We start from the raw sequence: 144,179 nt of genomic DNA, 5'->3' as shown, positions 1-144,179 counted from the left end.
GTCCTGTTGGTTTGGAATTGGGAAGGTTTACAGAACTAGGCGGAATAGGGGAAGATTGCAAAGTATTTGAAAGTTCAGCCTTCTTCCTTCCTAACAAACTCTACAGTTGTGAAATGTGTCGGGTCCCTTGTTGTTTAGAGCGGACTGTCAAGGAAAATAAAACCTGTTCTGCTGAGGAATTAGAAACCCAAAGCCAGGGAAACTACGTAGTTACGTCCCTATCATGGTCCTGTTACAGATTTAACATTCCACTCTTTCTTCCCCAAATCGTTTATCTCACCCAATGTCAAGCATGCTTTTGGCAAACCAGTAGTAGAAGCCATTGATTAAGAGCCATGTAGTACAAACTGAACATTTTTAATACTAGTAAGTAGTAAACAGTTTAGGAAGAAGATTGAAAATATCTTGCAAATATTAACATTTGCAAGTACAGTCTGAATGCTAAGTAACTTTTGGTCTAAGAAGGGAATGTGTTTTTTAAAATTACTGTATGTAAAGAAACCTCTTTCTTCATGTAGTCACAAACAAATGTGCTTAATATTGTTCATTTCTTATGGTGTTCACTTTTAGAAGCCTATTTATAAATGACATTGTTTCCCTATGGCCCACTAATTAAAGCATTAATTAAAGCATCATTTTTGACAGAGGAGTAGTTCTGGGAAGACTGACTAAAACTAAGTTAGGCTTAGAGACTGTGACATCTTCCTCCTGAGCACAATGGCACTGGACTTGGTAGATGGGAACTAAGTCTGTTTGGCGTTAACAAGAATAGAGGTGTGTGTGTGTGTGTGTGTTAAGCCAATTTGTAGGACTCTAACATGTTGGCAGTCTTGTATTTCTCTGCAGCACAACATGTGAAACTTAACCTCTGGCAGTTTTGGTAGTCACGACTTTGTTTTTGCGGTTTCAGAGTTCTTTCCAGTTCCACAGTAGAATGCTCAGCACCTTAGTAGATTGAATTACTTGTGGTTGTCATGCAGCAAGATAAAAAAGTCAATACATCAGCTCTGATTCTCTCTTAGAATTCTGTTTGGCAGACACTATTAAACATTCCCAACAGTCCTGCAGTATAAAATCAGTGCATGTGATCAGGATCCCTGAATGCTTTCTAAATCATCAAAACATGATTTAGCGCAACACATTTAAACACATTTATGTACGATGTCAGTTCAGTAAAGATTATTTTACCGTTTTCAATTTTTTAATTGTATATTGTAAAATAAAAATAACTGGTAAACCAACAGTTTCATTCACCAACCAGCCATTCAAGTGGTGGGATAGCAGAATGAGAAAGTCTGTTTCCATTGCATTTGATCAATATCATTTTAAGCTTTTATTACCTGAAATTGGAAAACCTTTTTCTTCATACCATCATCCTAGTTTCAAATAGCTGCAAACACAAAAAAGGCCATAATCTATAAAGAAAAAGTCCTGGTCCTTTGGTATAATATAAAATTCAGAACTCCTTACACTTAAAAGGAGGTAAGGAATAGTAGAATAATAGGTATTCTAGCTCCCTGAGGTACAAAAACTGTTAAAAAAAAATCAAAGTAAAGATTATCATTAACAGTGTTATAACATGTAACAAACTCTGAATCTCATAAAAAAAAATTTTTTTGACATACAGTGAGAGAGTCAAGAGAGGGACAGATAGGGAAGACAGGAAGGGGGAGAGATGAGAAGCATCAATTCTCCATTGCAGCACCTTAGCTGTTCATTGATTACTTTCTCCTATGTGCCTTGACTGGGGTGGAGGGCTACGGCAGAGCAAGTGACCCCTTTGCTCTAGCCAGCGACCTTTGGGCTCATGCCAGCAACCATGGGGTCATGTCTATGATCTTATGCTCAAGCCAGTGACCCTACAGTCAATTTGGTGAGCCCACGCTCAAGCCAGCGACTCCAGGGTTTCGAACCTGGGTCCTCTGTGTCTCAGTCTGGAGCTCAATCCACACCACTGCCTGGTAAGGCTCTCATAAAATTTCTTAATTCATAAAAATGTTTGTCCTCACACTTTGCAATGAGAATTGTTGAACATGCTTAATATATTTGTATAAATGTGTACCATTCCTTAATATTTCTTTGATTAATTGGTGCCAAATGTAACATATATGCTTGCTACATGCCAGACCATTTTCTATGTATTCAATATTTTTTGGTTCAGTTATCAAGTAATTCCTATACGAAGGTACTGTTTCCATTTTACAGGAGGGAACTGAGATACCAGGAGGTTAAATAACTTGTCCAGTATCACACAGCCAGGAGGCCAGATTGACAAAACTATAAGACCAGATTGACAAAACTAGTTGTTTTTATTTATTTTGTGAGCATGTATTTGATTATCTTAATTAAAACACTGTTTTGATTCAAAGTTGAAAACAGACCAGTTAATTTTATTTATTTATACCATTGTTATAAATGTGTCTCTGTTACTAACTGCATCTGTAAATGAGTAGATTATATCTACATATATGTTGTGTTTTCCTTTGGGAAATGAACAGTGAGTTCACTAGCATACTGTGTTTTGTACCATTCAATGCTTTGATTACTGATAATGATAGGTAAATTTTTTATTGCCTAAATAGTTACTGAGATACTGTCAGCTTTTCTGAAGCACAATGTTCATTTATCTATCACATTTTTTAGCCCTGATTCTTTCCTGTAACATTTAGTATTTTACGTTTACTTTTTCTGTCACTCAGAGATGCTTTTTCCCAGATTTTGTACATGTGCAACATCAGTGTTCCTTCCTACTGTAAAACTTAGCACTTCCAGATTTTATATTCCCATCCTCATGTTTATACATGCATATACAGACACCTCACACACAGACATACAAGTTCACACTCTCATCCTTTTTTTCTCTGTATTTGTCGTGTTCCTGTTAGTATTGAGGTATGAATCTTGAATGATAAACTATTACATAGGTATTTAGAGAATCTTCAGAGAAAATTATCTATCAATGTGTATTTGTTTAACTCTAGATATTTGTAGAGCGATAGAATTGTTGGAAAAACTACAAAGGAGTGGAGAGGTACCACCACAGAAACTTCAGGCTTTACAAAGAGTCCTTCAAAGTGAATTCTGCAATGCTGTAAGAGAGGTATGTGCATGGGATTCAAATTTACTAAAAAACTGTAGTTAAATAGATAATACTCTGAAATTTGGGTATAGAATTTCTTAAGAACATACATTTTAGAAAATTGTTAGACCCTGTTTCTCTCATTTTTGGAATTTCTCATAAAAAAATTTTTAAATGGATAATTTTGCCTAAAATTTTGACACATTGATTAACTTCATAGCACTCCATCACGGTATCTTCTGAGATTTAAAGTCATGACTGTTGGGTTTCCAGGTGTATGAGCACGTCTATGAGACTGTGGACATCAGCAGCAGTCCTGAAGTGCGAGCGAATGCGACTGCAAAGGTAAAGTGTTTCGTTTACTAAAAAGGAGAGAATTCTTTAAAAGTTAGAGGTTTTAAATATGCAATTACTAGATTCGTGATAGGTTTATTTTGAAAAATAACAGTGTCCTATACTGAACATCTCAAGAAATAGGACGTTTTAAATTGTCTTTACAAAAGATAATCTATTATGAAGATTTGATAATGCAATAAAAGTAGTTTCACACAAATAATAATACACATAGCATATAACATATAGTTATATACAGTATCCATATTTAATTATATCATCAATTATGTAAGTTTTTATCAAAGTTTTGAGGTGTGAATTATTATTCTCATTTTATTGATGAGGATGCATCAGATTAAGTTACCTGCCTCAGACCACACAAATAATGAATGGTAGAATTGGGTGGGATACTCCCCAGGTTCCTTTGCTTCTTTTACCTGACTTCTGCAAAGATGAGGTCATGTCAATAGTAGGTTATCTCTTCAGAGCTGCAGATGGAGGTTTTATGTGCTTTCTTTTTTTTTTTTTTTTTAAAGTTTTTTTTTTTAATATTTTTTAATTTATTTTATTTTATTTATTCATTTATAGAAAGGAGAGAGAGGGAGAGGAGAGAGAAAGAGAGAGAGAGAGAGAGAAGGGGGGAGGAGCTGGAAGCATCAACTCCCATATGTGCCTTGACCAGGCAAGCCCAGGGTTTCGAACCAGCGACCTCAGCATTTCCAGGTCGACGCTTTATCCACTGCGCCACCACAGGTCAGGCTTATGTGCTTTCCACACCAGTGTTTTCCTCAAATAATTCCAGCATTGATCTCAATGTCCATCATATGTGGTTGGAATAAGGTAATATCAGCATTAGGTGATTTATATTAGAATTAGTTATAAGCAGGTATTTTTTCATTGATAGTTACTGGTTTACAAACGGAAATACTGGATTTTCTGTTGACACAAACACTTAAACGTGTGAATGTAGTTTGACAGAGTAGGAAAAAAACCATAGAAACTTGACTTGAATTCCTAAGTTCACAGCTTACTGAATGTCTGATCCTTAGTTCCATTACCTGTAAAAAGGAAGTGATTTTGGAGCTGAGAACATAGTGGTTTTCAACAAATCATGATTTTCCTCCTTCTCCCCTTCATTTTTGCTCTTGTATCCTGATCCATCACAAAAAAAAAAATTGTTCCTGATTATTTGATTATCTTTAAAAGCAAAATGAAACCCAAAAATCTCACCTTTAGAATAGTCTAGATTAGTCTAAATTTCGACGTTTTAAAGACAGCGTTCTGTTTCATGTTCTATGGGATTTTAGTAGTAACTAGATAGTTACCAAAAACAACAAAAAGTATTCATATTTATGTGTCCTCTTTTCCTTGATATTATTTCATGATGACTTATTTAGTACAAAAAATAAAAATAAATAGGACAGCTGTCAAAATGACCTACCTCCGTATAGGTTATGAAGGTAGGTGTGTCCTGCACAAAGGCCCTTGAAGAAAGCTGGGCTATCCAGCTCCAAAGCTCAAGACTCCGGGCATGCTGCGGGGGTGGGGGTCCTCTTTAATGTCATGTCCATTTGCCCAGCAAGCCTGCTTGTCAAGTGCTGCACAGAGGTTCTGGGCACTGGGCAGGCTGACCTAAGCACCTGCAGAGTCCCAGGGTATGCTTCCCAGCCATCTTCACTGACCACCACTGGCTTAGCTTACTTTCTGAGAACTCCCAGGGAATTTGTGGGTATTCAAGCATCAAAGGTAGTTTAAAAGAGAGAAAGAGCTGAAGTAAACCAAGGTCATATTTTCAAATCTGTAACATTTTCTTCAGGCCACTGTTGCTGCATTTGCTGCCAGTGAAGGACATTCTCATCCTCGAGTTGTTGAGCTACCAAAGACAGAAGAGGGCCTTGGATTCAATATTATGGGAGGCAAAGAACAAAATTCTCCAATCTATATATCTAGAATAATTCCAGGAGGGATTGCTGATAGACATGGAGGCCTCAAGCGAGGAGATCAACTTCTTTCTGTTAATGGAGTGGTAAGGATGTTTTATTTCTATTTGTAGTAATGTGTTTTGACCACTTGGGGGTATATATGAGTTATAGAAATAGAAGATGGGGGAGGGGAGCTTTGTAATTTAAAAATCCCTTGGGGGAATCCAGGGCCATAGGGCTACAATTCAAAGCACTGTAAGTGTGTTTTGCTTTTTTCCAATGTAAATTAGCAGTGCTTAGTGTGATTTTTGTAAAATGATTAAGCTCTTTGGTAGTTAATACAGTACATTAAGTTAGAATTCGCCCTTTCATTTTCGTCTTACAGAGTGGCAGTTTCTTGACTGACTTCTGGCTTAGTAGACTAATAGGGCATGTAGATTGATAGGCTAATTATTTGGATCTTAGAAACCAGTTCCTGGACTACAAGCAGAATATGATTTAGCAGAGGGTTTCACACTGATGGAAATGATAAAGCTGGGTTATTTCCTAGGTTTATGGTGGTGAAATTAAATAACATCAAAACTTTTTACTTATATGTATTATAAGCATTTCTGCATTTTGAATGAATCACAGAACCTAGATATTAATTGTGTGTGTAATTTTTTTTCTAGAGCGTTGAAGGAGAGCATCATGAAAAAGCCGTAGAATTGCTAAAAGCTGCTCAAGGAAAGGTTAAGTTGGTAGTACGGTACACACCCAAGGTCTTAGAAGAAATGGAGTCACGATTTGAAAAAATGAGATCAGCCAAACGCAGACAACAGACCTAATGCAGTTCAAAACTTTCTATTCCATTTTGCTTTTAGCTAGAGAAGTTTTTCTTGTGACCTACTGATGGCCGCAATGCCAATGATTGTTAGAAAAAAAACAAACAGAAACTTTCCCGTGAAATGCTCCTTGCCGTTTTATAAATGCCTATTTTAAAATCATTTGTGGTTCAGAGATGCATACACTTTTTTCTGACAAGAAAAATTAAAAGGTGATGAGGGCAATTTTGTCCTCTTTTTACAGCCCTTTTTCAAATGCAGATTTTGTCATAAAGTTGTTATAGATTTTTTAAAATGCTTTTTAAATATTAAGATGTACTTTTACATTATTAATCTTTTTTTTAGAAAAAATTTTCTTCATTTGGCTGCTTATTTAAGAATAACAGTTCTCCAGTTTCTTTTTTTGCTTACTCTATTTTTTTTAAACTGTAAAATTTCTTTATAGTTTTCCAAGAAATTAAACACACAGTTTGAGTTACAGCAGCTCACTACTCTGTTAGTGTTGGGATCACTGCTGCATTTTGTACTTTGAACACACACATTATATATAATCACTGGTAAATCATAACGCAGCATGGCAGAAGTTTTTTACTTTTATTTAAACAATGTATAATGAACACTCATTTATACTGATTTATAAAAGGTAAGTTTTTAAAAACTGAAGCAATCATTGCTAAAATATGTATTCTTTCACAATATTTGAGCAGCAAAGAGGAAGTAATTTGTTTTTAGCATTACTGATTAACTCTGTATTCAACAGTATGTCAAATTACAAATGCAAAAATAGGTTCAAGCTTCATCTTTTGCAAATTTTTTTAATGCTTTTTATTTCTCTTTAAATATGTTTCTTATATTTTGGTCCTTCCATTCCTAGATTAGAGCCAGTTAGTTTTGGTGGGAAATAGCAGAAGCAAAGAAGAAAAAGTAATGCTTTAACCTCGCTAATCTCAAGAGTTACACACTCTTGCTAGCTCAGTTTAAAGAAGTGATTTCAAATAAGATGATTATAGGAGGAAATATTTAAGAGACATAGAACGTATGAGGCGATAAGATATAGTTAGAGGAATCTGCAAACTCTCTGAAGGAGTAGGAAATTATTCATGTTAAAATGGTTATATTCAGAGATTTGATTTTTTGTTTATGATTCAAATAGAATGATGGGAATTCTGAGAGATACTTTCAGTTGTCCACTGGATGTCAATATTTGAAAGGCAGCTATTAGCAGAAGACCGTGACTGAGCTCTTTTTAAAGGCTGAAGTTAAAGAGTTGAGGTTCATTTTCAGTCACAACTTATAGGAACACATTCGTATAATTTTTTTAAGTGACAGATGCTAAAAAGATAATGGTTTGAAATATATAAGGAATTTAGACCCTGTGTAAAAAATGAGCATTTTGTAACATTCCTTCAGGAAACTAGATAGAAATGTATACCTTTTTCTGCATGTTTGTGAGCACTGTGAGTCTTAAAAGATTATTCCAGTTTTCAGTGATTTTTTCAGAATAGAAGTCAATCAGCATTGTTATTTATCATTTAGGTATTGAACACTGGATTGCATGGTTGAATGTGTCTTTAGTCCACTACAAAATGTGCTTGTTATCGATAGGAATGTTATTAAATTGTATATTTTCAAAATTAATTGATGGTTTTAAAATGTTGAGACCAAAGTAGTGTAAAAGAATTATGGACTTATTTTATTTTAATTGTAAAATTATTAGAGGTATTTGTTGTAGAGCTTTATATATTAAAGAGACGTATTGGTGCATATAAAAAAACAGTAATATTGTTATGCTTGTATTCTTGCATTACAGGGTAAGTAAACCCTAAAGAAATCTTATTTTAGTATAACTGCAGCTGCAATAGCATTTAAGGGCGTGTCAACATTTCATTATAAATTATAGCTTCCTGGTTCAGTATCTCAGCTGGTTCAGAACTTGCAGCCAAGTTAAAGCTTTTTTGGTGTTGAAACTTAGTAAGTTGAGTAAGCTATTTTTTTTCTTCTGCAGTAATCCACAGTCTGTTCTTTGTGTGGGTTGGCACTTATTTATAATTCTTAAAATAAGGATAGCTTAAAGGAGCCAAATACAGTAGTTCTGCTTGCTACTGTTGAGCATGAGTAGCAGTATTTTGTTTTCATTAAAGCAGTTTTCACAGTGTATCCCAGTACTTTAAATCCTGACCATAGGAAAATTCACTCATTCAGTGGCAAAGATGTATAGTAGTGGTTTGATATCCTGAGGAAATGAAGGAATTTTTCATTTTATAAAGATATAATTCATGAGCATAAACTAGGCACATAGTAGGTATATAATAGGTGTTTGATTTGTAAATTATAAATATAATTGTCCCCTCCCCAGTTTCTATTTATTTTGGGGGTTCAAAATGGATTGACTCGGTGACTTTGAACCTTAGCTTCATCCCGTATCAACTAAGTTAGAATCTCAGAGAGTGGGCCCAGACGCTTTTGTTTTGTTTTTAACTTTCTAGGTGGTTCTGAAGGGCGTGTAAGTTTAAGAACCACTAATTTCCCCCTTTATAAATGCTCTAATTACACTGGACTATATTTGGAAGTATCAGAATAGAATAATTTACAGCTACAATTAAGTAGCAGCATATATAATGATTGGTTATATTTCTTAATTTCTTAAGGAATGAAAGGTACTTGGCATTCTTTATTTGGAAAATAATTGTACGTAGTCTGCCTTTTTTTAAAAAAATAATAAAATCACCTGTAGTTTAAACACGATCTTGTAATGTCTCTCATCTTTCTGCTCCCTTTGCCTTCTTAAAAATTACAAAGATAAATATTTATTATTTGAGAAAGCATGTTTAAAAATTACAGGTGAGAAATAATGTTGATGTTAACATGCTGTCTTAACATGGCCACTTTATCTATTAGCAATATACCAGATTATAGTGGCCTAGTTTTCTGAGGTTTGATAATTCAGATGTGTTTTTTAAAAAATTATTGTCTTCTAAATTTTTGAAAGTTACTTTGTTCAAGTACTGATACAGTTTGGCTCAAGTGCTTTGTTTACAATTTAAATGGTATAGCATTTGATAGAAGAAATGGCTGGTTTATCTGAAGAGAATGTCAGCATGACTTGGTGTAGACTTAAAAGAATACATGTTGTGAAGAATTTATGATGTGGAATGGTCATTGAAATATCAAGGATTCTCATAATTGTATTTCCTGAATAAATGTTATGTTTATGAATTTTCTAACATTTTGTTGTCTTCTCTGCTAACAATGTGGTGTTATACTTTCTATTGTGCAGAATTTCATTGATAGTCTTTTTTTCAAAAGTTATTGCAGTTCTGTAATAGTGAAAAAAAAAAAAACAAAATCACTTGCTCATTAATTTCAAGAAGTTCCAAACTGATTTGTATGTGCACATTTAAAAAATATTAGCAAACAGTATGCTTCTACTTTAATTCTGTAGTTTGAGGTCAAGAAATAGAATACTCAAAATGGATTTAACACTTTTTCAATAGATGACTTCATTTATCAATTCTAGTTCTAAGCCTTATTTAAAGTAAATTTGTATTATGTTGTTTGGATTTGAAAAAAAATTATGATATTGTGCAATAGATGTGTTTCGGAAAGCTATGTATAAAAGAACTCGAAGTAAAAGCAAAATCTGGGTTACTGGAACAAAACTTCAACTTCCTATATTTTGCTTTGTCTTTCATAAAATATAACTACAGAAAAAAGTTCTCCTGTGTTATTTTAATAGAGGCAATATGGCAAGTGATTGAGCACTGAATCCGGAGCCTGACGGCCTTGGGTTAAGTCGGGGGTCCCCAAACTGCGGGCCACATGTGGCCCCCTAAGGCCATTTATCCAGCCCCTGCCGCACTTCCGGAAGGGGCACCTCTTTCATTGGTGGTCAGTGAGCGCAGCACTGCCACATACAGTACTACTACTGGTGACAGGGCATGCACACGTCACGGCTTCAGAAGTGCGTCATATCACTTGTTATGGCTAGCAGTGACAAATATGGAACCAGATGTTGACCATCTCATTAGCCAAAAGCAGGCCCATAGTTCCCATTGAAATACTGGTCAGTTTGTTGATTTAAATTTACTTGTTCTTTATTTTAAATGTTGCATTTGTTCCCGTTTTGTTTTTTTACTTTAAAATAAGATATGTGCAGTGTGCATAGGGATTTGTTCATAGTTTTTTTTATAGTCCGGCCCTCCAACGGTCTGAGGGACAGTGAACTGGCCCCCTGTGTAAAAAGTTTGAGGACCCCTGGGTTAAGTCCTAGGTTCACTGTCCTTTGTGACCCTGCATGAGTGACTTAGCTTCGCTGAGCCTTAGTTCCCCAGCTCTCCTGTGTACCAGCAATACTTGTAAAGTGACATGTGTCATCTCAGACAGTTGCCTGTCATAGGAAGATTTATTTGTGTTTGCTATTCTTTTCATGTAAAATATGTAGCATTGGGATCTTATTATAAAGATTTAATTATTGTGGCCAATAATTAAAATTAGAAGGTTCTTATATTTGATACCTGGAAAAAGAAAAAAAAGGATCTTTAATTTGTACTTGAAAACTTTAAAAGGAATAAGCTTCATAAGGAATTTTCAGATTTCTGCCCACTCTGATCAAACTAGCAGAATTCTAAAATTAGTGGGGTTTGGGGGGTTGAGAGTTGAAGTCATGCAGAATAAAAAATTATTAGAATATAAGTCATTAAGGAATTTGTTCAATCAAAAAAATAATTTATAGGGAAGATAGCACCGATCTCTAGAGACAATGGATTTTTGGAATGAGTGTCAGTCAATACAAGGCATAATTTGCCCTTGTGAATTTTTTGAAAGCATGAAACATGCCAAGCAACCAGGGGTACAACAGAAAGCATTTATTGTTAGCCTTCAGTTTCTTCAAATTTCAGTAAATGAGAATACCCATTCTCTAAATCTGGCTTTGTTTACAGAGGTCCCTCAGCCACCATGGGGTTAGGTTCCAGAACCCCCGCGATAGGAGGAAATCCGCGAAGTAACGACCTAATATTTATTTTATTATTTATATATATTTTAAGGCTTTATAAACCCTCCCCACACTCTTATAAATCTTTCCCACACTGTTATTAACCTTTCCCAACTTATTTTGCTGCAAAAATAATTAAAATAAATATATAAAAATACCTATATATCGCAAAATCCCACAATAAAGCGAAAAGTCCGCGACACAAAATTAGGTATATACAATTTTAAAGTCTGTGATACAGTGAGACTGAAAAGTGAACTGATACGGTGAGGGACAACTGTATTCACTATCAGATTATTCTGGGTTTAATACAATGTAGTTGTGACTGATATTTTTGTGCATTTATTTCTGTGGTGGCAGAAAACCTGCCTGATGAAATCTTGATAACTTTATATTTACACACACGCACAGAACTTGTCAGCTGATCTTGTTAAAATACATGTCCAAGCAAGGATCAAGTTCCGAAAGGAGTGATACCTCTGTCAATCTTTTATCACCTCACTCTATTGAAATGAATCTTATTGTGAGGAGGACAACAATAAAGGTTACTTTAACTTTTTGGTCTACAGAAAAATAGTAAATAGCTGATATTTATGTAGTAACCAATATCTGATTTTTCAGAAAAAGAAGGTTTTCTTTAGTTGCAATTGCAATAACTAGAACTACATGAAAAATTGTGTACTGCTGACCAAGATCTGCTTTTTAAAATGTCCATTGTATAACTTTAAATCAGAAGTACCACGATGTCACAGTATAGTGAAAGGAACACTGAACTTAAGTTACAATTCTGCCACTTAACACATCCTTGAGTCCTAACTTTCTTGATTATATCCATATTAGAGAGGTAGGTGGTTTTCAATCTTTTTAAATTTTTTTTTTACTCATTAAAGAAGTTCTTTAGCCAAAGCCTAGTATGTGGTAACCAGAACTCCTCTGGGTCAAGCAGCCTGGGGGACCTGCGCTGCCCCTGTGACACCGGCCCCTTTGTCCTGGAGCCAAGTGGGTCCTCTGAGCACAGTTCTCTGTCCTAGATGATCTCTAAAATCCATTTCTATGATAGATGCTATTGGCTTGGTATAAGTGGTTTTTATCTTTGATATAAGCTATGCACAAAGCAGCATTGCTATAATATTCCAAATATTGGTAATAGCTGCCTTTCAGTAAGTGTCTACCAGGCACTGAATCCAGTCCTTAAAACCACCACCACCACCCCTTACTAGGTTTATCCCACTTACACAGAATCCAAAACCAAGGAGTTTTTCCAGAATCACACCCAGTGGTAGTCAACACTGCCAAGATTCAATCTCACATTTGTTTTCAAAACCCTTTTCTCACGTGACCAGGCTGTGGCCCAGTGGATAGAGTGTTGACCTGGGATGCTGAGGACCCAGGTTCAAAACCCCAAGGTTGCTGGCTTGAGCAAGCATCACTGGCTTGGTGGCTTGGTCAAGGCTTACATGAGAAGCAATCAATGAACATCTAAAATGCTGCAAGGACTAGTTAAGTGCTTCTCATCTCTCTTGCCTTTCCTGTCTTTCTCTCTTAAGAAAACAACCACCTTTTTCTCCCAGCTTTTTGTTCTTAAGCTTTTTGTTTCTTTTCATTTTCTTTGTTTAAGCTAGAGTCGTGTATTCACATACAATAAAGCAGAATAAATTTAACCAGTGTATTATGTCAATATTCACTTGGACATTTTCTTTTTAAAATTTTTTTTAAATTATATATTTTTTATTTAGACAATTAAATTTGACAGGGTGAAATTGGTCAACTAGAATACATAGATTTAGAGAAAACATCTCCACATCACTTGGACAGTCGATAATGTATAACCGTCACCCAAAGTCAAATCATCCTCTGTCACCCTGTATTTGTTTCTCACTTGGGCATTTTCAAATTGGCATCTTTTCCTCAGTACATAGGCACCCATATTGAATTGCATTTAGCACATTGAAAACACTGCTTTCTACCTCTTGGAGTACTTTGTATTATCAAATTAGAAATAACAGGTAGACTGTGGCAATTTTAAAATTCTAAGCTATGACTGCTACAGAAATGGCATCAGTTTAAGTGAATTTTAGCCACAGCAAATAGCTTTAAAAAAAATAGCATTTTAATAATTTTAAGAATGGTAGAGGCACTGAATTCTACCAGGCACTGAATCCAGTCCTTAAAACCACCCCCCTTACTAGGTTTATCCCACTTACACAGAATCCAAAACCAAGGAGTTTTTCCAGAATCACACTAAACAAAAGACAATGAGCCTGACCTGTGGTGGCACAGTGGATCAAGTCTCGACCTAGAACACTGAGGTTGCCAGCTAGAAACCCTGGGCTTGTCTGGTCAAGGCACATATGGGAGATGATGCTTCCTGTTCTTCCCTCTGTTCTCTCTCTCTCTTCCCCTCTCTCTTCACGCTAAATAAAATCTTTGAAAAAGAAAAGCAAGAAAGTTGAAGGAAGAAAGTTATTGGCTATATTCATTTCAGAATGAACTTGATTTTTAGTCTTCTCAATGAGTAGGAATCATAAAATATATTAGTTCACTCAATGTGTGTTTATTGAGCATCTCACGTGCTGGGCAGTGTACTTATGATACAGTGATAAACAAGACCAGAGTCCTGCTGCTGAAGGAGCTCAGATTCTGATAGGACAGCCAGAGGGACAGAAAACAACGTACTTTCAGGTGGTGATGAGTGTTAAGACCAACAGGGTAGGAGGGCTAGAGAGTCATAGGGAAATAAAACTCAGGAATATTAAGTCCCTGTCAAGGTGCACAAGTTGCGACCCCACAGTCCTTTCTCCTCGTGTGCTATCTGAGGTGGGCTCCGGGACACTGGCCTACCGTGTCTGAGCGGCTAGCTTTATGGTTTTCCTTGAAACCTCTATACAGCATCAACTGCACTTCCCATAATGTTTGCAGTACTTACTAAATACTAGCACTATTTTTAAGCACCTACTCTGTGCTGATGATCCCTTTCTATCAGTTATCCTTATTGTGTCCACGGGGCCCCCCCACCCCAATCAGAATAAAAATCTGAGCACCTCACCATGACCCACCAAGCCCTGCATGGTTCACTTCTGTCCCCCTCTCCAGCTCTCTCTTATCCCCTAGACCAGTGGTAGTCAACCTGGTCCCTCCCGCCCAGTAGTGGGCATTCCAGCTTTCATGGTGGGCGGTAGCGGAGCAACCAAAGTATAAATAAAAAGATAGATTTTTCTGTAGTAAGTTGTTTTATAAAGATTTATTCTGCCAAACTTAGTGAAAGTCCAACATAAAGTACTTGGTAAGTAATTATTATTATATGCTTTAACTTACTGTAGCTCTGCTTTATAAATTTTATAAAGTAAGATTACTTCCCTACATTATAAATCACCATTACTGTGGAACCAGTGGGCAGTTAGAAAATTTTACTACTAACAGAGATACACAAGTGGGCAGTAGGTATAAAAAGGTTGACTACCCCTGCCTAAACCCTCTGTCGCTACTCTTCACAAGTCTCTAACGTGACAGGCTAGAACACTAACTGTTCCCTGCCTGAAGCCTCCTTCCCCTCTGCTGATACACAGTCATCTACTTTGTGAGCCCACACCTCCCCCAAGATGACAAACTTGAGGGCAGGCAGAACCTTGTTTTGTTCACTGTCCTATAATGGACAATATTTGTTGAGAGAACATTAAAGAATGCAAGGGTGCTGTTTTGGGAGGACAGAAAAGGTCTCTCTGAGGAGAGGAGAGTTGAAGAGAAATCTGAATGGTGGAATTGAAGAAGCCATCCATTTGAATATATGGAGAGATTGGAGTTTTTGACAGAGCCCAATAAATAGTATCTCTCTTCCCCACTATGGTCCTGAATGCAGCAGGGAATAAAATTAATGAGTTGGCAAATGGGGGACCAAAATATCACCTGTATTTATTCGTTCATACTACCAATATTTATTGAATGTCTACTGTATGGCCAGGGGCCGCCACCATGGCCATTCATATGCAGGTTCTCATTGAATTCTGGCAGATGGTAAAGAAATGGTAGAGTCGGAAGATGGTGGGCCATTCTGTTTATTGGTGTCTCGCCAAGACAGGCAAGCCACAAGAAAAGCCAAGGGAAAAGCAGAAACCTGCTTTTCCTATAAAGCAGGGTCGAGAAACTTTTTGGCTGAGAGAGCAATGAACACCACATATTTTAACATGTAATTCTATGAGAGCCATACAACGACCCGTGTACATTACTCATTCCCCAATAAAAATTTGGTGTTGTCCCGGAGGACAGCTGTGATTGGCTCCAGCCACCCACAACCATGAACATGAGCGGTAGGAAATGGATTGTAATACATGCGAATGTTTTATATTTTTAACGTTATTTTTTTATTAAAAATTTGTCTGCGAGCCAGTGCAATCATCAAAAAAGCCACATCTGGCTCGTGAGCTATAGGTTCCCGACCCCTGCCATAGAAGGCAAGGGATCAGGGAGGCCTCTGCAATGCTGATAGCAGGAACCGAGAGAGAGGGAGAGCCCTTGGTCTGCTTCATTTTATAGTGTAGAAATTAAAGCCTTTAAGCCAATATATAAATAAGGAAGTCTCTGATACAAAGCCACTTATCTGAGGCATAAATGGAAGTCTTCATAAGAGAGCACCACCCCCTATCACGCAACAGTCAAGGGTGTGGGAAAAGGTTAGTTTTGAGAAGACCTTAGTATTAGAAGGGAGGGAAAGGTTTTGTCCAGTGGTTCTCAAAGTGTGGGCAGGGTGTACTGGTGTGCCCTAGAAGATTTCCAGGTGTGCCTTATGATATTCCAGAGAAATATGTGCTTGTTGGGGACCAAAAAACCAACAGGGTTTTGGAGTTTAGATTTTTAGGGGACAGGTGTGGGGGATTGGCTGTAAGCTGACAGTCTGCCCAACCCCCCACCTCACTCGCCTGACTAGGTTGCAAAAGGCTGTAAGATGTGGTGCTGGATTGTTTACACTATCCCCCATGTTCCCCGGAAAGACTGGAGACAAGTTTCTTCTATCCTTTGTTTGGTGTAAAGTTAAAATGATATGTATAGTGGGGGTTTTGGATTGATGATTAAACATAAGGAATTGTTTCTTGAAGCCTTTAGATTTCTATAAAAGAAGAATATGTGGCAATATTTTAAAAAAGCTTTGAACATTTTACTACAATTTTCAACATCCTATTTACGTGAATTAGGATTTTCTACCCTCAACACAAGAGTAAAAAGAGACTAATTCTTCAATGTATTGATGAGGAAATGAGAGTTTGCCTTTCAAATATATATGCAAACATTGAAGAAATCACTAGGACACATTAGGCTCATGTTTCTCATAAACACAAGAATGAAAAAACATATTCGTGCCAGTATCTGCCAAATTTACTAAATCTTACTAAGAATGTATCTATATATATCAAAAGATAACTTTTTTGTCGTTTATTTTTTTAACCCCTCTCTTTTACGAATTCTAAAAAGCATAACTCAAAAAATGTAACATAAAAATGTTTTTTAATGTCAGAATAAATTTAATTTTGTTGTACTTATTTTGTTTAATTACCATAAAAGCACGCTTGGACTTTATATTTCTTTTCTTTAATATTTGATTTAATTATTATAACATATTTCTCTAAAAATCTGTGTATAGTGTACCTACAATTATTTGTAGGATTTTAAATGCACCTGACTTCAAAAAGTTTGAGAACCACTGGCTTGGTCTTAAAACTAAGCCTTAGGCTGTAATGATTTTAACAGTTTACAGCCTGTCTCCCACACCCAAAGTGAGCAAACATATACATCATATTTACAAGCTTATTTGACCAAGATCTACCATGTGTCAGTCACGGTCGAGGACATAGGATTACAGTACAGTACAAAACAAAGTCCTTGCTTCATGGAACTTACCTCCTGTTAAAGGCTGGGCAGGCTTGAGAGAAAGATGTGCTTTCTCAATCCACCAGACTGACCCACCTACTCTGGACCATGACTGCCGTCATCATTCCCAGACCGCAAAGCTTGCTCAGCTCCTGCACGGGTGAGGGAGGAGGAAAGACAGGAGGGCCGCTTCCTCCTCCCCAGATTTACCCATCAGATCCTCACCCTGTCCCCCATGGAGTGCTTCCAATTCGGAGCAGCCTCTGGGGTAAAAGTAAAACCCAGAAAGCGTCGTGTCCAAGCAGTCAGGTAAAACAGGAACATATAAATAATTTTGTGAGCAGAATGGCTGTTGACAAAATGAAAACAAATTTAAACGACCATTTAAACCATTTTTTCAATTTGCACATGTTGGCAGAATTGGATTTAAAAAATCCAAATGTGACATTATATACTATGAATATTTTTTCTTTAAGGCTGATTGAAGAGGGAAGGAGTCAACAACGCATGGACACAATTTTTTCCCTCGCTGCCTTCTGTAAATACATGTGGAACCTTATTTTTTACCACAAGGTGGCACTAAAGTGCTGTTTATGTTTTAGAATTTTCTAGCAGTTTCTGCTCGATAGGCTTAACCTTATAAATATACCCATCTTTTCTTTTAAACTCAAAATTAATAATTAAATGTATTTTGTGAAATTCAAAGCTTTTTAAATGTGAAAATAAAATTCTTTTCGAACATACCCTAAAAGAAAACAAAACAAACCTATATTAATTACCAAATTACATGAATATCTATCTACTGCTCAGTATATAAGTTTTGGGGGTGAGGAGAAAGATTGGTTTAACATTGTTTTGGTCCTTCAACGAAGTATAAACAACTTAGTTGACTGGAAATTACTTCTGGCTTTATATCTCTTAGATATTTTCACCCAAGCTCATCCAGAGAAACATCTTATTTAAGAAGAAATATGGCAGCCTGACCAGTGGATATGGTGGCACAGTGGATAGAGCGTCAGACTGGGACGCTGAGGACCCAGGTTTAAGCCCTGAGGTAGCTGGTTTGAGCAAGGGGTCACTGGCTCGGCTGGAGCACCCCCCCACGCCACCCCCCAGCCTCTGTCAAGGTACATATGAGAAAGCAATCAAGGAACCACTAAGTTGCCACAATAAAGAATTGATGTTTCTCATCTCTCTTCCTTCCTGTCTGTCTGTCCCTATCTGTCCCTCTCTCTGTCTCTCTCGTGCACTTAAAAAAAAAAAAAAAAAAAAAAAAGAGGAAACATGGCAAATTCCTCAGACTTGTCAAAATTTTTCTCTTTCCATAAGAATTAAAGATACAAATTAAATCAAGTATAGAGTAGAAAGACCCATTGACCTAGATATTAACTCCAGTTCTGCCGATTACTAGGTATGTTGCCTCGGATAATTTAGTTATCCTTCTGTGGGTCTGGTTTCTCATTGGTAAACAAGATGTAACATGTGATCTCCAAAGTTCCTTCTATTTCTGAGGATTTGAAAAGTATCATGGAGAAAGAGTTAGGCCCAACATAAGGCAGAACCTTCTAACAGCCAGAGCTGCCCAAAGATGGACTCTACTATTGGTGGCCATTGTGAATCTGCTAACCCTGAATGTATCTGAGAGTAATAGGGATCCTGGTGAGCATTCTGAATGGAGCATTAGGTAAATGATGGAACTAGTCTTAAGGTCCTTTCTCACCCTACGTTTCTGAATTCCATAAGTTAAATTGAACTGTAGGCCGCTTGAAGGGAGAGACTCCGCATAACACCATAGATTCTGAGGCTGCCACAGGCCCCTCTCGAATTTCTGAATACAGGGACACAAATTGACTCACAGTCCTGCTGGAAAATCCTTCACCACATTTTGCACAGGCTGGTCCTCATTACTGACTGAGCACAGCAGAGGTACTGAGGCAGGCCTGCTCAGGGAGCAAGGGACTCCTCTGATGGCTGACGTCATCACGCTGAACTCGGATGGAACTGCACTGCAGTCTAAAACTCATCCCACCTTTTCTCCTTTTCTCCTTCCCTCTCTCCCTGATGTGGAGTCAAAACTGCACCTTGATCTCATGGTTGTAGACGTGTCCCTCGGCTCCCTCCCCATTTCTCCTCATGAACATTTCCCCAATAAACCTCTTGCTCGCTCAGTCTGATATTGGTGTCTGCTCCCCAAAGGACCCAGACTTGTGCACTCTTCTAGCAGCGAGTCACACTTTGGGAGTGGAGGTGGGGGGTTGCTGCATCAGAATTGGTATTTATGATCCAGGGCCCCATCCCAGACCTACTATATCAGAATCAAGGGAGAAGGAATGTCTGGGGGTTTTATTGTTGTTGTTTTAATATTTATTTATTTATTTATTGGCATGTTGGCATGTCTGTTTTTTGTTGTTGTTGTTGTTGTTGTTGTTTGTATTTTTATGAACCTGGAAACGGGGAGAGACAGTCAGACAGACTCCCGCATGCGCCCGACCGGGATCCACCCGGCACTCCCACCAAGGACGATGCTCTGCCCACCAGAGGGCGATGCTCTGCTCCTCCGGGGTGTCGCTCTGCCATGACCAGAGCCACACTAGCGCCTGGGGCAGAGGCCAAGGAGCCATCCCCAGCGCCCGGGCCATCTTTGCTCCAATGGAGCCTTGGCTGCGGGAGGGGAAGAGAGAGACAGAGAGGAAGGAGGGGGGGGTGGAGAAGCAAATGGGCGCTTCTCCTATGTGCCCTGGCCGGGAATCGAACCCGGGTCCCCCACACGCCAGGCCGATGCTCTACTGCTGAGCCAACCGGCCAGGGCCGGCATGTCTGTTTTTAAAATCTTCCCCAGGCTATTTATATGTAGACTGGCCTGAATTAATCTAAACTCTTCAGTCACTAGCAAGAGTAGATTCTGGGGAGTAGATGCATGGGGAAATATTTCTTGGGGAAAAAAATGTTTTTAAAATGTTGAAAAGCTTGATATGCCCGTGTTATTTGGAAACAAAGGGAGCAAACTGACAAAGTTATTATCTTGTGTTTCCCTATCACCTCAAGGTCTTCCATTTTCTCTTTCATATTGAAATTTAAAAAGAAATCCTTAGTGTGCTATGACAGGGATACATGTATTTTAACACTAACATGAGGCAAAGTACATAAGTAAATAAATAAATGTTGAATAAATGGAGCCAGGTTTTGCCAACCACATCTCGAGAATAGCATTTTTGCCATCTCCCAGCACCCAGTACTATTGACCTAATTAATCTCCATAGCTTCTTTCTGCTTTGCCCCTTTTCAAGGTAATGTTGCAAATGACAGACAGTTGGTAGTGTGCTTGTGTTTTTAAAAGCTTTGCCTCAGATTTTATTTTTCTTAATTTTGAAAATGATTTTAAAGACATTTTCAAAAGCCTTCGGATTTTAAAAGTTTCGACGTGATTGCCTTTCTTATTTTGAAGAGAACCATGGCACTCGCTAGACAAAAAGAAAGGTTTGATTTTTCTGAGACATTAGGTGTCTAGATTAGGAAAAGAACGATTCACAGAATGTGAAGTCTTCTCTCCACATCTTACCACAGCTTCTCTTTGAATCTAAAGGTCTCTTATTGCCTTCTTTTCTAGATTTTTTTCAAATATTTTCATGTAGACAATAAAGAGCTTTCTAGAACATTCCAGTAGCTGCAGCAGAACCACCCTCCAGCCCACCCAAGGGCTGCCACTCTTATGCACATTTTTTTGTGGGATACACAGATTTTGCATGCAGTTCTTTGAAATAATTGACTCATACTCAGGATTTCTAAAATGTTTAATTAATGTTTTATTTGGAATTTTGAGGGTATAAAAAGGAACCCAATTCCATGACTGAACTTTGTGTTAATACTTTGGTCTAACAAATTCTCAGCATGGTGAGCGGATCATCTTCCCAGCTTTCTATTGTAAATTTTTTTTTACCATTAGAATGTCTGGTTTCTTGAACACATTTAATTTTTTGCCTCATTCTGTTCCTCACCAGTAGTTTCTGCACTCACACCTGGGATCCAGAAATCGTTTTGTAACTCAACAATTGTTCCCTTGAGTCTCATACTCCTCTTAGATTAGATTTGAAAGGGAATGGACCAGGAAAAGAAAATCAGATTTAGAGACAATTAGGCATACTCAGGAGCAAATTTCTGATATTTATTATAATGTTTTGAAATTTGAAGTCAATAGGGGTTTTCAGGAGTAATGAAAAGGATATGTGACCCCAGAGTATCACAGCAGGTCTGGAGTCTAAGAAACTTTTGGGTGTTGTTTTTTAAAGAGCGATCTTCGAGAATGGCCTTCAGCCAGTCACATCGGAAGCCTCGCTGCCAGTCCTTGCATCCCAAAGATCCATCTGCTCTGCACAGGTGGCATTTGCAGCTGCCAACCACCCTCCTCCTCTGTCCAAGCACCAGGTGGCGTGAAGGAGAGAGGGCCCAGAAGCCCAAATTCAGCCACTGGGTTTAGTTTAGAAGGATGTTTTTGTTAACAATTTTATATTGTTATTTTTTGTGCTTCAAAGTGATCATTGTTATTTTAATTTATCCCTGAAAAAAAAAATGGGTGGTATTTCTTGTGCACAATAAACCCACTCCAGGAACATTGAGACTCAGAAAAAAAATACTAAGTCTGCAGTTCAGTGTGGGAACACCTCCATCCCAAAGCTCCAAATGCAAATGTGGAGTCATCGGAGCATAAAAACAACAGCATTTATGTTAAGGGCTCAATTGTTAGAGTAGATACATATTAGATGTCAAATTAGACCTGATAGTCATTTTTTATTCCTTGCATCTATCGTGTCTTAAAATGTTGACATATGTATATGTGCATGTAGATACCCATATACACATATATTTACATATTTTAATATACATATGGGGGTCCCGGGTTACGACACAATCTGTTCCTGCAACAACGACAGTGACATAACCCCAATTTTGGTGTAAGTCGAAACATTCCCTAGCCTAAAACAAACAGAACATTTGCTCTTTTAATGGTCCAAAATGGCCTAGGCAGGCATACTGGGGGGCGCCAACTCCCTCGCCAGGAGGCAGCGTTACTGTGTATTCTTCCGCAGCACACAGCCAAGCTAGTTCACCCACACTGTTCACCAGTACGATGCTAATGGCGCAAGCCAAAACACTCATGTCATCATTTCTTTAAGTTTTTATGGGAGTGAGCGTCGTAAACTTGAAACTTCATATGTCAAGACTGTCGTAACCTGAGGACCCCATGTAGTCAGCTTCTAACTTCAGGTGGTTTGGCACCTATGCTTTCATAAAGGCAATAGCTGTATTTCAATCACACCAGGTCAGTTATTTTATTTGGGGTGCGTTTTGGATGAACGTATGATAAACCCTAAGTGACCAGGACAATTTCTGGTCCATTTATTCCAGAAGGAGGAGCAGTTTTAAGCATGTAGTGGGCTCTCTTTAGCCCATTCTGCCGTATAATATTCAGCATGAGCTCATCATGGAGATCAGAAGTTTGAGATCAACTTGCAAAAAAAGGTCGTCACCTTTGAGGCACATTCCTCTAATATTACATAATCCTGAACATGGCTTTTAAAATAATCAGAGTTCAATAAAGGATCGGTATCTATAAAACAGGGTTGGAAAACTGTGGTCCACAGACCAGAACTAACGCAAGATGTGTTTTTTCCCACAAAATAGTTTTATTGGCACACGGCCACATCTATTTGTTTTTGTATTATTTATGATTGCTTTCATGCTGCTGTGGCAAAGTTGTATAGTATGATAGACACTGTACAGCCTATAAAGCCCAAAATATTTGCCACCTGGCCCTATACAATAAAAACAATATGAACAATCCATTAGAAAACAAATGCATAGAAGAGCAGATCAAATATCCAATAAATACATGAGAAGGTGCAGTTGTAATCAGGAAAATTCAGGTTTAAACTGCACTTTGATTTCATTTCATAAGTATCAGATTTGCAAATATTTAAGTCTTACAGTATCAGACATTGGTAGGATGTGGAGTAATGGGGTTAGTTATTCTTTGCTGAAGGAGGCACAAAAAAGTACACTTACTTTTGAGAGCAACTTGACAATACCCCATGATGGTGAGTGCACATAATTTATGACTCAGCAATTCTACTCTCATACACACAGAAAATACATTTTACAGAAACTCTTGCATATATGAATAAACACGGAGACTTGTACAAGAATATTTACTCATAGTAGCAGTATTAGAAAAAAAACAAAACAGGAGACTGACCAGATGGTGGCGCAGTGGTTAGAGTGTCGGACTGAGATGCGAAGGACCCAGGTTTGAAACCCAGAGGCTGCCAGCTTGAGCGCAGGCTCATCTAGTTTGAGCAAGGCTCACCAGCTTGAGCCCAAGGTCTGTGGCTTGAGCAAGGGGTCACTCGGTCTGCTGTAGCCCCGAGTCAAGGCACATATGAGAAAGCAATCAATGAACAACTAAGGTGCTGCAACAAAGAATTGATGCTTCTCATCTCTCTCCCTTCCTGTCTGTCTGTCCCTATCTGTCCCTCTCTCTGTCTCTGTCACACACACACACACAAATAGGAATAAACTTGATATTATGAGAAATGGATAAATAATGCATATATTCTTTAAAAAAATACTATATAGGCCCTGGCCAGTTGGCTCAGTGGTAGAGTGTCAGCCAGGTGTGCGGGAGTCCCAGGTTCGATTCCCGGCCAGGGCACACAGGAGAAGCGCCCATCTGCTTCTCCACCCCTCCCCTTCTCCTTCCTCTCTGTCTCTCTCTCCCCCTCCTGCAGCCAAGGCTCCATTGGAGCAAAGTTGGCCCGGGCGCTGGGGATGGCTCTGTGGCCTCTGCCTCAGGCGCTAGAATGGCTCTGGTTGCAGCAGAGCAATGCCCCAGATAGGCAGAGCATCGCCCCCTGGTGGGCATGCCGGGTGGATCCCGGTCGGGCGCATGCGGGAGTCTGTCTGTCTCCCCGTTTTCAACTTCAGAAAAACACAAAAATGAAAAAAAAATACTACATAATAATGAAAACGAATTAATGGAAGCCACATACTGCATGAACATGAATAAAGCTCACAGGTTGAATAAAAAGAAAGCAAGTTGCAGAAGAGTACAGAATATATTTATATATGTGAAACAATATTATATTTTGTTTAGGAATACACACATATGAAAAACATAAAACTATGCATGGCAATTAATTATAAAGTTTAGGAAAAGTTTTACTTCCCAAGGAGAGGAAGAAGGGAAAGAATATGATTGGGAGGGCTACCTAAGGAGCTTCCATTATATTTGAAACATTTTATTTCTTAAGCTGGTTGCTTTTTGTAAATTGGAAATATTTCATAAAAAGTAAAATCCTGTGTGTTTGAGGACTTTTAACCAGGCAATCACGAAAGCACTGCTGGAGAGCACCATCCCTCTTGTCCCCCATCCCTCTCACCCCACTCGCTGTGCAGGTTGGGCCCCTGCATACACTTGTGTAGGCTCTCTATTTATAAGAGTGTTTGGGTGAGGGGCTGAGTGGGAACAAAGTCCAGCTTGTCTTCTAGGCAACAAGCCTTATGCCTTTTGCACAGAAGTCCCAAGGTGAGCATCACTTGAAATGGGTGCCTACTTTACTGACCAAAGCACACTGCAGCCTACGCAGAAACAGCAGCCAGGCTCTGCTTCCCGTGACCTAGCCAGTGGACGCTACAAATGTACTCATCCAGAGTTAGGGAAAACTAGAAAGCGGAACCAGCCTGGAGGCTGAGTACACTGCAGCCTATGCAGAAACAGCAGCTAGGCTCTGCTTCCTGTGACCTAGCCAGTGGACGCTACAAATGTACTCATCCAGAGTTAGGGAAAACTAGAAAGCGGAACCAGCCTGGAGGCTGAGTACACTGCAGCCTATGCAGAAACAGCAGCCAGGCTCTGCTTCCCGTGACCTAGCCAGTGGATGCTACAAATGTATTAATACTCATCCAGAGTTAGGAAAAACTAGAAAGCGGAACCAGCCTGGAGGCTGAATCTCTATTAAGTTTCTTTTTTACTTGCTATCAAATTTTGGTTCATCCTGGTATCTTCCTAGGTTCTTATGGTTTATGTAAGAGCTCATTATTTTTATTTTCTAGTTATCTGGGAATATATATATATATATATATATATATAATTAGCTTGTTTTCCTCTCCTAGGGCATCTAAAAACTAAAGACTAATTTCTAGTTATGCAAAGCCCACGTAATGTAGCAACTATAAGAAACACTAATGCTTTCACAGAAATGACCTCTTTCCTACCCAAATTCTTTGTTTCTGATATTTTGTCTGACACAAGCAACAAGTTTGAATCTTCCTTTCTTACCTGCATCTGATGGACAACAGCAATTTATCTTTCAATAAAATCTACATCTCTCCTTTCTCTAAAATCTGATGATCTCTTTTCACCTAAGTTGCCAGCCTGATTTTATTCTATGGAAGCAAAGAATACAGTTCCCCAACTATGGTTCATGAACCATCTGTATCACTTTCATGTGCAGCAAAATGCTGATGCTACACTCCAGCCCTATTACATCGTTTTGCATTTAATAAAATTATTTATGCCTGACCAGGCAGTGGTACAGTGAACAGAGCATTGGACTGGGATGTGGAGGTCCCAGGTTCGAAACCCTGAGTTTGCTGGCTTGAGTGCAGGCTCATCCGGCTTGAGCCAGGGTTGCTGGCTTGAGTGTGGGATCATACACATGAACCCAAGGTCACTGGCTTAAGCCCAAAGGTTGCTGGCTTAAAGCCTAAGGTTGTTAGCTTGAGCCCAAGGTCGCCGGTTTGAGCATGGGGTCACTCACTCTGCTGTAGTTCCCAGGTCAAGGCACATATGACAAAGTAGTCAATGAATAACTAAAGTGCCAAAACGAAGATTTGATGCTTCTCATCTCTCTCCCTTCCTGTCTGTCTGTCTCTCTCTCTCTCTCTGCCTCTGTCATATATATATATGAGAGAGAAAAAGGGACAAAGAGAGAGAGAGAGAGACATCAATTTGTTGCTCCACCACTCATGTGTTCATTGGTTGACTCCTGCACATACCCTGACCAAGGATTGAACCCATAACAGTGGCATATGAAATAATGCTCTTACCAATTGAGCTACCTGGTCAGGACTCACTTTGCATTTTTAATCAAGCTTTCCAGGTGATTCTCGTGCTTACTAAAGTTTGAGAAAACCAGTATGTACTTGGAAAAAAAGAAGAAGGAGCCTGACCAGGTGGTGGCACAGTAGATAGAGCATCAAACTGGGACGCAGAGGACCCAGATTCAAAACCCTGAGGTCACCAGCTTGAGCACAGGCATTTGGCTTGAGCACAAGCTCACCAGCTTGAGTGCACGGTCGCTGATTTGAGTGTGGGATCATAGACACAACCCCAAGGTCACTGGCTTGAGCAAGGGGTCACTAGTTCTGCTGTAGTCCCCTGGTCAAGGCACATATGAGAAAGCAATCAATGAACTATTAAGATATTACAATGAAGACTTGATGCTTCTCATTTCTCTCCCTTCCTGTCTGTCCCTGTCTGTCCCTCTCTCTGTCTCTGTGTCATACACACACACACACACACACACACACACACACACACACGGAAATAAGTTTAAATTGGCAAGATAAAGTCAATCAGCAAAGTCTTAAATTGTTATATAAAAACAGCAGAAAAAAATGGTATCTTAGCACAAATACTCTGTCATCTTTGAATCTTGTTGTGAAAGAGAGATATTAAAAGAATAAATTTAGCCTGACCTGTGGTGGCGCAGTGGATAAAGCGTAGACCTGAAAATGCTGAGGTCGCTGGTTCGAAACCCTGGGCTTGCCTGGTCAAGGCACATATGGGAGTTGATGCTTCCAGCTCCTCCCCCCTTCTCTCTCTCTGTCTCTCTCTCCTCTCTCTCTCTCTCTCTCTCTCTGTCTCTCACCCTCTCTCTCTCCTCTCTAAAAATGAATAAAAAAATGAAAAAAAAAAAGAATAAATTTAAGAACCCTGCTTATGAGAGTTGCTAGAAAATAATGGAAATGATTTAGACAATGGAAGCCAACATAGGGAACGCTCCAAGGGGACCCGACAAGAAGCCAGAAGCCTGGTAGTCTTTCTGTGGGGATGCCTGGCTGAGCACAGTATCCGTGAGCTTCAGATTGCTTATTGACAAAACCAGAGGTTTGTTCATCTACCTGGAAGTTCTCTCTCACACCTTAAATTAGAGGAAATATGTAATTCCTGAAACTTGAAGTCAAGGCATATCTGTATATATTGACTCTCTAGGATGGAAATAAATTTATTGTAAGTCAGCCATGGGCCCACCCAGGCATTACTTTTAAAGATAAACGCCTGAAAGCAAAGAGGAAAATGTTTTTCTTAGGTCTGCATCAACTTGTTTTCATTTGTCTTACTTACATGATATTAGCAGTCAACTTTATGACAGCGACATTTTTCACCTTGTTTGCCTTAAAGTATTAATGAAAAATGTCTCTAATATAGAGTAAAACAACCCAAAGGGACAGTAAAAAGCAAGAAAGGAGGTGCCCATAAAGGAGTATTTGCTACAAATAATGATTCTGGTGGGACCTATTAAGCCACAAAAGTCCGGAAGGGAAAGGAATGCTGATAATTACCTAACATCAAAGTTGCTGCTGGCTTCTCTATGGTAGTCACTTAGCACTCAAACTGTTTTGTTGTTTGGAGAAATTGTCCAGTATACAGAATCATCACCTCATTTGATCCTTACAACATGCCTGCGTTTTAAGATTTTAAAGTATGTGAGAAAGCAGTCTGAATTTCAGTCACAAAAATTCTGTATCGTCGATGATTAACTGCTAAGATTTAGCTACAGCGATAGGTATAAAAATCTCAGGTGAAGTGAGAAGCTGGTGGGGGTACAGTGTTTTAATTGGTATATAGCTAAAACCCAAATATTTACCTGTCTGCTCTTCAAAATCATTTTTCCTATTTGCATAGCTCCCAAAGTCCTCGCCCGTTGAACAGTGGGAAGTCATTTGAAACTTAACTGAATGCTGTTCTATTTTTCAGGTCATCCAACTTAGGAGATCCGATTTCTGCAGAAGGAAGAAGACGGGTCGGGGAGGGAAAAACCAGACTCTACCTCTTTAGATCGTTCTACCTTCAATTCACAACCTGCCACACAAATCGAGCCAAGTCAGGGATTCTGCCTTGAACCACCACCACCACAACCTTGTCAGTCATGCCCGATTAACACGCCCCTCTGATTCCGCTCTTGACCAATGGCGGCTACCCTTCTTGCATAGTAATGAGCTCGAGACCTCCCCCGGCCAATGGCGCTCTGGGAGAAGGGTTAGTTTTGCATGTACCTAAGTGATTTGCATAGCCCAGCGGCTGGGGGCTTGGGAACCCGAGTGTGCAACCCTAGAAGGGAAAAGGACGGGAGGAGGTTGAGCCGCAGCGGCGTACGAGAGAGCGAGAAAGAACCCGGGTGTTTGTGCGAGAGCCGGGCGGGGGCTGGGACGAGGGGCCGGCATGGCTGAAGGCTGCGCTCCGCAACCTTGAAGAGCAGCTGCGGCGGGAGATTGGGGACGGGAGGCGGGTGCGATGGCAGAGCGCGGTCTCCGCAGCGGCGCCCGCCCCGGCCGGCTGGCCTGAGCCGCGGGAGGAGCAGGGCTGCCTCTGCGCTTCCATGGAGCAGCGAGAAGGGCGAAACTCCCGAGTGCCGCGTCCCTGCGCTGCTGCCGCGGACTGGTAAAGGGGCCGAGCCCGCGCGACCGCCGAGACAGGAGAGCCGCGGCTCCAGCCCGCAGGCCGGCCGCCCGGAGGCGGCGGGGGGCGTCGGAGGGCAGCGGAGGCGCGCCGAGTGAGCAGCGCAGCGGGAGAGGCCGGCTCCGGAGGCGGCCGCAGCAATGCCGGGCCCGCTGGGGCTGCTCTGCTTCCTCGCTCTGGGGCTGCGCGGCTCGACTGAGCCCAGCGGCGCGGCGCCGCCTCTCTGCGCTGCGCCCTGCAGCTGCGACGGCGACCGTCGGGTGGACTGCTCCGGGAAGGGGCTGACGGCCGTGCCCGAGGGACTCAGCGCCTTCACCCTAGCGCTGTGAGTGCGGGTGGCGGGGGTGGCCAGGGCGCGGGGGATGGGATCCGAGTAAGGGGGTATCGGGGGGTCCGTGGTGGGGGCGGGGCTAGTACTCGACCCCCCCCCCCACACACACACCCATGTCCCGAGGAGGGAGGCGCCGATCACCTGTGTGTGGGGGTGCTTGGCACAGACTCCAGCGCCGCGGGCTTTCCAAACACGGGTAGTCTGTGTCCCAGTCATGAGTGGCTTTTAACCCCCAGACTTTTCGGGCACAATCACCACCTCCTCTCCAACTGCCAAGGGCATCTGGGGATCTGGGGCCAAGGAGAGAGAAATCTGGAAACGCATGGTACTGGCAGCCTTTTCACACGACCTTCCTTTTTCACGCGGGCCCCTGCTTAGCTGCCAAGAGGTTTGCAGTCAGCGGGGTGACAGCGCCTAGAACTTGGCCTGAGTCTGCAGACCCAGGCACGTTTCTTGGGGAAGCACCTGGAGTCTCCTGGGTTCCAGCATGTGGGAAAGAAGAAACACCTGTCCCTCGGGGGAACCTCCTTTGGCCTTATCCAGGTAGAGCGACTTGGCACCTCAGTCCAAGCAAAATACTCAGTCTTCCACTCTGGCCTCAGAAGCAAACGCCAGGTCTCTGGAGTGAGTGCGCAGCGGAGCCAGGCCAAAACAAGGGAGAAGGAGGGGGAAACTGCAGGTTTCTCATGGTGAAAATACTCTTTTTTACCCAACAAGGCCTTTTAAAGACGGAATTCTAACCTAACGGACAGGATGTTGGAAGAGAAAGTTCCAAAGCATATGCTCTGCCCAATTGGAAGGGTAGGCAGCCGTTTTCTGCTGTACGGTAACCAGCAGAACTTTCCTTTTGAGCTGCCTGTGGTTGGGAAAGCACTCAAATGATCTGACTTCAAAATCTCCCTCCTCAAACGGGACAGAGAGCTTTAGACATTCCCTTTGCAAAAGAAGAGGTACCTGAAATCTGTCTTGAAGGTGGCATTGGCAAATGCCACCAACAGAGAAAGAATACTGTAATTGAGTGCAGGGCTTGATGTATGTATGCTCTTGTTCTTGTGTTGTGTGGCCAGTTGAGTGATTTAATCTAGAGCCGTGAAAGAACTGTTTGAGAGAAAAAGGGATTCAGAGAGGGCCTTGGGTAAAGAGAATTATGTTTTACCTTATAGCTACTGAAAGGGACCTCTTCAAAATAGTTTTAAAGGAAGAACAGACCTGGTGGAGAAATCCTTTCTTTGCAGGCCAGAGCTTTGCTGTGTTTCCAGGTGGGTGGTGGGAGGGAGGTGCTCTGCTTGCCCTCTGGTAATGGGTTTTATTGATAGGCCTGCTGCCTCGGAGCCTCTCTCATTCTTTGGCCTCCAGCCCCTTTCTCAGCCCCCCCCCCCCCCGCCCCAGTTTTAGATGTTAGTTGTGTATTTGAAGCCATTTTCCTTCAGTATGGGGAAATTTAACTGAAAAGTGTTCACTTGGCACTGAAGAACAATTTTCCAAGAAAGGGACATTAAGTGGTAAAGTTGGAGTGGGAGCAGGGAGAAGTGGGGGCAAGAAGACCTGGGTAGAGAGGAGGGGGCGCCTTTTCCCCCAGCTCTTCCTGGAACTGTTAGGGAATTCTCTCAGGAGAGCTGCCTTTATCTGACTGACACCTCTGTCACGCCTTCTCTACAATAGAAAAGCATAATTTTACTGTTTTGACCATTGTAAAGACCTTGTTTAGCAGATTCCTTGAGTTTTAATGAGTCGACTTGCCCTATAAGGAAAAGGGCTGTTTTACATTAGTACCTAAAACCACAAAGAAATAGCACATTTTTATGAGCGCGCACTCCTCCTCTCTGTAGAGCATCAGGCATCTTCCTCTAGAACTCACCCAAGGTCATGAAATGCTATATTCTCAGCCCTGAGCATTACGAAATATAGTGTTCATGGCTTGGGAAACAGAAAAATAAGTGGCACCAGTCCAGATTAGATTGCCTCAACTAGCACCGCATTCGTACTTTCCGAGCTGCAGTAGTGAACAAGTGTGTTATGTTTTTTCTTTCACCTTGACCTGTAGATAGAGTGATAGAGTGATAGTACATCCTGATGACTCTTTATATCACCTAATACTCGTCATTTCACCCTCAAAACAATGTATTATATGACCACCCCACCTAAAGGGCATTTCAAGGGCAGTACATCTGCATTTTTGGAAACCAGCTAGTCCAGTGATTCTCAAAACCCAGTTGAGGAGGGGCAGGTGCTGTGGGTCTGCACACTCCAGTGCATCGTACAGGACACGTTGAGTTCATCTGAGGTCTCTTTCCAAACCTGCTCTCCCATCACGGCTTTCGGGAGCTGCAGTCGCACACCGAGGAACCAGATCCGTGGGTCCCCAACTTGAGTTCACAGAGTCCTAATTTCTGGAGCATGTGCATCAAGGCCAGTTTCATTATACATAAAATTATGAACACAAAATGGGAAGTGAAAAAGATGAAGACTGTAATGCTTTTTTTAAAATTTATTTATTTATTTATTTTTTATTTTTCTGAAGCTGGAAACGGGGAGGCAGTCAGACAGTCTCCCGCATGTGCTCGACCGGGATCCACCCGGCATGCCCACCAGGGGGCGATGTTCTGCCCCTCTGGGGCGTTGCTCTGTTGCATCCAGAGCCATTCTAGCACCTGAGGCAGAGGCCACAGAGCCATCCCCAGCGCCCGGGCCATCTTCGCTCCAGTGGAGCCTTGGCTGCGGGAGGGGAAGAGAGAGACAGAGAGGAAGGAGAGGGGGAGGGGTGGAGAAGCAGATGGGCGCTTCTCCTGTGTGCCCTGGCTGGGAATCGAACCCGGGACTCCTGCACGCCAGGCCGACGCTCTACAGCTGAGCCAACCGGTCAGGGCCCTGTAATGCTTTTATTTTCTTCTCATTCCTCAGTGGTGTTGTACCTTCACCTCTCCCAGGATGTGTGCATCACACACTGGAGACCCCAGGACTGACAGCAGAGATTTTATTGTACCTCTAGTTGGAGTTCACAGAGTCTGGTGCACAGAAGGCACTTAAACGTGTGCAGTGGGTAAACAAGGACTCAGGGCCACACTGAGGGGCAGAATTGGGAATTGGAATTCAGACGCTTTTCACACACGTGATTGCCAAATTCAGCATTCTCACCATTTAGTCTTTTGTCCAGATCTGAGAAGGCCCAGGGAAAGGATACCTGCTTCTCCTGCAGGCTCGTTTAAACTTGTTCAGTCTAACAGTGCCTGTTTCCTGCTGAAAGCCTGCTTTATCTGAGGCTGGGGGCAGAGTCAGCAATAATCCTCAGTATTGTGGATGGGATTCCCATGTTCACACCATTTGCTGCACCTGTAGTGGTTATATATATTTTGCAACAGCAGTTCTCAACCCTGTGTCACAATGCACTGGCTTGTCACAGTTCTCTTCACTGTAAGGTGTTTTAAAGAAAGTACCCTTACTAGTATTAAAGTTTGAAAGTTTATTTTGTCAAAAGGATTGAACATGGTAATAAGGTCACTTTTAATTATCTGCCCTGGCCAGACAGCTCAGTTGGTTAGAGCATCGTCCCGAAGCACAAGGGTTGATGGTTCGATCCCTGGTCAGGACACATACAGGAACAGGTTGATGTTCCTCTCTCTTGTTCTCTCCCTTCCTCTCTCTAAAACAAACAAACAAAAATCATCTACACTCCATGATTCTGGATTGGGGGAGAAAGAGATGAATCATAGGGGTGGTAGGGAGGGGACTGTGCACAGTTGTCCTCTGCTATGTGTGTTATTGCCACAGAGTTTGAGAACTGCAGGCATGGAACACAAATTTCCACGTCCTAGATTATATCTGGTGCACAGTTTTGAGATGATAAAGGCTGTGTCTGTGGTTTCATGGAGACAGTGGCGGGCCTGAGCCCTTGATCATTGTCTAGACCATGCCACTAAGTAATTGTGTGGCCTTGGGCAAGTCATTCTACTTTTTTGGGGGTGGGGAGGGTTACAGTTTCCTTATTTGGAAAATGAACTAATCGGATTCACTGGATTATATCTAAGGCTGTTTGTAGCTTCCAGAAGTTCTATGATTTTATAATTCTTACCCAGTTTTAGGATGGCAGGATAAGGCTACTATTCTGATCAGCTCATGAGAAGATCCCAGGAGTAGCAGAATATCATTCTAGTTGAAGAGGCACCAGCCCATTTATCACCACTCACTTGGAGGAGTAGTTCTTTGTATTTAGAAGTGTGTGTTAGGAAATTTGCCATGGAGACTTGTTCCAGAATGCATGACTAGCTGAGGCGCTTTGCTAGAGTAGAATAGCCCTGCTTGTTTCCTGTGCGTAGGGCTTAACACTTGGAAAATAAAATCACCCTGTTTCAGTAATTTGGATACTGTACAAAAAAATTACTTAATGTCCTCACTTCCATATAATTAGTCATAATCCCTTTAACCTTCACAGTGTGCGTATCCTGTATGTGGGCAGATTATCGAGTTTTCTATACAAAATTGATGGTTACCTGAGGGACTCTGTGGTGTTTTTAAAAATAGTCTGTTGTGTTTTCTGCTCCTTTTGGTGGCATCGTCTTAGATTTTTCCCTAAGATGCATTTTTTTCCCCACTACACCAAACATCTCTCTTTTTTAACAGTATCATTTTAAGTATCTTCTTATTTCCTCCCATGTCTTCTATATTCCTGGAGGCTAGTAATTGGTGACAAAATGTTTATACCTTTTTTGATGGTAGTGTTTTGATATTTCTTGATTTCTCAATTAACATCTGTTAATGTCAATGTTAGCTTAGTTTGAGTGGTGTGTCTTTCTAGAGATGTATTAGTATTGCGTACCTGTGAACTTGGTTCTAACAAGGCCAATATATAAACAATCTTTAAGTACAGATTTTTTATTTTACAAACTAGTTGGACTTCGACTACTGTGTTCTCTGTACCTACAAGAGAGGAAAGAACATTCTGGTGGGCATATGGAGAGCTGGTTTCTAGATCTCTCGTAAATCACACGAGTGACCTTGAGTGTCACATACCTAACCGTTCAGGACCTTGGCCTCTTCACCTTAAAACAGGGAAGTAAACAGCTCTTATTGCCAAGAGTTTTATTTCTATTTAATTTACTTTTTTTTATACACATTTCTAGGAGCCCCTCCCAGACCAAGGAAATCTCCAGTTGTTAACCAGCCCTTTGGGAGGGATATTGCCATTGCATGTGGAACTCACTGCCTTGCAAGGCAGGAATGTGTTGGGTGTGCTCTGAGCAGTTCCTAGGATTTGAACCAGTGATTCTCTCATTCTGGGCTCTTTAAGGCTTGTGGTAACCGCAACTATTTCACTATTTCCAGTTGAACTAAATGCTAATGACAGTTATGATATCACAAGTGTTTATTGTCCAGGCACTTGGCTCTTAACATTAGAGTTGTAAGGTAACATTGGCTCTTAACATTAGAGTTGTAAGGTAACATTGACAACTTAATCTCGTAGGGAAGATCAAAGTTCTCTACTAGTAGGTGGATCCAGGCAAGTTTAGGCATTTTCCTGGCCTCTGTCAGTCTATCTCTCAAATTCTTATTTTAGTCATCTTTATAATAGTGGAAAGTACTGACAGCCTGCAAGTTTGGATTTTGGTCTCTGGTCTCTTTGGTTGTGCCTATCCTTGTATTTTCATTTTCTTATCAATATATAATGAATATTGGAGTAGATGATGGCTAATGTTTCTCACTGCTTTGAATTTTCCCGAATCTATAAAGTATTACGCAAAGTTTTAAAAATCTTTTAGTGACCTATTGAAAGTTTTCTAAAACCGTGTCTCTCACTTTTTCTCTATAGAAATATATAAATGTACATATATATTTGTATATATATGTATATATTTGTATATATATAAAAGCACAATATTTGTTGGTGTACCTGGATTAAAAGTTAAACCCTGCCAAGTGCATGCTTCACTCTGAAAAATAACAAATATACAGTGTTCTTGATAAGTCAGCTTGCCTCTTTTAATTTTTTTAAACTAGATCTCAAGGTTTTGGCTTTAGGATACATTATACAGCTTGCTTTTCAACTGTCTCCCTGAGCCTTCATTTTTTTGGCAATGCTAAAAGCTTGTTTTCCTGTATCTACAAAAGTATGGATAACTTTTTCGTTTTTTCTTCCAACTTTGTTCAGCCAAGTATAGTTTTTAAAAGCTTCATTGAGAATGATAAAGTGCTCTCTTTTTAAATTCTGTCAGTAAAGAAGAAAAATCTAGGGCATTTTGCAAATCAGTACTCTTACACAATGTCTAATTTGTCTGCCTTGACATTTTTGTGTGTTTGTGTTTTTAAGTGCTTGACGGTCAAACTGCAGGCGAGGTATCAGCTCTATTGTCTGAAATTGGGCGAGTTCAAAATTGAGTTTCGAAATCAATCTTAGCAGGAGACAGATCATGATTTTATAGTTTGTATACATTTAATAACTTAGCTACTTTCTAAAGATGTTAGCAAGTTAGTACTCAAATACCCCTTTTAAATGGTGAGGTGGAATTATGTAGTAGTATTATATATACCCTGATTCATCCACTCATGGATAAATATTTATTATTAAACTATGTATATGGCTGGGACTATTTTTAGCAAGATTCTTAAAGCATTCTGAAATATTCTATGTCATGTAAAAGCAATTAAAACTGAATGTGTGGGGTGGTTGTTTTTTTATACATTAATTTTAATGAGGTGACATTGATAAATCAGGGTACATATGTTCAGAGAAAACATCTCCAGGTTATTTTGACATTTGATTATGTTCCCATCACCCAAAGTCCAATTGTCTTCCGTCACCTTCTAACTGGCTGTCTTTGTGGGGTGGTTGTTTTTAATTTCTAAAGCATGTTTTGATACCACTACATATTTTAATTGTCAACAAAAAAGCACATGAGCAAAATTTGACATTATGCATTTCTTATTTTAGATGCAGGTGATCCAAGCTCAGGAATGCCTTTCTAATAGTCCAGGAAATGAATTTTAAACCTTTTTAAAAATCTTTATTTATTGGCCCTGGCTGGTTGGCTCATTGGTAGAGCGTTGGCCTGGCGTGCGGAAGTCCCGGGTTCGATTCTGGCCAGGACACACAGGAGAAGCGCCCATCTGCCTCTCCACCCCTCCCCCTCTCCTTCCTCTCTGTCTCTCTCTTCCGCTCCCGCAGCCAAGGCTCCATTGGAGCAAAGTTGGCCCCGGCGCTGGGGATGGCTCTATGGCCTCTGCCTCAGGCGCTAGAGTGGCTCTGGTCGCAACAGAGCGACGCCCCAGATGGGTAGAGTATCGCCCCCTGGTGGGCATGCCTGGTGGATCCCAGTCGGGCACATGCGGGAGTCTGACTGTCTCCCCGTTTCCAGCTTCAGAAAAAAAAAGAAAAAAAAAATCTTTATTTATTGATTTGAGAGAAAGACAGAGAGAGAAAAACATCAATCTGTTGTTTCATTTATTTATGCATCCACTGGTTGATTTCTGTATGTGCCCTGACTAGGGATTGAACCTGCAACCATGGTGCATGGGGATGACACACCAACCAATTGAGCTCCCAGGGCAAGGGCAGGAAATGAACATTTTCTATATAATAAATGAATTTTTGTGGTTCTCCTAGCTTTGCTGTACTGAAAGGTTTTATGGGGAAAGCACTGCTGCTCCCCAATGTTGTCCCATTGGAATATAAGAATAAACTTGTAAGGAAATGAAAACTATAGATATTTTGGAAGGCAGCTGGGCCAGGATTGGGTATACATTTGATCCCAGGATGATCTGTTGTCTGCTAGTGACATGTGTGGAGGAAGCATATTTAATATGTTACAAGATATTGAATAACCCTCTATCCTTCATATTTAATTTGTATTTAAGTATTCTGAGGCAATGTAAGTAAAAGTGATGTAAGTAAGCTCTTTTAGCTAGTGCTTTTCTCCTCTATTTTTACATTAGAAGAATGTAGCCTTTTTTTAAAAAAAAAAGTTTTAAATATAAAGTTCACCATTGAAAGAATGAAATCTCAGTGCACTCTGACAACAAAATATTCTTGATATTTAAATTAGATTTTAGAACCCAGTATCCAGAGAAATCCTGAGTTAGATTCTCCCCATTCCAATATATTTTTAAAGTTTTATTTGGGGAAATTTTTTGTCCTAAGAAGAGTGACATAAATTTGGCAGGGAGATGGCGCCTTTACCTTGGAGCTGTACTAGGCAGGGCTAAGGAATGTGCCTGGAATTGCTTGGGGTCTCACTGCTGCTTTTCCCTCAGGCTGTGAGGTTCTCACTGTAGCTCTTAGAATAAACAGCAGAGTAATTTAGTACAAGTGGTGACAGCGAAACTCCCCTGAAGTGCTTGAGTAGAGCTGTTTTCTTAGGAAGGGGGATGGATGTTATTAATTCTCACTCTCTTCATGTTTCTTGTTTGGGAGGTGCAGGACAAGGAGGTATGCCTCCAAGTCAGTGGTCTTCTCACAAACTCTTTGGGCTGGGATGCTGATTAACTTCCTGGTTTTTCCCATTTTCCTAATGGGTAAGGTTCACGCTTAGAGACCCTCAGAGAAACAATACAGATAATGATTGGCGGAGTAGATTTCCTCAGGATAAGAGAAGAGCCATGGTTGCCACTTGCCATCTCTTGGGGCTACTTTCTTTGCAGAGGAATTCTCTAGAGAAGGATCCTTGCTACAGTGTCTTGAATAACTTACACCTTGGAAGCTGAGTATTCTAAAGTCTATCAATTCTTTTCTGTAGTGGTGGAAAAGAAGGCAAATAACATTGACTAACCTTTGGGTTTCTTACTGTTCTTGCACTTATGTTTAGACACTAAATTCACCTGGTCTTTGCCTTTCTGAATGTGACCATTGCCCGTTGGCTCCACTCCAAGCTCTCTGAATCTCACGTCAGTGGGAGCATATGCAGAATTCTCATGTAATTTGATCAGAGTTAAGGGAATATCAAATAAATTTAATACATCTAAAATATTTTAATATTCTATAATAGAAATGATACTTTATGGGTTTACTAACTGATATTTGGTAGTTCATCTTAATACCCATTTTTTCCTTTGCTGAGCTACTTCTACTTATTCATCTCATCTGATTAGGTTTTCAAAAAATCTTAAATGTTTTTCCTAGCTTCACAATAAAGAAATTGTTCATGTTGGCCTTCTGTTCTCTCCAAGGTCATTTTGAGTCCTTGGTCATGTAATCCAGCTATATTTATGTTTCTGTCCACATCCATTCTTCTTTTAATAGGCATATTGTTGTGAACAGACCTTCACAAATGGTTTTGTTTTTGAGAGCGTGATACAAAGAATAAAACCCCCAAATCTGCGAGCTTGGATGTTTTACTTAACCACTTCGCACACTGGCTTTTCCATCTTCTAGAGAGCTTGGCTTTGGCCCTGGCCAGTTGGCTCAATGGTAGAGCGTCGGCCCGGCATGTGGATGTCCCAGGTTCAATTCTTGGCCAGGGCACACAGGAGAAGTGCCCATCTGCTTTTCCACTCTTCCTCCTCTCCTTTCTCTCTTTCTTTCCCTCCCACAGCCAAGCCTCCATTGGAGCAAAAGTTGGCCTGGGCGCTGAGGATGGCTCCATGGCTGCTGCCTCAGGTGCTAGAATGGCTCTGGTTGCAATGGAGCAACACCCTAGATGGGCAGAGCATCGCCCCCTAGTGGACTTGCTGGGTGGATCCCAGTTGGGCACATGTGGGAGTCTGTCTCTCTGCCTCCCCATTTCTCACTTCAAAAAAAAGGGGGGGCCCTGGCCGGTTGGCTCAGTGGTAGAGCCAGGGGTCCCCAAACTTTTTACATAGGGGGCCAGTTCACTGTCCCTCAGACCGTTGGAGGGCCGGACTATAAAAAAAACTATGAACAAATCCCTATGCATACTGCACATATCTTATTTTAAAGTAAAAAAAAAACAAAACAGGAACAAATACAATATTTAAAATAAAGAACAAGTAAATTTAAATCAACAAACTGACCAGTATTTCAATGGGAACTATGGACCTGCTTTTGGCTAATGAGATGGTCAATGGGCTCCTCTCACTGACCACCAATGAAAGAGGTGCCCCTTCTGGAAGTGCGGCGGGGGCCGGATAAATGGCCTCAGGGGGCCGCATGTGGCCCGCGGGCTGTAGTTTGGGGACCCCTGGGTAGAGCGTCGGCCTGGCGTGTGGAAGTCCCGGGTTCAATTCCCAGCCAAGGCACAGGAGTGGCGCCCATCTGCTTCTCCATCCCTCCCCCTCTCCTTCCTCTCTGTCTCTCTCTTCCCCTCCCGCAGCCAAGGCTCCATTGGAGCAAAGATGGCCCGGGCGCTGGGGATGGCTCCATGGCCTCTGCCTCAGGCGCTAGAGTGGCTCTGGTCGCAACAGAGCAACGCCCCAGAGGGGCAGAGCATCGCCCCCTGGTGGGCATGCCGGGTGGATCCCGGTCAGGCGCATGCGGAAGTCTGTCTGACTGCCTCCCCATTTCCAGCTTCAGAAAAAAAATTAAAAAAAAAAAAAGGATAACTTGGCTTTGTCTTCAAGGTCACATGTAAGAAACTCTAAAGCATGATCTCTGAGTGACAGTGAGCATTCAACATACATATATTGTTTCTTTTGGAAGTGAGTAAGCAGCTCTATATGTGTTCTCATTTGTGATTTAAAATTCTACCCTCTATTTCTCTGGTTTTTTGAAAGCACATCAGGTTCAAGTCCTGTTGTAAACGGCATGGGTGAGCCACTGTGTTAATGAAAATCAGGCTACTCATCTGGCAGATTTTTCCTTTAGAAAACCGTAAAGCTCCTGGTGGAAAGAGTAGGACAACTTTTTTTATTTTTATTTTATTGCATTTATTGGGGTGACTTGGTTGATAAAATCACACACATTTCAGGTACAGTGTACAATTCTAAAATACATCATCTATATATTACATTATGTGTTCATCACCCCAAGTCCAGTCTCCCTCCCTCACAGTCCGTACCCATCTCTACACTTCTCACCACTCCTCTCAAGACATATGTGTTTATCAGGATACCTTCTTTTAGGTATTGGGAGTCCCTTTCTAACAAGGAAGCCTGGTGGTAGGGATTTAAGGTTCTCTGGAGGAGAGAGCTCAGGGGAAGTCGTATTTTCTCATCTGGGTCTCTGTGACTTGGCTCTGCTTTCCTGAGATGGCTGGTCAAGTAGCAAGGTGCTATCCTAACAGAAAAACAGTGTTTCTTCTCTCATTAAAAGACAAAGTAACTTAGCGTGAGTATGATCTCTAGATATCGATTACCTGCTTCTAGAATTTGGGACACTGAGGATTTTCATTAAACATGCTAACATCTCAAGTCACTTTCCATGTTGGGGATGGCTAGAATTTACTCAGGGTTGACAGTTTAGCTGTGTTCTTGTTTCTTCTGCACATCACTTTGTTTCTAGAAATACACAAGTTAGAGGGAACTTCGTTCTCTTAAGTACTTTGAAAACAATTTTTTACTGGTTATGGGATGCTGATATATTCTTTTTTTACATTTGAAACTAATGCTTGTGCTCTGTGGATAAAGAAAAGCTTTTTCTTTGAAAAGCAATTTTAGAACTAAAATCTTTTTTTTTATAGTTCATATTTCTATAAAGGTATATGGCATTCATGTTCAGCTCAGTTAAATCTTTCTCAGAAACTTTAAAAACTTTTCTGGGTTTTGATTCAGACCTGATTGGAAGATGAATTATAACGCCAGAGCAGCAGCTAACGTATGCAACAGTACTCACAACCTATTTAGATTGGCCAAGTGTTTCAAATACAGTTGTGCATTTTCTACCCTGGGTCTCTTTCTTTAGGGGAAAAAAAAAGTTTGAGATGTTTTTCCCATTACCATCTTGACATCTGCCTGGTTACACATGAATAGCTTGACCCAGTCCCTCAGCAGGGAGACTACCGTGGCCTTGCTTTCAATAGCCGTGTCACCAACAAAGAAAACATATGGAATATTTCATTCTTGCCCTTTTCAAACAGCCTGAGGCGGGGAGGGCCTGCAGCAGAAGGCTTCATACTTCATGGTAGGCTGGCAAGTTTGTGCGCTAACCCCAGGCTCTGCTGTTAGCCATCAGACTGTGTTTTCCAAAGCCCATTACATTCTATGGAAAGAGACTCTCGAGTTCTGGGTAAGTTTCTGATACCAGATTGAATTAAGTTTGTGTGACCTGCTTCCATGGTGGGGTTTTCTACTTATTGTCTATTTCGCCAAAGGGAGAGTGTGCGTATGCGCGTGAGCGCGTACACGCGCACGCACACGCGCAGCACATTTGAATGCTATCCTCCCAGGTTGAATGTGTGTTTGGTGAATATAGAAGTTGGGAATGAGGAACATAGAACATGCCTTGTGGTCTGTTTGCCTTTATGTGTGTCTGCTTGTCAGTTCACAGAAGGTAGATCAGTTGATCCTTCTCGTGGTAGCCGAGCACTGCTGCACTGACCTGGAAAGGTTTTTGTTGCCTAGAACCAGCCTTCCGCCTGGGGACTCAGTTTCAGCTCAGCGAGCATTACCACCTAGGCGTTGTGGCATCTGAACCCACAGTGTGGAGACTTGTGAGCAGGTATGACACGAGAGGACTGAGAGTGCGAATAGAGAGGTCAATCAATTGCTGTCATTTTCAGGTCGTCGTCCATATTACAACAATCTGCCCCTGGTTCTACCCTGGTTGAGGTGTAGTATTCTAGAAGGAGAAAACAAAACCAAACCAAAGCCTACAACATCCCCAGAGGAGACAGTTCATGACTTTGGCAGAAGAAAGAATGACCTGTATTTCATCAGGGTCCTTTTCAACCCTCCAGTTACCCCAGCCTGAATTTCTAGTTTCATTGTTTTCTAGTCATGCGGGCTGGTTTTGACAGGAGTTGATAATTTATTTAAAAGGAAATAAGCTCCTATTTTATACCAGATAGAGCCAGATATTTAAATGTATATATGTATCTCGTCTCAAAAGTGATTCTGATGGTTCTTGGTATCAGTAGGACGACGCCAGAAGAAATGACTACTTTTCACGTTTTCTCGTAACAATAATTCCTTGATTGTATGAGATTTTCTTCAACTTTGTTGGCTCTTGGAGGGTTATATTTTTAAAAGTGTAGGTTGTATGGCTTTTCCCAAGTAAATCTTTTTGAAGTTCCTCCCCTTTTTTTGGGTTCCCATATTTTTATCCTCAATCAGTTTAATCTTTGATGTCCCATCTTCCCTTGTTGATGGCTTAACTGACCTTCATAACTGTGAGAAGTTATAGGGAAAACTCTCCCAAACTTCTCCATCTTAAAATTTCACCCATTTTAGTAGATCGTGCTGTGAGTTCTCAAATGTAAGCAGTAATGTAATCACCGCCACTGTTGAGATCTAGACTATTTCCATCACTCTCCACTGTGTCCTTTGTTGTCAGCCCCTCTCTCTGCCTCTGGCAACTGATGATCTATTTTCTGCCTTGGGTCTCTCATTTTATATTGTTTTGCACTTAGCAGAATGTCCTATAAATGGAATAAAGCAGAATGTCTTTTGCTAGGCTTATTTATACATTGAAGATTCTGGCCTGGTCTGCAGTGGCGCAGTGGATAGAGTGTCGACCTGGAATGCTGAGGTCGCTGGTTCAAAACCCTGGGCTTGTCCAGTTGAGGCACATACGACAAGCAATCAATAAACAATTAAAGTGGAGTAACTATGAGTTGATACTCCCCCCACTTCTCTCTCTCTCCTCTCTCTGTAAAATCAGTAAATAACAATCTTTAAAAAAAAAAAAGGTAATGTTTAATTAAAAAAAAAGATGATACCATGATGTTGCATATGTCAATACATACTATTCATTTCTATTGCCAAGGACTATTTTATTACATGACTGTGACACCGTTTGTTCATTGCTCCCCAGTCGAGAGACGCTTGCCTTGTTTCCAGTTTTTGACAGTTACAAATAAAGCTGACACAAATATTCAGGTAGAGGCTTTTGCATGAACGTAAGTTTTCATTTAACTTGCGTAAATACCTAGGAGTGAGATCCTGGGTCATATGCTGTATATATGTTAATAGAAAGTGTTGGTATAGATTTTAACGTCTTACAGCTGTAGTGAGGTTTGATCACTAATTACAGCCTCAGTATACTGTTAGCATGGTACATATGTAGTATTAGCAGAAGCTGTTAAAATTGATTTTGTTGAACCATCTGTACTTCTAAAGGAGTAGAATTTTTAGCTCCCTTTTTGATACCCAGCAGTTACTATGGTGCCTCCAAGGGCTCATGTAGAAATGATCCCAACATATGGAGCATTTTGCTTGCAATGAAAAAACTTTGAATTGTTAGTATAACCATGTTTGGGAAGTCTGAGTCGGAAAACTTTGGTGAGGAATTGCTAGGTCTACTTGTGTATCAGGCATGTTAGGTTTTTTAACATTGATTTCCACCAGGAACCATTCTAGGTCCCTGGCAGGGTTCTCATTTTATAGCTGATTAAACTGAGATCAAAAGGCTTAGGCAACTTGCTTAGTGGTCCTCCAGTTAGTGGATGGTAGTTGGTCTGTAAAACTTGTGAGCTCAGTTTGTTTGGATAGTTGACAGAGTTTATCAGATGAGGAAAAGAAAATGAGAAAAGAAATGGTGAGAAGCTACAGGTTATTACAGGGGAGAAGAACAGAACCAGAAATAAAACACCCTGAAGAAGCATACACATAATATGGTGGGAGACTGACTCAACTGGGGAGCAACCTGTATGTAAAAACCTATTCACTGTGTAAAATTATCCTGTAGTCAGTCATAGCTGACTTTTTAAAGTACCTCTCACATGTGTTCTTTGTTATGTGTATGTGTGTGTGTGTGTTTTGGTACATCTTCGTTTAAAAGCTTTCGTATCATTTTCTATGTTAATAGTGTTTTTCTGCATCAGGAAAATGTCAGTGGTGTGCATTTGGGCTTGCTTTTTTTTTCTTTTGTGAAAATCTTGTAGATGGTCTGTGAGGGTCAGATCTATTAGCATACTCACTGTTCTGTTTCTTAAGGAAAAAATTTCTGAATGTGCTGCTTTAACCCAAAACCTTGAAGGAGATTAAAAAGTGAAGTGTGCAATGTGATGGTTTCCATATAGCTGCTCCCTTTCACTCACTGGAATTTCCTGCCTCTCCTGTTGAAGATGTTTTTATAGGGAAGTCAGCATAAAAGTGAATCACCCATGAGCCTGTTTCCCCCCAAGGCATTTCGTTTGGTCAACTTGGTATTAATTTAGCTGGTCCTCTTTAGTTGATTTGAACACTGTGTTGATTGTGTGAGCTGATGTTTATTAAACTGTTAATATTTTACAGACTGGATGGGTTCCTGTTTGGATCTGTGTGTTCCTTCCTTTAGCAGGAGGGCCATTCATGGTCAAATCCGTGGCCCCAGTTTTGATTTTAAATGTATTGGTGACAGCCAGCCGCATCCTAGACAGTCATCTATCTACTTGGTGGCTTAAAGGCCTGTCTTCTCCTGGAAGCATTATGCTTCTTCATTTTACTTATGTTGCATTCTTTGTCACGAAGAGCTTCTTTTTGGTCTGTTTTTGCCATTCAGATAAACCAGCAGCAGCATCTTGTCATTAACTTAGATGCTAATTATAATAAATGTTATTGAGCACCAGGCATTATGTGAAGTGCTTCACATGCATTATCTCTTTTACATTCCCAACGGGCCTCTACAGCACATGCTGTCATTTTCTCTATTGTAGAGATGAAGAAAGCATAGGTGGTGAGGGCACACAGGTAATAAATGAGGTGTGTTGATGGGGTGTTGGATCTGGCGCTTCAGGCCGGGGTTATTTGGCTGAGTGGGCTGTGTGACAGTGTCCTCTAACGCTCCTTCTAGATGGAGGTATTCATCTTTCTTGCATGTCATGGTTGTCCTGAACTTCCCATTTTGTAGATGAGGAATTAGTTCTGGACAGGTTACACCTGTTTTGTCTTTTGCTTGAAGTTGTTCTCAGCTCCTTCGAATGTGGATTTGGACCCTTTTAAATCTTGAAGGTCACCGGGTGCAGTGGTCTTAAAACCTAAAACCACTGAGTGTGTTATGGACCACTCATCAGAAAGGCCAGGTCTTTCCACAGGTGAAACAAACAAAAAAAAAGTTCATTTTTCCAAGGGACATATATTTACATTTACATGTTTATAGACCTGATATCTGTTTATTATTTGCTAAACTTTTCAATTACATAAGTCTTAACACCACATGCTTACCAATGTCATTCAGACCTTCCCCCCACACACCCCTTCTCAGTCTACTATCTTTAAAGAAATGGTAGAAAACAGTTGACCTGGTGAAATTCTCTATTCACCAGGGACAAAACCGGTTACATTTAGTTGTATGACTTGCCCAGAACCATTGGTAGCCTTCCAGAGTAGGTTAAAACAAAACAAAGCAGAAGGAAGCTCATTATCAGAATAGTTAGTCTTTTCTTTGACTATGTAAACCATTTAACATTTAATAAGACTTTTGACCTTTGTTGCTTGCCAGATGGTAACATTTCCAGTGCTGCTACTTTGTCTTTTGTCCAATCTTTCATGGACCTAGGACTTTATGGAAATTGTAGAAAGTAGTTAATTCGGGGAGTTGAATAAAAAGGTTTCATGCAAATATTTTGATCAGTTCAAACTATTTTTTGAGAGCTGCAAATATTTGTATGGTGGTTCAAGGAATCAGTGATCTTTCAACTTCGATACTTACTTATTGAGGTAATGTCAGTACTTAAACTAATTTGTTCAACATATATTTATGAAGTGCTTTATGTGTTAGGAACTGTTCTCAGTGCTGAGTACAGAGGTATTTAACGATATCTGACAGTGTCCTTGCCCTGATGTAACGACCTGGGCATGGAGCAGGGTCGGTGTGGTGGGAGACAATAAAAAAAAACACAATAAAAATCTAAGGTCAGATGATGTTACATACTGTCAAGAAAAATAAAGCAGGATGAAGATGGTTCGCTATTGAATGAAGTGATTAAGATAATTACTGATTTAAGATAATCCGTTGGTATCTATTAGAATACCAGTAGATAATGATACCTTGCAGTATGATTCCTTGTAGAACACACTAGAAATAGCACAATTATAGTGATAAATAACAGCTCAGCAGTTGCTAAAGTTAGAGATGTGTGCAGGGGGTGGGGGGATGTGATTGTAAAGGTGTGTGTGGTCAGCAGGAGGAAGGATGTCTTTGTTTTTTGTGTAGTTTAGACTGTAGATGTAGTTGCATCAGGAGCCCCAAAGCAAGGGGCGGTGATGAGAGCAAAATTTTCCTTGAGGGCCTATTTTTATTTCACAGCAACAGTACTGTGCATTCTGTGTCATTTTCTATCGGGAAGTTTATGGTATTGAAAGTGCCTATTTTCTTCAAGGAATTGAAGATCTTTTGCCAGGAGGAATTGAAAGTATTAATGCTACCAAGTGGAGTAATATGCCCATGAATTTTTTTGTGTGTGGTGATGGAGCAGTTTTATATTGTGATTGTAGTGCTGGTTACATGAATCCGTACATGTGATTAAAAAAAAATGAGTGCATCGAAAATATAGTGGGATATGAGTAGGGTTTGTTGTTTAGTTAATACGTGAATTTCCTGGTTTAGCAAATGTACTATGGTTGGGTAAGATGTTGTCATTGGGAAAAGCCAGGTGAAGGTTACGTAGGAACTCTCCGTACTATTTATTTTTGCAACTTCTGGTGAGTCTTAAATTATTTCAGCAACAACAACAGATATGCCAGATCAGTTTAGAGTCTTGAGAAATCTCAGTCTTGGCCTCACTCCTTAAATAAAATAAGGAAACTGCGTCTCTTAGGTGAGATGATGAAATGACGTTACAGAAGCAAAGTCCACATCCAGACCTTTTCACTCCAGGTCAACATTATTTTGCTCCCTTAGAGACGAGCCAGTTTGAGTTACTATTGAACACTTGTTGGGAGATTATGTGGGTGTCCTGTATCTTTCTCCCCAGTGTTCCTCCCCAAATCCCCCACCATGAGTGAGTGAGTGTGTGTGTGTGTTTGTGTGTGTATGAATTCTATGTCCTGCAACATAGAAAGTGCCACATAGAAAGTATGCATTAAGTTTATCATTTAAATGGTTTCAGTAAAATCCATATGCACCTCCAATCATGGAGGTGTTTCATTAGTGAGCGCTTGGTAGTCTAAGTGGTTTGGGCAATGGTGTTGGATCTCTGCCTGTGAGTGAGTTGTTAGCCGAGTGATGTTTTTACTTCGGATGATTCAGTATATTTGCCTTAATTGCTGGATTAACCAATTTCTTGCCTCCCACAAAGAACGCACACATTTGTGTCAAGAGAGGATAAATGAATGAAGTTTTAGGGACTAATTTTTGTGGCATTTAAGCAGCAATTGTCTAGATTACCCACAAACTTAATTTCTTTTCATGAGTCCCATAGATGGGCTTTGTCACCATTTACACTTGATTACTTCATTGTTAACCCCGGTGATGTGATTTAGCATGCAAAGACTTAATTATTCCTTTCTGGCCTAGTGAGAAATTTCCTTCCAATAATTGCCTCCACTGCCCTTTAGCCTTTTAAGCATTTAGTTTGTTTGGAGCAACATGGTCGCTCAGTAAGCACATCCAAGCTTAGCAGTGCCTGGAGCTGTCTTTGGGCCATAATTTATACCTCTGACAGAGTGACTTAGGGCTCAGTGCTTGAGGGAGGTGACTGGTGGATGGGTGTTCTTCCTCAGCTCAGTGGCGTGGTGCCTTTGTCTGAAGTTGCAGGAAGAAAAAGTTCATGACTTAATGGCACTAGATAGCTCTCTTCTGGTCTTTTTCTTTAGATTTAACATTGCCTTATTGTACATGAAAAAAAATTATGCCGACTTCTGAAATAAGATGAGACTTTTAAACTTAAGGTTTTTTTTTTGTTTTTTTTTTTGCTTTTCTGAAGCTGGAAACGGGGAGAGACAGTCAGACAGACAGACTCCCGCATGCGCCCGACTGGGATCCACCCGGCACGCCCACCAGGGGCGATGCTCTGCCCCTCAGGGGCCTCGCTCCGCGCGACCAGAGCCACTCTAGCGCCTGGGGCAGAGGCCAAGGAGCCATCCCCAGCGCCCGGGCCATCTTTGCTCCAATGGAGCCTTGGCTGCGGGAGGGGAAGAGAGAGACAGAGAGGAAGGAGGGGGGTGGGGGGTGGAGAAGCAAATGGGCGCTTCTCCCACGCGCCCTGGCCGGAAATCGAACCCGGGTCCCCCGCACGCCAGGCCGACGCTCTACCACTGAGCCAACCGGCCAGGGCCAAGAAGTAGTTTTTTTTAAAGTAGTCACATGTAGTCATAGTTGTAGTATCGAAGAGGTCTGATGGAACATGGTACTGTCAGCATTTAGGACCAGGCATGCTGGTCGAACTTGATAGGTTTATGCAGGGGTGTCTTTGTTTTATTTTGTTTTTACTGTAGTTGTAGTTGCATCTAGCACGCTGAAGCAAGGAATGGAGATTGGAGCAAAATTTTCTATGTGGGGTTGTTTTTTGGTTTTTGTATTTTTTTTTTAATTCCATAGCAACATTATGGGATGTTCTTCCATTTTCAACCTGGAAGTTTGTGCAACTGAAAATGTCTGTTTTCTCCCAGGAGGAACTGAAAGTCTCAATTCTACCCAGGGCTTTGTTCCATGTAGAATAATACGCTCATGTCTCTACAGATAACTTTACAAAGCTGGTTTAATGTCACTTTTTGGCAATGTAGTTTTCGAGCCTTAATGTACTCCCGAGGCCTGTCTCACCCAGCTTCAAAAACCTGTCTCCTCCTCTTGCCCTAAACAACATGAACTGCTTCATTTCTCTCAGAAAAGGTCTAGAATAACACTGGCACCATAGGGGAATTGGATTTTCTACAATAAAAATACTTAGCTGTCGGTCTATTTTGTTGGGAGTGCAGCTACCCTGTTCGGAAGAGGAATATCACGTTTATCATACCGATTTTAAATTTGTTTAAGGGAGGTGTTTTATGTAGCCAGGTTCCACCTTTCAATTTCTGTGTTTACGAGACATTTTTGCAGTATATTAGTAGTACTTAAGTCTTAAGGGAATCAATCATTTTAGTAACATAAAAATATACGGAGAGGACACTTACTGAGGAGACGTAGGTAAGAAAGCAGTTCAGTTGTTACAGGATTGGGAAGCAGAGCAGAAATAACAGAAGCCTTCCTGTAGTAAATTTCCTAGAGTGTTCTTAGAGTTCAAAATATTCAGCAGAGTACAGACATTACATTTGCTACTGGATTTCTGTAACTAGGATTTCAAGCAACAAAATTTTGCCCATAAATGATATTTTCAAAATTTTACACAATGGTTGAAATAGATTTGTTACCTAATTATACTGATATTATAATACAGTGATTTCTAACTTTTTCATCTCATGGTACATATAAAGTAATGAATAAACTTCTGTGGCACACCAAAAAATATATTTTAGCCAACCTGACAAAAAATGTATAATTTTAATTCATTCATATGGAAAGGCTGTTGTCTTTTTTTTTTTTTTTTTTTTAATTTGACAATCTAAGGGAAAAGAGGTCAGTTCTCCTGACTAAATAGTCATCTATTGCATGTTTTAAAAATTCTTGTGGCCCACTGGTTGAAAATTGCTGCTATAAGAAATTCAATATTTTAACACTCTCGGGGATGTTTTAAGGATTTGTTATATCTCAGTAGGCATTGATGATTTTGCAGACGGCCAATGACTATCTGGACTATTTCAGGGTGATGGACACCACTTTCTCTTGAAGATAGTAAGAAATTTGACCAAGTTTGATTTATTATTACAGCTTAGTTAACATGCTAGATATTATCAACCAGGTGAGTTTCTCCTCTCTCTTTGCATGCTTCTATGGAAAAATAGAAACTATCAAAATTTATCATGCTTTACATTCTTTGTATTATTTGAATTTGAAATGCCCATGTGTAATTGAGAAAAGACCTTGTTGGTGGTCTCGAGTAAAAGGCAGTACCCCTGCCTGCCCTCAGAGAGCTTGTCCAGTGGTTGATTTAAGGAACTCACTTCTATTAGTCTGTTATTCTTTTCTAAAGAGCATGTGATGCAGTAAATCTGCCTGGAGCTGTCAAATGCAAATATATATTTGTAGCTTCAGCATATCACTCAGACTGTCAGCAAATTATTGTTTTATGATAAAAGAATTTGGGTCATGAACAAATGGTTAGCAAAATCACTTTGTTTCCATACCATTCTTTTTAACTAAAGAACCACTAAAATTATGGATGACTTATTTAAATTTAATAATGGTTTTAAAGTAGTAATGATTCCATTAAAGTAGGTCTTACTAGAATTGCTACATTTTAAACAAGTGATCTATCTTTAATGGTGCAGTTTTTGAAAAGAGAATAATGGAAACAAAATTATTCTTGCTACACATTTTCTTCATGATCCAAGTTCTTTTAATTGCATGCACAAGTAGTTTTGACTCTTACAGTACTCCAAAGAGTAATACTATTGTCACAGAACCAAGGTTATGGACCTGGCACCAATGCATGTGCTCTGTTAACATGGAGGGTAAGTAAGAATTACAGGATTTATTGAAGTATAATGACATAGAATGTTCTTATACTCTTCTTCCTTTCACTTCCCTTAGCAAAATGAGACAAATTTGGTTGTACCTAAATCTTTTATATACTTGATGCTTTAATATATCGTCAAGAAAATGTGCAGTAGTCAAATATATTGTGAAAGGATGACATCAGCCACTAATACACTATATTTCCAGGGGCTCAGAATTGCTTGTAAGTTCTCTGAGAGCAGGAACCCAGTCTCACTCAGCACCTTCTTAGCTCTTCCCTTGTCTGTGTCTGGGCCTTGCACAGAACATACTTTTAAAGGTTAGGTAAATTGAAGGACAAGGAGAGGTTGTTTTTGGGAATTGTATTTTACCTGATGACGTTTCATTAGCACATTAACTTGCTCTACAAAAGTTTCTACCATGAACATCAAGTAAGTGCCTGTTAATCTTTCGGCTGTACTACTAATTAACGGTGTGTGGAGGAGGGTAGATGGGAAGACACAGTCTCTGCTTCCTGTTTTAATAATGATCAAGCTCTTGGTGTGTGCCAGGCATTGTGGGAAGAGTTTTACTCTTGTTAGTTTACTTGACCCTCACAACAGCTGTAGGAGAAAGATATTCTTTATCCCCATTTACTGGTTAACACTGAGGCACAAAATATTCAAGTAACATGGCCAAGGTCGTGTTGGAATCTCTAACCAGGCCTGAACAGGCAGTGACTCAGTGGATAGAGAGTTGTACTGGGATGCGGAGGACTCAGGTTTGAAAACTCTAGGTTGCCAGCTTGAGTACGGGCTCATCAGCTTGAGTGCAGGGTCGCTGGCTTGAGCATAGAATTATAGACATGACCCCATGGTCGCTGGCTTGAGTTCCAGAGGTCGCTGGCTTGAAGTCCAAGGTCACTGGCTTGAGCCCAATGTCTCTGGCTTGAGCAAGGGTAACTCGCTCTGCCACAGCTGCCCCCTCCATCAAGGAATATATGAGAAAGCAATCAATTAACAAGCAATCAATGAACAACTAAGATGCCACAATGATGAATTGATGCTTATTTCTCTCCATTTCTGTCTCTCTGTCTCTTGTGGAAAAAAAAAAAAAAAAAAAGATTCTCTAACCAAGATTTGAACCCAAGTGGTTTTACTCCAGTGCCTGGCTCCTGCCCTCCTCTGTCATGCTGGCTCACCAGTGTCCATGGGTGAGCTGGTTTGGCGGAGAAGACAGACATAAACACAAATAGAACACGGTGTGGGAGCGCTGTAAGGAGCACAAACAAAGGGCTGTGGGAGCAGAGAGGAAAGAAGCTTGCTCTGCTGTGGGGAGTGGTGAGGCTTCGCAGCAGAGGTGACATTTGAGCTGGGTCATTTAGTCTTCTTGGGGGCAGCTGCCTGAGAGCTCTGCCTGGTTTGAAATAAGCACATTTACAAGAGAATAGTGGAGCACATTCCGCCTGATGGATTGGATTGACAGTTTGGAAATAACTCCCCAGAATGATGGCTTTGTTAGGTATTTGTTCTCCTAGAACCCTACCTGCCACTCCCCTTGGGTGAATTGTGGCTAGAAGGCTGTCACATTAAGCTGTCACTCAGGATATTTGAGGGAGGGGGAAGGAAGAACAAATCAGGGGCAGAACTAGGTATTTTCAGAACAGTCTAAACCCGGGAAAGATTATATTTCAGAGCATTTAAAAATGAACACAACAGCCTTTCTTAAGTTGTGCAAAAGGAAAATTGAATAATGAAAAGTTAATTGGGCTCTGTATATTTTTAAAGCAAGACATTCTGATACTTATCCACCATAATTATAGGAAGCTTTGTTCAGGCCAAGATAGAAAAAAAATTTCGAGGCAGAAATCAATTATAGAACTACACAAAGTTCTTTCACAGATTATTTAATTGTAAAAATATTTTTTTCTATGTGGGTTTTAAAAAAATTTTTCCATTGATTTAAGGAGGATGGAAGGAGAGAGAAAGAGAAGTATCAACTCATTATACTTAGTTGTTCCATTAGTTGTGCACTCGTTGATTGCTTCTCATGCATTCCCTGACTAGGGATCCAACCCCACGACCTTGGCACATGGGACAACGCTTTATTCAGTGAGCCATCCGGCCAGGGCTGTCTGCATTTTTTGTTTGTTTATTTGTTTGTTTTCTTCAGAGATGTTTCTTTTTATTATAAGAGGTTTAGTCCCCCATATGCCAACTTTAAGTAGCTAACTTCATTTTGCTCTATATGTTCATTCATCTACAAGTTTGTTTTTTGTGGCAGAGACAGAGTGAGAGACAGAGAGAGAGAGGGATAGATAGGGACAGACAGGCAGGAAGGGAGAGAGATGAGAAGCATCAATTCTTTGTTGCGTCACTTTAGTTGTTCTTGACTGCTTTCTCATATGTGCCTTGACTGGGGTGAGGGGGGGCTGCCGCTGAGCCAGTGACCCCTTGCTTAAGCCAGTAACCTTGGGCTTCAAGCCAGCAACCTTTGGGCTCACGTCAGCGACTATGGGATCACGTTTATGATCCCATACTCAAGCCAGTGACCCTGCTCTCAAGCTGGTGAGCCCGCGCTTAAGCTGGATAAGCCCGCACTCAAGCTGGCAACCTTGGGGTTTCAAACCTAGGTCCTCTTTGTCCCAGTTCAGTGCTCTATCCACTGGTGCTACCGCCTAGTCAGGATACAAGTTTCTCTTATAAATTTCAATTTTTTTTCTTCCAACTTGTTCTAATCTTGTGCAACACTCAGGTTGCATCTTTCCTTCTGGGAAGATGGACTGTTGAATGACCAATAGCAACAAAAGTAACTCTGAGGAATTTACACTTCTTTCCCTTTTCAGGTAAATAGGGGAATCTCTGCTAGTCAGCTTTCTGAAGGAGCAATGGTAAGTTAGATGACAAAAGTGAACGGTCCCTTTGGCAACAAAACAAAGCTACCAAGTGAGCCAACACAATTTTGATTCATTATTTATTAGGAATTAATGTTCAGCATATGAGTTGGGGAGTTTTATGTTCTTAATATCTTGAAAAACTAGTGGACTCTTTTTTTTTTTAATATTTTTTTGAAGTGAGAAAGGGAGGCAGGCAGACAGACTCTCGCATGTGCCGGACTGGGATCCACCCGGCATGCCCACCAGGGGGCGATGCTCTGCCCCTCTGGGGCATTGCTCTGTTGCGACCAGAGCCACTCTAGCGCCTGAGGCAGAGGCCATGGAGCCATCCCCAGCGCCCGGGCCAACTTTGCTCCAATGGAGCCCTGGCTGTGGGAAGGGAAGAGAGAGATAGAGAGAGAAAGGGCAGGGGGAAGGGTGGAGAAGCAGATGGGTGCTTCTCCTGTGTGCCCTGACCGGGAATCGAACCCAGGACTTTCACACGCTGGGCTGACGCTCTGCCGCTGAGCCAATTGGCCAGAGATTATTGGACCCTTTTCTGACTACCAAATCATACTTGGAAGTTTGCCATCATATTTTGAGAAGCCCATATTATGTGGTAATAACTTATTTAAAAAAATTCTCCCCCTTCCCTTTTTAATTACTCCACCACAGTCTTCCCCCTTCCCTTTTTAATTACTCCACCACAGTCTGTCAAGTAGAATAAAGACTCATGAGAATTATTCTTTGCTTTTATAATCTCTTGTTTTCTGAATTATACCTGTATAACTAGCAATTTAATTCCAGGAAAAGTGAATCTTTTATACTTCCAATTCCCAAAGAGTCTCAAATGACACCTATTTTACGTTTAGGGACTGAAACTTCCCTTCATATTGGCACCACTTGCAGAGTTCCTACAACAATACAGCTTCACCTTCAAACTCAAATCATTCTAGGACTGTGATGGCGAACTTTCTATAAAAACCGCCCACTTTTGCAGTGCTGGTCAACCCGGTCCCTCCTACCCACTAGTGGGCGTTCCAGCTTTCATGGTGGGCCAATGCGCTATTTGGTTGCTCTGCTACCGCCCACCATGAAAGCTGGAACGCCCACTAGTGGGTAGGAGGGACCGGGTTGACCAGCACTGCAAAAGTGGGCGGTTTTTATAGAAAGGTTCCCATTCAATTAACTGGTTAAGAGTGGACAGCGTTCCCTCTAATGAAATTTAGAAAATATTCATTCCATGTAAATAACCTTAAATAAACCAAGTATCAATTCACCTAAAAGAAGGCATTTTTACTCAATTCCAGTGGTCAGTCACTCAAAAGTCCTAAAGCTTCAATAACCCAAAGTTTTAAACTAAGAGTTGGTAAGAAAATTAGCAGTCTGCCCAGACTTTTGCTAATCTGTATGAATAATCCCAACTCAGTTTTCATTCTGACTGTATAGAAAATGTGTTTTGCAACCCAACATATCTAAAAAGGTTCATTCTGAGTGATATAAGCCCTCCACACAGCCTCAAAAGGGTCAGAGATTTTGGTAATTGTCATTCTATACATGGGAAAGGATTTACAAAGTACTTGTTAATTAGACATCCACAAGCAGTGATAACCATAACAAGCAGTATCCTAAAGCACATCTGTTTAATCTACAACTGAAAATGGACATAAAAACTACAAATATTTTATTGTTTCCTGCATTGAGACCACACCAACTGTTTTCCCTGGTTTCTCTTGATGTTTAGGATTTCTCTCTTAGTTCCATCTACTAAAATTTTATATTCCTACAAATACACTGTAAAATCATTTCCTAAAGACATTTACTACTGAAAGTTAGTTATTGCCATAAATTGACAATTTAAATCAAATACTTCTTAGGGAGCCAATGAAGCCCTATGACCCTTTGGGTAATATTAAAAAGTACAAAGTATGATCCATGCCCTCTAGGACATGAATAAAAATATACTCATTGATTCACAGAATGGGAAAGTAGTTTGAAAGATGTATATATATATCTTTTTATATATATATCTTTATATATAGATATATTGCACACACGCACACACACACACACACATATAATATCTATAGGCAGACCAGAGAAGATCCCTTTTTTTTTTTTTGTATTTTCCTTAAGTGAGAAGCCGGGAAGCAGAGAGACAGACTCCTGCCTGCACCTGACTAGGATCCACCTGGCATGCCCACCAGGGGGCAATGCTCTGTCCATCTGGGGCATTGCTCCGTTGCACCAGAGCCATTCTAGCACCTGAGGTGGAAGCCATGGAGCCATCCTCTGTGCCCAGGCCAACTTTGCTCCCATGGAGCCTTGGCTGTGGGAGGGGAAGAGAGACATAGAGAGAAACCGGGGGGGGGGGGGAGGGTGGAGAAGCAGATGGGTGCATCTCTTGTGTTCCCTGGTTGGGAATCGAACCCAGGACTTCCACATGCCAGCTGATGCTCTACCACTGAGCCAAAACAGCCGGGGCTACAATTATTTTGATAACCCTTTTACCATCCCTATAATGACATTCATCATTAGTAGCAAGTTCTTTACGTAGTTACCCTTTGCTTCAGTTTAAACCCGCAAAACAGCTTGTTAGGATTTCTAATAATGAATTCATTCATGTTTTTTGAAATTACTATGTTACCTCTCAACCTTTCCTCATAGGACTGCCTTCCAATCATGTAATCAGTCATCTTCTGAGTCTGCTCAGAACTGTCTCCAAGGTCTCCTCATCCTTTTTAAGTTGAAGAAACTAGAAATGGAAGCGACACTCAAGTCAGATCAGTGGCAGTATTATATGTAAAAGAGCTGACGCCTCCCATTAGGATACCACAACCTCACTTTTAAAGCCCCAATCAGTACTTTTACAAAAATGTCCTTAGCTGGCTCTTAGACTTTCCTCTGTGATACATAAGTGAGTTTATTATTTTTTTAATTACTCAAAATCATCCTGCTAATAGACTTGTACAACGTTCATAGCTTATGTAATATACTCTTGTAATGTATTCCTAAAACTTGTACATATGTATATGAAATTTTTCATTGAACATTCACTGATAACCTTCTACATGAAAGGTCACCATTGTAAACAATATAAAACATAAGTCATGACTTAGAAATGGTCCATGTCTTAAAGAAAACACAACCTAATGGGGGAAAGACAGATACAAAAAGAGAGAAGTATTTACAATGTAAAGTACCCTAGTATAAATTCTTTAAGGGTAAGTGTAAAGTGCAATAGAGAAAAGGGAAACGAGAAGCTGAGTTTCATTAGCACTGGCATCTGTGAAAAATTCATAGAAGAGTTGGGATCCATGCCTGATCTGTGGTGGCGCAGTGGATAAAGCTTCTCCCTGGAATGCTGAGGTCGCCGGTTTGAAACCCCTGGCTTGCCTGGTTAAGGCGCATAATAAGAAGCAGTTACAAATTGATGCTCTATGTGGTTTTCTTAAAGGAGTTTGTAAGAATCAGATTCGATTTCGACTTTCACCCTTTGTCTCTGTTGTCTAGTTATTAGCTTTAAGAATATCTTAAATTTTGACATTTTCCTCCCCGTGTGTATATATGAGGCTATTGAAAGATGTAGGAGACCAGTCTCGATCTTTCTAAATTATGTCTGACCAGACTTTTATTTCTGGGGAAATAGCTCTCCAACACTTCTTTAGTTAGGCGCTCTCCTCTCCTGCCGGGCCCCTGCTCCCCGCCTCCCTTCCACACTACCCCCCCCTTCTCCCTCCAGTCCCCAAGCCTGAAATGGAAAGAACTTGCTTTGTTACTGATGATAATATTTAAGCTCTAAAATTTTAACAGTATTTCAGTTGCAAATAAATGGAAATTGTGTATTCTGTTTAGTGTGTTTCAGAAAATCCCTGCTTTTTTTTTTTTCTTTAAATACAAGAAAACAGGCGTGTAATGCCTCATTGAAAAAGGCCTATAGGGGTGCTTTGTGCAGGTCTTAATTAAGGGCTTTGAAAGACCAAACAAAAGGAAAAAGGAAAATGCTACAGGGTTATTGTTATTCCACCCCATTGGCTCAGCTAGCTGACCATCCATTGGAGCATTTTGTCCATTTTGAAACTGAATGACACTTTTGTTCGTGATTAACAGAGGTGAAAGAAGCCAATTATTGGGCAGTCTTTTTCCATAGAGCAGCTGCTGTTGGATTTAACTGCGGGCAAATATGGCCTTTTCCTACCACAAGGATGTTGTGATGACAGTTTATTTTTATAGAACTATGTGGTAGAAAACAAAATCTGTCTGACTCCTGTTATGAATATGCCCCGGAATTTATGAAGAAGGGATGATTTCATTGTTCTAGCTGTTCCACAGTTCTCTTTTTAAAAATAACATTGATGTGTGTGTGCATATAATACATACACGCACACATTTTTAAAGTGGCTTTTTATGTTTGGGATTCCAGCATTAAGATTATATATGTGTTAACATGTACATTTGCAATCTGCCGCATGTACCCTCGTTCCCTGTTTTAATATTAACAGCCCCCGCCCTTGTTACTTGTCAAAGTTGCAGAGGAATTAGTGAAGACAGAATTGAGTGGTTTGGTGTCTCAGCCTATTTTGATATATAGACTGCTCAGGTGGGACAAATGAGTCTCAGAGACCTCCTAGCCATTACTTCAGACTTACGGCCTTGCCAGCAGTCAGTGGTAGGAATGTAGTCTGGGAGGAGTCTCCTATTGTGCCTTGGCATTAAATGAATGTGGCATTAAGTGAATGGGATATAGCTATGGGAGGGACACAGAGGTCCGCTGTTAGGGTCCACCCTTCTCTGATATGCTCTTGGACAGTGGGGCAGGAGAATAGGGCATGGGAGAAGAGGGTCAGCCATGGTTTCCTCCAGGAAGACGCCAGGTCTTTTAAATCCCTTGAGATATCTGATGTAGTGGACAAAACAACACTGTCTTGTCTCCTTGGGCAAGTTTCTTAACTTTTCTGAGCCTCTGTTTATTCCCTTAGTTGGAGTTAATAACACCTGTCTTTCACAACTGTGGTTGTGAGAATTGAATGAATTGAAGCGTGTTATGTATCCAGCCCAGCACCTGGCACACAAGAAATGTCTGAGCTATGCTAGTTCCTTTTCTCTTACTGGATGGCTCCTCATCCCAAAATCTGAAGCCAGGAATCAAGAGTCCAGTACCTTGGCTTCTTACCCAGTTGGATTTTTTCTTAACATATTTTCAGGTAGCAGAGGGTTGAGCTTCCAGGAGTAATTTAGTGACACGAACTGGTTTCTCTTTGCAGTTCTTTCTCCTTCATTGTCCTAGGACAGAACCATCATGACCCCTCCATGCGTTGTAGACCATCCGAGAACAGCCTGGAATATTGACTTGGACTTTGAGGACCATTGTCCTACCTCATTTAAGAGTCTTCTCAGGCCTGGCTCTCTAAGCTGTAACCCTCGTCTGTGTTCCTTTATTGTCAACATAGTGAGTGATAATAACACTTAACTCACTACCCACTTTGCGGGTATGTTTTCCAGATGATTACATCATAGGTGGTTTTAAAGAACTCTGGGAATCACTACATTAAAATGGAAGGGCAAGGTTCCAAATATTGTAAAAGACAACAATATAAAATGTTGTGGTAAGGCAAGCTCAGGGTCCTAGTTGTGAGGCTGCATGGGATTAAGTTTCATTTGAACAAGTGTTCAATTTGTTCGCTACTGAGGTCATTGACAGTGTTTTCATTCCTATGGGAAAGTGAGTAATCCTGCTATGATTGTAAACTTCCCAGAAGAGGTAGGTGCTGTTGGAGCTGGGTATTGTGTCTCCTCCACCCTGATTGGATTTCCCACTGCTCTTCTTCATCCCAAACCCTTGCCCCTGTTCTTTGAAACTCTCTCCTTAGGTTGATATACTTTCCTATATTCTCAGCCTCTTTGTTGGTTCTTCCCTGACCTGAGGGCACTGCTTCCCTGCAGCCTCTTGGCTGCTAAACACCTCCTGACTACAACCTGTCCTTGTTGTTGTTACAATGATGATAATAAAATGAGCAGCTCGGTTTCTCTATGACTGTCACTACACAAACTTTTAACCTCATTAAGTTCTCTAGTCCCTTGATCCTTTTACGTTTTCATTATCATTTATTCATTTCTTTTTCTGGTCCACTGTTTATTCCTTCAGTCTCTCTCACTGGTATCTTTAACCTATTATTCCTGTTGTCTAATGAAAGGTGGCTTTTTGTTTAATGATGGGGGCAGTCTAATTTAGCCATCTTTGCTGACTTTTTGGTGAAATATATAGTAGATCCCAAACTGCATACTTACCACATGAGCCTCGGGGGTAAATACGCAGTTCATCATTTGAGGAGATAGTATCAGAGGCTCGCTGTTTGGACGGAATGGTTTGATGGACAGTCTTTCCATTCAGATGCTGTGTGGTCTTATGCAGATCATGTTCTGGTTGCCTAATCTATAGAAGACTACTTGGCTGTGTGATCCCCAATATTTTTTCTAGCCCTTCACATTACATGATATTAAAACTGATTTGTTCTAATGCTTTGTATCCTTAGCTGTGTCACTTCAGGCAAATCAGGGGACTGCTGTGGCCCTCCGTTTCCCCTTTGTCAGAGGGACAGTACTCCAGCCCAGCCTGCCTCCCAAGGTTGTTGGGAGGACCAGATAATATCAAGGGTGTAAAAGTGTTTTACAAGATCTGGGTTCTGCTTCTCAGTTGTGCCATTTTAATATGCATTCCCGTCACCGGGAGGGCTGGGTAGAACTCCCATAGCTGGGCTGTACCCAGCTCTTCTTTCTGGACTTGCCTTTGTTTTGCGCTCTTCTCATGTGTTTTTAGATTTTGATATTTTTTATATAACACACATTAATTATCAGTTCTTGTTGGGAAGACGGCTGGAAATGCAAAGACCTAGATTCTGGTTTCATTTCTGGTTGTACAGCTTGGAAAAGAAACTGTGCCATTTGGGGCCTTAGATGAAGTCATCGGTATAAGTACTGGGATAGGGTGTGATGTTGGGTGAACTAGATCATCTCTGCAGCTCCTTCTAGTATGAATGCACACACACAACTACTCATTCTTTAGATAAGAGTCAGGTAAAAAAAATCCATAGGACTTTAGAAGTAGAACCATCTTCTTTCCACTCCTAGCATGACAAGAGTAAGGATAGATTTAGTCCCTATTCTTGCAGTAAATACCTGACCAGGTGGCATTCATTAAAAATAGCTACTCTGTCCCAATTTTAACTCACTGTTTACTTAGAAAGCAGTTTGTAAAAAGGGCAATTTATAGAGCTACATCAGTTTTAATGATTGCTCCTAGCTTCCATTTTGAAACTTTCAACACTTAAAAATAGCTTATCATTGGTCTATCTACCACACATGGATAATTATGATTTCTTTTCAAAATAGCAATTTATTTAAAAAAAATTTGGCCAAAACAGTAGGGTTCCTTGGCTATTTTTAAGGAAGAAATTGCTAAGATACAAAGTAAGTTTTAAAATAAAAACGAGTATGTGTATATTTGGACCAACTTACATGTTTACATTGGTTGTCCTGGCTCAGCCACATAAGTGGCAGTTTGCACTCTAGGCCAAGCATTTAGCCTTGCCATCCCCCAAATTCTAGACCCATCCCAACTTTTATGGCTCATGTTGCTGTCTAAATATTGGGTGGAAACAAGAGAGGAACCAAAATAAAATGGGGGGGGGAATTATTTGAAATCAAAGCTAGTTAGTGACCAAACCAAATGGACAAATGGGTGCCAGGTTTTTCAGTGTCACACCCCATCAGTCTCTCATACTCCTTTCAACATGCCACCCCCCTCCTGACTCTAGAGCGAAGACTAGTTAAGGTCCAGCCAAGGGTGAGGCCCATAACACAGATAGAGGACTTGAGAACGAATGGTATTTCGGGCTAGAGTTACTTGCTAGTGTGTAAAAGTTACATGATAACATGATAGACAGATAATATTTTTTGAACAACGAATATTTTAGGTTCACACCTGTGACGAAGGCAAAGCGGTCCAGTAGCGATGTTTTATTACTGTGTTGTAAACTGTAATTATGAAAATTGTAGGGCTCACAGAAAACATCTTTACGGCTATCATGATTTATTTTCCTGAGATCCTTTTTTTCTCCTTCTTCACGTGTATGATGAAAAATTATGGTGGAAAAGCTGTGCAGTAAATGTTTTAGTTATATAAATGACTTTGTTTTCCAGCCAACTGAAGGACGCTCCCATTCATATAGGGCAAATTTCCTGGATAAGTAGGTAGATTTAGAGCCTTAAAATAATTTGTTAGGGCCTGATATTTTTGGCTTTTATTTTTGAAAGTATCATCATGTAATGATTATGAAGACAGGCGACTTGGGTGTGGGAAGCCTGGCGCGACCCCTTGTCCAGGCAGTTTAGGGCAGTTCCATTTCCAGTTCTGTAAAACGGGGTAGCAACGACATCTGCCTCTTATGATTGTTATGAGGATAAGGTATGAGAATCATTTGCCATTGTACCTGGCACTAAATGCTGGCTCTTTTGTTTTTTAGAGAGAGACAGACAGGAAAGGAGAGAGGTGAGAAGCATCTACTCATAGTTGCAGCGTCATAGTTGTTCATTGATTGCTTTCTCATATGTGCCTTGATTGGGGGACTCCAGCTGAGCCATTGACTTCTTGCTCAAGCTGGTGACCCTGTGTTTAAGCTGGTGAGCCCACACTCAAGCTGGATGAACCTAAGCTCAAGCCGGCAACGTAGGGGTTTTGAGCCTGGGACTTCAGCATCCCAGGCCAGTGCTCTATCCATTGTGCCACTGCATGGTCAGGCAGTGCTGGCTCTTTTTATTATTGAAAGTATTGATTAGTGGATGTGGACCTTGGTCAAATAAATATTATCTGGAAAGGATAATGCTTTATTAGAATTTGATTCTTTAAGAGAAACTGAAAGAGTCTGTTTCCAGTTGTAGCATCATAATCTCTGAGTTTTAAAATTATAAGAAGTTAGAAAGGCCATCTGATATAATGGCATTGGTTCCCACCTGCCTTTGTGATGAATTGCATGATGAAATATGAAAACTAGATGTCATGTTATGATTTTTAAATAAGTCTACATTTATTCATCTTAAAAGGCCATCTTTTATTCTAAGATTTTGGGTATTAAACTACACCCTCCCATTTAACATGGGTTGATGAATGTATTGTGAATGTTCTTATATGTCAAAAAGTTGATCTCCCCAGTTGTGTGGAATTTGAGGGTTGGGTGCTTTAATGATTTAAGGTACCAGAATTCCTGGAGTTGCATTCATGGTAGAAATCCTCTCTTCTGTCCTTGACAAATAAATGGTCTTTTAGACATTGGCTAAGTACCTCTGGTATCAAGGCAGCAGCTTCTCTTACTGAGGCACTAGCAGTGTTCTTTTCAATTTATTGATTTTAGAAAGAGACAAATGGAGAGAGAAAAAGAGAGACAGAAATATCAATCCAGGGTGGAGGAGGGGCATAGAAGAAACAAATATAAGGTGACAGAGGATGATTTGACTTTGGGTGATAGGTATACAACATAATCAACTGTCCAAGTGATGTGGAGCTGTTTTCTCTAAATCTATGTACTCTAGTTGACCAGTGTTACCCTGTTAAATTTAATTGTCTAAATAAAAATTAAAAAAAAGAAATGCCCATCTGTTCTTGAATCTGCCCTGACCAGGGACCAGACCCACAACTTCACGTATCAGAACGACGCACTAAACAACTGAGCTATTCGGCCAGGGCAGCAGTGTTGTATCTGGTGATGCATTCGGCCTCCCAGTTCAGGACAGTGGAAAGACCATGGGCTTCTTCTCCACATATTATTTTATTTTGGGTACATAAGGCTAGAGCTATGAATATTGGAAGTGGGCACAGATGTAAACATGAAGCATATATTGGACACTTGGGAATTGTTCCTTTTCTTCTTCCTTCCCCATCTATAGCATCTGTTTATTGTTTTTAATTCTCTCATCTCCAGCAACAGAGATGCATTTTCTCTGATGTAGGTTTTTGATTAATTTTTTTTAAAGATTTTATTTATTCATTTTAGAGAGGAGAGAGAGAAGGGGGAAGAGCAGGAAGCATCAACTCCCATATGTGCCTTGACCGGGCAAGCCCAGGGTTTCGAACTGGCGACCTCAGCATTCCAGGTTGACACTTTATCCATTGTGCTACCGCAGGTCAGGCTCATCTTCTCTGATCTACACGAGAACTTTTCAGTACCTCTCTCAAGCTCCTCGTCTACAGACCAGATCTCCTGTATGTTCAGTGGCCCTGCTAGCCAGAGTTTCGAGGTCCTTCACCATCCCAGCCATCAGTTTTGGAGGCAAACTAGATTTCTGTATTCAGTTCATGAATTCTGCATGGCCACCTTGTATACACAGAGTATCATGATAATACTCAAGTTCATAAAGGGCGCTACGGTTGTAAGAATGCTTTCCTCTCTCCAGCCATGTGGCAGGGCAGATGTTTCCCCATTGGCCCATGAGGAACCCCGAAGCCTCTCGAAGAACAGACATCGGGTAATTTTAGAGTTGGGAAGGCTTAGCACATGATGCCAGCCTCACATCCAGAAGAGAACCTGGGTGCCCGCAAGAGTTAAGGGGTCTGTCTCCGGCCACGTGGCCAGAGTTTGGCCAGGGCCCTGGGGAATTGAACTCCATTTGGAAGTCTGGTTTGGGTCCAGAAGTTTTAGCACTGCACTGTGCTGCCTCTGTGCTGAGCAGAGGGTGAAGAGGAGCGTGAAGCATATAAAACAGTGCTCCTTAACTAAGGAAGCCATTTGCATGGGAACAAGGCCAGCGATGTGTGTGCCTTTCTGTTTAGTTCCTTAAAAAAATTCCAGCGGCCGAGTGATGATGGGAACATGCTTTAGTAAGAAGGTCCACATTGAATGGGATTGTTTAGGGAGGATATTTTTTAGGAGACTGTGAAGAAAACTGGATTAGGTTGTGGGAGAAGAGGAGACAGGTGTCCTTCCTGTGTTGGGGGTGGGTGTATGGGCCAGTTTTGTTTTTCCTGATCTGGTGTGGCATGATACTTGTGTAAAATACAATGAAGATTCATTTTTAGAAAAATAAAATAGAAAAAAGAAGAAAAATAAAATGGAAAGATACAATCTCAAAGTTTTTATTACTGAAGACATAAAGGTACTTTGTCCAGTTGTTACAATGTGAACTTTCCCTATCTCTGCTGATCTCACTGTGGCTTGTTAACACCTTACAGACCGGCCCCATGTTGATTAACACTGGTGTCCCGTGAATGAAAGTGGAAAAAGGCAGGCTGTGGGGGCGGGGAGGGGGTCGCAGGCCATGTCAATGAGGGGGACCTAGGAGAAGCAGAAGCGTTATAGGTAAGGCACAGGAAGAAAAAAGAAAGTTAAGGTGGTGTTAGCCGATGGACAATCTCAATCTCAAACTTCGAGGGGGGCGGAGGGAGTTTCAGTTTGTCACTAGAGCCACGGGGAGCCTCTGCAAGTTCTTACGCAAGGGAATTGGCTCGTCAGTGCTATGCTGTAGGATGCTCTCAGACATTTTCAGTGACTCTCAGATACTTACGGTCTATAAACTCTCTGTATATACTAGGCTCCTTTGTTGCCTGTTACTCTTCCAGGCTTTCTGTTTTTCTTCATTTCCCTCCATTCATGTCATTCAAAGAGCAGAAACAGGCTGCTTTTGCGGACGCCCCTTCTTGCGTCTGCCCGGGACCCTCTCGGAGTGGATGGCTGCTTTGGTCCCAGCAGCCTCGTCTCCGCACTCCCTCTCCTGCTGCTTCCCCACCCCTGTGCCGCTTCCTTCAACTGCAGTTGTCTTCCAGAAGATGGATAATTTTTTTAAAACAAATACTTCATGTTTCTGAGTATTTTGAAAACAAGGTCAAGTTGCAGAAAGAGAACTTTTGGTGGAGGAGGCTGCTGGGATTCAGTGGGAATCATGGAAAGGGGTATTTCGAGATCTGTTAAGGGAGCCCATTGTAAGTAGGCTTGGGGCTCCTGGTGGGTGCGGTGAATGTCCTGTTACTCTGTCTGGGAGAAAGTGGCTGTGTTCTGCTGGAGAGTGCCAGTGTTTTGGTCCAGAACTACCATGGCCAAGTATTTGCCAGAGACCTAGGGCTAATAACCAGCAAGGTGTGACATGTTATAGCCAACATGCATGGAGTGCTCTGCGTACAGTATGGGAGCATGATCAAAGCACTTTACATGCATGACCTTATATTATTTCCACAGCAACCTTGTGGGGTAGGTGCCATGCTGCTGTTTATTATTTTTAAGCAAGGAACCTAATGCAGACAAGTTAATCAGTTTGCAGAAGAGCACACAGCTGAGTGGTGGAGCTGGGATGTGAACCCGGGCAGCTTTACTGCAAAGCCAGATTTTATCCACTATGTTCTACTGAGACTTTTACACGATCTCGCAGTGTGGATGGAGAGCCCTGAGGATTGGTCACCTTGCGTGGATGAACAGCTCTATGAAGGGATAATCCTTTATCCTGAGTACTAAGAAATATGGCAGGGGGTGGGGGTAAGTGACCTAAGGGTCAAGGAGGAAGAGAAGCAGAAGGAAGAGCATACTCAACCCAGTAGCCTCTTTGGGGGCTGATGAATAACAACAGGCCATTTAAATAGCCATGAACTTAGTGTAGTTTTGCTTGAGTAGCCTGGATGCTGGTTATGGCATGAGATGCCTCTTCCTCCCAAATACCTGCAATGTTTTAGGTCTTTGACCGGGAGTTAGAAAATTGGAGGTCAACAAAGCACACTCAATCTGTGCCCTTGTAAATGTGCTTTTCTAGTGAGGAAGCCCATTAACACATCAGGAGGCAGCATAATATACGGCAGTGGCTCTCATGTTTGAGCCCGTGAACACCCCTAGACTGCCTAATTAGTAGGTCTGGAGTAGGACTCAAGAATGTGCATTTCTATTAAATTCCCTGGTGATACTGGACCACTTGGAGGTCCCCTGGTTGAGTGTTTGGTGTTGGCATATAGTACATGCAATGGGAAAATTTTAAAAATAAGTGAAAGAGTAACAAATAAGATAATTCAAATGATAAGAGCTAGAAAGAGGAAATAAACTGGGTGATAAGATAAGGGTTCATTGGGAGCTACTGCGATGGGGCTAAGGAAAGACGATCTGAAGGGTGACATTTGAGATGAACCCAGAAGGTGAGAATGCTGCCATGCAAAGAGCTGGGGGAGAGTAGTGTAGGCAAGGGTAACCAGAGAACAAAGGCTGGGAGACAGAGGCGCAAGGGCTCAGAGTGGTGAGCAGAAAGGAGCCTGGGCTGAGCTGGGGGCTGGCGAAGGAATGGTTTGGGAGGAGCTGGGGAAGGGGCCAAGTCAATAGGGCCCTGGTGGAGAACACATAGCTCTAAGGAGAGGAGTGGCCTGGACTGTGTCTGATTATAAAGAAGATTATTCAACCCAGTGCAGGTTGAACTGGAGAGGGACCAGCATGGGGCAGGGAGATCAGATTGGAGGCCACTGGAGTGGTCCGCAGAGAGCTGGCGCTGGCTTGGATGGCGGTGGGGGATGAGCAGGACCGAGATGAGCTGGACCAAATGCCTCTGCTCTGTGCTGGTGGTTTATCACAGCTCACCATGGAGGCCCATGAAACAGTTACATCATATTTTATATGTTTTAGAAAGCAGAGAAGTGCTAAGACTAGAAGTGCAAGTCATGATCAGAAGTGATGTGAATGCTTGCCTCTCACTCCCCTGAGGGGGAACCTTCAGCTATCTGGAACATAGGCTATCCAGGACAGCCTGTGCTCTGGGATCTCTGCTTTAGCTCTATTCATATGGAATACAATCTCTGTGTGTGTGTCCCTGCTTAATTGTTGGCATGTAGTGACTCAACTGGCAATTTAACTTAGTACACTGTGCATATAAGCACACTATTGTTCTTTTTAGATCTCGAGGGAGCTTTGATTGGCACCTAAGTGATGGCATCTTTGAATTAAATGCTGTAGCTGAGAAGGAGCTGGGAAACACATTAGGAAGAAACAGTTTGCGATGCGATGTGGGAGAGGCCTATATTCAGTGTTGGAGTGAGCCCAGAGTAAATGCTCCTGGACTTACAGAGTAAGGGGCCCCAATGCCAAGTGCTCACAGGCCTCTGAGGCTCTGTCTGCCCTGCCCCCATAGGAGGTACAGTTAGCTTGTCGTTTGCCTGCTCATGAATGGAGGAACCCACCTTCCTGTCCTGCTCCCTCCCCGCCACAAACACACACTGACCCAGTAGAGCCCAAGCTCTACTTCGATCAGTCGTCCCTGATTCGACTTCCCCGCACAGTGGAACCCTCCGGCTTATCAGCAGGGCTGGCAGCCTCTTTGAGACTACTCTTGAGGTGGCTATGAGGATGCTACTTATCAGTGCCGAGACCAACTGCCACCAGAGAAAGGACACGACCGACACACAAGTTAGTTGCAAGAATCACACAGGCAGTTTATTACTCACAAATAATTTTGGCGTGCCTGGGTACAGCTTAAGAGGGCCCCGCTGGCGTGCTCCTCTTGGCTGTCCTTGGTCAGAGCGGCATGGAGACAGTCCATGTTCACGCTGGAGTCTGGGCGACTACTGCAGCACCGGGTGTGGGGGAGGGGGTGCCTTCAGCTGTAGTGCCTTTTCTGGCCTAACGCTTCTCACGTGTCAATCTACAACCCAGGGAGCCCTTTTTATGTTAATCTACTGAAATGTTACATCAAGCCACTTTTAAGATGTTCCTAGGGGAGCCTCCTGTCTAGTCAATCCACAGAGTTATGACATCAAGCCACTTCTTATCTATATGTAACTTCACACACACACACTGAGCGCTGCGTGAAAGGCAGCGTCTGTTTATCACATCTGCACTCACTACATTCCTATCCAAACAGCATAACTATTTAATTTTCTTAGTTGCTTTTAATATTATATCTTAATTACTTTTATATATCTTCCATATTTGTTATATTTCTATATATTTAATTACTATAACATTATATTACTGCAACACACACCCCCTTTCCGTTCCCAGCGGGGGTAGCCACATTACAGGTCCATCTTGCCCAGGGACCTCAGGGTGTTCTCTCCCTTTCTTTGTTCTCTTTGGGGGCCAAAATAAGAAAATGAAAAAAAAAAAAAACACCACCAAAAACCAGATTCTAGTCCTGGTTAATATTCTTGAGATCCATGCTATGGTGCACCTGTCAACAAAGGGTGTAATTACCAAGTCCTGTGGCCGGTTCAGAATTGCTGATTCCTTGGTGGCGTTGGACAGTTGGCCCTGGATCTGGAAGCTTGTCCTTCTGGTTCTTCGTTTGCCTTTCTGAGCATTCTCTTCCTGTTCCTCGAGTTAAGATATTAATAAATTTCTTTTCTCCTCGGCCGTTTTCTGCATTGTTCTGCCCATCCTTTCTGGGTGACGCCGTCCAGTTCTGCGGTTTTAATTCTTCCTGTTGCCAGCTCCCACGCTTTTACCCCCCCCCCCCACCCGACATTTCGCCTCGGTTCTGGGCTCAAATTGACAACCACCAGCTGCATACCACTGCCTGACCTGAACAGACCCAACACACATTTCCCTCCTGTGGTGACCCCGACAGGCGGGGGCATCCCTCTCCCAGCTCTGTGGGCAAAAAAACCACAGTGTCATCTTCAAGAGTCACCGTTCCTTTGCCCTAGTTTCGAACCATTAAGTTCTGCTGGTGCAGACTCAGAGAGGGCTCTCCTCTCTCCTTCCCTCCCTGTCCCCTGTGCTGTTGCTACGGTTCCCTGTCTCCTTATCCTCCCTGATTGACGTCTCCACCTCCACCTTCTTGTCTCTGCAGTTGCCCTTTTGTGCCTCCCTCAAAGTGTGTCTGTGTTTGTGTTGGCTTATGTATGCTAGGCACCAGTGGAGAGGGAGTGCTCACCAAATCCTAAGATAATTCACCTTATTCCAAAAAGAATTCACAATAGCTCACAAAAGATAAAAAAAAAATTACCTGAAATAAAATGTAAAATAAATAGATGAGAAGACAGGGACTGCCCCCCCCCCCCCCCCCCCCCCCCCCCCCCCCGCGCGCCACCTGCCTCAGATTAAGACAAGAAAAAATCAGCTGAAGACAAGAGCGGCTGAAAGCTACCCACCCATGGTATACGCTTGTGAGAGGGTATTTGTCGTTTTGGCTCGGGGAATTTGAGCCGATAGCAAGAGGAAGAGAGAATCCACGTCTGTGGTTCCACAGTGTTCATAAAAGAAAAAGGACATGTTGTGCAGGGGAAACACAGCTGTTCTTGGTATTGAGGTCAGAGAGAACTTTCCCCCAAGAGCTCTGATAAAGGGAAGACTGTGCAGCTTCATGAATCATAACCTCGTCTCGTTCCTACGGTATCCACAGCGCTCGCTTTCGTGGAGCTGCGTCTCACATCGCGCGGTGTGGTGCGCAGCGGAGCGCCAATGTGTAATTTCGGTAACGGAGGCTGGCAAGTTGTAGAGAACGCAAACATTGTGCCCCCACCCACCAGAATTTCTTCCTAAAGCAGCCCTCTTCATGTTCCTGTCCTTAAGCTCTTTCTTACAGGACACCCAGTATGCTCTGTAACCAGAGCCTGTGTGCTCTTTCTAGGTTTGCCCCTGACCCCGAGCTCCACATCCTGTCAGCCTGCCCGCTGGCTGTCTCCAAACGGGTCTGGCCTCTGGAATCCACCTTCATGCAGGCCCTTCTGTCTCTCTACCTTTATACCTGGCTTGTACACAGGTGCTTTTATCATTTTTTTTTAAAAAGATCAGGGGCAGTGTTTTACTCATTATGCCATTAACGATTTGTTGAACACAGAAAAAGCACAGAGCAACAAAAGCTGTGAGTTCTTTCAATAGAATTGAATGGATTACCACTAGTACATCAACACCTTTTAAAGGTATCCAAAATTCCACTTTAGCAATTACTTCCACAGGGACTAGTATTCTTTATAAGGAAGAAGAGACCACAGATCCTGGCAGAGTGGCTCAGTTGGTTAGAGTGTTGTCCCCAAATGCCAAGGTTGTGAGTTTGACCCCTGGTCAGGGCATATACAAGATCCAACCAATGAATGTACAAATAAGTGGAACAACAAATCGATGTCTCTCTCTAAAATCAATCAGGCCCTGGCCAGATAGCTCAGCAGTAGTGCATCAGCCTGGCATGTAGAAGTCCTCGGTTCGATTTCCAGCCAGGGCACAGAGGAAAAGCACCCATCTGCTTCTTCCCCCTCCCCCCTCTCCTTTCTCTCTATCTCTTCACCTCCCGCAGCCAAGGCTCCATTGGAGCAAAAGTTGGCCCCGGGTGCTGAGGATGGCTCCATGGCCTCCTCCGCCTCAGGCACTAAAAAGGCTCCTATTGCAGTGGAGCAATGCCCCAGATGGGCAGAGCATCACCCCCTAGTGGGCATGCCAGGTGAATCCCAGTTGGGTGCATGTGGGAGTTGGTCTCTCTGCCTCCCCACTTCTCACTTCAGAAAAATATAAATAAATAAATAAATAAATAAATAAATAAATAAATAAATAAAATCAATAGATTAAAAAAAAGAACCTTTCATGCACTTACTTGGTCAGGTACAGATAGTATTGGTCAGTTTGTTTCCATGATTTGTCTGTAGCACTTGTTTATCAGCTGAGCTACAGTGAGGGGCTCAGCCACTTTTTACTCATTAACCTCAGAGTCTTAACACCATTTAACACACGGCTCTGAGCAAGTTGTTTTTTCAAGTTCCAAAGCACATTGCTACAACACTACCACTACACACTCCAGTGAAGGGAGCAGAAAAGAACCCTGACTGGCATTTATCTTTTTGATTCTGATCTTGGTTCTTTGATTTAATTAATCATCTAACCCCTCTGGGCTTCAGTTGCCTCATTAGTAAAATGAGATGGTTAGAGTAGATGGTGATCAGGTAATGACGATAATAGTAAAAATAATAATAGTTGATTTTGATTGAGTGTATGCTATGGGCTGGGTACTGTGCTGTCCACTGGCTGGAGGTCCCATCATCTAATTTTCTCAGCGATATTGTGAAGTCCGAAGTGTTACCTCGGTGTGCCCTTGAAGAAACTGAGCAACAGAGAAGAGGGGGCTTGCCTAGGGTTATGCAGCCGGTGAGCGAGCAGAGCTGTGTTCAAACCCGGGGTTCTTGGTTTGGCTTCTGGGAGGACTTTTAACACGATGCTTTCTAGTTCAGTGGTTTTGTGAGATGCTATTTATAGGACAAAGCCTGTATTTTGAAAATTTTGAGGAAGAAGAATTAGTTTTACTGAAATCCAAGTAAGATCCAAGATTTTACGTCATTCCTCCCAAGCTATTTTTAAATCTAGGAACTTATATTTAAATGAAAGCTTTGCTCTCTCTTGCTTTTCTCCAAATGTGTATAATATGTAAGGTTATTTGGTTATACAACAGGCTCTGGGAGAAAATCTGTCATTTACGTGCGTTGCTGTCTATAAGAAATGTGTTCTTGATTGTCCCAGAAGCAGATTATGTGTCACTTAAAAAGATGGGGGTATTTTGTGGGCCTTTTTTTTTTTTTCCCCCTGAAGCCAGGCCTTTGACTTCTTTTAAAAATATCGTTGGGAAATTAAGTCTTTAAAAATTTATGTTTTTGGAAAAGCTAAGTAAGTACTTGTTATCACAACTGTTAAAACCTTTGACACAGTGTCTGGAATGTCATTCATTCAACTGTGGCCACACATTGTGCCCGACGCTTGGCATACAGTAGTGAGCAAAACACCAATCCTGCCCCAATGGAGCATCGGGTCCAAGTGGAGGAGCAGGAAATTAACCAGGGATATGTACAAACTGTTCAAATGCTTGGTAAGTTGCTTTTCGTATTATTGTCATCATAATAGTATACCGATGAGGAATTAACTCTTTATTCACACCCTCCCCAAGGATATCCAACCATGATTTTTACTTCATCCCATCACAGCTCATTCCCTGTGATTCAGTCACACCTGCTGCTATTAGTGGGTTGATCTTTTATTACCCAAATGACCATCCCTTTGAGTGTAAAAAAGAGCACCATTAATAATTATACTGAGACAATTGGTGTAAACTGGGGTTGTCCCAGGCAGACTGGAGTGTGTTGTCATCATATATGTTGGGATCTGAACTGAACTTCTTATTTATTTATTTATTTATTTATTTATTTTTAAAATAATTTTATTATTTTAATGGGGCAACATCAATAAATCAGGATACATATATTCAAAGATAACAAGTCCAGGTTATCTTGTCGTTCACTTATGTTGCATACCCATCACCCAAAGTCAGATTGTCCTCTGTCACCTTCTATCTAGTTTTCTTTGTGCCCCTCCCCCTCCCCCTTTCCCTCTCCCTTTCCCTCTCCTCCCTCCCCCCGTAACCACCACACTCTTATCAATGTCTCTTAGTTTCACTTTTATGTCCCACCTACGTATGGAATAATGCAGTTCCTGTTTTTTTCTGATTTACTTATTTCACTTTGTATAATGTTATCAAGATCCCACCATTTTGCTGTAAATGATCCGATGTCATCATTTCTTATGGCTGAGTAGTATTCTATAGTGTGTATGTGCCACATCTTCTTTATCCAGTCATCTATTGAAGGGCTTTTGGTTGTTTTCATGTCTTGGCCACTGTGAACAATGCTGCAATGAACATGGGGCTGCATGTGTCTTTACGTATCAATGTTTCTGAGTTTTTGGGGTATATACCCAGTAGAAGGATTGCTGGGTCATAAGGTAGTTCTATTTTCAGTTTTTTGAGGAACCACCATACTTTCTTCCATAATGGTTGTACTACTTTACATTCCCACCAACAGTGGATGAGGGTTCCTTTTCTCCACAGCCTCTCTAACATTTGCTATTACCTGTCTTGTTAATAATAGCTAATCTAACAGGTGTGAGGTGGTATCTCATTGCAGTTTTGATTTGCATTTCTCTAATAACTAATGAAGATGAGCATCTTTTCATATATCTGTTGGCCATTTGTATTTCTTCCTGGAAGAAGTGTCTGTTCATGTCCTCTTCCCATTTTTTTATTGGGTTGTTTGTTGTTGAGTTTTATGAGTTCTTTGTATATTTTGGATATTAGGCCCTTATCTGAGCTGTTGTTTGAAAATATCATTTCCCATTTAGTTGGCTGTCTGTTTATTTTGTTATCAGTTTCTCTTGCTGAGCAAAAACTTCTTAGTCTGATGTAATCCTATTCATTAATTTTTGCCTTCACTTCTCTTGCCTTTGGAGTCAAATTCATAAAATGCTCTTTAAAACCCAGGTCCATGAGTTTAGTACCTATGTCTTCTTCTATGTACTTTATTGTTTCAGGTCTTATGTTTAGATCTTTGATCCATTTTGAGTTAATTTTAGTACAGGGGGACAGACTGTAGTCCAGTTTCATTCTTTTGCATGTGGCTTTCCAGTTTTCCCAGCACCATTTATTGAAGAGACTTTCTTTTCTCCATTGTGTGTTGTTGGCCCCTTTATCAAAAATTATTTGACTATATATATGTGGTTTTATTTCTGGGCTTTCTATTCTGTTCCATTGATCTGAGTGTCTATTTTTCTGCCAATACCATGCTGTTTTGATTGTCGTGGCCCTATAATATAGTTTGAAGTCAGGTATTGTAATGCCCCCAGCTTCATTCTTTATCTTTAGGATTGCTTTGGCTATTTGGGGTTTTTTATAGTTCCATATAAATCTGATGATTTTTTGCTCCATTTCTTTAAAAAATGTCATTGGAATTTTGATGGGAATTGCATTAAATTTGTATATTGCTTTGGGTAATATGGCCATCTTGATTATATTTATTCTTCCTAACCAAGAACAAAGTATATTCTTCCATCTCATTATATCTTTTTCGATTTCCCTTAACAATGGTTTATAGTTTTCATTATATAAGTTCTTTACATTCTTTGTTATGTTTATTTCTAAGTATTTTATTTTATTTTTTGCAATCGTGAAGGGGATTATACTTTTGAGTTCGTTCTCAAATGTTTCATTGTTGGTATATAGAAAGGCTATTGACTTCTGTATGTTAATTTTGTATCCTGCGACCTTACTGTATTGGCTTATTGTTTCTAGTAGTCTTTTTGTGGATTCTTTGGGCTTTTCGATGTATAGGATCATATCATCTGCAAAAAGTGATACCTTTACTTCTTCTTTTCTGATATGGATGCCTTTTATTTCTTTGTCTTGTCTGATTGCTCTGGCTAGAACCTCTAGTACCACGTTAAATAAGAGTGGAGAGAGTGGACAACTCTGTCTTGTTCCGGAAAGCCTTCAGTTTAGTGCCATTTAATATGATGTTAGCTGATGGTTTATCATATATAGCCTTTATCATGTTGAGATATTTTCCTTCTATACCCATTTTGTTGAGAGTCTTAAACATAAAATTGTGTTGTATTTTATCGAAAGCCTTTTCTGCGTCTATTGATAAGATCATGTGGTTTTTGTTCTTTGTTTTGTTGATATGGTGTATTACATTAACCGTTTTACGTATGTTGAACCATCCTTGAGATTCTGGGATGAATCCCACTTGATCATGATGTATTATTTTTTTAATGTGTTGTTGTATTCGATTTGCTAGTATTTTGTTTAGTATTTTAGCATCTGTATTCATTAGAGATATTGGTCTGTAGTTTTCTTTTTTTGTGCCATCCTTGCCTGGTTTTGGTATGAGGGTTATGTTGACCTCATAAAATGTGTTTGGAAGTATTGCTTCTTCTTCAATTTTTTGGAAGACTTTGAGTAGAATAGGAACCAAGTCTTCTTTGAATGTTTGATAAAATTCGCTGGTATAGCCATCAGGGCCTGGACTTTTATTTTTGGGGAGGTTTTTAATGGTTCTTCTATTTCTTCTCTACTAATAGGTCTGTTTAGGCTTTCTCCTTCTTCTTGACTCAGTCTAGGAAGGTTGTATTGTTCTTAGAATTTATCCATTTCTTCTAGGTTGTTGAATTTAGTGGCATAAAGTTTTTTATAGTATTCTACAATAATTCTTTGTATATCTACGGTGTCTGTGGTGATTTCTCCTCTTTCATTTTGGATTTTGTTTGTATGAGTTCTTTCTCTTTTTTCCTTGGTAAGTCTTGCCAAGGGTTTGTCAATTTTGTTGATCTTTTCAAAGAACCAGCTCCTTGTTCTATTAATTTTTTCTATAGTTTTTATGTTCTCTATTTCATTTATTTCCGCTCTGATTTTTATTATCTCCTTTCTTCGGCTGGTTTTGGGTTGTCTTTGTTCTTATTTTTCTAGTTCCTTAAAGTGTGAAGTTAAGTGGTTCACTTGGGCTCTCTCTTGTTTTGAACTGAACTTCTAATCTACGTTCTTCAACTATGGTAAGCTCTTGAAAGAGACAGACAAAAAGGAGAGAGAGAGAAAAGGTGTGTGACTGAATCAGAAGTATGCATCTGGTCTCGCTGGGGGTTAGGAAAATCAAATATTCTCTTCCTAACCAGAATTTCTTTTCTAAGTTATTATTTCTTCTCTGTTTACCAATTTAGTAACAGAACTGCTTCAATAGAGCATTAACTCAACTGTAGAACTAAGGGATTTTCTTAGATGAACATCCTAATTTGGTTCCTTGGAATGTCTTTGGAGTTCTTAGTGTGTCTCTCTCTGATTTTTAATAAACAAATTTCTGGGTAGCCTTGAAGATAACCTTGTTATCTATCCAGGGTAAAAAACAAAAGACCATAAGACCCATATTGATTACAAAAAATAAAAGAATTGAATTTTTTTTGCTTTGGACTTCTTAGAACTTAAAGCCTTGCTTGTCACAAATGGAGCTGTTCAGGAGCATTATAAGACCTGATTTGAGAATCTTTGCTCTCAAAGATTCGTGATCATCTTAGATTTAACTGCATAGCTTCTTCTATGTAGAATACCTCCTTAGTGACTTTAATGAATTGTAAGTTATTTCCAAGAGAATATGTTCAATGATTTTTTATAAGCCATCATTATCAGCATCTGTTGTTGTATAATTAGAAATGATTGTATCATCCCAGTTACAATTTTGAGTCATTTCTTTAAAGATAGAATTTATTTTATAAGCCTTTTAAGAAATGGCCATCAGAGGGGAGAAAGGGGGAAGTGTGTGGTGTGTGTGGTTAGGGACGGGAATTGCATGCCTCATGGCCTCAAGAAAAGTGATTGCCCCACAAAGCCTGCATTACAGGGGTGGGGAAATCCCAGAGAATCTGCCTCTGGATTTAGGCCTTGACCTTGAGGGGCTGGCCTTCAGGGGACAGCCTGGCTCATCATTTAAAGTTTTCCTTTTGCCTCAACATAGTCAAATCAGTGACTCAGTGTCTTGGAGATTAAACTTTCTCTTGCTTTGAATGATTTACATATATATAGATAATTATATATAAATTATATATATATTGATTTTAGAGAGGAAGACTTTGAAGGGGACTGAATTTAATGGGCCGACCTTGTGGTGGTAGGAAAGCAGTTATTAGCTTTAACTCCCACTTGAATAAAGGGATAAGAAATATGATATTTGGCTCCAATAGCCAATTTCTTAAACTCATGGTTCTGACTGTATTTCACAGACAATCCATATGAACTTGAGACTGAGTGGTAGAGTGTGTGAACTTGAGACTTCGCAGTTGGGAATACTGGAGCCCACACATGCCGAAAGCAAAAGTTTCTGAAATAAACTTACCTTTTCCATGTTGATGTAGTCTGGTAGTATGACATTTTTCAGTTTTATTCTTTTCTCTCCTACTTTTTTTTTATAAATATTTTATTTATTTATTTTAGAGAGGGGAGAGAGATAGAGATGGGGGGGGGAAGAGCAGGAAGCATCACCTCCCATATGTGCCTTGACCATGCAAACCCAGTGTGTTGAACCGATGACTTCAGCTTTCCAGGTTGATGCTTTATCTATCCACTGTGTCACTACAGGTCAGGCTCAGGTTTTGTTGTTGTTGTTGTTGTTGTTGTTGTTTTGAGTAAAAAGTTAGCTATAACCCGTTAGAACAGTTTCACAACTCGTTACTTGATTGTGAGCTGAAGTTTAAAAAATACACGGTGAAACAGTGGTTGTCCTGGGAGTGTGTGTCTGAAGGCAAGGGCTATGAAGTCATGTTTTCCTATCAGTGGTGTTAATACCTGTAGCCATGGTAAAAGCTAAACTGTTGAGTTAATTAGAATATTTACCATAATAAGTGCTAGTGGATTGATTTCTTTACAAATAGCGCATTTTGTCTGCTAGGATGAAGTAATTGAGTGTTTCTAATCGGCCCAGACGGTAATTCTTACAATACTTCTTGTTGATGTTAAACGGATTATTGAAATAGCATTTTGTCTGTGTGTCTTGGCTGGTAATGAGCTCTGTTTTTGTCATCGTTAGGGTAACCAGAACAGCTGTTGATGCCCAAAGAATGTCTGAGAATATCCGTTAAGTGGTGAGAAAACAAGGAATATTATAGTTTAACCCTTATCTGTTCCGTATGATTCCGGATGGTAGTGCACTTGATCAAACTATAGTAAGGAAAGTCATGTGCTTTTTGTCTTTGGTGTTTATTTTTCTTTGCCATTTAGTAAACATGGCTTGAGATTGAGAATATTTTATATTTTTCTCTTTAGAACACATCCCACCCTTGGAAGCAAGGCTCTGTTTCAAAAGACAGAAACAGAGAAGCTCCCAAACAAACAGTACTTGTTTCAGTAGTAGAAAATATTGGTATTAGCCTGACTAGTTTTTGGTTTTTTTTCTCAAGTTATCTTTTTAAGGAGGTGTGAGTGAAGCCATACATGCCTTTCATTTGTGGTGCGATATTTACACACCGGTGTTTTGCCCTCTCTCATTTCTAACTTGTCTGGTTAGCATCTCCTTGAAGAACACACCCTTAAATGTCTCCTAGACTGTATTGCTTCACCAAGAGCATAAACAATTACAGCATAAAATATTACCTTTGGAGATGAAGTCATGCGTCTTTCTTAATTGCTGAACCCTTGTAATTCTGAAGGGGGGTATGTTTAAGTCAGTACTCATTCACACACTTGCTAACACAAGCAGATGTGCCTACACATATAGGACAAACACAAATCTCAGGGTTTCTTATTTTCTACTAATTATGCACGGAATGTGCAGGAGCAGCAATGCCAAAGTAGGAGTCATAATAATAGATTTGGAAAGGACCGTAGAAGTTAGTGAGTACAAAACAGTTTACAGTAAAGGAGGCTGGGTTTCTCCTTCCCCTCCTTTCCTGCTGTCAACAAACTTGATTTTGTCGTAGGATTCAGCTTCCTCCGGCAGCTTTCCATGCTTTTAGAATGAAGTTCTGATTTCTAGAAGTCCATGGAAGGCATTTTGGGGGGTGTACTATCTGTGTGGCTCAGTAACTTCTCTTGCCACTTGTAGCCACATTGCTTGTATATTTCAGACTCCTGGATAGTTTTATCTCTTTGACCACTGGTTTTATCTCATTTGGCCATGCTTTCCTGCTTGATATTCCCTGTGTCTGGAAGGCACCCTCTACCCACACAAACAAGTTATCTAGCTAGGAGGCTTTCAAAAAAAGGTGTGTTTTGTTTTTTTATGAACCCAGTGAGAGGACTACATTTTTATATCCGTCCCCCCTCCCCCATTTCTCTCTTTCCACACACACCAAATCTAATCATCATACAACAACACTTACTCTTTTTGTATATGATATACTTAACTTTTTTATGTTAACTATACATTATCTTTCTTTAAAAAATGCCAGCTGCCGCCCACTGAACAGATTTCATGTCCCTCTCTGCGCTAACAACTTTCTAAGGCAGTGGTTCTCAACCTTTCTAATGCCGTGACCCCGCAATACAGTTCCTCATGTTGCAGGGACCCCAAACCAAAAAATAATTTTGGTGGCTACTTCACAACAGTAGTTTTGCTACAGTTATGATTCGGAATATAAATACCTGATATGCATTATGTATTCTCATTGCTACAAATCAAACATAATTTAAACATAGTGATTAATCACAAAAACAATATTTAATTATATATTGAGAAATATTTATTACTAATGGACCTCCTTACCTAGTGTATTGGGGCTACCATTCCGTAAATAGCTGCTTAAATAATGGATCTGTTTTTTCCAGATTAGTGGCAAGTTTTCTATATAGAACAGTGTGAACTACGTCATAGGATACACTGCAGTTTCTGCACAGCATGGTATCTTTCAGGGTTCTTTCACACTATAAAGCAGCGGTTTCTGCGGTGGAATCCACATCTCATTTACTTCAATGGGAGACCCGTGGATTCCGCAGAAGAGAGATCCCCTGTACGGCAGAAATGCAGTTCTGACACATTTCTTCCTCTCCTATTCAAGTCAATGGGAGGCCGCGCAGATTTTGTTCAAATATAGAGCATGCTGCTTCATTTTTTTCACGCTATAACTTTTCCTAGAGCAGAAAAATTCCAAAGGTGGAATCCACACTTACACAGTATTGTGTGTATGGTGTGTGTACTCTTTTTTTTTATTTATTTATTTATTTTTTTTATTTACAGAGGCAGAGATAGACAGGGACAGACAGACAGGAATGGAGAGAGATGAGAAGCATCAATCATTAGTTTTTCGTTGTGCGTTGCGACTTCTTAGTTGTTCATTGATTGCTTTCTCATATGTGCCTTGACCGCGGGCCGTCAGCAGACCGAGTAACCCCTTGCTGGAGCCAGCGACCTTGGGTCCAAGCTGGTGAGCTTTGCGCAAACCAGATGAGCCCGCGCTCAAGCTGGTGACCTCGGGTCTCGAACCTGGGTCCTTCCGCATCCCAGTCCAATGCTCTATACACTGCGCCACCACCTGGTCAGGCTGTGTGTACTCTTTTTACATTATTAACCTTTTTTACACCAGCAGGCTGTCTCGCAGGCTCTCTTGGCTCTCTGCCTCTTCGCCTCCTAGGCTTCTGTCCTCTGGCGCTTCTGCACCCGCCCACTGATGATGTCAGCAAGCGCCGGACACACGTAATGCGCTGCTGTGGACTGTGGAGCGCCCCCCCCCCCCGCCCCTTAGGCCCCTACGGATGATGCAATCATGTCTGCGCATGACTGCAGGCATTCAGTTTGGAATGCATGTCCATAACGGCATGCATTCAAGCTGAATAGCGCTGCTGCAGACGGTAGCGTGGCTTCTCAGCGGCTAAAGCCATCGGAAATATGTATTTTCCGATGGCTTAGGCGACCCCTGTGTTTTGGTCGTTCGACCCCCACCGGGGTTGCGACCCACAGGTTGAGAACCACTGTTCTAAGGGAAGGTTGTAAATGTTTGGGGAATATTTTGGTTGCACTGTTTAGGACGCCCAGGAAACAGCAATGCCGAACACCTTAGAGCAGGGGTCCCCAAACTTTTTACACAGGGGGCCAGTTCACTGTCCCTCAGACCATTGGAGGGCCAGACTATAAAAAAACTATGAACAAATCCTTATGCACACTGCACATATCTTATTTTAAAGTAAGAAAACAAAATGGGAACAAATACAATATTTAAAATAAAGAACAAGTAAATTTAAATCAACAAGCTGACCAGTATTTCAATGGGAACTATGCTCCTGTCACTGACCACCAATGAAAGAGGTGCCCCTTCCGGAAGTGCAGCGGAGGCCGGATAAATGGCCTCAGGGGGCCGCATGTGGCCCGCGGGCCGTAGTTTGGGGACCCCTGCCTTAGAGTGAGCAAGATCTTGTGAGGAATTGTTCTGCTCAGCATGCCAGTCGCATCTCTGCAGAGAAACAGTGCCAAACTCATCAGTGAGCCCAAGGTTGAAAGAGCAGCTCTCTCTAAAGGAACGGGTGTGCTCAGCGCAACACTGCAACCCTTTCTCCAGCTCTGCGTTTGGCTGAGCATTTATTTCCCTTCCTGCTCCACATGGATCCCAGCACTCTGCGTTGTTGTTTTCTTAATGCCTTGTTCACTGCCTCGGAACACTTTTGAAGGTAGATACTATGTCTTCTCTTTTATACCCAATGCCCCACACATGGGCACAAACCTATTAAGTGCTCAAGAAAAAGGGAAGGAAGAGGCTTGGTCCAATGTCCTGCTGCAACTGTGTAGTAGAGATCGGAAAAACCAAATCAAACCAAAACCTTAAAAAAGAAAAAAAGAAAAGGCATGCAGTTTTCCTGACTCAAGCCAGCACTGCCTCAAATTATTTGGTTTCGGGTAGAGCTGGGAAAGAGAAACTCTAGCCAAAGATGAATTATTTTTTTCTGTGGGAGAAATATGAGGAGGTGATATCATATATGCTCTTATTTCTAAAAGGCTGACACAGGTATTGAGGTTGAATTTACATATGGTGAAATTCACACTTTTTAATTATAGTTCTAAGAGTTTTGATAAAGGTAAACAATCATGTTATCATCAAAATCAAGATACAGAACATTGTCATAACTCCAAAAAGGTCTCTGTGTTCCTTTGTAGGGCCACCTTTCTCCCAGCCTATCCTCCCAGCTGTTGACCACCACTGACCTGTTCTCTGTCTCTAAAAGTTTGCCTTCTGCAGAATGCCATATAGATGGAATTAAATAATAGGGAGCTTTGGGGGACTGGCCTCTTTGACTTAGCACATGGTATCTGAGATTCATCCTTGCCGCTGCTCCTTGTAGCCATAGTCTGCTCCTTGTTACTATTTCATGTATGGATAAGCCCAAGTTTCTTCATCCACCTCCCAGTGAAGGATATTCAGGTTATTTCCGACTTTTTGCAATGATGTTATTTATATAAGCAGCATTGCTGGGTCATATGGTCATAAGCCTTTGTTTAATTTTATAAGAAACTGCCAAACTGTTTTCCGAAGTGCTTGTACCATTTTACATTTCCACCAGCAGTATGAGAGCTCCAATTGTTCCATATCTTCCTCAGCGGCTTTTTTTTTGTATTGTTTTTTACATTTTAGCCATTTTTAATAGTGTGGTACCTCACTGTGATTTAATTTCCATTTTCCTAATGACAAATATTGAAGATCTTTTTATGTGCTTTTTGTCATTTGTATAATCTTATTTGGTGAAGTGTCTGTTCAAATTCTTTTACCCATTTTAAAACCAGGTTTATTTTTCTATTGCGTTTTGAGAGTTCTTTCTAAATTATAGATACAAATTCTCTATCTGATATATGATATATGTTTTGTAAATATTTTCTCCCAGTTTGTTTCATGGCTCTTCTTTTTCTTAACAAATGTGAATTGGCTTTGATAGTCTTGAATGCAAAAACTCCAAAAGGCCCTAAAGTAGAGGTTTTTAATCCATGAAAGTATATAAACAAGTTAAACGTTCTTCCTGATATCTCCTATAGCAAAACGTTTTTTATTTTTATTATTATTAAGATTTGAGGTGGGCACTTTCTCTAGCCTCTCTGTTGTTGGGAAGATTATATACTAGGATTTTCAAGTACTCCAACTAGGTAATGACTTTTCAAGGTGGTAACTTTTCTCTGTAGTAATTAACATTTATTTTTAAGTGTTGCTATGGTGATTCCAGCAGCCCTCCTCAGGATTGCAAGGCTGCAGAGAAGCCGGTGTTGGAGTCTCTCTACTGGGAAGCACGGAGCCTTTGTGCTGGAACCACCAGAGGAGATCTCGGGTAGCATGGAGTCCACTTTTCCTGCTGCCTAACCTAATGGAAAGGTTGCGCACTGTGTTGGAAGGGTATCTTGTGACATCGAGGAGTTAGGTTCCAGCAGTGCCAAAACGTGTAAGGTCAGAAAAATGTCTCTGGAACAGAATCTGACTAAAATAGTACATATACTGTTTGAGCCCCCTTTCTGCAGTGGAAAGAGCTGAGTCTTCATGTATATGTAGCAGTTCCTTGTTGCTTCAGAATGCAACAGTACATTTTTTAAAAAGGTTAAATTTAATCGAACATTGCAACGTCTTAATCAGAAGTTAAGAATAGAGTGGACTGATGGATTTTAATTTTTAATTTTTTGACAGACAGAGAGAGAGAATCAGAGAGAGGGACAGATAGGAAGAGAGGGAGAGAGATGAGAAGCATCAGTTCTTTGTTGTGGCACCTTAGTTGTTCACTGACTGCTTTCTCATATGAACCTTGACCTGGGGGCTATCGCAGAAGCAAGTGATCCCTTGTTCATACCAGCAACCTTGGGCTTAAGCCAGCAACCATGGGATCATGTCTATGATCCCATGCTCAAGCCTGTGACCTGGCGCTCAAGCTGGTGAGTCCGTGCTCAAACCAGATGAGTCCGCATTCAAGCCAGCAACCTTGGGGTTTCAAACCTGGGTCTTCCATGTCCCAGCTTTATCCATTGCACCACTGCCTGGTCAGGCTGATGGATTTTAATTTAAAAAAATTTAGAAAGAACTGTGAACTGCCCTGGCCCAGTAACTCAGTTCGTTAGAGCATTGTCCTGATATGCCAATGTTGCTGGTTTGATCCTGGGTCAGGGCACATACAAGAATTAACCTATGAATGCATAAATAAATGGAACAGCAAATCAACCTCTCTATCTCTTTCTTCTCTACCCCTCCTTCTCCCTCCTCCTTCCTTTCTTTCTAAAATCAATAAAAAAATAAAAAGATCTGTGTGCTTATCTTTTGATATAAAATCTCATCATCCTAGCACAGTGCCTTGCATGTAAGTGAATTGATATTTTGTAAATGTTTGTTAAACGGGTGACCGTAGATCTCCTTATCTCTTGTAAACATCCTTTTCTTTGGGCATGGTAGTTTTCAGTAGCACAGATGTTCCCATCTGTGATGTATGGCCTGCCAAAAATAACATTTATGTATATTAGACTTTAATATTTACACTTTTGTTAAAAGATGAAAGATGATTTTTCTTCCTTTTGCAGTTGAAGAGTCTAAGGTGTCAAGGGATAAATGTGTCAGAACAATGGGGTTTCATATTTGTAAAAAGCATGTGCCATACATAGAAAAAGAATCTGTAATGGCACCCAGTGAAATATGACAGTGGTTATTTCTGGGCACTTGATATTGTGGGTGGGTTTTTTTGTATTTCAGTTTTTTAAGGACAATTAACATAGGTTACTTTTGTTATTATAAAATGGTGAGGAGAAAAAGAGTTTACTTGCTCAAAGATATGGAATAATGTCAAGAAATTAAACTCTTCATAAGCTTTGACTAGAACTTTGATATTATACATGTGTCTATACTGCTTGTGGACAAAAGAGACCTTCCCTTCAAATTTGTTTCACTAGAGGCATTTTTCAAATTTAGTTTTAGTTTTTTGTTTCTATTCATACTGTACATACACATCTCTTAACAGGAGACTGACCTGATTTTTTGTTGTTGTTGTTGTTTGATCACAAAAGACCCTAGAAAAGTCATTGAAATAGTTTTAATTCTTAGTCATTATCAACTTGTTTGTTGAGTTTAAAGACATCACCAACCTTCTCAAATTAGAGAATCCTGGGTTCTCTAGAATTTACATATAATTGACTTTTTAAACTGCTCTGTAATAGTCAAAACATAATCAATATAGCAGCAGCAGTATAATTTTATCTAATACCAATAGGAGGGCTTATTCCAATTTAGATAACATTGGGTCAGTCACAGTGTATTAAAAACTAAATAATTCTTTGGCAAAAGGCCCAGACCCGGTAAGCACTGCAATGGCAGAGCCCACAGCGGTACATGCTTGGCCATCAACAAACAGGTTAGGCTCGCTTAGGGAACCTTTTACAGGGATTTTAAAAGGTACATTGTTGAAACATGATGTTCCTCTTTACTCTAGATACTTTAGCATTAGTGAATTTTATGAGGGAAAAAAAGATGAGAGTTTAACCACTGGGGAGATTTAGCAGTTTCAATTAAACAATTGCACCCTTTAAATTTTAATTTTGAAATCAGTGACTACTGGTGTTTGAGTGTTCAGCTCTGTTTTTCTAGTGGGGGCCACGTGCTTTTGTATTTCTCTTCTCTGAGGTAAACATGTGGGAGTATTGCACTGTCTGGGTGTAGCATACTCACATGTGTTCTGTTCCAGTTAGTGGACCTTGAGAGCCCTGGCTATAATGAAATCTGTTACAAAACAAATTAATACGTGTAGAAAAGATACATTTAGGCAACTATGTATAGGAAAGATACATTCAAGCAGATATATATATATAGAAAAGATACAATTTAAGAATATTCTCCCTTGTGAGGAAAAGTTCTAGGCTCTCTCCTGTATCTCTAACCTGCGTGAGGTCTTTTTTAAAAAATGACTCTTGTATTCCTTTGTCTTTTCAGAAACTTCCTATAAGAATGTAATTTCATTTAAAAAAAAGTGTTTGACTCTTGTCAACAAGTGAAGCTTAACTTTTTACTTAAAATTTTTTTTTTAATGAAGTATTTGATTTTGAAGTGTTCTTCATCTTAAATCTTTGGCACTTGGTGGTCTGGAGTTTAGAGTGTAGTTTCACAGATAAGAACAACTCCAGGTTCTAGGTCTTAAGCACCATTTAGTGTTTCTCTTGTGTTTCTTTTTGGGAAGGAAGGCCACCAAAAGCAACATGATGCCTGGCCTGCTCTTAGTCCGTTGGCTTCAGATAGCTTTCAGGAGCAGCAGATACCTGGACATTGTTACGATAATTCCTATGCCTTAGCTTCTCTCGTAGGTGACTTCATGTTTTCTGATCTTCTCAGCATCTATAAGTTTATTTATTACTGCTTCCGTTTTTCCAAATGAAGAAGCTAGGACTCAGAAAAGAACAGCATGCCTGAGGTAGTGAATCCACGGGTCAGCCTTAGTCTGCCTGGCTCCCAAGCCCGTGCACTTTACCACTGGGCCAGACTACTTCCTAGGAAGGTCATCAGTTCTCTTGAAATTACCCTTCAGAGGGGTTTTATGAGTTGGTGGTGCTCTGACTTTATATAATTTTTTGTTATATATGTGTTTTATATATATATATATTTTAAATTATTATTATTTTTTAATGTAACCCAGGATGGCAAAGTACTAGTTTAATTTCAGAAGTTACTGGTAGAACTTGCTCATATGAATGTCAGGGCACTGATTCGGAGGTGTATCTCTTAATTGAAAATTTTCTGTACTATCTTATTTATGTATTTTAATAATGTCTGTGGTTTAGGAGCCTAATACATTTGGAACTATGGGCATAGGGCTTCCCTTCGTGATGGTTAACTCCTCACTGCCAGCCTTCTTTCCAGCCTCAAGCCTCTCACTGGTGTTGCTGATGTCAGGTCTGGAATCGGCTCTTAAGGCGGTCTGTGGGTTGTTTATCACCATTAGCCCTCATTATTTTAAATGAGTACCCACCCACTTTATACTCTGTAACCATATGTCTCCAGAGCTTCTCTGGAGATAACATCTTATAACACACCCCCACCCCTCTTTTTAAACCTTACTCACACACGTTTTGAAACTGAAGCCCAAAAAGTAGGAGAGAAAAAATAATACACATAAAGAGAGGACCTCTCAGGGTGTGTGAAATGCCAAACAACTCGAAAACAAAAGCTGCTCCTGGACCTGCAGCTCCGAAACGAAGCTTCACGTCCTGTTTAACATACATTAGTTTGTAAATATGGAGTCCCACTAATTGTATTTGTAGCTCACAGCAAAACTACCTGTTATGTCTTGTTACTCCAAGGAGGGAAAAAATGAGAGAATTATAAAGGTGCATATGTTTTTAAAAAAAAATTGGAATGCAGGGAACAGCATGGTGTAAATTCTCTCCAATTATGTGTCTTTCTTCCTGGTGAGGCAGTTAATCAGTTTCTCTGTTACTGTGATATACACCCAAATTCAGGTGTGCCAAACTTAGAGGCAACTGTATGGAGAGCCTCCTTTTGCAAAGTAATAAATTATGCTTATCCTTCTTTCTCCTTTTTTTTGTGGGGGGGGGGGAGGGGGAATGACTCAAGAGCACTGAAATGGTGTGATGTGTTACAGAATCACTGCTTACTTGGATTATTAGTTTGCCTTTCAATATGATGATAAGGTTTGTCGTTGTCTTAATGATTTTATTGGCGAAGGCCAAATGTGTTGCTAGGACAGTGGGAGTGACTCAGTTTTATAATGACAAATTAATAGTCTTTAAATTTTGTGTTGTGGTAAACTTTTCAGAGACATGCCCTTCCCATAAAATGAAGCTCATATATTTTCATCAGGAAGGAGGGTGTGCCCCTCCATGAAAACTGCAGAAAACGGTGAATCATGGACAAATGTAATGTCAGGCTTGGAAGCCACCCAACCAATCAGTCAGCTCCCTGATGTTAGAGATGAGCAAACTGAGGCCCAGGATGACAGCAGCTGTGTGACCGTGCTGGAGTTGAGCCCGCCTCCCCTGACCCATGCTTTGCTGCTATTGCTGAGTGTCCATGAAAAAAAAAAAACATACAGAAAAAAAACAGGGTTCTCCTTCCCTTCTCCAGGGATAAGAATAGCTGACTAAAGTATACAATACTATCAAAGCCTGTGTTCAAAAAGAACGAAATAGTTAACATATATTACTTTCACTTATCGTGGTTTGTAAGTATGGGCTCCCTGGAGAAGACATATTCCTGGAGAAGTGTATTATTTTTGGTTTTCTTTTACATTACCTTTAATAGAATGTGAGTCATTTTCAGTGACATAAAGTTTTGGGATGCATGTGAGTCTCTGTAGTCCCAGGGTTCATCTTTGAGAAGTTGCATGTTCTAGGAAATGTATATGAAGTTTGGTTACTGAATTGCTAAAGCTATTTATAGTTCTTTTTTTAATCATCGAGCCAAAGTACTCTTCCTGAGATTCATTGATGATTGTGCCAGGGTCTTGGGGGCAATATCCCTCCTTTTTTTGAAAAAAAATCTTGGTAAGACTGAGGGTTTGCTTTATATTTTGACGTCACTGGAGGATTCAGTGATACTTAGGAATACTTAGAGTTTGCAGTTAGGTCGTGGACTCTGGAGTTCACCTTTCCTGAGGTCACACTACTTGTTGAGAGGCCCTGGGGAGATGATTTACTTCAGTAAGCTTCAGCTTCCCCAATTGCAAAGTAAGATTTTATGTGTAGACCTATGTCACCTGCTACAGGGTTGCTGTTTTTCTGCTACGATTATTGTTATTCTCAAAGTTTTCCAAACCTACCTTGGGAAGAGCTAGTAACTAGAAGGGGTGCAAATTCTTTTTCCAAACTCTCAGGAGAGGAACAATGGGGAAGAGGGACTCACCTCCTTTGGCACTGAAGTTGTCACTTCTTTTTTAAAATATAATTTTACCTGACTGAGGTGTTGCTGGTATCTGATTTTTGTGTTCTTGGCCGCTCTTCACTTTTTTATACCCGGGTGTCTTATATCTGGTAAAGAGGTCATCACATGTGAATTTCCACGGTGAGTTGCAGAAAGGAGAGGCCCAAGGGCTCAGCCACAGACTTCAACATGAGACAAGAAGCAGGAGAACCGGAGTGAGGCAACCGTCCCAGTGCATGCTGGGGCCGTCCCTTAAGGAGGCTGCCTTAGCCTGTCTTGCACTGTGTCGATGCGAAGTGGAGTATGGAAGGAGAAAACCAATTCAACAGGCAGCTGCCAGGGAAGAAGGAAATGGTTAATGAAGTATTGTTTTTAGCTGTTTGAACTAGTTAACTGTTGAGTTACATCATCAAGTGAGTTCTCTCCTTTCTGTTGCCTCTCTAAGGAAAAACTGGGGATGGAGTGCATACCTGTCATGTATGCACTTGTCTCTAGCCTGCATCTGTTCATAGCCTAAAAATGAAATCCACTTACAGCTATTACTTGGAGGACTTTTATAGGTTTTGCAGAAATATGACTTGGGTACAGCTAGGACCTGTTTTATTGTTCCTAAGAGTGGCTTAAGAAGTCATCCTTGCCAGCAAAAAAAAAAAAAAAAAAAAAATCAAGTCCTCGGTATTTATTTGCTTATTATATTTATTATTTTTTAAAATCAGACACAGCATTTTTAATACTACTTGGAAGCCACGCTGGCCCACTCATTTATTGTAGGTAGTAGGAGACATTTTCCCCAAGTATTTTTAATGGGGGAAAATCCAGGATTTGGGTACGTTTCTAAATTATGGGGTATAATTTATAAGAAAAGGTTTAACTTTATTTCTGTTTTCTGCATTCTGAAGCCAAATGATGACTATTCTTGTGTCTGTCTTCTATGCCCATTTTTCTTATTTCTTTACAAAACACTCAGCACTTAATTTTTCTTGGGGGGGGGGGAGGTTCTGCTGAATTGAGTGCTCCAAGTCTAATATCACTTTGTTAACAATCTTCTTAACTTTGTTTTCCAGGGATATCAGCATGAATAATATTACTCAGTTACCAGAAGACGCATTTAAGAACTTCCCTTTTCTGGAGGAGCTGTAAGTATCACATTGAGAATTGTTTGTTTTTTCTCTTCTCTTTTGACACAACGGAGAGAGTCTAATGTATCCCGTTACGAGACATGCAGAGAGCTTCAGTGGACTTTGTGCGGAGGAAATCATGTTTTCAAGGGTAAAAGATTTGATTTTTTAGGCACTGTAATTGCCGAAGTTAATTTTGAAAAGCAGGACAAAAAATACTACTACTAGAGACTTTTTTTTTTTTGCTGCAATTATTATAACCATGAATGCTGCAGTGAGTGACACAAGTTAATTACAGTGCTATCCCAAGATAACATGCTGCTGTTGTAATTACCATTGTTGCCAAAGAAGTTGCTGTGTGGGTAACACAACTATAAAAAATAATACAAGGCATTCCAGGGTCATGATGTAGCAAACAATATTGATAGCGAGCAGAAAACTAAGGGGAGGTCTCTTTGGACATCTGCAGGGGACCTTTGGGAAAGGGGTCAAGGCACGGCACACCTGCTGGGTTTCTGAGAACACTTTCGACTTTCGGGATGTTTCTCAACTTGTAGGTTGCATCTCACATTTCCAATTTAACAGTTTACATGGTAGAAGACTTTTAACTTCTATTTTGTTTTGCTCTCCCCACATTTTAGAAGTTCCTAGTTAAAATAGGCACCTTTCAATTTTAAAGGGATTGGGAACTATACATTATATTTTAAGAAGTCACGTGAAAAAAGTAAAATCTTACTCAGATCAAGTTAAATATACACTTTTAATGACCAAGCTCATTGATTACACTGGGGAACAAAATTTTTGTTGCATCCACAAAAACACTTGTTCTTACCTAATTCGAGTGTGCTGATCTCAAATCTGACATTAGTTTTTCTCTGTAAGCTACAGTTTTTTTTGCACTTCAAGATTTTAGGTTTTCATCTTCTTGAAAAATTTTCAACATTTAGTTTAACATATGAAGTAGAATGTTTTCTTGGGTATCATCTTTGTGAAAATATAATAATTTATATAATGCAGTAAATACACTAAAATATATGATTACATCAGAATTTGTCTACAATTTTGAAATAGAACATACTAAAACACTTATTTTAGTCATAAAATTTGTGCAAAACTTATTTAAATTCTATTCAGGCAAAAATTTGCATTTGTAGCTCTTGCGTTTGTGTACTTATTGAAGACAATCTCGTTTGATGCTCCAGCAGTAGTCTGCTCATCACTAACAGCTCCAAGATTTTTGGGAAACTTATCAAGGTGACTGTTTAGAAAGTGAATCTTAATACTCATGTTACATCCAATGTCGCAGAAAGCCAAGAGCATCCTTTGAACCAGAAGTTCATAGTTTTCTGCTTTTTAGTTGCTAAGGAAGTTCTTTGTAACTGCCACAAAAGACTGCCATGCTGCTTTCTCCTCCTTATTCATCTTCCTGGCAAATTCTTCATCACATATGAGGGTTCGAATTTGAGGTCCATCGAATACACCTGCTTTTATCTTCTCAAAAGACAAGGCAGGAAAAGCAAAAATAATATGTTGAAAGCATTTGCTTTCTCTATTCAAAGCTTGAACAAACTGCTTCATTAAGCCAAGTTTGATGTGAAGTGGGGGGAAAATGATCCTGTCTCGATTAACTACAGGTTCATTCACAATATTTGCATCCCTACCTCCAGAGCTTCACGTTTTGGCCACTCCTTCTGTGTGCAGTGTTTCTCCCGAGCTTGGCTGTCCCACAAACACAGAAAGCAAGGATACTTCGTGAAACCTCTCTGTTGTCCTAGCAGGAAATTTACCATTTTAGATCCACACAAATGATCCAGTTATGCTCCTCCTACTTCAGAAAGTGGAGGACAATTTTTATGTCATTCTTACTAAGTCATTCAATCGGGTTGGCTAAACTGCTGAAGGGTTAATGACTGCTTGGCATCAGAAGTAGACCCTTCAGATTCTACAAGCATTTCCTCATGCATCTTATCAAAATACACTTGATCACCATGTTCACTTTCTTCATCCTTAGAAGAAATAAAACCATTGAAAACTGGAACCGGGAGTGTCTCAGAGTGTGGGATAGGTCGTATTGCTGAAGGAATATTAGGATATGCGATCATATGCCGTTTTTTTTCCCAATGCCCTTTGTATGGATCAGACAGAAATAACAGTCATGCTGTGGTCCTTAGGTTCACGCCAAACCATGGGAATACCAAAAGACATGCCTTTGCACTTTCCTTTTGTCCAGTCACGAAGCATTTCCTCATAATTATGACACACAATATGAGGAGCCAAATTCTTGTCTTGATCGCCAAGGGGAACTTGAAAATAGGCAATATATGCACGTGTCACAAATGATGAAATACTGCGCCTTTGACGTTGAAGTGTGTAACAGCCACATATATAACAGAAGGTGTCAGGACTATTCTTAACATTTATGCCTACACAAAGAAGCCATAATTCAATCTTTATTTATTTTTTTTTTTTTGGTATTTTTCTGAAGCTGGAAATGGGGAGGCAGTCAGACAGAGTCCCACATGCGCCCTACCGGGATCCACCCGGCATGACCACCACGGGGCGATGCTCTGCCCATCTGGGGTGCCGCTCTGTTGCAACTAGAGCCATTCTAGTGCTTGAGGCAGAGGCCATGGAGCCATCCTCAGTGCCCGGGCCAACTTTGCTCCAATGGAGCCTTGGCTGCGGGAGGGGAGGAGAGAGACAGAGAGGAGAGAGAGGGGGAAGGGTGGAGAAGCAGATGGGCACTTCTCCTGTGTGCCCTGGCCAGGAATCGAACCCGGGACTCCTGCATGCTCTACCATTGAGCCAACTGGCCAGGACCCATAATTCAATCTTAAAACAAAATAAGAGGGCATTTTTATCAGATATAATTTTTTATATTTAAAAACAGCTACAATTATGTAAAAGTGATGTTTGTAAAACATTAATTGCCTTGTGGTTATGTTCAATCCAAGAGTCGTTGCCCTTTAACTCCAATTTAAAAACCAATGCATGCCATTAACTATAACAAAAAGAAATTAAAATTGCATAAAAACTAGAGCATGCACCAACAAATGGATTTCAGATTTGGAATCAGTGATGCAGAAATATATAGAAACAGTTCTAAAACCTCATGCAACAGAAAATGAAAAAAAAAATTTTCCCCCAGTGGTATTTAGTATATGAAGGTAAGAAGATTACAGTTTGATACCAAGAACATCAAAGAGAAACAGCCCTGAAGGAATCTAAATTCATGTTACAGAATGAGTCCCACAGCCCAGCTGTTGAGTATTGGATGCAAGTCAATGAATGTTATGTGTCTTAACTCGGCCCCTCCCCCCTCTGGCGCACAGGAATCAAATATGAGACAAGCAGGTTGTGCTTCCTGCTTCTGACCGAGTATTGAAATAGCAGTTAAGGATTTAATAAAGTTAAGGAGAACGTTTTCTTCCCACACTACTTAGTTGAACATAATGTTCCCACAGCCAACACTGAAGAGAGATTATTTTCACATCCAAGCTTGTGAACTGGGTCAAGTTACTTAACTTCCCTCTGCCCAGTTTCTTTGTCTATAAGGTACAGATAACAACAGTCCCTCCCTCATAGGATTGTGGTGAACGCAGAATAAATTCAGAGACGTTAAATGCTTAGGACAGTCCATGAAACAGAGAGAGGGTTATGTAAATACTAGCTATGACTTATTTTACTATTTCAAAAGTGCATAAGAAAAAAAACAAAAAACAGTGACATATATATCAAATGTTATCTTTGAATAAAAGAATTAAATGTGTGTTTCATTTCAGCCTATATTTTTTCTTTAGTGAACATTAATTATTTTGTAATGCACTGTTATTTATTTTTAATTAAAACTTTAATTGAATTTAAAAGGAGTGAAGTATGTATTTGAAGCCCCCCTCCTTAATGCTCCTAATCAACCTTTAAGATGCTTTGCCCATTCCTTTTTATTTCACATACAGTTTTAGACGCAGGATTTGTCTCCCATTACAGAAGTAATTATGCAGTGAAAGGACGTTAACAAGTGGTTATTCAGCCATCACATAACCGCTGGGGGATGTGTGACGCACCCGGCCGGGCGTGGAGAATCTCTCCTTTCTCTGGGTGGGGCGACGGTGGGCATAGCACCTTTGTCGCGGCTGTGGACAGCCAGCTCCATTCTGAGGGGTGTGTAGTGAGGACCTGGATTTGGAGTCAGACCTGCTCAAGCTCTGCTTTGTGATGTTCACATCTTAGATTTCTCAAAATCTCAAATGGCCAAGCGTCTGTCAAGCTCATGCGTGCTGTCAACCGAGACTTTTAAGTGGTACCAAGTTGAATGGGACCATTAGTTCTTCATAGCGAGGTCACGTTTTCTCCGTAGTCTGTTATCACAGTGATGGGGCAATCAGATCAAGTCAGTGCACCTTCCCCAAGTACTGTATGGGATTTCAAAGACACATTCAGTTATGAGAGCTGTTGGTTAATTTCAAAGAATAGGTCAGAGTAGACGTGCATACTCTGGGAATAATTCAGGCCTTCAAGGGAGGGTATTTTTTTTCTTTTTCTCCATGTTAATACAAGCCTGGTAAAAAGCTCATGCTTTTTCTTTATAAAACATTGTAGTTGATTTTGACATTCTGAAATGATGCTGCCATGACCATCGTAATATTTCATAAACAGCGTAGCCATTAGTCAGGAAGTCATCTGGAAGTCATTTAAGAATCATTGTGAAGCTGTGTAGAAATGAATGGTTTATTGAGTGTTGGGTTTTTTTTTTTCCATGATACTTAATGAGGTATGTTTTACAAGATATATCCAGTTTGGTCAAATTTTGTGATAAGCCAGAATGCTTTGAGTATTGGGCAGAATAACTTCCCAACTATACATAAGAAGTGTTTACAGATATTTACACATTCACTTATTCTTTCAACTAACACTGAATCCTGCTTGTGCAGGCCGGGGTACAGAGACAAAGAAGTATGACATTTGTCCTGGGAGTTGACAGTCTGTGTAGAGCTGTGCTGTCCAGCACCCCAGCCACAAGCCACCGGTGGCTATTTAAATTTAAATTTAAAATAATTAAAATGAAATTAAATTGAAAATTTATTTCCTTAATCGAACTAGTCATCTTTTGAGTGACTAGTGGCTATTGTATTGGACAGTACGGACACAGAACATTTCCAGTGTTACAGAAAGTTCAGTTGGACAGTAAGGTCTAGAGCAGGGGTAGTCAACCTTTTTATACCTACCGCCCACTTTTGTATATCTGTTAGCAGTAAAATTTTCTAACTGCCCACTGATTCCACAGTAATGGTGATTTATAAAGTAGGGAAGTAACTTTACTTTATAAAATTTATAAAGCAGAGTTACAGCAAGTTAAAGCATATAATAATAATTACTTACCAAGTACTTTATGTCAGATTTTTGCTAAGTTTGGTAGAATAAATCTTTATAAAACAACTTACTATAGTTAAATCTATCTTTTTATTTATACTTTGGTTGCTCTGCTACCGCCCACCGTGAAAGCTGGAACACCCACTAGTGGGCGGTAGGGACCAGGTTGACTACCACTGGTCTAGAGGAAGAGATGGGCCGACACTGGGAGCCGAGGTACGTGCAGGCAAAGAGGTGTGTGCAGGGTCAGTGGAAGCTGAAAGCAATGTGTGTCCTTGGGCCTGGAGGATTTAAGAAAGGCTTCCCAGAATGGTTTCAGCTGCATCTTGAAGAACACATAGGAATTAGCCAGATGAGGGTGGGTAGGGAGGGGGCCCCAGGAAGAACCTTATGGCCTGTCTGAAAACAGGCGTCTGAAAACACATCAGAAGCATTAGGTCATATGAAGTGGTTAGTTACTCTTATTGAAAAAGGAAGAACTCTGAAATATTGAAAGAAAAGTGTCAGGAGATGAGGCCACATCCTGAGGGACTTTTTAAGCTACAGAGTTTAGACTTTTATCCTGAAGGAGGTGAATTGGATGTGCGGATGAGGAGTAGGGACAGGGCAACAGTCTTTGCTCCAAATGACTGGGTGCAGTGCACTGAGAAGCATGAGAGCCAGTCTGTTCGGGGCATGAAGAATTCAGTGTCATAAAGATAATGATGGTAAACAGCATGCATATCGAGTTTCACAATGTAGGAAGGTCCATTCTCATAACTGTGAGGAGAAGCAGTTTTGCAAAAGCAGAAGTTGAGCTGAAGAGGTCACGTGCCTTATTCAAGTTCACGTGCCTGGTTTGTGGTTTTGCTGGGACTTGAAGTCGGCTCTCCAGAGCCCTGTTCTTTCTGAAACATTGTGAGTGATGTGCATGTTTTCTCAAGGAAGTATTTCATTCAACTTTTTCACTGAAATGTACTTTAAAGACTGTTGTTGCCAGTTAGTTGTTTTATTTTCACATTTAACCTACTTTTGAAAGTCCACAGTTTATAAACTAACTTAACGATTACTCCTTCACACTACCCTCCTCCCCAGGGAGACACATAATGTAGGTTCTGGCTCTAAATTCTACATACAAAGTATGAAATCTTGGGGGAGTCTTGATTTTTGCACCTCAGTTTTATACTCAATAAAATGGGACTCCTTATGGTAGCGTTGTGAAGGGAACACGGGGTGATTTTTGTCTAAGTGCTTTGTCACCGTAAAATGCTATGTCCGCTATTCCTCTTAAACATTACAGTCTTTCTGCCTGACGAGGCGGTGTCACAATGGACAGAGTGTTGGCCTGGGATGCATAGGACTCAGGTTTAAAGCCCTGAGGTCACCGACTTGAGCACGGGCTCATCTGGCTTGAGTGTGGACTCACCAGTTTGAGTGCGGGGTCACTGGCTTGAGCATGGGATCATAGACATGACCCCATCCATGGTCACTGGCTTGAAGCCCAAGGTCATTGGCTTGAACCCAAGGTTGCTGGCTTGAGCAAGGGGTCACTTGCTGTGCTGTAGCCCCCCCCCCCCCGCCCCAGTCAAGGCACATATGAGAAAGCAATCAATGAACAACTAAGGTGCTGCAACAAAGAATTGATGCTTCATCTCTCGCCCTCCCTGTCTGCCTGTCCTTACCGGTCCCTCTCTGTCTCTCTTATAAAAAACAAAGAAACAAAAAAGAATAAAAAACTATTTTTTCTTTAAGTGCTTGAGGGAGAGATTGTTTTATTTAGGGAAGGGAGCTGGATTGGGCCAATATAGGTTTCTGTTAATGATATAAAAGGAAAAGTCAGAATTTTTGAAAATCATTTATTTAGCATCGACAGCCTCTGTTGTCTGATGCGACGCTGCCACAACTATTTTCCGCTCTCCTTGAGACCTATTAGGGCATTGGTAGACATTTGGGGAATGGCTGAAATGTGGAGTTGTGAAACTGATTTAATTAGAAACAGCAGAAGGCATATAAATGACTTTTTCCATAGGGGACCACTGAAAAATCCCTGGATGTTACTTTGAGCTTAGATGTTGCAACAGTAGTGGAAACATTGCCAGCTTTGGTGCTTGTACAATTATTGTTTAATACCTCCTACAAGACTAGGATGATATCATTTGTTTCAAAATGTACTTTGACTTTGGAATTCTTCACAATGCTAAAGTGAAACTTAGATCTCTCAGTACTAATTCAACATTACTTGGGTTTGTTTTTAATTTTTCCATCTATAGGACAGTTAATTCTAAATGGAGGCATTACTTTATGAAAAAGGACTAGTAAATAAATTTGAATAAGCAGATTTCTTCCCCCCTCCCTTTTTTTTTTTAAATGATACAACAGAGAGAGGGACAGACAAATAGGAGGGGAGAGAGATGAGAAGCATCAAATCTTTGTTGCGGCACCTTAGTTGTTCATTGACTGCTTTCTTATGTGTGCCCTGACCAGGGGTCTACAGCAGAGCCAGTGACCCCTTGCTCAAGCCAGCGACCTTGGGCTTCAAGCTAGTGAATATGAGGTTATGTCTACGATCCCACACTCAAGCCAATGACCCTGCGCTCAAGTCAGATGAGCTAGTGCTCAACCCTGTAATCTAGGGCTTTCGAGCCTGGCCCCTCTGCGTCCCAGGATGATGCTCTGTCCACTGTGCCACCGCCTGGTCAGGCTAAACAAGCAGATTTCAAATTAAATACAAATAGTAGGTCAAAACTAAATAGTGATATACAAGCATTGGCCAATGCATACATATACATAATATATATGCACACACATATACATACACACATAAAAATTTGCTTACAAAATGTTGTAAGCATAAAGAATTTTTACATATACTATTCACTCAGATTACCCAAATGTTAACATTCTCTCTTTCGGTCTCTGCATACGCGCGTGTGCGCACGTGCGCGCGCGCGCACACACACACACACACACACTCTAAAATGTAAAATATATGTACATTCTTTGTGAACCATTTGAGAGTAAGTTGTAGTCATAATGTCCCTGTTTTACTGTTTAGTCCCAAATGACAAGGATATTTGCTTAAGTAACTGCAGTCCAGTTGTCAGACTTAGAAAACTAGCCCTGATATATGTATATTACCATCTGATCTGTAATTCTTATTCAAATTTAACAACTGTTTCATTAATGTTTTTTAAAGCAATAGAAAAAATTTTCTGGTTCAAGATACAATTTACACCCATCTGTCTTGATAATTTGCTTTAAATTTCTAAAGCTATTTTTTGTGGTCCTTATCTGAGTTAATGCATATACTTAAAATTGGTCAAGCCTGGCAAAGGGAAATTATCTTAGGGTGCAAGAGAAATAATGGCAGCCAGTAGTTATTACAAATTTATTGTGTGCTAAAAACGTAATGTGTACCACCTGATTTAATGCTCACAAGGCCTCTATCTTTATGAAGTAGATAGACTTTATTATTACCCCAATTTATAGATGAAGTCATGGAGGCTTTCAAGAGGAGAAAAACTGTGGTCAGATGGTAGTAAATAGCAGAACCAGGATTTGAACTTACGTTGCTGTGATCCAAGTCTTCTTAATTTCTGTGTCGCATAAGGCACAGGATGGGAAGGAAAGTTAAGAGGCCAGCCACTCTCTACTACCTACGGCTCTAAGTCTGTCCATCGCTAACCATCAAAGGTGTTTTGGCTGCCCAACATTTATTTCCCTTAGTTCATTGAACAAAAAAATTTACTTATTTTTTTCTTTTCATTGAAGTAATTGGGGTGACATTGGTTAACAAAATTATACAGGTTTCAGGTACACAATTGCATAAGACATCATCTGTGCACTGTAGTGTGTGCTCACCGCCCCAAGTCAAGTCTCCTTCCATCACCATTGATTCCCTGTATACCGTCTCCACCCTCCCCACAGTCACCACACTGTTGTTCGTGTCCATGAGTTTTTTCCTCCCTTTTTTTTTCTTGCTCAATTCATCCAAATTCCTCCATCCCTCTGCCAGGTCTCCCCCTCCTGACAGCTATCAGCCTGATGCTTTCTATCAATGAGTCTTTCTCTATTTTGCTTGTTAGTTCATTTTGTTTATTAGATTCCATATATGAGTGAAATTGTATGGTACCTGTCTTTCTCTGGCTTATTTCACTTAGCATAATACTCTCCAGGTACATCCATACAAAGGGTAAGATTTCCTTCCTTTTCTATGACCAAGTAGTATTCCATTGTGTAAATGTACCACAGCTTTTTTATTCACTCATCTACTGATGGGACACTTGGGCTACTTACAAATCTTGGCTATTGTAAATATAAGGGTGTATATATTCTTTTGAATTAGTGTTTCAAGTTTTTTCAGCTAAATTACCTGAAGTGGAATCACTGAGTCATAAGGCAGTTCAATTTTCAAAGAGTTATTCCTAGAATGAAGTTTCCTTGTGTAGGCATACCACTTTCTGGAGGAAAATATCAAGGCCCAGTAATAGACGAGTGGCTTGCCCAAAGTACCATAGTGAGCATCTAACTGAGCCGGATTTAGACCTATGTAATCAATACCATGTCCACTCTAGCCTATCAGCTTTTATGTCTCAGAAATGTGCAGGTGATCTCAGATAGTCTTACTGGGTGGGGTAGAGCTGTAGAAAGCAGCTGACTAATATTATCTTCTAATACAAGGAATTTCTTTTGCCTCTAAAGTTTGACTTGCTTAACACTTCCTTGGTGATGTCTTCTCAGATAAACTCTATCAAATGCAGTAATTTCCCAGAAAAAGCAAAAGAGTTCCTCAGTTGCTCTGGTGATATCTGCCAATTAAAAACATTATGTTCTTGCCTGACCAGGTGGTGGGACAGTGGATAAAGCATCAGACTGGAACGTGGAGGCCCCAGGTTCAAAACCCCAAGGTTGTCAGCTTGAGCGTGAGCTCATCAGCTTGAGCTTGGGGTCACTGGCTTGAAACATGGGGTCATAGGAAGGACGCCATGGTTGCTGGCTTGAGCCCAAAGGTCGCTGGCTTGAAGCCCAAGGTCACTGGCTTGAGCCCAAGGTTGCTGGCTTGAGCAAGGGGACACTCGCTCAGCTGTAAACTCACTCCCCCAATCAAGGCACATATGAGAAAGCAATCATTGAACAAGCAAACAATGAACAACTAAGATGCCGCAACGAAGAATTGATGCTTCTCATCTCTCTCCTTTCCTGTACCTCTGTCCCTATCTGTCCCTCTCTCTGACTATCTCTGTCTCTGTCAAAACAAACAAACATTATATTTTTGGAAGCATTCTCTCATTCCACTTTGTAGTGCTTTGGTAGGATGACTTGGTAGCAAAGATTACCCCCCTTACTGTTGGAAGTACATAGTGAGCTCACAGAGAAGTATTACTTTCCTGATTTGTACCAATTTCTATGTATCATTTTGGGAATTCTCAAATTAAAGGGTGAGAGTGAAAAGAAATAGGAAGAAACCTTGTACTAACTGGACCGACTATGCGCCAGATGGGCCCTCCCAGAACAAACACTGTTTTGTTTTAACGCATAAACTCTGAGCTATATTTGGGCTCATTTTGTTGATGGGGAGGCTGAGTTTTTCCTCAGGGAGGTTCAGTAACTTTCCCAAAGTCACATAGCTTATTAGTAATGGACCCGGTTTCAGTGCCAGGTCTGACTGTTTCCCTGTAGTGGTGGAGAGGACGAGGAAAGACTTGTTAGACAAATCATTAATAAAACAGACTTTCGTTAGCTGAACCACTGTGTTCAGTGTTGAATGGAATGGGGTTCTTGCCTTCAAGAGAGATGAACAGTGTACTGGAGTTATGGGAGTTCAAAGGAGAAAATAAATAACTTCTGGCAAGGAAGATTAAGGAAGACCTCATCAAAGGGTTGGCATGTGGAGAGCCTTGAAGAATGGTGCGAGTTATTCATGAGGAGATAAGGAAAAAGGAGGCTGAGCGAAGCTATGGAGCCAGACTGGGACAGGTAATAGGAATGATGTGCCGTTCGCTTTGCTTGTGGTGCTGAATTCCCGCAGGGAAGCCGTGGGGAAGACACTGGGAAGGGGTGTGGGGCCGGACTGAGGGCCTTTCTTGGCAGGCTAACAAGGAGCTTCGACTTTTGAGTGCCCGTTGAAGGTGTTTGAGCTAGGAAATGACTTGGTCACATGTGACCTTCAGTCAGTGTCATCCGCATAGCAGAGAGGAGGATGTTTAGAACTGAGCGAGTGCCGAGAGACAAATGAGGATGCTAAGGGCAATGGTGCCGGTGGGAATGATGAGAATCTGAACTAGGGCCGATGAGAGGCAGGAAGAGGTAGGAGGGGACCGAGGCAGCTGTGGAAACAGCATCGGGAGGACGTCCCGGCTGGGATAACAGGGGTGTCATTGCTAACACTTCAATTTAAGATGGTGATTTTAAGGAGTCTGGTGATGTTTTGACAAAACTGCAGCCAATACAGAAAGAGAAGTTGTTTCAGAAGAGAAACGGTCACATGTACTTTTGAATACCCATACTGACTTTAGGTAAGATGTGGGGGGGGGGTCTAAAAGCAGGTGTAAAGTTGAGATTCATGAGTATAGATTACAGAATAGAGTAATGGGTATAGATTGTGGAGTCTTTTATTTTGAGGTGATTAGTGGCAACATTAGATTTTAAGGACTTGCCAAGGGAGAGAGGGTAGATAAGAAGGGAGGAGGCCAAAGACAACTCCTTGGAAAACGCTTGAATCAGAGTCTGGGAAGAGGACTAAGTGCAAAAGGCCAGGAGAACTCGGGCAGAACTGCGCCCCAGGAACTGGGGAGGACAGGTTGTTCACAAGACACGAAGATTCAGCGTCCACAGACTGGAGTACCAGGCCCCTGGCCAGATACTGAGAGAAGGCCTGGAATTCAAGTTCTTTAAGAATCATTTCAGTAGGCTTGTGAGAGTGACTTTGGGATAAGGAAGTTCATTAAGAACTAAGCATTTGTGGACTGTTAGTAGGTGGTTTCTGGTTTTTTGGGAGAAGAGGAAGCTTGGAATATGTACTGTATTTGACAGGAGTCCACGGGGTTTTTAAGAGACTGAGATGTAACAGAGGATTGATTGTTTCGTGCAGAACTAGAAAGTCCAGAGGTCAGCCTGGCTTCAGATGGTACTAGATCTCAGGGTTTAATATTTATTTATTTATTTCAGAGACAGCGCGAGAATCAGAGAGAGGAATAGATAGGGACAGACAGACAGGAACGGAGAGAGATGAGAAGCATCAATCATCAGTTTTTTGTTGCGACACCTTAGTTGTTCATTGATTGCTTTCTCATATGTGCCTTGACCGTGGGCCTTCAGCAGACTGAGTAACCCCTTGCTGGAGTTAGCGATCTTGGATCCAAGCTGGTGAACTTTTTGCTCACACCAGATAAGCCCACGCTCAAGCTGGCGACCTCGGGGTCTCGAACCTGGGTCCTTCCGCATCCCAGTCTGACGCTCCATCCACTGCGCCACCACCTGGTCAGGCAGATCTCAGGGTTTAAAAGCTTATGAGAGTTCTCTCATGCTTTCCATTTCTTAGCTTCGGTTGTCTCTACTTCTGTATTTTGACTTTGCTCTTTCATACTGTAAATGCCTGCCTCCATATGGTGGGAAATAAAACCTTTGGTAGCCCCAGGCACATCTTTACATCTTGAATTCCAAAATGAATACCTATTGTCTTCCTTCTTGCTTTCATCAGAAAATTCCTAGGCGAGGACTCAGGTTGGCCAGACTTGCCTCATGTGCCAGTCCTTGAACTAGTCACTCTACTGTATTCAGGATAGTAGGGCCCAGGCTGGGCTGTGGACTCATCCCCACTAGGATTACTTAGATAGATGGGGAAGTTCCTCCCAAAGAAAGCAGAAGGGGGAAGAAGACATGTCTGGGAGAAAGAAGAAATTATAGTTATGACAACCCACTAGAATTTAGTGACTGGACACATTGTGGGAAATATTTGTTTACTTGAGTCAGTCTAAGAATGGCTAAAGAATAGAAAGGTCCCAGTTAAAGCCTAGATGATTAGAATTGAGAGTAGAACTGACAGGCTCTGTAACTTTGTCCTAGAGTGATTACCAGCCCAGAAGTAGAGGTGATGAAAGATGTGATGCACTCAGAATTTGGGTTGGAAAAGTCAGGAGTTCGTATGAGACTAGGAGAAATCAAGTGGAAGAATCAATGAATTGTTTTTTGTTTTTTAAAAATATTTTTTAGGCCCTGGCTGGTTGGCTCAGCGGTAGAGCGTCGGCCTGGCGTGTGGGGGACCCGGGTTCGATTCCTGGCCAGGGCACATAGGAGAGGCACCCATTTGCTTCTCCATCCCCCCCCCCTCTGTCTCTCTCTTCCCCTCCCGCAGCCGAGGCTCCATTGGAGCAAAGATGGCCCAGGCGCTGGGGATGGCTCCTTGGCCTCTGCCCCAGGCGCTAGAGTGGCTCTGGTCGCAGCAGAGCGACGCCCCGGAGGGGCAGAGCATTGCTTCCTGGTGGGCGGAGCGTCACCCCTGGTGGGCGTGCCAGGTGGATCCAGGTCGGGCGCATGCGGGAGTCTGTCTGTCTCTCCCTGTTTCCAGCTTCAAAAAAATACCAAAATATATATATATATATTTTAGTGAGAGAGAGAGACAGACAGGAAGAGAGAGAGATGAGAAGCATCAACTCATAGTTGTGGCACCAGACTTGTTCATTGATTGCTTTCTCATGGGTGCCTTGACTGGGGGGGGGGCTCCAGCCAAGCTGGTGACCCCTTGCTCAAGCCAGTGACGTTGGGCTCAAGTCAGTGACCATGGGATCATGTCTATAATCCCACGCTCAAGCTGGCAACCTGGGTCCTCTGCGCCCCCCTCTGACGCTGTATCCACTGCGCCACTGCCTAGTCAGGCTGCAATTTCTTTTTAAAAATAGAATTCCACTGTATATTTTATTTATATTATATTTATTGTTTCACATATTATAATGTTTCCATATTAATAGATCTAGTTTTTACCAACATATAATGAATGTATAATATTTCACTATTTGGATGCTTCACATATTATGCAACCAATGATTAAAGTGTTTATTTACTCTGTCGTTATAACAACAGTTTTAGGAACATTCTTATTCTACCTGCCTTTGTATATTTGTATATTTAATGAACTATCTTTGTGCTGGCTTTTGCCAAAATAAGATGAGCAGTTTTCCTAAAGCCTTGTATCTGGATTAGATTTGACTGTGTATGACAGGAAATGCAAAATAACAGTGACTTACACACACACACCCTACCATGGTGCATCACAGAGTCAGCGGGGAAGTAGGACGTGAAACTTTGCTCTGCAATTCTTACTATATAGCTACCATGTCAAGATAAAAACAAACAAAATAAAACAAAACAGTCTGCTGGAGCTGGAGCCAGCATGACCCAGTTCTCAGCAGCAGGAAGGGTGAAGGAATAAAGATGGAGGAAGATGTTTTCCACTAGCCAGAGTCAATAAGCCATCCTGCATATACTATTTAATACTCTACTTATTAATCTCAGCGGCTACAATGTGGTCACATGGCACAGTTAACACTGCAGTGCTGGGAAATGTGACCTTTGAGTTGGGCATATTGTTATCTGGACTGAAATCAGGGTTCTGTTACAGGTAAGAAGGGAAGAATGGTTATTGGTTAGGCAATAAGTTAAGATACTTTTGGCTGCGAGTAATAAAACTCAATTTAAAGTGGCTTAGCCATTGCAGAAATCTATTATCTTGCTTAAGAAGGAAAAACCCCATAGCAAGGTGTGGTAGAACTCTCCTGGGATTGGTTAATGGAGTTGTGAGGCCGTCTGAAGAGCCCAGGTCTGTCCATCATCCTAGTCTGCTCTCCGCAGTACGGGCAGCACCGTGGCTGCAGGCTCTCCACGTACTCTATTCGGTCATGACGGCATCAGGCGTCCTCCTTCCAGTGTGTATCTATTTAGGAAGAAAGCTACCTTCCCCAGAAACCCCCAGCAGACTTCCTGTAAGCAAAACTGGGGATACAGGTCCACCTCTGAACAAGTCACTGGGGTGGAACCAGCATGATTGACTAAGACCAGTCAGAATTTAATCAGAAAATTGAGTCTTGTGAAGGAGGAAACATTTGACCAGATCTGGGCTCTACCAGGAAGACATGAATGGATATTTGTCAGGCACCCAGCAGTGCCTGCCACCGTTCTTTGGACTGTTGACATCATACCCACCCTGCAAGTCTACAAGAGCGCCTCCTGCTGTTGGAAGCCTGTCCTGGTTTTTCTTCTCCAAGTCCCTCTTACACTTTGCTCCTCCTCGCCTCTTCGTGCTGGACGGAGGTCCCTGTTACCTGTACTCTAGGTGCATCAGTGCGTGCCTATTCTTCCACTCCACTGCCTTTCCTCTAAGGCCAGAGCCTGTCACCACGCTTTCCAATATGGCCTTCGGTGAGACTAACCACATTTTTGAACTTGAAATATAGGGAGAGGTTAAGACAAAGGATCTCTTATTTTGAATTTATTGATGTCAGAAACTCTATCAGACTACATACAAACTACATTCCATTGAAGTTGTATGTTTAATGAATCACCCTCGTTTATAAGAAATGAAATGAGAAATGTCTTAGGAAAACTCAGTACCTACCTTGCGGTAGCTGTGGTGCTTGGCGTGTAGTAAACCGTCAACTCTGTTGGTTCATGTTAGCTAGAAAAAATCTTTCAAGCTGAAACGTAGTGTTTATTTAGAGAGGATAAACAACTACTAGGTTGTCAGGATAACTTTGCTTAGGGAATGTAAGGATTGCCAGGGCTTGTATTGATTTACCTATAAAGTCAGTCTTCTATGGGTTACGATAAGAGGAAGTAAAAATTACAAAGACCAATTGGTGCAAGGAGAACTTAAGTTTCTTTGAATTGAATAAAACTCTGTTAGTATGTAGAAGAGTTATACATGGCCTGTAGACAAAGTATTAGCAAGAACAGGCTTACTTTTGATAAGCATTACTGCTTTAGTTTTTGTACATTTAAACAGAAATAGGTGTGTATGAAATAATTGTCTCTGTGAAGGAAGACTACTTTTAAAAACTTGAGAATTTCCATAATAGGAGTTTTTAATACATGCATGTTAAGAAAACATTCAGTTTTCACATAGACTTACATAAAAGTTCTTTAAAGATGTAAAACTTTTCCTGGTATGTGAAGAAATAGGATAAGTAAAAAATCTTAGTTGACTGAGAACTCTCTGATATACTTACTGTATCAGAGGAAGTCTATTTAATGCTCATAGGAAGAATGTCTAAGAGGAACCATAAAGGATGCCATTTAATCGTTAGCCATCTGTATTCACTAAGAAAACAACTGCATCGTTTGGTTTTCTCTCTTTTTTTCTTCTTTTGCAAGGGAGAGGAGGGGAGATAGACACAGATTTCTGTATGTGCTCTGACCAGGATCCACCCGGCAACCCCCATCTGGGGCCGATGCTCTGTCCACCTGGGGCCATGCTTGCAACTGAGCTATTTTTAGCTCCTGAGGCGGAAGCTCCAAGGACCCTTCCTCAGCGCCATGGGCTGATGGGCTCTAATGCCTAATCAATTGAGCCATGGCTGTGGGAGGGGAAAAGAGAGAGAAAGAAAGAGGAAGGGGAGGGGTAAAGAAGAAGGGTAAGGGTAGAGAGGCAGATGGCCACTTCTCCTGTGTGCCCTGACTGGCAGTCGAACCCAGGACATCCACATGCCAGGCCAAGCGGCCAGGGTCTCCTTTGGTTCTCTTCAATTCATTTATAGAAAATCAAACAAGACATCATTGTTCTGTTTCTACAATTTATAGTATTTTATTTTATTTACCTTGTCTTATTTTTAGTTTTTACATTTTTTTTTGACATGCTGTAGGCCCCCAGGCAAGGCATGGAGAAAACAGAGTCTCACCTTCCTCATCTGTTTGGGGGGGGGAAAAGGCAACAAAACAAACAAACAAAAAAAACCCAGGGGAAGATGTGGTGATAATAAGCCTGCCTGCCAATTATCCAGGTTGTTTTAAGGGCCAATATAGTAAGTAGGATTATGCAATAAAAATGTGCTACATAAATACTTGTCTTTTGTTAATATGGACTGACACCAGACACCCCTAAGTGGGAAGACACCACTAAGTGCACCTCTTGAGCTCTTTATTGTTCACAGGTGGCAGCAGAGTTTTGAGAACTAACTAGTAGGATATTAACAAAAATATGATTAAGTGCTTATAGTAAATGTTCGTATTATAATGGTTTTTGCTTTTACATGAAAAGTTTGTCCAAATTTTGGATCCTATTGTTTTCAAATTACATTTAGCAAAAAAAAAAATGTCACTCCTACTTTCCTGTGGCTGTTTGCCCAGTTCTGGCCGGGAAACGCGCCCTCCGGAGGCAGTGTCGGGGCTGGTGCTCGTGCCTGCTGCGCTTTGCATGTGGCCCGACGCTCCTCTGATCCACCTAATTGCGGAAATTGAATGGCTTTGTAAGAGAGGCAGCTCAGTCTTGTTTGGGTACAATCTGTGATAGTTCATATGTGTGCTTTCAAATTCAGATCTGCTAGGTGGGGAACCATAGGTGTAGAAAGAAATCGTGAGAAGGGAGAGGAGGCATTGCTGAAGGGAGATAAATGTGGGTCAGTAGGGAAGGGTGGTGCGCAAAGGACTCTTCTGTCGGACTTGATAATAGCACAGTGGTGGGCCGGCTGGCGGCCACCTTGCAAGATGAAGGTAGCCACATGAATGGAGGGGAAGTTGTGGCTTTCTGGTTTTGTCACCTACCCCCGCACCCCCCACCCCCAACCTCTACATAAAGTATTAGAGAAATTGCTGTGAGTGAAGCTCTCTGTGGTTTGTGTGCAGAGCGAGCTCGGGCCTTCCTGCTGCAGTTGCCTTGCGTCCCTCCGCCCGCTCCAGCCCAGCTCCTCACGACAGCTGCTGGAAGCTACCCGGCCCTCGTCTGCCCTCCCCCGGCTCCGCGCATATGTCTCGTCCGTGTACAGTGTGGTCCTAACCCTACTGTTCTTGGCTAGGATTCCAGCCACATAGCTACAATGAAATCTCTATAACAGACTAGAAAGAACTGAAATCCAGGCATTTCTCAGAGAAATAAACACCAGTTGGTTTACTCTCTATTTCACACTTGGCCTCTCTTGTTTCTTTAAATGGCTTCCCAAGTAAAGCAATCCCAGGCTAATTCAGCTCACAGATTACCTTCTGAAAGGGACCTGCCCTTTCATACACACACCATTGACCAGTGTCTGTGAAACCAGCACTGTTCCTGTCCCCCCCCCCCCACCTTAGGAGGGACGCCAGATAGAAAATACCATGTAGCATTCCCATGAAGGATAGAGGATATAATTGAAAACTCCGGCTTCCCCTGAAAGAATCCCCTAATGTGAATCCATGGACCTTATGAATAATAAACACACATAAAACTGATTCATAAGAACGTTACACACTGAGCCACTTGTATCCTGTTTCCTGGAAGGGATCCAAATCTAATGGGAGAGCGGAAGTCTAGTGGACTGCTCCACCCTTTCTCCGTCTCTCCCCTTTCTGTCTTTGCTCTCTGCTTCTGGGACTGTTGCAACAAGCAGAATAAACAGGAGTTGCCTTGAGGTAGCCTGGGTCCCCATCTGAAGTCCTGCTGGTCTTGTGTTAATTCTGTGTGATCATGTGCATGACCCAGAGGGTGTTGAGATAATACTGTTGACCAATGGCCTGGTGTTCCCATGTTTAAAGTATACCCCTTTCCCTCTTAAGAAAATAGCCTCTCAGAATATGTTAAGAAAGCAAATTGTTGCCACAGCACTTTAAAATCTAGCCAAATCATTCTGTTCTGTTGGGAGAGCGAAGAGGAGTACAAATGAAACGAGGAGGAAACACGCAGGAAAGGGAAGCGAATCCGGAATCTTTCCCCACTCTAAGGAGCAGCGTGACCTTTCTGAATCCAGAGTCTTATATTGGGTTGAGGCTGAGGCATCACAACAAACACCAAGTGCCTGATGCATGGCAAGCTCCATGCAGGAGGGTACATGAATATTATCCAGTCCCTGCTTCTAAGGAACATACAAATACAACTGAGGGCGATATAACAAGTTTGTAGTAACTAGAGGCAACATAAGATGCACCCAGTAAGAGAAATTTGTTTATACAGATACCTGTGGAATCAAAGGAAGGTTATATCATCATGGTTTCACATTGTTGCTAGTATTCAACTCAGACAGTGATGGTGAATAAGGTTTTGATGGGGAGCAGAGGCTGGAGTTGGGGTGTTTCAGATGAAGGAAGCGCTGTGAGGTGGAAAAGCATACTGTGCTAAATTGCAGATTCAAGGAGCATGGGGGAGAGAAAGCGGATCACTGAAGGTCTGGCTAATTCTGCAAAGAAAATGTTCAGAGTTGTGCTTTTTAAGGTTTAGATCCTATGGTTTTACTATTAAGTGATTGAGGCAGGAGGCTTGTGGAAGGTCATGGCAATAATACAGGAGGAGAAAAGACAGTGGCCTTGACCTAGGTGACAGCGGGAAGAGTAAGAGAGGGAATGGATTGACCCCTGGCAGCCAGGCTGTGGTCTTTGGAGACTCAGCAGGAAGGTTCAGGGTGCGAAGGGGAGAGAAGTAAGTGAAGCTTGGGATCTGTATACCCTCAGCCACAGACAAGCACACAACCTTCAAGCTTTTGTCCTCACCCCAATGAGTCGTTTTCTCTTTAGGGCTTCACCGCCATTGGAATAATAAGTAAAAAACATACATATAATTTATCAAATTAAAAAGATTTTCTGGAACTAGCCAACAAGTTGAGAAACTGAGAACATGGTTGGGTCTAGCCGGGACAACACCAGGCTTAGAAAGAGAAGTGGCTGGTCTTTGCTGGAAAAGGTCCATGGTGACAAATTCATCCTCAAGATCAGCCACCTGTTTTTCCTTGGGAGTTGCTGAAAAAGCACAACAATGTTTCTATAGCCTAACAGAGTCCCAGGGAGTTCAGGGCACACCCTGCACCTCTGGGCACCCAGGGGTCCCATCTGATCATCTTTGGCTATGGCAGGGACGGTCCTGTTCATCTGTTGGCAAGTCCTCTATGAATTGCAGCGCTGAGCTCCTAATGCCGTAGTCCCTGCTTGTGAGCTCCGGTCTGCTGGGCGAGGACTGCCGCGACTCAAACAAGGCAACTGCACAAGGCCATGCACTCCAGCTCCCTGGGAATTGTTCCCTAATCTCTTGGTGACACAGCAGAGGCACCAGGGTGCAGAGAACATCGATAAGCGCTGGAGCCAGCCAGGAATGCTGGCTCCTCCGCTTACCAGCCGGGGGACTTCTGCCAAGTCTGTTCACCTCTTAGGGACTCAGAGAAGCGTGGCTATTGTCATGAGATGATTAAAATGAAAAGGAATGTTTGTAAACCACGATCTCTGCCTGGAACTACTGTGGGCTCATGACAGAGTAGGTGTTTCCTTCCAGAGGTTTTGGGACTTTATCGCTAAGCCTGTTAGTGACTCACCTTGCTCTTTCTGGATCTGAGGTTTCGAACACAAAGCCTCTCCTAGGGTCTGCTCCAAGACACAGCGGCCCATAAAGTAAGCAAAGAGGCTTCGGAGGGTGCAGCTGCTGAGCCCTTACCAAGCTGCTGTGTTTATTATTCATGAACCACACAGCTCAGTAAAACGGAGGGAGATACATTCCAGAAGGCACCAAAAGATATGTTTACTCCAGGAAGAAACAAAGTCATCAAAGATGGTGTGAGGCCGTGTGCCCTCATCTCAGCATTATCACCCTCCGCCACATCCTAGTAGTGTTGATTTCTCCAGAGAGTGGGCTTGCGTTTCCGGGTAAGCGACACGCGGAGAGCTCATCTGGTCATCTCCACTAATGATAAATAGTGGAGAAGGAGAGGCTGCTTTTTGAAGTTAGCTTCCTTTAGTTTTCCCATGGCTCCAAAAGGGGACCAGATTTGGGGAAAGGAAGCAAATCTTTTGGCTCCTGTGGTTAAACACTCCTTTCTGTTGACAAGCAAAGGTAACCAGGTCCTCTGCATTTTGCCACTTCCTCTGTTAAATTATACTCTTTTTCATGAATTCTAACAGAATAAACTGAACGCCGAAAGGGAAGTCCATAGACATTAAAGCTAATACAAGGGACAAAAGAGTAGGAATCCTCGGCCTCAGTCTGTTTATACTGTTTGTTTTTTGTCGGACTTGACAATTGAAGGCTGGTCTTTCAGATAATTTGGAGGAACAGTCTTAGTTAAGTGACTACTTGCAGCTCTGGGGTGCGGGGGATGAAGGCTACTGCACCTTATGGTTCTTATGGTCCAATTTGGTCTTTTAAAAGTGTGATCTTTTAAACACTGCATTAGGGCTGTAAGCAATATCAATTGAATTTAATTAGTGAGCCTGGGGAGGGGAGGAGAAAGCCCTTGAGAGGGCGTGCACGAAACGTCCACTGAGGTATAGACCGTGGGATGCTACAGCATTGGAACAGTAAGCATGGTGGAGGAAGACATTCTGAGAAAGCAATTTCTGAATAGCGAGTTGACGTTGCTGGGTGGTAACAGAAGGAAGAGATGCATGCCTTGTTCTTGGAAGCGTTTGTACTTGACCTATAAGCCTACTGTGCAAGGCACATGAGGGTAGCCTGTGAATAAGTTCAGTCGAGTTCTGAGAATTCACACATCAGTCATGTTCTTGCGAACGGAAGTGTTCGTGGGAAGCAGCGCTGAAGTTGGGGGGTTCAGGGGTGAAGAGGAGCTTGGAAGGTGAAGTGTGTAAAGACGGAGTGGTGAAACTGGCTAGTCTAGAAACAAGAGGATTTGCTGAGGAGAAACATTTTAAAATGGAAGCACTGAAGAGGTCTTCAAACCATCTGCAGTCCCTCATTTTACACAGGGTGACCTCTAAGAGGTAAAAGGCAATGAAACTATATCATGGGAAGCCTCAAAAAGCAGGCAACATGGAGTTTAGGTGCAGGGGGGGGGCTTGTGAGAGGCAAAGTGCATGGTGAGAGGGCTGTTTAAGAAGAATTTAGTGCCTGACCAGGTGGTCAAGCGGTGGAAAGAGTGTCGACCTGGGATGCTGAGGTCCTAGGTTCAAAATCTTGAGGTCACCAACTTGAGCAGGGGATCACTGAAATAATCCCATAGTCTCTGGCTTGAGCTCAGAGATCCCTGGCTTGAAGCCCAATATCACTGGCTTGAGCAAGGGGTCATTGGCTCAGCTTGAGCCCCCTAGGCAAAGCACATATGAGAAGCAATCAATGAGCAAGTAAAGTGACCCAGCTATAAGTTGATGCTTCCTATCTCTCTCCCTTCCTGTCTCTCTCACTAAAAAAAAAGAAGAAGAAGAAGAGGAAAAAGATTTTAGCTTAGGGTAATGTGTTAAGACTGTTTAAAATCCTGTCTTTTAAAAAAAATTAAATTTATTGGGATCACATTGGTTAATAAAGTTACATGAGCTCTATATTGCATTGTGTGCCCACCACCTAAGATCAAATCATCTTCTATCACCATATATTTGACCCCTTTACTAACTCCCTATCCCCTTCCCTCTGGTAACCACCGTCCTGTTGTCTGGGTCTATGAGTTTCAGTTTTATATCCCACATATGAGTGAAATCATAGGGTTCTTAGATTTTTTCTGACTTATTTCACTTAGCATGATATTTTCAATATATGAAAATATCAGCTATGTTGTCTCCAATGGCAATATTTCATCTTTCCTCATGACTGAGTAGTATTCCATTGTATATATGCACCACATCTTCTTTATCCAGTCATCTATTGAAGGGCACTTTGGTTGTTTCTGTGTCTTGGCTACTGTGTGTTAAGTCCTGTCTTACAGTTGTGGTGTTGCCTGGAAATGCAGCGTTGTTATCCTTGCTGTTGAGTAACTGAAGTACTTGCTCTCGGTTTCCGAGTGCTCTCATTGCTTTCCTGTTCCCGCTACCACCCCGGCTGCCCAACACACATGTCTTCGGTGCATTTCTATGTTAGGACCAGGTAAGGATCACGTGTTGCTCTTTCCAAGGCTGTTGGCAGTTTCATCTTCAAGGAAGATAAAAGCAGAGTTTTCAGGCTTTCGTGGCTTCACATTTTAGGAGCCTTCATAAAATCAAGGTGTGTGAGAGGAACAGATTGGAAGCAGGGGGAGCACCTGAAGTCTAAGAAAAGGATGTTGTATGTCTGGCCATAGCAGGCACTTATATTTGTAAGTGAGTAGTGAAACTTGAGTGAATGAATGAATTGATGAGTAAGGCTCGGGAGTATAAGGTACTTACAGAGAAAAGAGAAAGAATGATGGAAATAGTCCCTTTAAAGGAGGAATTGGTGATTATGTGATCCCAAGACACAAGGGGGAGAGAGCATATATATATATATATATACACACACACACACACACACACACACACACACACACATATATATTTTAATTGTAGGTACAAAATCTCATTGCTTGGGAGACTACCCTTGATGGAACCAGGAAACCGGGAGAGTCATGTGTTAAATCTGATGGGCAACCAACTATCATTTTTAAGTCAATACTTGAAAAGCTTCCTTCAGTCCATCTTACATGCTTATATGAGCTGCTGCCCCACTTTCTGCTGCTTCTCCATAAAGCCGTCTTTTCACCTTGCCCTCCCAGCTCTGTGTGCCTGGGAACGTGGGAAAGGAGAGCTCAGTGGGAATGGTGTGCTCAGAAATTTTACAAAAGGACCCAATAATTCTTTTCTTTTTTATTTCACTCTCACTCCAATATAAATTTGTCACTTCAAAATTCTATAAGGCAATGCTTATTTATTTAAAAAAGAAAAGAAGAATACAGACCTGGCCAGGTAGCTTAGTTGGTTAGAGTGTTCTCCCCATACACCAAGGCTGAGGCTTCGATCCTTGATCAGGGTACATATAAGAATCAACCAGTGGATGGATACCAATAACAAATTGATGTCTCTCTTTTTCTCTCTTTGTCTCTCTCTCTCTCAAATCAATAAATAAAATTTTAAGAAATAAAAAATTGTAGTGTAACCAGGTGGTGGCACAGAGCATCAGCCTGGGATGCTGAAGACCCAGGTTCGAAACAGCGAGGTCACCAGCTGGAGTGCGGGCTCACCAGCTTGAGTGTGGGATCACAGACATGAGCCCATTGGCCACTGGCTTGAACCCAAAGGTCGTTGGCTTGAAGCCCAAGGTCACTGGCTTGAGCAAGGGGTCACTCGCTCTGCTTGAGACCCCAGGCAAGACACATGTGAGAAAGCAATCACTGAACAACTAAGATGCCACAACGAAGAATTGATGCTTCTCATCTCTCTCCCTTCCTGTCTCCTCCGTCCCTGTCTGTCCCTCTCTTTCTGAAATAAATAAATAAATAAATAAATAAATAATATTAAAAAAATAGACCAGTGGTCCCCAACTGTTTTTGGGCCATGGACCAGTTTAATCTCAGAAAATATTTTCACTGACCGGCCTTTAGGGTGGAATGGATAAATGTATCACATGACCAAGACAAGCGCCAAGAGTGAGTCTTAGACGGATGTAACAGAGGGAATCTGGTCATTTTTAAAAAATGAAACATCGTTCAGACTTAAGTATAAATAAAACGGAAATAATGTAAGTTATTTATTCTTTCTCTGTGAACCGGTACCAAATGGCCCACGGACCGATACTGGTCCACTGCCCGGGGGTTGGGGACCACTGATACAGACCTTTGGGGGGGGGGATTATGCTTGCAGTGACTTTACATTTTGCCTCTCCTTCGCACAGAATATGCTGCCCTGGGTTATGGAGAGGTAACAGGCTGACTTGCCTTCTGAAGGCATTCCTTCTAGACAGACTGGTTTACTCTGATCTGAATAAACACTCCTGCCTACTGGCCGGTAGTCTGTATTTATGAGGCACTGGGAAAACACCGCAAGCTGCAGAGAGTGACCATGAATAGCAAACTTAATTTGGTTTAATGTGTTTTGGCTTGCTTGACCTCACCAGAATAAAAATGTGCCTGTCTAAATTATTGTATTGGGAGTTAAAAAAAAAATTCTGGAGATATTTTATCTCATTGGATGAATCTTGGGATCGCTTTAACAAAGGTTTAAGTCCATGTTTAATGTCAGATAGACTTGAGAAATATTTAACATAGAGCTTTAACCGCAGATGAGGTTGTTGTGAGTTCTGAATTTTAAGAGTCTGAATTACAATTTTTTTTTCCTCTTGCTTCTTCCCCCCTCCTAGACGATTGGCTGGCAACGACCTTTCTTTTATCCACCCAAAGGCCTTGTCTGGGTTGAAAGAACTCAAAGTTCTGTAAGTAATGCAATTTTCGAGCCTCACAGCTGGCCCTGTACTCCCTTTCTGCATAGTCAACATGCTCGGAGCTTGGTTAAGCACAGTTTCTTTTTAGCTCTGATTAAAAGATTTAGGGAGTGGCCAGTGGGTAGTGTGGGAGGCTAACGTTAATTTAGGCAAACTTAGGTCTAGATAACAAAAGTTAAAATCTAATACAATAGGTGTTCTGACCTTTACTGCATTGTAGTTGAATGTTAGACTTTTTTTTTTTTTGAATGTTAGACTTTTTTGTGTGGCTAATGAACCAAATCAAAATCATATTTAAGCTCTACTGGTTGGGTTTTGTTTCTACATATTTTATAGCTCTAAGAACGTTGAATTAGCTGACCCTGATGGGAAAAAGGCTTACAAGAGTTCCAAATGTTAAAAATCATTTTAGAGCTAAAGGGAATTTGCGATGCCTGTGACTTAGGTAGCTTGTGAGGGCCTATTACATCAGTTCCTGGCCATGATCAGGAGCGTGGGGTGTGGCAGATTGGGGGTCAGGTGCACTGACAGCCAGCCCTACTGCCACCACTACCTTGTAGGACCACCTGCAAGTCACTATACCTCTCTGGTTCAGTGAGCTAGATGAGTCCTTTACCATCCCAGTCTGTGGTTATGAGTCACGTCAGGCAGTTATTTTATTAATGTGACTAGGAATGGCTGTAGGCGAAACCCATAAACTTCATTTTGGTGCTGAGCTGTGCCTCCAAGCTCCAGGCCCTGACTCTTAGATGATTAGAGCCCTGTTCCTGCCCTGGCCCTGCATTCACTGAGGACATGGCCGCTGCCCGCTAATCAGGGTCTCCTATCCTCTTGGAAAAATTGGCTTTACCAAATGTCCACGTTTCTGGACTCTGCTTTATTCCAGTTTGAAAAGGCCCTAGGGATTCCACTGGCTTTGCTGCTCTTCTTCCCAGTTAACATTAACTAGGGTGATGAAGGGTAATTAGGGTGCCTGAAAACCCGGGCGTAAAACAGCCCCTGGAAACGTAGATTACCCAGCAGGTGTCTGTTAGGAGATGGCTTGGGTTTCATTTCTGGCTTTACAACAAATGTTTCTTGCTTTTTTGCAATTCTCTTGTCTTGGGTGCTTTCCACCTTGACCTCTCCCCTTTCCTGTCATTAGAAACATTATTATTTTTTTTTGGAAAGAACTGACTCTTGAATTCTTCTAAGAAAAAATGGTAACAATTGCTTATTCACTAACCAGAAATTTCCTTCCAGAACCCTCCAGAACAATCAGTTGAAAACAGTACCCAGTGAAGCCATTCGGGGACTGAGTGCTTTACAGTCTTTGTAAGTAATTTTTTGGGTTTTTGCTTCTTGAATCCATAGACTGTCTGACTGCTACATGTGTGAAGAGCTAGAATCACAGGGACAGAGGGAGACTCGTCTTCTCATCTGGGATGATAATGGGGGTGGCCAGGTGCTATGATGGCAATGCCCTTTGGTGAGGGAGAAGGAGGTGGTTCCGTTTACTTCCTCTTTCCTGGGGGGGGGGGATAGCTGCAGGTGCATACTGCTGGGGATAACTAACTCCACAGCCTGTGGGTGCCAGGTGGTCACCCCCTCTTTGGAGCCAGAGTTATGTGTGGTCAAAAGGTCCAGCGTCTGTGCCATGACGGTCAGGAAACAGCCACCAAAAGGTTTCTGCCTCAGGTGGTAATGACAATCAAGACAAATAGATTATACGTCCTTATCTGTGGACATTGACCACACACGGGGAGTCGCAACTTACTGACTTGTGCTGCCTTCTTCCCAGCTGGGTTTTTTTTGGGGGGAAGCGTGGTTTATGTGGAGTGTTCAAGATTTCAACTCTTGGTTTTTACTTTGTTTAACCACTGATTTCCAAAGCTTTTTCCTCTAGCACTTCCCGTGGTTCTTTTTGTGCGTTCTGTCCCATATATATGTATGTATGCCTGTGCACGAACCTGGAGAGGTCATTGCTGCCGGGGTTGGGGAAGGCATGCCCCACCTCGGCCTCCAGGGGAGGATCAGGTGAGCAGCGTGGCAATGCAGGGGCCGGGCGGATCCACTAAAGATTTTGAAGAAACAACTCTTTTTATACTGAATAAGCAGATATTTGTTATTGACTGGAATGCATGCTTTTGAGCTAGTGTTAGGGCTACACCTTTAGGTCTCTTTATTTTCTCCGTTAGAGAACCAAGTTCCTGTCTTTGGGGCACTTAAAAGGAAAAGGGTAAAAAACATTCAACTGAAGCATGTGTTAATTGCCATTTGACTTTTTGCCAAGATTAAGAAAAGCCCTTTGCATATTTATCTGTCCAAATGTTTGTACTGCTTTCAAAGGAAATTCAGGTGTGTTCAGCGTCATTAGAATTCTGTTTGGTTTTGAATCCCAAGTTGCTATTTACTGGCTGTGTGATGTGGGGCAAATTATGTAAAATTCTCTATACAGAAGTTTGCTCATTACTTACTGTGCAGTTTAATGCGCAAAAAAGACCTTTAGGACAACATCTGACAAGTAGTAAGTGCTCAATAAACATTTCAGAATCTCTTAATATTAATAATGATGATATATTTTATTAGTTTCTTTCCTCTTTTATTATTAGTTTACCCAATTTGCATAACTAAGTGAAGGGAGCATCTTTGAAAGCAATGAAAAAGTATTTTGCAAAACAAGGAGCTTTGTTAGTTTGTTATTCTACTAGAATCATGAATACAGACTTAAACTGTTACAATGTCCTAATACTAAATATAATGGGACTAGGACATAGTTTTTCAAAGTATGGCTCTTTGACCACCTGCATGAGAATCACTAGGGGGAAATGTCCCTAAAATACAGGTTCCCAGGCTATAATCTAGAAGTAATGATATTTCCTCTTTAAAGGTAGGACCCAGGAAGCTATATTTCACAAAATTTGCTTAGGTAATTTTTATGTACATGGAAGTTTTCAGATTCGCTTTAAATAAAAAATTGTGATAGTTATTACATTTATGTGTTACAGATGATAAAATTAAGTTTTAATCTGTCACATTTTTATATACTAATTGTAAAGCCAGTAGCCAGGGCCACCATCACAGTAGCCCGGCCCATGCAGGTTCGCATTGGATTCGGACAGTCGGTAAAGAAACAATGGAGCCAAAAACTGGTGGGCCATAGTCTTTAATCCTAGCTTGCACCCGGCAGGCAAGTAAAAAACACACACTGGGCTCCAAATCCCACTCACATTCAGTGCTCACAAAGCTACTGACTTATCCGAGTTTCCTAGAATCAAAGGTTTCTAATTCACCATACTTATTCACCTCTGTTCCTCATCTCCTTCCTTCTCCCTGCACAAACTCTGCACAAACTGGCCTCTCACTCAACACTCCGCTATTTTGGCTGCTTCTCCTGGCCTCCCCCACGTGGCCTTTCTTTGCTCTCTTCTCTGCTCTCTCCTCTAATGCTAATCTCAGGAACCAAGAGAGCAAGCTCCTGTTCTGCCCTCATTTTATAGTGTAGAAATCAAAACCTTTAATCCAATATACAAAATAGGGAAGTCTCTAATACAAAGTCACTTATCTGAGGCATGATGGGGTTGTACCACCCCACATCAAAAAGGGTGGGAAAGGCTTAACCCCAAAACCAAGCCCCAGGCTACAAGGATCCTGCCTGCCCACAGCCTGCCCCCAACACACATTAATATCACCTGGGCGATGGCCTCCATGTGGGCAGCGCCATCTTTAACAAAGTGAGCATAATATATTTTATCTGCCCAACACCAATCTATTTCTTAGTTGTTTTTTTTTAAGTAACTGCCCTTAAAATGACTCTAAATGGAAGCTTTTTTAGGAAAGATGTGTGAGTTACAGAAGACATGGGTGAAAATGACTGAGCTGCTCATCCATCTACTTGCTAACATAAAACCATTTTTAGCTGCGCCCAAGACTCATCACTGGAAACGGTCAATTATAATTACCTTTAGATTTTAGATTAGATATCCCAGTAGTAAATGGAAAGTAACTGTGAAAATAAAACTATGGATTAATAAAGCATATCTTATGCTGTAACAGTTAAATTTTACAATGTATCTAATGTCATAAAAAAAGGGAGTATCTGAAGTATCAGCCATTTAATGTCTAGTTTCAATAGCAGTTTGAGGTAGAAATGTATATTAAGTAGCTCATTTCACCAAAATGCCAAGTTATAGAATATAAGGATTGGTTATTCACCAGCTAGTGGAGGAGATTCTGGGTGGACTTTGAGTAAACTGACTGGAGTGAGTTTCTTTGCAGAAATGTGACCATTTCCCCCACACCCTTCCCACATTGGGCATAGGCACACAGAACCCGAACTCACTGGACATTTTAAATAGATCCTCATTTTCTTTTGCTTCTTCAGAATTCATTTTACTTTAAGACCTTCTTACATAATTATTCTTATTTCACCAGACTAAATGACCAAAATATTCAATAATTTTTGTCTAGTTTGAAGGCTGAGGAAAAAAAGCAGACTAATACCTTTAAACTTTAGAACAGAAAAATTACCAAGAAAACATACAAATAGATTCTTTCTAATTTGTGGACAACTGATACATATGACATTTATTAACAATGTAAATGATTTGAAGTGTTTTTTACAGATATCATGGGTTACTCCCGCTAAAATTTTGTGCTTACCACTCATGGAGTTGCGTAGTTTAAATTATCTCCAAAATCAGGATGGAGGATGAGAGTGAGGAGAGAAATCTAAACAAAACAAAACAAAAAATTTACAAAGAAAGGCATAGGTATGTTTTTATATCTATCGGAAACCCAAAGAGCGAGGTGTCAGGCCTGTTTTATTTGAGAAGGAAATGTTCATGGGTTTGTTAGCATAGTGGGTGTAGTGGTCTAGTTAGCTACAATTGAAATTCTGTCATAATGTAAAACAGTCTTATCAGCACTTGAGTCAGTTTGAAAATCTGATCTTCAGACCTGAATTATACAAAAGATTTCCTTGTGGTTTTGAAGTAGTGCTTTAAAAGAAGCAAAGGTCATTAGGGGTTGAAATTGAACAGAAGTGGTTTGATGCAGTATGTGATGATGACTATAAAATCTGAAAGTGAAATGTTGATATTAATAAAAAGAGAGCATTAACAGCCTTCTACAAAGCCACGAGGATGGCGAAAACACTGCCTGAGCAGTACATTAAAGTGACATGTCAGAGTTTGCTCCACTGGATTTTTTTTTTTCTTTAAGAGAGAAGGAAGCAGGGAGGAGAGAGAGAGAAAGACAGGAAGGAAGAGAGATGATCAGAAGCATCAACTCGTAGTTGCATCACTTTAGTTGTTTATTGGTTGCTTCTCATACGTGCCTTGACCAGGGGTCTCAAGCTGAGCCGATGATGCCTTGCTCAAGCCAGCGACTATGGGATCCTGTCTGTGATCTCATGCTTGTGCCGGCGACCTCGTGCTTAAACTGGCAAGGCCGCGCTCAGGCCACTGACCTCAGGGTTCCGAAACTGGGACCTCAGCATTCCAGGTCAGTGCTTGATCCACTGTGCCACCACCGGTCAGACTAGAATCACGTTTTTAATTTATCATATTGTGTATCATTTTCACTAGAATATCATTCTCCTGAGGACAGGCAAATAAGTTGCTCCATTGAAATATGTTGACTGAATTGCAGATAATTAAATTAGCTACAAGCAGCATTTAATTGCACTATTTAGTCACATTATATGGTTGATTGTGTGATTATATCTTCATGTCTATCTCCCTAAATGGAAATTCCTTGAAGTTGCAAAGTATGTGTGTGTGTGTGTGTGTGTGTGTGTGTGTGTGTGTGTGTGATTGAACACACTGCTTTTCCTCATTGAAGCAAATCTCCTAAGCAGTTCCTAAGCCAGGACTATGCCAGTCTGTTATATGGAGGATGCCTGTATGCCTGTTTCTTCTCAGGGGTAGGTTGTAGAAAGCCCAAGGAATGCACAGGCCTAAAAATGTTTGTTTCTAAGTGTATTCTTAAGGCAGCTGCTCAGTTTCCTGAGCTCTCCTATTTTCAGTGCCCTTTCTGTTATCTTGACTTTATCAGAAAGAAAGCTTCCATTTGATGATCCTCACCAGGACCTACACAGGCACAGTCTTTACCTCCTGCTCATCTATCTGCCTCAGGGAAGGAGAGGGCGTCTGGGGCGTGGTTAGGTCCGGGGAGCAGCGCTCTGCGCTTGCCTGGAGGGGAAGCAAGAGCGCAGAAGGAGAGGAGGCACAGAGACCACTCTAAAGTCAGAATTTCCTGAACTAGAAAGCTGTCACGCTCGATTTCTTTTAAAATATGCTGTTATATTGACTTCTCACCAATTTTTTATTGGTGTAGTTGTCTCCTAATTTTTATCAAGAGGTCCAAGCCTGTCAGGTACGATGTGAAGCAGTGAAGATACATGAGCAAGGGGTTTGTTAAAAGAAAGTTCTGATTTGCTGGGCACATCCTGTCACCTCATCACATTAATACCAGGTTGTCTTTGTGTTGAAAAGCCATTATTCCAAGAATTACACCTGGATTTAGGACTTAGTTTTTCAGATTTCCAGATGAAGACTTAATTTTAAGTATAAGTAATACTATTAGTAAGGTGTCCTTGATTCAAAAAAAATTTGGTGGCCCTGGCCAGTTGGCTCAGTGGTAGAGCGTTGGCCTGGCGTGCAGGAGTCCCAGGTTCAATTCCCGGCCAGGGCACACAGGAGAAGCACTCATCTGCTTCTCCACCCCTCCCCCTCTCCTTCCTCTCTGTCTCTCTCTTCCCCTCCTACAGCCAAGGCTCCATTGGAGCAAAGTTGGCCCGGGCACTGGGGATGGCTCCATGGCCTCTGCCTCAGGTGCTAGAATGGCTCTGGTTGCAACAGAGCAACACCCCAGATGGGCAGAGCATCGCCCCCTGGTGGGCGTGCCGGGTGGATCCCAGTGGGGCACATGCAGGAGTCTGTCTGATTGCCTCCCCGTGTCCAACTTCAGAAAAATTAAAAAAAAAAAAATTGGTAAAATTAAAGAAGCTTTACAGCCACAGTAACATTGATCAGAGTAGCTGTTTAACTTTGCTATGAGTGGTTTGCCCTTTTCTAAATAACTGTCTATTTTGACAAACATTTCTAAAGAAGTGCTTCATGCTAAGAGAACCGAACATGGTTGCTTTACTGGTACATGGCACCTACATTTTAACTTGGCCAGTAATAAGGATTGGTAAGAATCTATTGAAATGGTTTGTTGCTATAAAAAAAAAGATTTTTGAAATATTTTCTTATTTTTCCAATTTGGTGCCAAGTCAGAATAGCAATTAAATTAATATCAAATATTATTATGATGTAAAATTTTAAGTAAAGTGGTTTTATTTGCTTGCTTTAGTTTCTTTTTTAAAAATTTTCTATTGATTTGCATGTGTACATCAGAGAGGGAGAGAAGCATCAACTGGCTTTTCCACATAGTTGTTCCATTTAGTTGTGTACTCACTGGTTGCTTCTCATCCGTGCCCTGACCAGGGATGAAACCCGTGACCTCAGCACGCCGGATGACAGTTTATCCATTGAGCCATCTGGCCAGGGCATCTTTTTCTTGCTGTTTTCCTGTATTTTTGATATATTCTGAAACATAAAAGTCCAATTTAAGCCTTTTTTTTTAATGATTAGAGTTGTTTTTTTTTTATTTTATTTTTACAGAGACAGAGAGAGAGTCAGAGTGAGAGATAGACAGGGACAGACAGGAACGGGGAGATAAGAAGCATCAATCATTAGTTTTTCGTTGCACATTGCGACACCTTAGTTGTTCATTGATTGCTTTTTCATATGTGCCTTGACCATGGGCCTTCAGCGGACCAAGTAACCCCTTGCTTGAGCCAGCGACCTTGGGTCCAAGCTGGTGAATTTTTGCTCAAACCAGATGAGCCCACGCTCAAGCTGGCGACCTCAGGGTCTCGAACCTGGGTCTTCCGCATCCCAGTCTGACGCTCTATCCACTGCGCCACCGCCTGGTCAGGCCAATTTAAGCCTTTTAAGGGATTTTTAAAATCTTTCTGCTCTTAAGTTACTTTTAGCCAAAGATTCTTAAAGTGTCCAGATGTAGATTCATTTCTTTGTTATGAAGGATGGAAACGAACCGACTTCCATACACTGACCTTGGAAAAGTTGTTGAGTTTTATGAGATCTTCTAGTGAAATTAAAGAAATTGGGATGTCACAGAGCTAGGCCTTCTATAACTCCTTTTTGTTTTGAAAACTCTGAGAGTTGTGTGACTTAGATGGACTCATCCCACTCAAATTCATTAATGCACATGGTTGTTTCTGTTTCGGTCAGGCGATTAGATGCCAACCACATTACCTCCGTCCCCGAGGACAGTTTCGAGGGGCTTGCTCAGTTACGGCATCTGTGGCTGGATGACAACAGCCTGACGGAGGTACCTGTGCGCCCGCTCAGCAATCTGCCGACCCTGCAGGCGCTGACCTTGGCTCTCAACAAAATCTCCAGCATCCCTGACTTCGCGTTTACCAACCTGTCAAGCCTGGTGGTTCTGTAAGTCTCCACTCCATTTCATACTATATGTTTATGTTCATTTGGGAGCAAAAGCAGGCTGCTTATGACACATTTTTATGAAAGAATCTTACTGATGATGCTTCTAGAGAGTGAGGGTTTAGGAGAGCTGCCATTTTTACAGAATTAAAAACATGATGACTTTTAAAAATACAAAATGGGGCCCTGGCCGGTTGGCTCAGCGGTAGAGCGTCGGCCTGGCGTGTGGGGGAACCTGGTTCGATTCCCGGCCAGGGCACATAGGAGAAGCTCCCATTTGCTTCTCCACCCCCCCTTTCCTCTCTGTCTCTCTCTTCCCCTCCCGCAGCCAAGGCTCCATTGGAGCAAAGATGGCCTGGGCGCTGGGGATGGCTCTTTGACCTCTGCCCCAGGTGCTAGAGTGGCTCTGGTCGCGGCAGAGCGATGCCCCGGAGGGGCAGAGCATCGCCCCCTGGTGGGCAGAGCATCGCCCCTGGTGGGCGTGCCAGGTGGATCCCGGTCGGGTGCATGCGGGAGTCTGTCTGACTGTCTCTCCCCATTTCCAGCTTCAGAAAAATACAAAAAACAAAAAACAAAACAAAATGGGAGGAAAAATTTAAAAATTAACATCTGATGATAACCATTGAATCTCTTTCAAATACGTAGCCATTTGTAATCCTGAAAAAAACTTGGGTCATTCAGCAAACATTTTTACCCCCCTTTGCCCTCTTCTACCTCTCCCCATCCCTTTCCCTCTGGTAATCACCATGCTGTTACCTGTGTCTATGAATTTTGGGTTATTTTTGCTTAGTCCCTTCACCCTTTTCACCCTACCTCCCAAGCCCCCGAGCCTCTAACCATTGTCAGTCTGTTGCTATGCCATCTTTTTAAGCCTTGCGATCTTAGACGTATACCACATTGGGTGATGTAAAAGTTATTTTGCTGCTTTTTTCCATAGGCATCTTCATAACAACAAAATTAAAAGCCTGGGTCAGCACTGTTTTGATGGACTGGATAACCTGGAGACCTTGTAAGTTTCTTCATATTTTGGATGAATACATTGTGATGTTGAAGGTCTAATTTTGCATTTCACTGGAGAAAAACGGGGCGTCTTGAGTTCTGCTCATTGATTTGTTTTAAGATATGACTAAATTCTTGCCATCATATAGCACAGTTATGAAGACTAATCTAAACTTATGGTTAAAAATGGCGCAGAAGTTTGAACTTGCTATTTCTCACAAAAGTACATTTTAAAAGCAGCTCAGTATGCCAAGCTCTATGATTTTTTCTAAATTTTGGTTTTGTTGAAATGTATGGTAGATAATTATGGAATTTTGAGTCTTATCAAATTAATTCTGGGAAGCATTTTTTTTGTTTGTTTTTTTCTTGAACTTAGTTGCCTAGTTAATGCTTAACCCGGGGTTGAGTTTTATCTCTGTTTTCATATGCTAAATGTGATAAAAATTTTCCATCTTGCTTAGGATACTTAAGTTGTTTTTACTAAAGTTTTTAGGAGTTCTGGCCATCTCAACTCTATATTGCAACAATGTGAGCAAAAGACACTGTGCAGCTAGCTGTGGGTTATCAAGCGTAGGAACCTGATTTTTGGTGTTTTAGTTTATATTAGTTGCCTTTATATGGAGATTTATAGTATTTGTCATTGTGGTATACTAACTGATTCAGAGTATGTCCCAATTAGATGGGTAGCATCGGATTGGAATGCTTAGGGTTTGTAATGTTTCGTTTTAACTAAATTTCTGGATAGCTCCCAGTTAATGAGAAGACTTTTACACTCTGTCAGTCCCCTTTCCTGTCTGAACAACTAAAGGATGGTGAACATCAATGGGTATTTGAAAGTTAAAGCACTCGGAGAAACTCACCAACTCAGTTCACCTTTTCTATATAAATACTAGTGTAACAGGAGATTGAATGGGTCTTCTGATCCTAGATCATGTATACTATTCCCATTATATTAAAATTCAACCTCTTCTTCCTGGTTGCCACTTTCCTTCCTCTGTAGGAAAGGAAAATGAAGTAGGTCTCTATGGAGCTGGGCACTTGATTTTGCTTTACTCTCACTATGATATCACCATGCTAATGATATGCCAACATGCTCTGTGGGTTAAAAAAAGTTAAAATTTAAATCTACTCAGAATTAAGACTTTTAGTACAGATCACTTGTGGCATTTCTCTCTCCCAATTAATGGAATATTTTCAACAATTTGTAATCTACTAGAGGACAGTAGTTATGTGAACTCGCCCTGGTTTGTCTCCTTCTTCATACTTATCTCAGGTCAGTCATGTTGCTTATGGTAATGGGGCTGAGGTCACCTACCCTCATGCCAGAATGTCAGGAAGGCACTTTAAACCCCAAATGGAAACCTCAGTTGCAAGCTATTGTCTCTTATAAATGGATAATTTAATGAATTGTATTTTATGGTGAGTTTGCTAAGAAATGACATTCAAATGATATGTTTATTTAATGTACCAGTAATATGTGATTCTGAGAATTCTTTGAGCTTATTTTAAAATCAACTTTAAAACATTGTAGAAGAATTACGGTTCTTTTTTTCTATTCAGTACTCTAAGAAATGGCATAAATTCAGTTAAACTCCTACAGGGTTTTGAATGGCAATATGATGGGTAAAGAAAGATTATCATCCAGAGCATGTGATATTTAAAAAAAACACATTTGTACCAAAATGCCTTATAAATTATGAGCACTTTTCAATATCTTGCATATTTTCCCCATTTTTTTTCTAGGGACTTGAATTATAATAATTTGGGGGAATTTCCTCAGGCTATTAAAGCCCTTCCCAGCCTAAAAGAGCTGTGAGTATTGCTTTTTCCTCTGTATGCCTCAATATCCCTAGAATTCACTGTTTACTTTTCTAACAGCGAGGTTTTTTAAGAACCTCTGGGTGTCATTTACAAACATCATAAAGCACATCCATACAAACACACATGATCATACAGATTGGAAGAGTTAGCTGGCATAAACAGTTCTGAGCATAGATTACCATGGAAGGCTAGATGCTGGTAAAACAAAAGCTGTATCGTATGGTCTCTGCCTTGTGGGAGCTTGTCTTAGTCTCACTGGGGAGGCTGACCATGTAAGACAGCAGTTTCTAGGTAGAAATAAGTGCTGAAAGACTAGGATAAGGAAATCATTCTAGAAAAATACTTCATGGAGGCTCAAGGCCATTGGAAAAGGCAGCACTAAAGTGAAGGAATTGGACTGGACTTGAAAGAATGGAAATATTTAAACAAATGAAAGGGGTGGGGGAGCATTTTAGAAGTTGGATTTGTCAAGGGCAGAGATCACAATGTACGTGGTGTAACAGATTTGCGTCATGAGCTGATAGCTAAAAAATGTAAGATGATTTGCGTTAAGACTGAATGCAAGAGATAGAGATTTGGGGTTCCAAACATGTTATGATTCTTGTGTCTCAAGTTCTTTGATGATGAAAGTCTAGCTAAGTACACATGAAGCCTGATAGTAGGCTAAGTGGTGGGTTTAAAAAGAATTATCTATGGTCCTGAAACAGAGCTAAAATTCAGTTTCCCCACATTTTTAAAGTTTCTATGCAGTTATTATCAGTTGTGTGTTTCATAATACTGAACAGGAGTAGATACTTGCGTTTTAACTTATTTCTCAAGGGCATATGCATTTCAAAATGTTTTTCTTTCATCTTTTTAGGTTATTTCACAGTAATTCTATTTCTGTTATCCCTGATGGAGCATTTGATGGTAATCCACTCTTAAGAACTATGTAAGTAGTTTTTCAAGTTTCTTCTAATATGTAATCATGTACAGCTATCTCTGTTTGAGGCCAACCAAACATCTGAATAAAGGAAAGTGGGGCTTTTAGATATATGAATTTTATCGACATAGGTTTAATTTGGGAGTACTTGTGAACACATGACAACTTTGATTTTTTTGTTTTTTTGGCTATTTTTTACAGACATTTGTATGATAATCCTCTGTCCTTCGTGGGGAACTCAGCATTTCACAATTTATCGGATCTGCATTCCTTGTAAGTATATAAATTCTGAAATAAACCTGGATAATTATGCTGTTGCTTTAATGCAAAACTAGAATTTATTATTGTAACTCCCAAAAACAAAATCTCTTGGTTTCTTTTCCTTAGACAGATGTCCAGAGGATAATGCTGAAAATTTATGATATAGCTAGTCCCCGGGTTATGAACAAGATACAGTATTTCCCCATGTATAAGATGCATCTTAATTTTGGGACCTGAAATTTGAAAAAAAAAAAGTATTACATGAAGTTATTGAACTCTAGCTTTATTCATCATAAAATTCATACAACTCCTCATCACTGTCAAAATTCCCATCTATTAGCTTGTCCTCATCTGTGTCTGATGATAAATCACTATCTTCAACAATGAGCGCAAAAACAAGCGTGAAAAAGCAGGAAATGCAAGTAAAAAAAACTACAACCACTGTATAAGACTCACCTAGTTTTTAGATCCCAAATTTTTTGAAATTTTTTGAAAAAGTGTGTGTCTCACACACTTCATGAGGAAGTACAGCAGATTCTGTAGGTTTGTTCTGCAGTTGAATTTGTAGGTCATTTGGAACAGGTACATTTACCTATTAAATGCGACTTAGACATTTGTCTTACATAGTATTTATTGTTATCATTCTGTGCATATAAATACTTAGACATTTTCAAACCTACAGAACCAACCTCATTTGTCACCTGAACTGCCTGCAGTTCTTATTTATATGAACATTTGGCCAAATTATCACACTTTCAGGTACATTGAAGATTGGAATGCAGTTTTATTTTTTAGGTCTTGTAGTACTATCATTTAATAATGTTTAAAATAATAAAATACCAATGTTATCTATGAAAAATTCTTATTTTAAATGACTTTTTCTCTCCCAATTTCTTAAAGAGTCATTCGTGGTGCAAGCATGGTGCAGCAGTTCCCCAATCTGACTGGGACTGTCCATCTGGAGAGTCTGTAAGTGTGGCCCTTTAAGAGGGGTGTGTAACGATAACAGTCTGGCCTGCGAGCAGCAAGCCAGTGCTCTTCGGTTATGAGGAAGGCTTATGTTGATTCCTGCAATCTCCCTTTGTGAATGTCATGCCTGGAGATGGATACCGGTTTGGAGCCAGTCAGCTCAGGCAGAATATTGCCTAGTATGTAGAGATAAGGTTGGAAACGGTCACTGAAGATATAAGGCGGTGATCCAGTGCTTTAGGACTTCAGAAGTGGAGCAATCAATGTAGGCTATCAGAGAAGGCTTCATGGAGAAGATGAAATGTTTCAAAATTAAATATTGACATGTTTCCCAGAGCTGGTTCTTTTATTTAGCCAGGCAGGACTTAGTGAAAGGATGCTGCACAGGTGATCAAATATAACTAGAATTGAAGGAGGAGTTATATAGAGAAATTTGGAAAATTGTTTGGATCACAATTTTGAAATGGCAAACTTTGGACATTGAACATTTGGTTTTGACAAAGCTTCTGAATGGACAGTCCATAAATGGGTTAGATGTGCATCCAAGATCTTGGTGACTTCAGCCCTCAAGGCAGCCAGGTGCAGCCCGAAGTGGCTAGGATCTCCAGGCACAAGGAGTCTTCTTAGCACATTATGCCACGTAAATGTTTTGATTTTTATGTGTGCCAAGTCGTCAGAAAAGAGAAGCCGGAAAGCGCTGAGCTAAGGAATTTAAACTTGACTGTTAAGGTAATTGGCGGTGTTGAGAATGATGAAGCAGGTGGTGTGAGGAGGATGAGAAAGATTGGAAGAATGGAGGGGAGGCCATGGGAATGATCCACTTGGCTAAATGAACACACTGAACCATGAGAGTTCTGTGTTTGCAATCCATCACCGGAGTTCTTCCCCGTGGCCTGAGAGTCTCACCCATTTCTGCAGCTTCTCACCTTTGATCTGGACTGTAGCAATACAAATGGTGATGGAGGGTCAGATGCTGGAGACACTACAGAGGAAGAAAACAGGAATTGGTGATTGACTGCAAATGGGAACAGAGAAAGGGAGTAGGGAATAAGAGAACATTTGTGACTGAGTTAGGTAGACTGAAAGAATAGACCGAAAAAAGGTTTAGGAGCAGGATGCCAAGTTGGTTTCAAAGGTTTTGGGGGCCCTGGCCGGTTGGCTCAGTGGTAGAGCGTCGGCCTGGCGTGCAGAAGTCCCGGGTTCGATTCCCGGCCAGGGCACACAGGAGAAGCGCCCATTTGCTTCCCAACCCCTCCCCCTCTCCTTCCTCTCTGTCTCTCTCTTCCCCTCCCACAGTGAGGCTCCACTGGAGCAAAGATGGCCCGGGCGCTGGGGATGGCTCCTTGGCCTCTGCCCCAGGTGCTCGAGTGGCTCTGGTCGCAGCAGAGCGACGCCCTGGAGGGGCAGAGCGTCATCCCCTGGTGGGCGTGCCGGGTGGATCCTGGTCGGGCGCATGCGGGAGACTGTCTGTCTCTCCCTGTTTCCAGCTTCAGAAAAATACAAAAAAAAAAAAGGTTTTGGGTATGTGTGTAGGGAGTGACAGAACTTGCAGGTGGTTGTGGTCAGGCTCTGACTGTGGATTAGTGTTTTTCTGTTGGTCCACGTGAGCAGTTGAGCTTGTTGTCTGAACAATATTAACTTCTAGTGTCACAAGCTTTTCTGCATTGCAGTGAAAATGATACCAGCATGGAGGATTAATTTATCTTCCCACGTGCCTAACTTTAGGGCATTCAGGCAGTGGGAAACATAGACTCTAGTCCATATGCAAATATGTGAGCATTTCTTTTTGTTTACCATCTCAATTTGAATAATTTCTTATGTGAACCATGTTCTTCCACAGGACCTTGACAGGTACAAAGATAAGCAGTATATCCAGTAATTTGTGCCAAGAACAAAAGCTGCTTAGGACTTTGTAAGTAGTAGTCGTCTTCCCTTCTCATACCTTTATTTTATGTACTTCACTCATGTTGAGTTTTATTTTTAATGAACCCTTTTTTATTAGGTGATTTTAAGGTATAATCATTTCTATTTCCTTCATGAAGATGAGCGGCTATTTTAACAGCCTGAATAGGTAATGTGCATTTGGGTTTAGTTTTAGGGTTATATATGTACATATGTATGTATCATACATCTTGTAATTTTACTTTGAACAAACTAAAACCAAGCTAAGTTTTTCCTTGATGTTTCTTTTGTTCTTACCCCCACTCCTTGTTTTTATTCTGGTTCCCCTGGCGAGTCAGCTCTCCATATCCTGCTCCGTCACCCATAACCTGAGCAGAGCCCAGATCTATCTTAGATCAGGAACCAGCTATGCATGGAGCTTTCTAAAAACTTGAAATTGACCTAGAAATTAAAAGTAAATAAAGGATGTAAAAATGTCACACAAGAACAAATAATTAAGTTACTAAATTGTTAATAGGTATTCAGTGGAGAGAGATAGTAACAAAATAAGTGACTGATTGATTAAGCAAGTAATTAAGTGGTGTCATGGAGTATGGAACATGACAATTACCACTGAAAAGAAAACTGCCGTGGGACTGAGTGATTAGGTAGTCTCAATATTTGACTTAATATAAATGTTTTTAAAAATATGAGTACCTCTTCTCATAGCTTTTTCACGAAATAACAACATAGAAATTATTTATGGTGTAAACAACATAGTTGTTTACAAACATAGTTGTTTATAAACATAGTAAAATACAAATTAAAACCTGATAACTTTACTACTTAAACATAATCTTTATTTATTCTGTATTATATTTTTTATGTTTAATTTTGTTTGTTTTATATATTTAATGTTTTAAAATATATTTTATGTCGTCTGTACTCAGCATTATGTACTTGATGTTGCAAATCTTAAGTCTGTTGTAATCACTGAGGTTCTCTGGAAGCTTATGAGTCTTAGAGAAAAAATATACTGCTCACAACAATTTGGGGATATTTTATAGCTTCATATTCATTTTGAAATATCCCCTAATTTTTGTGAGCAGTGTATTTGCTTTTCTTGTTCAGCCATATCTCTTTATTACAGACCTTAGTATTGCTTTTAATACTTCTGAGTACAGCTCTTTTAATACAGTTTTCTGATAACATAACAATACTTTGTTAATTTCCATTGTTTTAAGGGACTTGTCTTACAACAATATAAAAGACCTTCCAAGCTTTAACGGTTGCCATGCTCTGGAAGAAATGTAAGTTGTTCTTTGTGTTAGTCTTCTTGCCGTGGTGTATTGTGAATTCATTGAGCAATTCCTGTTTTAAATAAATGGCTTTAATATTAAGAAATTAGAGATTCATATAATCAGGTGTTCTTATGAATAAATGTCCAGTTGTATCAGATGGGTTCATGCAGCCTGTCAGGAATTTAATGAGACACTATGGGGAGAGGTTGGTGTATACAAAACAAACTCCCCAAATCTGGTCCTGGCTGTTGAGGGAGACCAGCCGTGGGGATCTACTGTGCATTTACATAGTACATTTCTGATGGAAGTTGATGGGGAGGTGGGGAAAGCGAGGCATTCATTCTTCCATTTCGGATCCCTTCCTTCCTCGAACTTTCTCATATGGTACTTGGTGTAGATGCGTTGATTTCCTGCTCTCCCTCCTAAGCGGGGTTGATGGGAATTTAATGTATATACACTCCCAGTATAATTTGGCATAGAATACTAATTAGTCTAACCATTTCAACTTATAGATAAGGAAACAGTAGTTTCTTTGACTTTCAACAAGATCAACTAATGTTAGTTCTGAATGAGTATTTAAACTTAGTAAAAGTGTAATTAAGGAATATTATTCTTTAAAATAGAAAGTATATTTTTTTCTTTTTGCCTTCTCTTTTTTTGTCTTCTCTCCTCCTCTCCCTTCTTCTTCTTTTAGTTCTTTGCAACGTAATCAGATCCACCAAATAAAAGAGGGTACTTTTCAAGGCCTCATATCCCTAAGGATACTGTAAGTTTCTCTGGTTTTTAGCAATAAGTAAAATCTTTGTCAAGCCATAAATTAAATATATCAGCACAATTCCTATTTTAATAGATTTACTTACAGATCTGATTTATTATGTGTAAATATTGTTCAAACTTTACCACATGGTACTTTACAAGTAATGTGTTTTCAGTATTTTAGCTTACTTCTGCTATTGTACATTGGTGAGTAAAAAAGAATACTGTGTATCACCTGAGAGATGCAGTTTGTTTGTTTGCAAGTCATAACAATGAAGTTTGCCAATCCATCGGCCAGGATTGGCAAACTGTAATTGTGGGCCAAATCCAGCCTGCCTCCTGTTTTTGTCAATTAAGTTGTGTTGGCACACAGCCAGGCCTCTTTTGTTTAAGTATTGTCTGAAGGTGATTTCACCATACTGTGGCGGGGTGGAATACTTAGAGTAGATGAAACATATTGACTATCTGGCTTTCTACAGAAAATGTTTGTTGACCCCCGCACTGGTGCTTCTGTCATGCCGCATATAGCTAATACGAAGCAGAAGCACTCATTTAAAAAATTATGTGTAGTTGAGTGTATGTTTGTGCCAACAAGTCTATTAAGCACTTGGGAATGTAGACGTGACTAAGACAAACCTGGTCATTCATTGCCTTCTTGAAACTTTAGTATAGAAAACACAAATCACTAAATCAGTGAACATTTTTAAAAATTGCAGAATAATTTTGAAAAACTGACAGTGAAGGGAACTTACATATATCAAGTCCCATTTTTCAGTATGACCTCATTAAGAAATGAAAAATGTATTCTACTAGAAAGCATTTTCTTGGTGGTTGGGTCACTGGCTCTTCCCCTGTTGCTGACAAGCTTATTGTGGGTCTGGGCACCCGGAGGAAGGGGCCTGGCTCCTAGCTGCCATCACTTATGGAGCAGTGATAAGTGACAACAATGAAAAACTGGGCTTTTCATGATTTGAAACCAAGTTTGTTGAGTTTTCCTGTTATCTAGGAGATGTGTCATGAAACGACTCTATCCAGGCTCTGCATTTCCATTAGGGCTCAGTTTGGGTGTACTCGGAGATTATTTCTCTGCTGTATTATTTCTGTAATATCAGAATTCCTCAGGGTGTGTTCCTCACTACAGTATGGTTCTGCTGTTGATATGATTTTTATTTCCTACTTGGGGGGGAAAAAAAGATATCTGAAGCCCTTTTGAAATGCTTTTGTTTGCATATTGATTTTTTTGTCTTCTTTCACTGCCTTATCACTGACCTTTGAGAAGGCAAATACTATGAAACCTGCTTTTATTTTCAGCTTTGTCTGGAGTTTGGCTTGTCCTCACTTAGTTAATAGTACCAAAGGTTATAGCATATCATTTATATTTTTGAACTGGTACCAAAATGATAAGGTGGAGAAAATTCACAACTGTTTTGAAACAGATGCCAAGTAGAATTACTGCTACATGGAATACATTCCAAGAAATAGAATTTTTTGTGTGTGACAGTGAGGCATTCAACATAAAAATAAAAATATTGTTGGACAAGATTAAAGGTCTTTGTTGTCAGGGATTTTGTGACTAGCTGAGACTCTAAAGCAGGGGTCCCCAAACTACGGCCCGCGGGCCCCATGTGGCCCCCTGAGGCCATTTATCCGGCCCCCACCGCACTTCCAGAAGGGGCACCTCTTTCATTGGTGGTCAGTGAGAGGAGCATAGTTCCCATTGAAATATTGGTCAGTTTGTTGATTGAAATTTACTTGTTCTTTTATTTTAAATATTGTATTTGTTCTCGTTTTGTTTTTTTACTTTAAAATAAGATATGTGCAGTGTGCATAGGGATTTGTTCATAGTTTTTTTTTATAGTCTGGCCCTCCAACAGTCTGAGGGACAGTGAACTGGCCCCCTGTGTAAAAAGTTTGGGGACCCCTGCTCTAAAGTATAGTCAAAGTAACTGCAGTGTGAATTTATGTGGTAAGAGTAACATATTATTCTTGTAATTTTAGAGATCTGAGTAGAAACCTGATCCATGAAATTCACGACAGAGCTTTTGCCAAGCTTGGGTCAATAACCAACCTGTAAGTTGCCGACTCTATGTGGTAATATCAGGAAAGTAATGAATCTACAGACATTTGTGTTTTAGCATCAATCTATCAAAATGTTTTTCTGTTTAGTTGTTTCCTTGTATAAATGCTAAGCTGCACTGTTATAGTAACAGCTTCTACTATGGGCAAGATGAGTGTTAGATCTATTATTTAACACAACTAGACTTCCTCTTGGAGCTCTAATATTTGTGATGTTAACGCATGTACAGCTGTTTTCATGTGATTTGCATCTTAGGAGTTAATTCTAAGTCTCATTCACATTTTAGAGATGTAAGTTTCAATGAATTAACATCATTTCCTACTGAAGGCCTGAATGGGCTAAATCAGCTGAAGCTTGTGGGCAACTTGCAGCTGAAAGAAGCTTTGGCGGCAAAAGACTTCGTTAATCTCAGGTGTGTTTTTGCTTTTCTTTTCTTTTTTTTTTTTTTTTTTTTTTGAAGTTATGGTAGACCCTCAAATTATAGAGTGCATTAGTTGTATTTTTTTCCCCTGTGGTTCCCAGATTTTTTAGAAGGCTATAATTTAAGAGTATTTTCTACCTCAATCCTCACAGATTTGGTAAAAAATAGAACATCCATAGTTTTTAAGGACATGAATTGGAGCCTCAATGCTGTCAAAGAGATAATATAACACTCCATCAGAATGGGCTTTTTTATATAGTGGATTTGCCATTAGCAACAAGATGACAGAAACTGCGTAAGTGTGAACCTATAGGAAATTGATACAACATATAAATACTTCATGGAGATATGAGGTATGACAGAGGGGACCTCATTAGATGTAATAGAGAGAGAACTTGGGAGAATTGTGGGAGAATAAATATTTTCACTCTACTTATATAAACAAAGAATTCATTTAGTGGTATAAAGTCACAAGTGACAATGAGAGATTAATTTTAAATAAAACTACCAGTTTCATGTGATAAATCAGGTATAGTTAATTCATTTATAAAAGAAGTCTAATAAATTTTTACTTTAAATTGTAGTATTGCTATTAAATTTTAAATACGGTTTGATGTACAGGGAGGCTTTTAAAGCATATTGTATCTAAATGGAGGAATTCCTGGTGTCATCTGATACCAGAGCTTTTTTCACTGATCAGGAAACTGAGGCCTAGACAGGATTCTGCCCAGGTGATAGTCAGGTCTTCCTAACTCCTCAGCTGGCGTTTTCAATGACTCCAGTTAAAACCAAAGCATGTCTGTGAAGTTGCTGCTCAATGCCGACTCTACAATTATTTTCTAGGTCTTTATCTGTACCATATGCTTATCAGTGCTGTGCATTTTGGGGTTGCGACTCTTATACACATGCAAACACAGAGGACAAGAGCCTCCAAGAACACAGTGTGGCAAAGGATAAAGGCAAGTGCATGTATTTTGTAAAACGGAACACTCTTTATGGCATTAATCAGTGTCTCTGTTATTGTAATCAGTTTGTGAAGGAATAGTAGGAAATCTGTGAGAAAAATGGCATTTACTGTGTTGCTGGCACCTTTGCTATGTTATCAAGCCTCATAAGAAGCTGAACTTTTATACCATGTATAGGAGAGGAGATTGCAGGACACTCTGGTCCTTTGGGATTGCAGAAAGCTTGAAATAAACACCATTTGTTTTCTATTCAGGTCCCGCTGATGCAGCAGGGGTTACTAGCAGTGCTGAAAATGAAGAACATAGTCAAATAATTATCCACTGTACACCCTCAACAGGTATGCCCAACATATTTTGCTGCAGCTTCTTGCTTTAAACAGACATTGGCAAATATATCTCAAACTTGTGGGGACAGATGTGACTTCTGTAATCGGGATGGGAGTGGATGAGCTCATCAAGCCTGCTGACTCAGTGTGTGGTCTGTGTATGGGTGCTTAGCCATCCTCTGCAGAAATCTCCACTCCAGACCCGCTGAATCAGAATCTCTGTCAGCAGACTTCCTCCATGAGGGTTATGAATATTAAAGATTGAGAGGCATTTTCTTAGTGTTCCTTTAACGCTAGGACTAGTTCTATAAGTTACTTCCTGGTCTATAAGGATTTTTAGTGGTATTTTTTCCCATAATGCAACCTTTCCTTTTTGTTGTATTTTATATCATTGAATTTAGTTGACTTGGGAAAGTTACTAAACTGACCATTGTGACGGCAATGTCATATTCTGCCTAATCTATCAGAGAGGATGGATTTAGAATTTTACTGTGAAAGAAAACAAGTAATTTGCTAAATTATATGCTATGAAGTAGATCCCTTTTTTAAGTATAGAGACACAGGTTGATCTGGACATTAATTTTATAACTCAGCGCCATATATTATCATTCTCTGATTACTGCTGAATTGTGAACTTCTTGAGAGGCTGTGCATGTTTCTTTTAATACTTTGCACAGGGCCTTTTGCAGAAAATAAGCTTAAAGTGCCTAGATGAGTGGATTGGCAAGAATCGTTTACATTTATGCAAGTTTATTTGATCTGGTTTCTATATTGCTGGAAGAAGTTAAGGGGTGCAACTTGCTTGCTTGCCCCACTTGGGTTCTTGTGTTGGAGACCGTATGTAAGGAACTGACCTCCGGTGAGGAGGGACCGCCTTTATTAAAGCGGAGACTGGACCTGCTCGTGATGAGGTTCCGTTTCCTCCACACTGAAGTTAAACGTTGGGGTCAACCAGGAGGAAAGTAGATCTGAGCTCATCTCCCAGGCTGCAGGAGGGATGAACTGCAGGCCTGTGTCCCCCACTCAGTTGTAGTAAAACACACATACTATGTGTTCACTCAGAAGCCCGAAGTGGAGGAGAGCAGGAACCTCCTGTTAGAACTGGAGGAGGCAGCAAGTTTCTAGAGACAGAGACTGGGTGTGGTCCGCTTCCCAGGCTTTTGAGAGAACGTAACTCCACCCACTAGTCCAACACTTCCCAAAGTGGGTCCAGTTCTCCCAGGTCAGCTGAGCTATTCCTCCTTGAAGAAGGATGACTTCGGATACAGAGATAAAGGTGAAAGCTTCCTCTTAATGCTTCCCTGACGGGGACATTTTAAAAATTAATTGATTAGTAAGAAACAAATTTTAAAAGTTTCTTGTGTTATTTGAAAGTCAGATATAAATGGTACAGACCTGCTTTGTTACATTTATGAGTATCTCAAATGATTAAAATGCTTTATAGGAAGGATTAAACTTCATGACAGTTCAGGAAGGTAAGTCAGAACGTGCCTTTAGGCAATTGTAATACATACATCATTTTCTTATGCTTTTTTGACAACATTTTGTTTTTCTTTACTGACTTTTAAATAAAACAGTTGTCCTTTGTGGCATAACCAGTATGTCAAAGTCAGTTACCGGAATGTACAGTTAATTCAGCTGCTGAATTCGTTCTTGCCATCCTACCTTAAGTCATACAGGGTTTATTGAACAGAGCTTTGAATGAATTGTCAGCATCAGTGTGATTTAGTCCTCCCTGGACTGTGTCACTGAATAGCCATTGTCAGGTCAATCTCAGTTTCCCTGGATGGAAAATGAGGACAGTTGCACCTATCTTAATCTGCCTCATCAGATTGCCTTTGAAAGACATAAGAAATGTATAAAGATATAGATATATGTCTAGACATACACATATATGATTACTATTAAGTATATATTAGGACTGGGAAGAAAGTAGAAAGGGCCAAATATTTGTTGGAAGTCCAATTATGTACCCAGTAGCTGGCTTTGATACCTGATGTATGGAGTTTTACTTTGGTTATGTACTCTATGAAATGGGTATTATTATCCACAAGTTAGAAAATAAAATTGAGGGTTAAGTTGCTTTTTCACGAAAAAGAAGTGCAAGTTATGAACCCTAAATTCAAACCTTAGTTTATCCAATTCCAAATCTTTAATATATATATTAAGTACCCTGCACATACTAGACACTGTGCTATTTACTTAGGTATAAGAAAAAGTGAGATTTTTCTTTTAAATATAACCATGTGGATTTACCAAATATTTAGGTTAAAAATTATTTTTAACATAGTCTAGTGCAATGACTAAGAAAATAGTGACTTAAGAAATGATCATTTCAATTTGGTTCAATTCAGTTTCATAGCAGCTTTAATTATTCCAGATTAACTGTCTTTAGTGTCTTAGGCCATATCATATGATGTTTTCTAAGTTGTCTCTCTTTTTTTTTTTTTTGTCTTTATTATAGGTGCTTTCAAGCCCTGCGAATATTTACTGGGAAGTTGGATGATCCGTCTTACGGTGTGGTTCATTTTCTTGGTTGCACTGTTTTTCAACCTGCTCGTTATTTTAACCACATTTGCTCCTTGTACATCACTGCCTTCCTCCAAATTGTTCATAGGCCTGATTTCCGTGTCTAACTTACTCATGGGCGCCTACACCGGCATCTTAACTTTTCTGGATGCCGTGTCCTGGGGCAGGTTTGCTGAATTTGGCATTTGGTGGGAGAGCGGCAGTGGCTGTAAAATAGCCGGGTTCCTTGCCGTTTTCTCGTCAGAAAGCGCCATCTTTTTATTAACGTTGGCAGCTGTCGAAAGAAGCTTATCTGCAAAAGAGCTAGTGAAAAATGGGAAGAGCAATCATCTCAGACAGTTCCGGCTCGCTGCCCTCTCCGCGTTCGCGGGGGCCGCAGTGGCCGGCTGCTTCCCGCTTTTCCACGGCGGGGAGTACTCTGCCTCCCCCCTGTGCTTGCCCTTCCCCACGGGGGAAACGCCGTCCTTAGGGTTCACGGTGACCTTAGTGCTGTTGAACTCACTAGCCTTTTTATTAATGGCCATTATCTACACTAAACTTTACTGCAACCTGGAGAAAGAGGACCTTTCCGAGAATTCCCAGTCCAGCATGATTAAGCATGTTGCTTGGCTGATCTTCACCAACTGCATCTTTTTCTGCCCTGTTGCGTTTTTCTCATTCGCGCCGCTGATCACGGCCATCTCCATCAGCCCTGAAATAATGAAGTCCGTCACTCTGATATTTTTCCCACTGCCCGCTTGCTTGAATCCGGTCCTGTATGTTTTCTTCAACCCAAAGTTTAAAGAAGACTGGAAGTTACTGAAGCGGCACGTTACCAAGAAAAGCGGCTCGGTGTCAGTTTCCATCAGTAGCCAAGCTGGCTGCGTGGAGCAGGATTTCTACTACGACTGTGGCATGTACTCACATTTGCAGGGGAACCTGGCTGTGTGTGACTGCTGCGAATCGTTTCTCTTGACAAAGCCAGTGTCGTGCAAACATTTGATAAAATCACACAGCTGCCCTGCATTGGCCGTGGGTTCTTGCCAAAGGCCAGACGGCTACTGGTCCGACTGTGGCACGCAGTCGGCCCACTCCGATTACGCAGATGAAGAAGATTCCTTTGTCTCGGACAGTTCTGACCAGGTGCAGGCCTGTGGGCGAGCCTGTTTCTATCAGAGTCGAGGATTCCCTTTGGTGCGCTATGCTTACAATCTACCGAGAGTTAAAGACTGAGTCAATGTGTTTGTGACTGTACTGTATTCCCCCACCAACCAAAATCCCAGTGTTTATAGAGTGAACCCTAGTCTGATCTTTCATCCGGGAAGCACTTCTGTGATCACTGCCTGGTGTCACTTAGAAGAAGGAGAAGGTGGCTGTTTATTTCATAAACCAGACATTTTCAAAGAACAAGTGCCTACACTGTCAACTGGTGAAAAAACACAGTGTCCCAGCAATGGGTGGTCTATTTGAAACAAATCTGTAACTTGAAAAGGTTTTATGTATATCCTAGCATTGTAGCGTTAGGTTTTTCTGATCCATAAAAAGCAAAATTTTACCTGATTCTAAATTAAGCACGAGATAAAGAACAGCTGTTAATATTTTTTTAAGAATATTTTAAAATGTGATTTCACAAAACTGAAGAAAAAAGTCTTGCTCATTTTACCTTATGTTTAATCATTAATCTCAGGACAACTTACTTCAGGGCCAAAAAAGGGATATCTCCCAGGTAGGACTGTGAGTGTAAATGTAGGCATTATTAGGGTTATTGCATTTTCTGTTTCCATCTTTGACATAATAGAAGCATAAATTTTCTGAAATGATTTGTAATTCTTAAAACATGAAGATGTTTTTAAAACAATATTAACAACTGTTAGATTTTAAAAGAATAGCTGAACATTTGTTTTTAGTCATTTTATATTGCGTTGGTGCGATCAGTCATTTTTTTTCCTCTGAGTTCTGTAATCATAGTGCTAGGAAAAAAATAAAGGGTTAATTGTGTGGGTTTAGTAGATTTAGCTAAAATACTAATAATGGATTTTATTAGTATCTGAGGGATTCGATGGCTCTGTGTAATGTTCCCATTAATAAACACTTCCATATATTATTGGCTGTACTGATATTTTCCAGTTTTGTTCGTATGTTATGTGCTTATAGCTTGACTTAAACAAAGTAAACTGTGCATAAGTAATTGTATTTAATTGGAAGAAATTGCGAGTCATTATGGCATAAAGCACACAGCTATTTCTTAGTGAGCCGGATTCTTCTGAATTTATGCTATTTCATAGAAATTTCCATATATTTCCCCCTTACTGTAATTTACAAAAGAGCCTGGGCAACAACAGATACTGTGTTTTTGTAAAACAAACAAATGTGTCAAAAATTTTTTTTTAAAAAAAGGAGGGTGAGGAATAAAAACAGGAATAAAGTTTAGGCTTTTGTCCTTAAAAATTAAAAATTTTACTTGATTCTCATTTAGGGACTTTTTCCATGTCACTATGTAGGGTCTTCTTAAATTTCTAAATATTCAATAAGGTTTTTGAACAATATGCTAAATCAATAGCAAACCCACTGCCATATTAGTTATTCAGGATGTACTAAAAAACATTAAGCTAGATTGCAGTTTAATAATTAAACTGTATATACTGTGCATATAATGAATTTTTATCTTATGTAAATTATTTTTAGAACATAAGTTGGGAAATGTGGCTTCTGTTCATTTCGTTTAATTAAAGCTACCTCCTAAACTATAGTGGCTGCCAGTAGCAGAATGTTAAATTGTGGTTTATATACTTTTTTGCATTGTAAATAGTCTTGGTTGTACAATTGTCAGTGTAATAAAAACAAAATCTTTGTATATCAAAATCATGTAATTTGTATAAAATGTGGGAGGGATTTATTTACAGTGTGTTGTAATTTTGTAAGGCCAACTATTCACAAGTTTTTAAAATTGCTATCATGTTTGTATATTTACACATTGGTAAATATTAAATCATAACTTGGTAAAAAATATTCTAGCTAAAAGACTTTTTTCTTCAAAATTCAAGTTACTGAACACTTTCATTGCATTCATTTTAAAAATGGAATAGCAGATATATAAAATATGTAGTAAATTGTTCTATACATATGGTACTCATAAGGTCAGAAATATGATATTACATGTGGTGTTTTGAATTATTAAAAGTTTCCAGAAAGCAATCTTCTTTGCCTTAATATATAACTAGGTATAATGAATTTGCTTAGTGTTAAAGTGAGGAAAGTGAAATACTTCTTAAGAATGTTAGAAGAACATTTTGCTGAAATTTAGAAGATTTAATTCTAAGTCTAAATCATAACCATGGAAAACAAATTGAAATTTAAAAGAAAACAAAAGGAAATAAAGAGAATCTTTATTTAAAAGCAAATGATTAAAAACCCAAATAATACCATTCGTCCAAATTCTTGGAAATAACTCAGTGTTCACAGTCATCAAGGCCTTGTGTTACGGATGAGAAAATAGAGGCATAATGAAATTGAAGTGAAGACCTGTGTCACACAGCAAATTAGAACCCACACCAGCACTCAGTTCCTCTTAATTTGAGACACAGTTTCATTTGTTTTTGTTTTAAACTTGAGTATAGGTTTGGAATTCCCATAATAAAGGTAGAATAGTATAATCACCCCTCCTCCCATTCCTTCTGTCCTCACTGCTCACTTCTAGTACCAGTACCCATTACCTACCCAACTTTGGCAGTTACCAACAGCACATGGTAAATACAGTTTTATTTTCATCCCCTTCATTAACCCTTTCCAATCTCTTTGCCCTTAAGTTATTTTGAAGCAAAGTTAAGACATATTGTTTCGTCTGTATATATTTCAAGATGTCTAGGTATAATTTTTTTTAAATTGTATAATATATTGCCACAGGTCTAAACGGTACGGACACAATTTTTGTAACAAAAATATTTTTAAGCAAAAGTCACTACACTTACAGGTTACAAAGCCAGAAAAAAAAATTAACTGTACCTTGAAAGTGAAAATAAAGGAGTAGTACAAAGGGAAGACAATACAGTGTACAGATTAGTTGTGGATTGTGCAGTTGAAACCTGTTTTTGTTAACCAACGTTATCCAACTAAATTTTTAAAAAAAGGAATGAAGATACTAAGTCAATACCCTAAAACATAAGGGAGAAGCCCTCTTTTGAGCTTATTTATACATTTATATATAATTCTACCAACTTGATTATGGCTTCTCAGTCTCAGTAATGAAAAGGCACCGTAAGAGAGGAGACCACAGGACTCGATTATGTTCAAGCACCAAGTGCCATGCGGCCCTCTGCCTCATCGTTCCAGTGTTGCGACAGCATAATGCCATAGTTGGTCATTATGATGATTCTGAGGCATCAAAGAAAGGGCATAATTTGTTGAGTAAAACATTTTAAGGAGGCAGAGAAGTATATGGCATTTTTGATCCCCACAACAAGAGGTTAAAGTGGGGAAAATACTGGGAGTTTAAGTGACATAATTTACCATCTGTCATTTTCTCTGTCAGCTCCTATGCTAGATGCTTTGAGGATTAATGGGATAATATAACTGGGAGATAGATTATTTCCCTATTTTATAGAGGAGTTAAGGGCTTGGAAAGGCCAAACAGCTTGTTGAAGAAAACCTAGTAAGAAGAAACTACTGATTGAAATCCAGGTCCCTTTCCTACTAAACCTTGTATGATATTTTCTTTCTACGATGCTTCAGCTTTGTCAGGTTCTGTCTGTTGGAAATGTCAAGTTTACCTCCTTCTGAAGCCCTGAAGTGACCTGGGGCCTTTTGATGCTGTTGATTCTAGAGATGTTCTCATAGAAGGTTTTAAACAAATATGCCGATATTGAATAATTGGGGTAGAGAATGAAAACTCCATAAATGAGTTTTATTACTCACTTAAATTGCCTCAATTTTTTTCCATTTTTATTAATTTTACCAAAAATATAAGCAGAATTAACGTTCATTTAAATAGTTTAGCCATGTCATATTTTATTAATTATAGCTTCTGCTTTCTGAATTGTCCTTGATTGCTATTATTTCTACCATATTTAATTCTCCTTTGTCAAATGTGGCAGATCTAAATTTTATCAAACATTTTGTGTCATTTTGTGGTCATTAACGTTGTATGCTGTTTCAGCCACTGTCATTTTCCACTTTGTGGTATTTTTAGAGCAATATGCATTA

At 40.8% G+C, this 144,179-nt stretch overlaps 2 protein-coding genes across 2 annotated transcripts in view; both read left to right on the top strand.

Moving 5' to 3' along the window:
• LIN7C (lin-7 homolog C, crumbs cell polarity complex component) overlaps positions 1-9,377 on the top strand; it is a 10,009-nt gene extending 632 nt beyond the window's left edge. Inside the window, exons 2-5 of the mRNA XM_066251161.1 lie at positions 2,982-3,100; positions 3,353-3,424; positions 5,229-5,438; positions 6,006-9,377. Coding sequence (XP_066107258.1) covers positions 2,982-3,100; positions 3,353-3,424; positions 5,229-5,438; positions 6,006-6,161 — 557 coding nt within the window. The 3' untranslated portion in view covers positions 6,162-9,377. The remainder of the gene's footprint in view (positions 1-2,981; positions 3,101-3,352; positions 3,425-5,228; positions 5,439-6,005) is intronic.
• A 19,510-nt stretch (positions 9,378-28,887) lies between these two features.
• Positions 28,888-141,987, top strand: LGR4 (leucine rich repeat containing G protein-coupled receptor 4). The gene is made up of 18 exons (XM_066251160.1): positions 28,888-29,072; positions 89,607-89,678; positions 115,198-115,269; positions 116,521-116,592; positions 123,561-123,776; positions 124,711-124,782; positions 126,516-126,584; positions 127,453-127,524; positions 127,717-127,788; positions 128,677-128,745; positions 130,586-130,657; positions 131,871-131,936; positions 132,622-132,693; positions 134,682-134,753; positions 135,047-135,172; positions 136,025-136,140; positions 136,401-136,484; positions 138,937-141,987. Exons 1-18 carry the CDS (start codon positions 28,888-28,890, stop codon positions 140,211-140,213), a joined length of 2,856 nt encoding a protein of 951 aa, XP_066107257.1. The 3' UTR covers positions 140,214-141,987.
• The last annotated feature ends 2,192 nt before the right edge of the window (positions 141,988-144,179 follow it).

Source organism: Saccopteryx bilineata, chromosome 1 (genome assembly GCF_036850765.1).
Source record: "Saccopteryx bilineata isolate mSacBil1 chromosome 1, mSacBil1_pri_phased_curated, whole genome shotgun sequence".
NCBI classification, from domain to species: Eukaryota; Metazoa; Chordata; class Mammalia; order Chiroptera; family Emballonuridae; genus Saccopteryx; species Saccopteryx bilineata.
Note: the sequence above shows the minus strand (reverse complement) of the source record. Positions and strands in the feature narration are given on the sequence as shown.

What these genes read in the sequence shown, in the direction of transcription:
- LGR4 (XM_066251160.1), top strand. Translation starts at nt 28,888, where the DNA reads ATGCCGGGCCCGCTGGGGCTGCTCTGCTTCCTCGCTCTGGGGCTGCGC. An exon ending in AATCCACTCTTAAGAACTAT is followed by an intron (nt 127,525 to 127,716) that starts GTAAGTAGTTTT and finishes TATTTTTTACAG; the next exon opens with ACATTTGTATGATAATCCTC. An exon ending in TGCCATGCTCTGGAAGAAAT is followed by an intron (nt 131,937 to 132,621) that starts GTAAGTTGTTCT and finishes TTCTTCTTTTAG; the next exon opens with TTCTTTGCAACGTAATCAGA.